This window comes from Platichthys flesus, chromosome 12 (assembly GCF_949316205.1).
Source record: "Platichthys flesus chromosome 12, fPlaFle2.1, whole genome shotgun sequence".
Lineage (NCBI taxonomy): Eukaryota > Metazoa > Chordata > Actinopteri > Pleuronectiformes > Pleuronectidae > Platichthys > Platichthys flesus.
Genome location: NC_084956.1, coordinates 7,224,944 through 7,365,162, shown reverse-complemented (window position 1 = coordinate 7,365,162; position 140,219 = coordinate 7,224,944). Strand labels below are relative to the sequence as shown.

The 140,219-nt window shown below is 43.3% G+C and overlaps 12 protein-coding genes across 13 annotated transcripts in view; 7 read left to right on the top strand and 5 right to left on the bottom strand.

Annotated features, from left to right (window-relative positions):
- Positions 1–5,938: 5,938 nt before the first annotated feature.
- On the top strand, positions 5,939–9,874 carry ikzf5 (IKAROS family zinc finger 5). The gene is made up of 4 exons (XM_062401414.1): positions 5,939–6,340; positions 6,445–6,602; positions 6,897–7,070; positions 7,150–9,874. Exons 2-4 carry the CDS (start codon positions 6,470–6,472, stop codon positions 8,112–8,114), a joined length of 1,272 nt encoding a protein of 423 aa, XP_062257398.1. The 5' UTR covers positions 5,939–6,340; positions 6,445–6,469; the 3' UTR covers positions 8,115–9,874.
- A 76-nt stretch (positions 9,875–9,950) lies between these two features.
- On the bottom strand, positions 9,951–15,019 carry LOC133966524 (deleted in malignant brain tumors 1 protein-like). The gene is made up of 12 exons (XM_062401502.1): positions 14,963–15,019; positions 13,371–13,494; positions 13,141–13,191; positions 12,885–12,980; positions 12,638–12,673; positions 12,406–12,550; positions 12,080–12,285; positions 11,428–11,603; positions 11,107–11,337; positions 10,857–11,017; positions 10,200–10,444; positions 9,951–10,081 (listed from the first exon to the last, which is right to left on the bottom strand). The coding sequence occupies exons 2-12, from the start codon at positions 13,420–13,422 to the stop codon at positions 10,035–10,037; spliced, it is 1,446 nt and encodes a 481-aa protein (XP_062257486.1). The 5' UTR covers positions 13,423–13,494; positions 14,963–15,019; the 3' UTR covers positions 9,951–10,034.
- Positions 15,020–16,477: 1,458 nt separating this feature from the next.
- On the top strand, positions 16,478–21,071 carry agt (angiotensinogen). Its single transcript, XM_062401503.1, has 7 exons — positions 16,478–16,634; positions 17,821–18,266; positions 18,424–18,790; positions 19,009–19,133; positions 19,236–19,384; positions 20,295–20,451; positions 20,538–21,071. The coding sequence occupies exons 2-7, from the start codon at positions 17,859–17,861 to the stop codon at positions 20,712–20,714; spliced, it is 1,383 nt and encodes a 460-aa protein (XP_062257487.1). The 5' UTR covers positions 16,478–16,634; positions 17,821–17,858; the 3' UTR covers positions 20,715–21,071.
- An 871-nt stretch (positions 21,072–21,942) lies between these two features.
- cog2 (component of oligomeric golgi complex 2) lies at positions 21,943–29,732 on the bottom strand. Its single transcript, XM_062401501.1, has 18 exons — positions 29,582–29,732; positions 29,050–29,211; positions 28,751–28,816; positions 28,580–28,660; positions 28,338–28,441; positions 27,955–28,063; positions 27,473–27,652; positions 27,103–27,227; positions 26,756–26,882; positions 26,515–26,654; positions 25,670–25,731; positions 25,443–25,594; positions 25,159–25,344; positions 24,759–24,831; positions 24,088–24,230; positions 23,054–23,193; positions 22,698–22,881; positions 21,943–22,532 (listed from the first exon to the last, which is right to left on the bottom strand). The coding sequence occupies exons 1-18, from the start codon at positions 29,636–29,638 to the stop codon at positions 22,434–22,436; spliced, it is 2,190 nt and encodes a 729-aa protein (XP_062257485.1). The 5' UTR covers positions 29,639–29,732; the 3' UTR covers positions 21,943–22,433.
- A 1,124-nt stretch (positions 29,733–30,856) lies between these two features.
- pgbd5 (piggyBac transposable element derived 5) lies at positions 30,857–47,730 on the top strand. Its single transcript, XM_062401775.1, has 7 exons — positions 30,857–31,649; positions 36,583–37,013; positions 39,027–39,161; positions 41,194–41,374; positions 43,442–43,639; positions 44,808–44,913; positions 45,101–47,730. The coding sequence occupies exons 1-7, from the start codon at positions 31,301–31,303 to the stop codon at positions 45,294–45,296; spliced, it is 1,596 nt and encodes a 531-aa protein (XP_062257759.1). The 5' UTR covers positions 30,857–31,300; the 3' UTR covers positions 45,297–47,730.
- A 16,583-nt stretch (positions 47,731–64,313) lies between these two features.
- On the bottom strand, positions 64,314–73,477 carry klf5a (Kruppel like factor 5a). The gene is made up of 4 exons (XM_062401752.1): positions 73,116–73,477; positions 70,937–72,056; positions 69,726–69,785; positions 64,314–67,052 (listed from the first exon to the last, which is right to left on the bottom strand). The coding sequence occupies exons 1-4, from the start codon at positions 73,281–73,283 to the stop codon at positions 66,874–66,876; spliced, it is 1,527 nt and encodes a 508-aa protein (XP_062257736.1). The 5' UTR covers positions 73,284–73,477; the 3' UTR covers positions 64,314–66,873.
- A 502-nt stretch (positions 73,478–73,979) lies between these two features.
- Positions 73,980–89,826, bottom strand: pibf1 (progesterone immunomodulatory binding factor 1). The gene is made up of 18 exons (XM_062401561.1): positions 89,196–89,826; positions 88,980–89,080; positions 88,265–88,463; positions 88,046–88,165; positions 87,799–87,932; positions 87,529–87,637; positions 87,296–87,415; positions 87,131–87,192; positions 86,828–86,953; positions 86,231–86,329; positions 82,583–82,748; positions 82,265–82,415; positions 81,571–81,661; positions 81,096–81,198; positions 78,408–78,538; positions 77,120–77,204; positions 75,427–75,597; positions 73,980–75,174 (listed from the first exon to the last, which is right to left on the bottom strand). The coding sequence occupies exons 1-18, from the start codon at positions 89,460–89,462 to the stop codon at positions 75,121–75,123; spliced, it is 2,289 nt and encodes a 762-aa protein (XP_062257545.1). The 5' UTR covers positions 89,463–89,826; the 3' UTR covers positions 73,980–75,120.
- A 280-nt stretch (positions 89,827–90,106) lies between these two features.
- dis3 (DIS3 exosome endoribonuclease and 3'-5' exoribonuclease) lies at positions 90,107–97,195 on the top strand. The gene is made up of 21 exons (XM_062401567.1): positions 90,107–90,520; positions 91,089–91,246; positions 91,428–91,624; positions 91,827–91,900; positions 92,045–92,212; positions 92,368–92,532; positions 92,730–92,843; positions 93,151–93,288; positions 93,448–93,594; positions 93,737–93,853; positions 93,947–94,048; positions 94,323–94,387; positions 94,485–94,569; positions 94,720–94,847; positions 94,998–95,084; positions 95,199–95,355; positions 95,731–95,945; positions 96,071–96,239; positions 96,410–96,568; positions 96,700–96,822; positions 96,917–97,195. The coding sequence occupies exons 1-21, from the start codon at positions 90,302–90,304 to the stop codon at positions 96,983–96,985; spliced, it is 2,856 nt and encodes a 951-aa protein (XP_062257551.1). The 5' UTR covers positions 90,107–90,301; the 3' UTR covers positions 96,986–97,195.
- A 2,427-nt stretch (positions 97,196–99,622) lies between these two features.
- bora (bora aurora kinase A activator) lies at positions 99,623–104,003 on the bottom strand. Its single transcript, XM_062400517.1, has 12 exons — positions 103,909–104,003; positions 103,508–103,662; positions 103,275–103,381; positions 102,813–102,858; positions 102,640–102,718; positions 102,475–102,519; positions 102,330–102,386; positions 101,950–102,233; positions 101,448–101,610; positions 100,778–101,328; positions 100,514–100,654; positions 99,623–100,281 (listed from the first exon to the last, which is right to left on the bottom strand). Exons 2-12 carry the CDS (start codon positions 103,655–103,657, stop codon positions 100,261–100,263), a joined length of 1,644 nt encoding a protein of 547 aa, XP_062256501.1. The 5' UTR covers positions 103,658–103,662; positions 103,909–104,003; the 3' UTR covers positions 99,623–100,260.
- Positions 104,004–104,063: 60 nt separating this feature from the next.
- On the top strand, positions 104,064–105,861 carry mzt1 (mitotic spindle organizing protein 1). The gene is made up of 3 exons (XM_062401776.1): positions 104,064–104,386; positions 104,534–104,679; positions 105,172–105,861. Exons 1-3 carry the CDS (start codon positions 104,335–104,337, stop codon positions 105,193–105,195), a joined length of 222 nt encoding a protein of 73 aa, XP_062257760.1. The 5' UTR covers positions 104,064–104,334; the 3' UTR covers positions 105,196–105,861.
- A 7,562-nt stretch (positions 105,862–113,423) lies between these two features.
- Positions 113,424–135,578, top strand: dachc (dachshund c). Of its 2 annotated transcripts, none has more exons than XM_062401251.1 (11): positions 113,424–114,244; positions 121,368–121,477; positions 123,434–123,538; positions 126,819–126,997; positions 128,185–128,305; positions 128,411–128,545; positions 131,144–131,340; positions 131,908–132,055; positions 132,718–132,846; positions 133,005–133,109; positions 134,984–135,578. In XM_062401251.1, the coding sequence occupies exons 1-11, from the start codon at positions 113,661–113,663 to the stop codon at positions 135,019–135,021; spliced, it is 1,851 nt and encodes a 616-aa protein (XP_062257235.1). In that variant the 5' UTR covers positions 113,424–113,660; the 3' UTR covers positions 135,022–135,578. The 2 variants fall into 2 exon arrangements, with proteins under 2 accessions (XP_062257235.1, XP_062257234.1); XM_062401250.1 differs by having other exon boundaries at positions 113,425–114,244; positions 131,905–132,055.
- A 4,311-nt stretch (positions 135,579–139,889) lies between these two features.
- ubac2 (UBA domain containing 2) overlaps positions 139,890–140,219 on the top strand; it is a 5,277-nt gene continuing 4,947 nt past the window's right edge. Inside the window, exon 1 of the mRNA XM_062401322.1 lies at positions 139,890–140,049. Within this exon, the coding sequence (XP_062257306.1) occupies positions 140,019–140,049 (31 nt within the window). The 5' untranslated portion in view covers positions 139,890–140,018. The remainder of the gene's footprint in view (positions 140,050–140,219) is intronic.

The window sequence follows — 140,219 nt, the reverse complement described above, 5'->3', positions numbered from 1 at the left end:
TTTCAGTCCCATCACACTCAACAGTCACTCCACTAGATCCATACAGAGAGAAGCACTCAAACGCTAATCTAAAGTGTGCCTCACCTTTCTTGGAGCTTTGAGTATTTTTTTAATCCTGTATGTGCCCCCCAGAAATGTTGTGCCCAGTTCTGTTCATGATGTTGATACATTATTAATATTAGAGCAGGGCAGCATGGGAAATCGTTCCTGGCCAGATTGGCTTTGATCAATATCCTGAAAGGGCAGAAGCCTCATTAATCTAAAACTTCCCTCACATTAGCAGGACTGTCCGATGTAGACCACTCTTTACTGTGACTCAATAGCCACTCCAGGAGATCCATACAGAGATCAAAACTCAACAGCTAATTTAGAGAGCACTGGACTTTTTCATGCCGCCAGCTCCTCGATGAATTTGTGACTAGCTTTGTTCATATTGATGAATTGTAAGATAGGCATCTTTATTTGTTAAGAGGTGAGGGGAATGTTTATTACCTTTACAGACCTTTTGTCCTATGATTCAAAATAAAAGCCAGACCAATAAATCAGACAAATTCATTCAGCATATGTGAGCCTCTCAGACTATCTTTGCCGATATGAAAAGTTGTATTTTACTGCTAAAATAATTTGCCCTATGACTACATTTTAGGATAAACGTGGCTAAATAAAAAGAGTAGAACTGAAATTATTAGTTGATTAATCGATTTGAAAATTGGCAGATAATTAATTTGGCAATACTTTGGTTATTGATTCATAATTTTTAAAGAAAAAGCTCCAGAAATGTTGATCATGTGATGGTTGACATCATATTGTTTGTATTTAATTTGGTGAAAACAAGCACTTTGAAAACCTGCTATTTTAGACATTGCATGAACCAAACCAATAATTCAATGGAGATAAGAGAGGAGACAATAATTAGCAATTGATGAAAATACGTGTTTAAAAAAAATGAATCTAGTTTCTTTTCAGTCAGCTGCAGAGCAAATGTGTGCAGTGTGGCAGACATGTTGAGAGTCGATGCTCTACATGAGTGTCCCACTGGAGTTTAAGGATGTTCCAGTGGATGCACTATATTATCTTGCTATTGACAGGCTAATCCATTGCCAGGCTTCTTGCCGCATGAGTGAAATGCTCGTATTAGGGCAACTGTGCGTTCAGAGGCATCATTCAGGACAATGAGCTATAGCCAGAGAGTGACAGGCTAGAAAAATGTCCCCACTTTTCAGGCTGTACAAATGACGTTTGGCCACGATAACTCACAACTGGACACTTCATTTCAAGTCGGGAGCTCGCTGGCCAGTCAAAGGCTATTATACCATCTTCTTTATTTGTGACCCTTGGTTTTGGTAGTGGGACCATGAAATAAATACTGCTAAAATGCCACTTCAGTCAAAAATATTGGCCAATTCTTTCTCTGTCGTGACTGGGCGCGGATGGCAAGCTGTTTCTGATGGTATAAACCTTACAGAGTCAGGTGGTCGGGGCAGCTGGCATCCATCAGGCCCAACGGCACCACGGGTGAGTGCCGGACATATATGCATGTGGATGAGAGTGACCAATGCGGCCGATTCCTCGCAGCCATTCTCAAGCATAACAGTCAAATGAATTGATTACCAATTCATCACAAGAGAATTGCTTGGTTTGAGGAATAATCACTCACCGATAAAGAAGAAATGGCTATGAATACATTTCAAGGATGACAATCTTTGAGGAGTAATAGTATAATTTGTCACTTGTGACAGTCGATTTGATTGTTCTCGATATTTCAGCCTGGTGGAATATTAGAGAGAATCACGGCACGTTGCCGGAGCCAGGCTGAGGTGTGTGTGTGTGTGTGAATTTGTTGAGTCGTGCTTTAATACGGTAACAAGGCAGTCAGAAGAACACTTAGACTTCCTGAGGTGACAGCAGTTTTATCGCGTGTCGCCTCATAAACTACCATCATATCTGTTCGCCACTATTATCAAATGGGTGTTTAGCGTGCTTCAGTGTGTCTGTGCGTGGTGTTTGAAAGAGACAGAGAATGGGCGAGCTGTGTGTGTGTGTGTGTGTGTGTGCGGGTGTGTGCAGAGAGTGCAAACCGATCAGCACAAAAAGGGAGCTGATCCAAGCCGAGGGCAGAAAAATGAAGGACCACAACAATTTTGAACGTTTTATAAGAAAAATAATCCCGTCCTCCCACGTGGACGTGAAACATTTCTCTTTTCGCTCCTAATCTCTCTTGCGATCCGGGCAGCTGTGGTCAAACTTGGGTCAATAAAATGTCCGTCTGTCCATTGAGGTGCCACACCTATCAAAAGATGAAAGTTTGTCTTTTAAGAAGAGATAGAATTCAGTGGGGAGAGTGTGGGCCCTTTCTGTGAGGCATGCAGGAAATTAATCAAGGAAATGGGGTTTTTGGTGTGCCTATATCACATCTAATCTATCCTTTGTCCACATGTAGCCGGCTCCCAGCCTCACCAATCAAGAGCGACACGCTGGCTTTATGAAAAGCCACTTGTTCCCTGCATAATTGGGGGGTCTCATTGCTGAGTTAAATGGGAGGTGGAGGTGGAAGGAGGGGCAGTCTTGTTTGCCCATGTAAAGTGTGATCCAGATAATAGCATTCTCATCAAAGGCGGCAATTACATTCATTACAACGGCGCAAGGCGCGCCTGCAAGGAAATTAAGTGGTGAGAGGAAAGAAAAGCTTAATATATACCTCCTTTATCCTATCCCCCCCCCTCTCAGTTCTTTTTCAAATGCTCCACGTGGAGCCGGAGACCTCAAGAAAGAAACAGTCTCAGCAGAAGAAGAATAAATCTCGTCAAAGTCCCCCTTCACCTTTCTGCCTCCGAGAGGCTCCTGTGTGCCGTTACTATGGCTGCACTTGTCTGGGATTAAAAAGCTTTTCCAGGAGGGTAATCTCTAATGCAGCTCTTACACAAGCCCAACAAATGACACCCAGTCTTAAAAAACTGCTTAAGACCTTCTCTAAATTAAATTCCCATTTCCTTCGGTAAAGGAGGAGCAAATTAATTGTCCTGTGTGGCATTAAACCACAAACAGCCTGTAAATCAAGCAGTTAAGAGGAGGAGGGAACCTTTTTGTATTCAGGCCTTTTAAATGTGAATCAGAGCAAGTGGATAACACTGCAACCTTCTCAAAGACAGGTGTTGTCCCAGAGCCCATTCTGCATGTGCCACTGTGTGTATTCAAACTTGCTCATCTGAATCTGATTAGTCCTGAGGTTGAAGATTTTGAGTTCAAGTCTGATCTTTACAAAATGTTAAATATATGATTTATTCAATGTTCCTATTTAAATTGACAACATTTTTGGATGAGTGTGTTATCGTTAGATGTAAACGTAACCACGGCGGAAAAGGAAGGTTTACTATATAAGGTCCTTTCTATACAAGTCCCCATCAGACTCTATTGGATTGATTGATTGACTAATGTGACCACAGCATTATAAGGTGTAAATGCCAGCCTCACTAATCCCTATCTGAGTATTACCTGCTCTCCCACTCATTAATACATGCCCAATGCCCTTTAACAGAACAGCTTAATATATTGCGCCGTGGACATGTCATTAATGCAAAATTAAGTATGACCAATTATTCGCCTTAAGTATTTTTAGGCGTAATAAATCTACCCTTTTAAACCGAATGCAGCATTGATTCTAACTGCGGGACATGCTTTGTTGGAAACACAACATAAGATTATTGTTTCTATGATTTATATGATGGGAGTTAAAAACAATAGCTCTGAAACAAATGAGAGCGCAGAGAAGTGTGCACTTTGTCTTTTTCCTGCCGACAAATCATTGTGGCTGTGTGTGAATTATTCAATGGGACCCGGCCCCGGTGGAAACCTGAGAATAATTAAATTGCAATAAAATAACATTAGTGTGGACAGGCTGTTAGGAGCTGATGTAATTGGCTGCTCCGGCGGTCATGGTTCAACTGGTAAGGTCGACTGTCATGCCCCCCCCACACACACTTCCTGTGTCCTCTGGGACAGGCAGCTGACAAACACAGGGCTCAACTATCTGACTGAACATTGTGTGAATGGGGAGAGTCACATCCTGTGTGATGGTGAGGAGTCAAACCTCGTGAGGAGTCAAACCTCGTGAGGAGTCAAACCTCGTCCTGGGGACCTCGTCCTTGTGAACGCTACTCGTCCACATGTCTTAGCTTTGTTTCTTGTGTCATGTGTGGAGAACATGTGTCTCAAACCAGTGTGTGGTAGAATCATGGGCACTACCTGTTCCACCACTGAGACATGTGCGCCATCCAGTGTCTGGATGTTGAACTGTGCTCGCATTTGGACAAGCAGCAGCAGCAGGTGTACAAGAAGGACATATTTTAATATGTTAAAATCAGGGACACACAATTTATACGTGTTAGAGAATAGAGTATAGACAGGGAGTTAAAGTGTAAACACCAAACGATCGACTTGTGTTACAAAGTGAGGAGCTCCCTGCCAGCTGGTTTACATTACCGCTGTAATACCGCAGCTTTGACAGTGGCAGTTGTAATGTGGTAAAAGGATCCGGCAGCCGCCCTCAACTTGGTCGTTTATCATCTTCTCCTCAGTGCCTTTCCTACAACTTTGACACAAATGGGGCAACGCGATCTTCACCAAGCCCTGACTGGTGAATTATTGATCATGATAAAACATGAATGAGTCAATAGCTTTGGAAAGTAATGCAATTGTTGTGGCTCATTTGCCACTTGCTCCTAATTGGAAGCTGTACATCCAGAAAGTGTGTCATGTCAGCGACGAATGAATGGACAAGCTATCAGTTAACTTCATTAGCTGGTGGCGAGAGAGGGGTGTTATATATTCACACATCTGTAGAAAACAAAAAGTTACTGTCTCTAAGTGTGTTGTTTTTCAAAAGCTGATACAATTTTTAATAATTACATAACGATATAATAGTTTTATTACGTACGTGCAAGATTTCTAAAACAAGTTCCTCCTGAATTAGAGTTAAATGTTTAAATGAAAGATCATCAATGTAGAAATTCGTTATATGGGCTTTGCCAAAATCTCTAATGATACACTGGTTTATTTCTTAATATTAAATATCAAACTAATAAGGAAAAAACTGCTGTTTTATCAGAAAGTCAATGAAAAACTGTTTAATCACTTTTATAAAGTTTGATTGTAGGTATTTGATTTATTGTGAAAAAATGGATCTTAAGTAAGTGACCTCCCAGATCTGATGACTACTATAGACCTTTATTACATTCATGTTAAACAGTATCTTCCCCAAATCCTCTGAATTTTTATTCTTAAACCTTTTTGGCCTGTGCTATATTAAACTGATATGTTCGGTATTCAGGCACAGAAAATGGCAAAAGAAAATTCAATATTTCAAACCAGGATGACTGTGTATTGAGCAATTCACAGCTTAACCGGTGGAAACGGTTCTTCTCGGGTTCACTAACTCATTGGTTGAGAATCATCATGAGGGCTGTGCAAATATAAAACTGATTCTATGTCTGTTGTCTTCATATTCAATTTAACACTAAACAAGAGAAAATAAACATCTCCTGTACCTGGTTGGATAAAGTTTGTTTAGAGAAATTTGATTTATTATAATAAACATTATAATTTTAAAGATGTGTACTAACCCCTCTGATGTCTAATCACAGGTCATCAGGATGGAGCACATTTGAGGATGAGTAAATAACACAACATTGATATTATACAGTATCGTACCCAATGCAGCGCTTTCAGGCCTTGTAGGTCATCAGATTGACAGACAGACAGATGCAGAGTCCGCACACGTTGCTCTCCTCAGTTGCTTCACTGTAGATTTTGTGAAAAGGTGGAAGCTTGTGGGACTTTTCAGTATTTTTAGTAAACAGCCTCAGTGGTAGGAACCTTTCTTCTGCTCTTCGCTGGTATCCGGACGCTTTTCAGGAGTGCACACGTGTTGCACTGTCAACCCTCCCACTGGTTTATTGTTTTGATTTCTCAGGTTGTGTTTCCGTTACACTCGCAGCTAACGTGTCGACGTCAGAGACATTTTTTAAGACCAGCAGCTCTCTCGATGATTTTTTGTTTTTATCTCAGACCCGAACGTGACACATTAACATGACGGCGTGGAGCAGATAACGAGCTTCCTGTCGATAAAGATGATTTCTCTGAGATAAGCTAACTTTAGCCGCTTGGCTAACGCAGCGTACGTAGCTTCGGTTCCAACATGACAGGGACGAGGAGCTGTGTGTAGCGAGGACCGAGCTCACACCGGACCGCACTGGGCTCGTGTTCTTCGGATACTGGTTTCCAGCACTGACCTGTCACCGTGTTGGAAGTGAGCTCAAGTGTTTAACATCCAGCCGGCGAACAGGTAACGTGTGTGCAACTCTGATCACCAACTAGCTCCATGTTGTTTGTTTGACTTCTCTGTGTCTGTGTTTGTTAATGGTGTTTCCTGTTGACGTGTCGTTTCAGTGTCGGGCCCTCTCTCTCTCTCTCGATGGGTGAGGAAAAGCCGGACACGCTGGACTTTGTGAAGGACTTCCAGGAGTATCTGAGCCAGCAGACCCAGCATGTCAACATGATATCCGGCTCGGTCAGCGGCGTCAAGGAGGCGGACGATTTGCCAGCAGGTACCGGGGGTCATGCTTAACCTCTGCTTGTGGCCCTGATGTGTAAATGAAGGGTTCTGGCGTTGCTGCATTTTTATACTGATTGTTTCTGTTCACTTGGGACAAGCTTAAGTGTTTCCTGTTATCATCAACCACTCGTCTAACCCATCTATCATTTGAGGATCACAGCTGACATTTAGTGAGGGGTGGGGGGGGGATCGTATATAGTTATTAAATATAACCTGAGTTTGTATTGTAGGTCTTGTATTGACCTCTTGTATGAATTCTAAGTTACGCTGATGTTGACGTTCACAGACTGCAGTCAGAATGGCCTGGATCACCCCACAGTGGACATGTCCCTGGAGGACAGTTCAGGGATCCTCGTGGATGGCTTCGAGAGGACCTACGACGGCAAGCTCAAGTGCCGCTACTGCAACTACGCCACCAGAGGCACAGCACGACTCATCGAGCACATCCGAATTCACACAGGTGAGTGTTCGTGGATAACTTTCGCAGGACGCTGCTGAAAAATATTTTGTTATTTAGCCTGTTTTCCTCAATTTAACAGGAGAGAAGCCGCACCGCTGCCACCTCTGCCCATTCGCCTCAGCCTACGAGCGCCACCTGGAGGCCCACATGCGGTCGCACACGGGCGAGAAGCCGTACAAGTGTGAGCTGTGCTCCTTCCGCTGCAGTGACCGTAGCAACTTGTCGCACCACCGCCGCAGACGCCACAAACTCCTCCCAATGAAAGGCGCCCGCTCCCTCTCCCACAAGAAGATGCTGAGTGTTTTACAGAAGAAGGCCAGCTCTTTGGGTTATGGTCGCCGGCTGCTCATCAACTTCAGCCCCCCTTCTATGGTGGTGCACAAGGCGGATAATGTGAATGACTTCTCTCACGAGCTGCCCCACTTACGTCCGGAGACCTATGGTAATCAGAGCGGGGCAGTCGAGGACGAGCTCGCCACTAATCAAAATCATATTCCCCATGATATGATTATGGATAACCCCCTGAACCAGCTGTCCACACTTGCAGGCCAGTTGGCCAGCCTCCCGTCAGAGTCCCAGGCCCTGACTCAACCTCCCATGTCTCCAGGAGCAGAATCCATCGTCGATGAGAAGCCATTCCTTATCCAGCCGCCCCACACTTCCACAGCTCCTGGAGATGTCACAGCCAGCGTGGCTCGCGCCTCCTCCTCATCCCCAATCACCCCAGAGCCCCGGGCTCCCCCACACAGCCACTGCAGCCCTGGAGTAGGACTCTGCAGCGAGCACAGTGGTCGCACCAGTACGCCTAGTGTCTCCAACAGCCAACCCAGTACGCCAGCCCCAGGCCTTTCCGCCCCACTCCAAGACCACCACACGCTGCATCACTGCCAGCACTGTGACATCTACTTCCCCGACAACATCCTCTACACAATCCACATGGGCTGCCATGGCTACGAGAACCCATTTCAGTGCAACATCTGCGGCTACAAGTGCAAGAGCAAGTATGACTTCGCCTGCCACTTTGCCCGCGGGCAGCACAAGTGATGGATGGACGAGGAAACATCTGAACGAACTTTCAATGGACAGCTTTGTTTTTATTAATTCCACAGTAACTTTATTTATTGGTCTTTTACTTGGCCTTGATGTAGCCTAGCCTTGACCGTTGTACTTATACAGGAAAATGGCAAAATTCCGATGGTTCCTTTTTGTATAATTAAAGGTGCCCATTCAAGTGTATTATTAAGGGATGATCAGTGTTTTCGTAAAGGTTGAGAATTTATTTGTGGTGGTGGAGAGAGTCATATTCATGGGAAACTGGAAAAACTGAAATAACGCTAAGTTGAGCTTAACTGATTACCTGACTTTTCAAATTTGTCTTTAAAGTGAAACGTATTCACCCTCAATGATGCGATAAGATAGCAGATCAATAACCGATTTACAGATTATTTGACTTTTTGATTGAAAACCAGGGACTGCTAGATCAAATCATCCCTTTCAAGGGACACCACCAATGTAGAGGGCTATTGTTTTTTTTGTAGTTGCAAGGTGGAATTTTTTCACCTCCCAGAGGAAACATGACTGTAGCTCACCTGTGCCTGTTAAGAGAGTGAAGTGGGAGGTTCACTCTCACATTTACAAATCAAGGGGTAATCTGACTGGACCACTCAAATAAATTCTCAACCCTCCCGGACTTATAGATCCATATTTCTCCAATGTTTCTCACACAGGAGCCAAACTGTCTGACTTGAGTTACTAACTTAAGCCTTGTTGGAAGTTATTTCAGTGGCTTGGTGCATTACTACTATTTCTTTGCAGTGCCTGACAAAGTCACCTTTCTTGTGTGTCCAAGATAAAGAGGACTGTTACTTTTTAAGATTATTATTACACATACCTCTTCTTACTGTAACTGATAGGCCCAGAACCTTAGAAAAAATAAGTTTGGCCGTCGCTCTCTATGGCGGCCATGACTATTTTTCTTTCTTTTGCCAAAATTCTGCTCAATTAATGCTGCTAAGAAACTTTAAAATCATCTGTGCCAGCTGTTCAACACAGGTGACACCCAGTTAACACCTGGCCAAACTTTGTACCAGGGATTCTGGTCAGCCAGCAAAGTTGTTCAACTACATTTTACTGACCTGTTGTTTTCGAAGTTCCTCCACACACTTTGAATCACATCATGTTACATTCTGATCTTTTGATATGGTTTGAAGTCACTTTAATACCCAGTATCTCCATGTGTAGGACAGAATCACCAAGTCTCGTGTCTCGTGATCACTTTTTTCAGAATTGCCACGTAGCCCTGGGAATACCACCTTTTAGCCTTTGTGAGATTCCCCCATTTATCATATGGATCCCAGTGCTTTTCTGAATATTTACTGAGTATTGTATTGAGTGGTTGGATTGATGTTCAGTGTCAAAAAAGCAAAACCATGTTGCAGTCCGACTGCTTCTTTAGCAAGATTGTTCTTTGTCACGGGTACTGTTGTCTGTTGCTTAGCAACATGCGTGGAGCTCATAGTTACTGTTTGTAGGACCCCCCCCCCCTCTCTCTGTCACCATGCTAACCAGTAATAAGAGCATCCAGTACTGACTGCCTAAGGCTCTCTGTGTGTCGTAGGTTCTTAGGTGAATGTTGAAGCCTCCTGGCGATCACTCTCCCTCTGGGATGGCAAATCATTTTAATGTGAGATGGATAAACTAATTTATAAGTAAAGTGTTTTCTAACTGAGCTGCTCTTTGTCTTTTGGTTTCTTTTTTCTCCTCCTTCTTTGTGCTCAAGAAGAGAAAATAAAGAAGTGACATTATTGATTTAATTATTTTTGTATTAAGCTGTTATGTATGTGTTTTAGAGTATGATATAAGAAAGTATACAAACACAGGTTGTCTTTTGATGATGCTTTTAATCAGGTACTGTGATAGAGAAAGGAAATATATATGACTGTCACAATGAACAGGCTGGAGAAGTTAAACCTTCTCCTGCTTTTGAGTACCCTCTTGGTTTCTCCCAGTATCTGGTGAACAGAAATCGTGAAACATGAGATCACGATGAGTTTTCTTTAAGCTCAGCTAATATGATTTTTTTAATTGATCCATCATTGATATGAAAACGAAGTACAAATGGCTACAGACCTTGGAGTTTGATGGGACCCAGGACCATAGTTTGGCTGTGATGCTCTGACCCCAGGTCTCTGGCCGTACGCGCCATGCAGCCACGGCGGCAGCGGGAGTTGTAGTCCTGGGCCTGGCATACCAGGACCTTGCACTGGAGGTACACTGAGTCTGAGCCGCGCAGGAACTGGAAGGCCTGAAATGCGAAACGGGCGTAGGGCTGGGTGCCGCTGTAATAAACCCGGTAGGTGTTGTCCATAGGACACCTGAAAGTGAAACAGGGACATGAAGCTGATGATCTTTAATACTGATGAATCGATGCATAAGTAGCATAAGAGGAAGATGAACTACTTCTGATTTTGATAGTTCAGTAAAAGCTGAGTATCTGGTTGGGAGATGACCAGTGGGTGAGAAAACCTCAGGTTCAACCAGTGATTCTCAACCAGGGGTCCTGAGATCGTTTCTGGGGGTCACTGGATGGTTGTGCCAAAATCTATATAATGTATTTACAACAAAAATGATGTAATAGACTGGGAATCAGGGGTTGGGTTCATGGGAGTGGACAGACAGACCAGTGATAAGATCCACTTTAAAATTGATGTTGCTGAGTTTATGTGAGATTCAAAGTCTCTGTCCACATGAGTCGGAGCAGCCTGATTATACTGGTAGAACTCTTACCCGTTACGGACCAGGTAGTAAGCTCTGGTCTGGAAGTCATTGGGCGATGGCGAGGCCACACAGGTGTCAAGAAAGAGGACCAGGCTGCTGTCGTACACTGTCTGGCTCACTTGGACGTACATGTATTGGTTGAGCGTCACCTCATATGGAAATTCATTCACCTGCCAATGAGAAGGTAAAATATCAGCAGCTTGTGGAGGCAACTGGAATCTTCTGTACGAACAGTCACTGCTTCACTACCCAAACGCACCTCGTAGTAGAAGCCAGAGGACGTGTAGAATTTCATGCTGGTGTTGAAACTGCCTGAGCCTATAAGGGTGCTGTTTTGATTCTGCTCCACAAGGTACATAATCTGGGACACGGACTCTTTGTCCATTCTGCAGGCCACCTTCAGCTTCAAGAAGGACTGGCGAGTGATCTCTCCCGTCTCTGAGGTGAAGGAAGTGACGAAGTTGTTGTATGTAGCTGTGCCGTCCTTGAACTGTTCAGGGTAGTAGATAGTAAATATAATTTTTGGGAGAATTATCACAGTTTATTACTCGTGTTTTCCAGAGGGGGATGAATCGTCTACCTCTCGAGTGTTTCCACAAGCGTTGATGGGGTAACGGAAGGACACCTGGTAGCTGGAAACCTGGGGTCTGCATCGTCCGTCTTCCAGGGTCAGATTGTGGCTATAGTAGCCAAGAGAATTCAGGTAAGACCTCTGCAGCACTATGTTCATGCTGCTTGCGGAACATTCCACTCGACCTGAAGAAGGAAACATTTTAACAGCCAGGATGGATTATCTGATCAAGGAAAGTGATCATGATGGTGATGGCAGCCGACAGAAGAAGAAATGGATACATCATTTCACAGATCCAAGGACTCAGGTGCACTGCAGAAACTATTATGCGCCTGCATAAAACTGAAATAATCCAAAGAGACAATTTAAAAGGGGAAAATTGTCAAATTTTAAGAAGTAGAGGCCAAAATAAACCAATTGTCAGCCCTTTGCTAGATACTACATTACCCAGCATGCAACCAACAACAGCTTAGTAAATGCCCCCATTATAAAGCATTGTCTTCCACCCAAACTGACACATCCCTTGTGACAGTTTACAAGCCACAGCAGACTTCACACGACTTCGCACATGACGTCAGACCACACCACTCGTTTACAAGACATAAAATAAGATCCAGACTATAACTTCCTACACCGGCTATTAAACGTGCCACAGTTTTACCTGCACTTGCTGGCAGAGAGCTTATGAAGTCGGCTTTGAACCCTCGACCGACCACGGAGCTATCACTTCTGAAGGCCACGGTCATGTAGTTGGACGTGGAGTAGAACGAGTTCAGAGTGCTGTTGCACACTTTCCCCAGATATCGAGAATTGACAGATGGCCCATCGTAGATTTGAATGTAGTCACATGAGCAGCAGCTGTCCAATCTGTCGAGAGGAACATGATCAACCGAAGTGAAACTCAAAACAATCTTTGCATGTTTAGAAATCTAATTCTATGTTTTGTTTGAGTTTTTTCACAATTCACACAAGTTATTCTTAACTCACTGCAGGAAGGTGAATGACAGGAGTATTCGTTGGTCGTGTGTGGTTTTGATCTGCCAGACGCAGTTGGCCCGATCGGGGTAGTAGTTGGGATGGTTCGGGCTGGAGAACGTCCCAGAGCCAATCAGTTGCCTTCCACAGGATGGCACTAAAAGTGGATAAGATGGTGCGACTGTCATTGCAATGAAATGCATGTAGCAACATTTACCTCATGTGTGCACATGGTGGATCCTACCTGTGGCTGGCATGGCAGTTGTTGATGAGCATTGGTCTGTTTGAGAAGAACAGTACAAATGAATGAAGAAGAAGAACTGCACAAGAACTTTCTTAACTTCTAATTTGTCTTAGTTTTACACCATTAGCTGGAAACAGACAATATCGTGTGCCACTCTCGGCACAGCATCACACTGGGATTTGAGCAATTCAGATAGCGACGGCTGCAAACCAGTTAACCCAGTGGATTAGTTGGACTTGGCACTTACAATAGTAGTCATAGCAGCAGGTGCCATAGTACTGACAGGAGCTTGTGCAGGAGCAGTATCCGAAGTCCCAGCCACAGTTGTACCGGCACGAGCGATCTCGGAGACACAAGAGGACACATTATCTTTTAAGCTTCAACATGCAGAGTAAATAACTCTGCTTTCATCAAAGCTGGCAGTGAAATGCATTGTGGACGTATATAAGACACTCAACAACAATAGCAACATTATTCTATTGATTTAAGAAGTAGTTTTGTACCATATGCAGTTCCATATGAAGGTACTGTTGTACCGTAGTAGCGACCAACACCTGATGGAATACAAGGAAACATACTAAATAAAAGGTCAGCTACAGCACAGGTAACAACAGCCACTGATCCTGTCAGTGTACAAAACACAAATGCAAAAACCTGTTGTGAGAGGACATGAGAAAATCATCGTCCAAAACCAAAGAGACAAGCACAAGGGTAAGAAGCTGGTGCACGGTACCTGGCGCTCCATGTACGGTGACCACGGTGCAGAGAACCAGCAGAGTCCACATGGTGAATTCGTTTAGTTTCCTAACCTGCTTCAGGTGCTGACACAGTTATATACCCTGCAGCCCGCTCACAAACTGGGTGGGGGGGGGGGTCGGACGTCACCAAATGGGAAATAAATGAATTGCTCTGTAATCGTTCATGAGAAACACACACATGCTGAAGCATCATAAAGATAGTTCAGCAAAGATCCTTCACCTCCAGCTGCAGGATGTGTGTTGTAAGATAATTGTTCAGACTTTCTTGTGATGATCTTACATGTCGAACTGAAATCTTCTGCACTCATTGTGTGACTTCTTTATTAAGAGTCATTATACATGTGTCCAGACACAATAACACAGTATTAACATCAAACATGTCTGCAGTTTTAATTTCAAAGTAATATACATGTGTTTATACTATAATAATAATGATGCACGGTCAAATGTCAATTAAGACCTCACACAAAGAGTATCTTATATCTGTCCTGTTATCATGTATGAGTACAAGATGAATCATATCAATTATTTTAATGATGTGGTAGTTTTCTGTCTCTTAGTGGTAGTTTTTTGACTCTTCGTTGTAGTTTTCTGTCTCTTAGTTGTAGTTTTCTGTCTCTTAGTAGTAGTTTTATATCTCTTAGTAGTAGTTTTCTGTCCCTTAGTGGTAGTTTTCTGTTTCTAAGTAGTAGTTTTATATCTCTTAGTAGTAGTTTTCTGTCCCTTAGTGGTAGTTTTATATCTCTTAGTAGTAGTTTACTGTCTCTTAGTGGTAGTTTTCTGTTTCTTAGTTGTAGTTTTCTGTCTCGTAGTAGTAGTTTTATATCTCTTAGTAGTCGTTTTCTGTCCCTTACTGGTAGTTTTCTGTCTCTTAGTGGTTGTTTTCTGTCTATTAGTAGTATTTTCTGTCCCTTAGTGGTAGTTTTTTGTCTTTTACTAGTAGTTTTATATCTCTTAGTTGTAATTTTCTGTCTCTTTGTGGTTGTTTTCTGTCTCAATGTACTCTCTATAGTAATATTCAATCTCTTTGTAGTATTTGTATATCGCTCTACTGTAGTTTTGTTTCTCTCTGTAGTAGTTTTCCATCTCTTTGTTGTAGTTTTCCGTCCCTCTGTAGTAGTTTTCCGTTTATTTATAGAACTAGTTTGCTTAGTGTTAATGTTTTATAAGTTGGACTTTAGTCTATATAAATGTAACTATTCAAATTTCAATTAGATATAAAGTTGAATTCTATATACTGTTTAAAAACATTTTGTCATTTTACACTATTCCTGTCTTCTGGCTTTTTAAATGATACTGTTCAAGTATAAGTTGTCCTTAATGACATTTGTCAAAAAGCTTTGTTGATGTTTAGTACTTCTGTAGATATTTAACATTTTGCCAATATAAAAATATATACATAAATTCAGAATGTTAGTTATTGTACATTTCATATCTGTACATTGGTAACAGACAAGGTTTTACAACAATTACTCTTACTGTTAGCGTCACATAAAGACGTCCCTGTTCTGAGATATCATTAATAAACAACCTGAATAAAAGATCAAATCAAAGCTGTAAAACTCACATGACGTTTCCCTTGTTCATGAGAAAATGTGCCCTGTTGATTCAGGTGTGTGCGTAGGATTTAACCAATAAGTTCACGGATGTCAAGAATCAGCAAATAGAGTTCAATCTGAAAGTTGTTTGAACTTTTCCCAGGACACGTTGGGTTTATTGCGCCTCTAAGTTTAGTCATTTTTAAAGATTGTAGCATGAAAGAAAGATAAAATCAGGATACAAATACATTTCTCTGATACTTTAGTTATTCTCACTCAAAGTTAAAGTATGAGTCAGCCAAATACGAGTCTACAAGATTTAATGAGGATTATTCTAAATAGTAAATCCATTATCTACACAGCTTATTCTGTGAGGCTCACAGGGGCAGCTGAGGCTTAATGTAATGTAATCACAGGAACCAACGCACAAAGTCAAACAACCATTCATACTCATATTCACACCGACACTCAATTTAGAGTGTACAGTTAACTTCACTCCAATCAACATGGTTTTGCACAGTGGTAGGAAGCCGGGGTAACCGCAGTGAACCCACACAGACATGGGAAGAACAGGCAAACACTAGGCAGAAAGAGACCCGGCTGAACCCCGGGATTTCAACTGGCAACCTTCTTGCTGTGAGGCAACACACATAGCAAAAAAAGCCCAGAATTGGCCCACACTGTCCTCCGGCCCACATCCGGCTGGAATGATGGCACTTTGTGAAACATGCCGTCCTCCAGGCAAAGTGCTTCCTGTTTGCCTGATCTGGGCCACATGTGAGCCACGGCAATACAGCGCGTCAAAGGTGGCCCGAGTTTGCTTTGTGCTGTTTGAACCATATGGGCCACTTTAGACCCACATTTGTTTTTGAGGTAATGAGACACATTTTCTATTTCATAGGAGGACAATTTTTTCTGTCCGGGCCACAAGAAGACCAGAGGTGCTGCATCACTGCCAGATGTTATCTGAGAACAGTGCTACTATTGTATGTAGAGATTCTTATATATTTACTATCAAAAAGTAAAATGTTTATAGAATGAAGACAGGCCAACATGTGTAATAAGATAATGGAAGAACAAAAATACTAGTGTATATGAAAGTGTAAGTGCGCGATCATTAGTCCCTCTCTCTTCTTCTTTGTAGATTTACCGATACAGGTTGAAGTGACTCAGATTTGGGACTTTTCCTTTTCCCCTTAGCGGTCGTTTGACCCCATTAAGCAAGTTGACAAAGAACATGCGTCAGTAATCAATAACACAAACAAACATCTGCACAATGTGCCGTCATTTCAGTGAGTCACTGAACAGCCTGGAAACACAAACAAGCCTGGCTGCGTCTCTGCTCCTCCTCCTCCTTTGTGGAGGCCGTGCTCCCCTTTTTTCACCCCCCCCCCCCCCCCCCAGGGTTTGCTTGCATCATCCTCTTAAAGTCAACAGGCAGAGGGGCATTGGGTGGTCTCTCTCTCTCTCTCTCTCTCTCTCTCTCTCTCTCTCTCTCTCTCTCTCTCTCTCTCTCTCCCCCCCCATCAGACCTTTAGCAGCAGCTCTTCAGTACAAAGCGGGCCAGGAGTCAGAGCCCCTGACTCAATGCTTCTTTGGTTAATCAGTAACCAGAGGGGGGGCACCGTGGGAGGCTGGCTGGGTTAAAGTGAGGGAGCAGGGGAGTCAGGACCTCACTCAGCAGCAGCAGACACCCACACGGTAAGAGCCAACGGCAGCTCAGTGATTGACTTTTGATTGTGCAGCACAGTGAAGGTAAACTTGACGGAGATGGGAGGAAACTTTTTGTTTCAAATAATTTCTTCTTCAAAGCCAAAGATTGTGTCTAAAGCTGTCTCTTTAGAACAAGTTTTTTTTTTTTTTTGTTTGAGGTATTTCTACTTTACTTTCTGTAGAGTTGCTACTCGAAGGTTATTGTGAAGCTGATAATGTCAAAAGTTTTGTCCCAAAAATCCGGAGACTGGCGAGAAACATCAGGAATCAGATACTTTGACCTGAGTGGAGTCGGTTGGGACAGTGGTTGCGTATGAGAACATTTGAGTGCACCGGTGTTATTGATCAGAAACCAAGGCCATGTCCTGCGGTGCACGTCCACACAGAGGAGAAGTCGAGTGTTGGCTAACCTCCAGTCCATCAGTCCAACTTTCCACAGGTTCAAGTCAGAGGATAAAGTCCTATTTTTGCATAAGAACAAATACACAAGTTCCTGTTGTTCAGAGACATTTAGTCTGATACTAACAGAGTTTTCCTAAGGAAGAGAAAGTTTTCATTTCAGCTTAGATGATCAGCTCTGTTTACTTTTCATTCACTCAACAATGTTGAGAAAATATGAAATATCTTAATGAACTTGTCATAAACTTGTTTGTATTTTATTTTTTATTCCTTAGATTTGTTTACAACTTATATTTCTCTGTTAACCCGAGATATTTGTTAAAACATAAATATTGTTTGATCAATTTTCTGATCTGCAGTTTTGTCTTTGACCATTTAAGAGTATAAATTTGTACTTGAGCACATTTTGCCCCCTATTTTACGGGCGGCTGAAGGGTCCATCTTTGTTGTCTCAGTAAACACAAACTTGTGCTCACACACACACACACACACACACACACACACACACACAGACGGGTCTTCATTATCTATGCGACCTCTGTTGCCTGCTCTCATTCACCGACCAGCAGGAGAGCCGCCACACAAAAAGCGATCCATCGATCACTGACAGCCCGCTCTATGCCCAGTGTTCCTGCCAGCCAATCCTATCACAGACGGGAAACCACTTTCAGCCAGATTTTTTGACATCATTGTGGTCACAGACCAGTCCATACCCACCCACAAGAGGCAGTTCACGTTTCTATCTTAAACTAAAAACATCCATCTCCCTCCGCAGAAGGAGTCGATTCAAGGTGACGACCAATAGAAGCTAAAATGCAAACATCCCCTCTTCTCCTCCTGCTTTGCTGCTGCCTGACAGCGACTCAGGCCAACCGCGTCTACATTCACCCCTTCACACTCTTTGCTGCCGACAACGTCGTCTGCGAGACCCTGCAGGCCAAGCCGTCCAAGCCTCTGGAGACGGTTCCTGTGTCCCCCCTGGATACTGAGGTCCTGACACCAGACAGCAGGGACCAGTCGGAGCTGGAGGCACAGAGGCAGAACGTCACGGAGAGGACGGGGGTTCTGGCGGAGATGCTAAACACTCTGGGCCTGAGGATGTACCAGGCTCTCAGCAGCAAAGAGCAAAGCACCAACACCCTGCTCTCTCCCCTCAACACCTACGGATCGCTCGTCACTTTCTGCCTGGGAGCTTCCAAGAAGACAGCAAAAACGTTCCAGGTAATTTCTCCCACTACAGACGGTTTTAGGAAAAGCAGACCCTTCTGACGTTTTCCTTTTTAGAGTGAAGTAATGACTGATGGCAGATATGACCATCAGGTCTTCAGCTTTAACTGAAAAGAAGCCAACCTTTCTACCTCCTCTTCTATCTTTGCAGGTTCTTCTGGGCCTGAGCAGCGGCACTGACCGAGAAGACTGCGTGTCCTTGGTGGACGGACACAAGGTTCTCAAGACCCTGCAGAGCATCATCTCTCTGGTGGACGACGGACCCAAGGATGAAATCACCAGGCAGGTCTGGGCCTTCACTCGTCGGGACGTCCAGCTGTCCGGGGACTTTGTTCAGGGAACGCAGGACTTCTCGGACACGTCGTTCATCCGCAGCCTGGACTTCTCCAAACCTCAGGAGGACAAGCTACTGGTGAACGAGTTTGTGGAGAAGACGTCAGACGGGAAGGTGAAGAGCGTCTTTAAAGAGCTGAACTCCAGCAGCGACCTTCTGTTCGTTACCTCCTTCAACTTTCAAGGTCTGTGTCTCTGCTGAGTTGATTTTGAGTAGATGGAGTCAAGATAAGACATTTTACTCCCCGGGGAGATGATATGAAACCATCTTAATTCAGAATATATAGAGTTTTTACTGATTATTTTGTGCATCGCCCCAGATAACAATACAGAAACTCTATCAGTGTGTCCCCCTGCACCCCCCTGCACCAGCTGACTGTGTTATTTGGTTGTGTGGGTTCAGGCAGCTGGAGGACAGCCTTCCAGCCTGAGAGGACCACCTTGCAGGAGTTTCAGGTGGATGAAACCACAACAGTGATGGCTCCGCTGATGACCCACACGGGTCAGTTCCACTACCTGAATGATAAGGTAAAATCTAGATAACATCTGTGGCTGTTGAATGTGGCGTGACGATGAGCTGGAATTTGTATGATTTCACTCATCTCCAATTTTTGTTGTGTGACGATGAAGATGCGGCGGTGCACTGTTGTGAAGTTGTGTCTGAGCAAACGCTCCTACATGCTGCTGGTCCTGCCTCACGAAGGAACCAAGCTCCACGACATCGAGTCCAAGCTGCTCACGAACGTCATGGCCGGCTGGCACGAGAGTCTCCAGGAGGGGTGAGTGATGCTCGTTCTAAAAACACTACATATCAAGACCACGTCGACTTTTGACTAGAAATCTGAAGGATTTTTTGTTTAATTCTGAAACTTCATGTTACATTATTAACCCGTAGTGAGGGAAGTACTCAAACATTGTAAGTACTTCCTTATACATATACTTCAAGTATGAAATAAAAGTAGTTGCCGAGTAAGGCCTATTCCCGAATGCAGTGGTCTACTACATCATAGGCTGAATCAATTTTTTCATCACTAGTTTCATCCCTAGTGTTGCTGCTGCTGCAGGAGGCGGGGTCTAATGTTACCTGGCTGCTCTGATTGGTTCAATGGACCAATTCCTCGTTATTGATTACTTTAATAAAGTTATAAAATGAACACATTGCAAATATGTAGAGGGGGTGAAAATACAGATATTTGTTGATATATGTAGTGGAGCAAGTTTGAATTTAGTTTATTTTGGGTCCAGAAATAAAAAGCGGATTTTTTTCAAATAACAAAGCAATAAGTTTACGAATAATAAACAAAGGAGAAAAAACATATAAGACAAAAAAATAAATAGAAAAAGTGTAGGCTAAAGCTTATCATGCATGCCCAGAAGAAAAACTAGCAACCATATTCCATCCTGAAATTAATTCAGATAAATGAAAAATGTACTTAAGTACTCTCATACTTTTTTCCATTTTCCATATTCAAAAACAGCAGTTTATTCGTTTTTCCCTTACTTTAGAAAAAACGCCCCTGGACCTTAGGCTCTGTCAGTGTCTAATTCAGTCAATACTTGGTTATCATATCCACGTAGAGTTAAAAAGGAGTATTTAGGAGAGAAGAGGTCAGGTACATGTCCAATCTTGATATATTTGTCTGTGCAGTCTAAATAAAATCATTTTTCCTCCCCCTCTCATGCAAACAGTCTGTTGGAGCTGTCGCTGCCAAAGTTCTCCCTGTCGTCTGACAATGACCTGCACGACCTGCTGGCCAACATTGGTCCAGAAGTCGAGGCTCAACTCTTGGGCTCCGAGGCCGAGTTCAGTAAACTCAGCGACATTAAACCCTTCACGGTCGATAAGGTGACCTACACGAGTGTTTAGCCTGTTATGTAATAATAAAAACCACTGGGTGTACGTGTGCATCACTAACACGTCTCTCTCCTCAGGTGGTGAACAAGGTTCTGTTTGAGATGTCGGAGGAAGGAGCAGAACCTCAGGACAAGATAGAAGAAGCAGGCATCCCTTTGAAACTCACCATCAACCGGCCGTTCTTCTTTTCTGTCATAGAGGGAGATTCTAACGCCATCCTCATGCTGGGCAAGATCACAAATCCCACACTTTAAAGTTTACGCGTGGTACTGGAAACCAGACACATTTCCTTAAGATCTACTTCACCACACAGGTCATCCCCGTGTTCCTGCTCATGTTCAGCAGGGTTGTACTTCTCTTTCACCACCTGATCCTCCCACTGTCTCAGTATTTATGAAACGTGTTCCTTTCAGCCGAGTTGTTTTCAAGCTGCCTGCTAATTTGTTTTTTCCTTTAAATCTTACAGCTGAGTTCTGCACAGTGTTTTTAGGTATAGAGTAGGTAGAGGAACCACGATTCTCATGACTCATACATTGTATATTGTAACTAAAGAGTTTATTTTTGTTTTGTTATGGTTTATGATTTGCTGAAATAAAACATTTGTTTCCCAATGGAGTTGTTCTGTCACTGTTTTTTAATCAGGGTTTTAAACTGAACGGTTTTAAATGAGTCTTATGGCAACATCCATCACGTGCAAGCAGGTCAAGAGTAATTCAACAGGTCATTAAACCTGAATCATAACAACATGGTTTAAATTCAGGTCAGATGTGGTTATGGTTTATGAATCTGTAGCAACGGTTTCAGTGAAATCAGCAGAGGATCATATTCCTGGATCTGCTCTCTGATGTAGATTCACCTCAAATATTGAAGGGTTCTTCAAGATCCATCGTTCAACCAAGTTTCAAGTTAATCTGTCAACTAGCTTTTACGTAATCTTGCTAAATAACAGACAAAGAAATGCTAATAAAAACACAAGCTCCTTGGTTGTAGAGCAAAGGCCCAACAGTCCCCTTTAAATTCAGTAAAGCTGCATCAAATTACAAACACGCACCAGTCACCTAAATATGCCAGAACTATGCAAAAAATCAACATCCATTAATTATTACCTGAGAAATTGTAATGTTAAAAAAAAAAGTCATGAAAGTAATTCATGGATCGGCTCCCTGATCCAGATCAGCACTAAAATGTAATATTGGCCTAAGTTACAACCTTATCCCAGGATTCATGGAAATTCAATCAGTAGTTTTTGCTTGAATGCACTAACAAACAAACAAGTTGAACCTCCATGGTGATAACATCTTGTTGACGTTTACAGAAGTATAACCATCAGGGCTTTGGAATGAGTGATACATAACCACTTGCAGTTCACTTACCTTTGTTTTAAAACACAGAGATTCATCACTGAATCCAAAGTTCTCTCGTTCTCCCCCCCCCCCCCCCCCGAGTTCATTATGTTAAATGTATAATATTATACAACCTCCATACAACTAAAACACTTCTTTATTGGAGATTAATCCTTCACCAAGTAGCAGAATTTCAACCGATAGTGTGTGATTATCTCTTTAGAGTTTTCTGACCAAATCAGAAAAAGAAAGCTCTGTCGAGTAGTGCATCTTCAGTCCTCCTTCTTCACCCCTCCTCCTCTTCCTTCCCGACACCAGTCATTTTGGGAATCTCTTTCATGGACTCTACACTGTGACGTCCTTCGTACTCACAAACCTGCAGCAGAAGCCATGATGTTCCAGACAGCAGCACTTTCACACAGTCATTTACAGCTGGACTAATGCTGAAGTAAAATGCTCTGAATTCTGCTTTAAATAAAGATGTTTTTCTCAGATCATCCTACATTCTTCGTGGTTTGGCCATCATTAACCAGCCCGTGACTTTGGTCTGGACAGGGACAAGTGTCTTCACAAAAACGCAGGGATAAGTGCAGCAGGTTCCCGGGTTCCAGTTACTGTGGAATCAACGTGTTACTGGTTCTGTTCAGCAAGCTCTCGCGCCTCCTTCACAAGGTCCATCAGGGGGGTAAACATGGAGATGTCGGTCGGCTGAAGACCCATCTTCTGGATCTGAGATGATCGACAGAACAAAACAACGTAATCAACAGCGTGTCCGATGACAAGGAAGCTTCAAACACAACCAACTCACAGTTTATATCTTCAGAAGTTTCACATTTAAGTACGTGTCTGCACGGATGATGAAATGCGGTTGTGTACTTGTCAAACAGCCCTCACCTGCTCTCCCAGGTATTCCACGTCCAGCGCCAGCTGAAGACGGATCTTGGTGTCGTCTGTCGGTCCACCGTTTGCTCCCGCCGCCACAGCTGCGCTCGCGCCCTTTCTCGCTTGTTTAAGTCTCTTCAAACTCTCCTCCATCTTTCTCACTGAGCTCAGCACCTCTGAGATGGTCTCATAGTACCTGGACCGTGGAAAGTGTCATTAGTGAGAGAGGGTTCCCCATCTGGATAAGTTGTGTTACGATTAAAGAGTGAGCACATACTGTAAATATTTACATCCCCCACTTTGGTCAGTATTTTTTAATTTGTCTATATAGGATCTGCCTCGAGGTTTGTTTGAGTGTTTGAAGTTACCTCTGTGTGCACTCACAAAGTGCAACTCGCAGCCATTCCTGTGCAGTAGAGGGAGTGACCAGCCCGGTCGAGTCCATCAGCAACTGATGTAACGGACGCAAGGCGTTGTCCATGTAAGCTGACGCACGCACCGGCACATCCTGCACAGGGAGGAAGTCGAATGTTTTTACTTTTTCAAAAATATCTTTGTATAGAATTCAACTTATTTCAAGGATGTGTGTTAGTTGAAACATGCATCTTGTATCAAGAATAACAAAACTATGTTGTAGGCTACATCTTCTTAACATACAGCTCTGCAGTTGTCAGTCACTTTAAGATCTACTTCAGAGGAGCTGTGGTTGTGTATGTGACCACACAGAACGTCTCAGAGGAGCCACACAGCTTTGAATGATTCAGCCTAATACGATGTAAGTTTATTAGTTGGTTTATTTTCAACAAAGGAGTTATATTTACTTTTTAATCCAAGTGTGTAACATGAATTTGGAAAATCAAACTTGGCATAAGTAGAGGCTCAGAAATGACTGAGGACCTGGAGAACATTGAGGGAGAATCTAATATGATGTTGTTATCCTTGATAAATAGTTATTTACAGTTAAAATAAAAACTACATTAATGTATCACAGATCTCAGCTACAAAAACATCTGGCCACTGGGGGGCACACCATGAATGAGCATAGGGAGTTTGTGCAATTTCAAAAGCAATTGTATTTATAAAGCACCTTTCATATGCAGTTGGTGATAGACTCAAGGTGCATTTAGTTCTTTAACAGGCTCAAGCTTAGAGCCGACAACAGTAAATTATTCCAGTGGCATTTGTTTGAAGGTCATTCATGTATCAACAAGCATTATCCCTCCAGGTTTCCTGATAATCTTACCAGTCACTGCATTTCAAATGTCACAACACAATTCAAAGTTCATCAGCCCTCCACGTTTAGTTCTGATCAGACAAATACTTGCTCCATTGCTCCGAAGGATGTTTTATGACGTGAGAAAAGAGGAGAAACATGCTTGTGCGTCTTTGCGTCTTTGCTGACCTTGTTGGTCCTGCGGTAGAGTCGTGGAACCTCAGACGCACTCTTTAGGAAGCGGCAGGAGCGCTCAGTCAGATGCTGGGTCATCCTGGCGTTCAGAGTGGGAGAGCTGCTTGACAGGGAATCCTTGGAGTCCGCCAGAGCATCTGTCAAAGAAGAGAGAACCAGTAAATGCAAGGAATACATTGACATACTGAGCTACACATCAGCTGGAGGAAAATTGTAATATGGACGATTACATTTATATTTACATCGGCCGTGTGTCTCCAGAGCATAAATGATATCAGGTTAAATCCACAGCAGCGTTTGTCATGACACATAATTCAGGAAAACTTAGAGAAAAACAATCTGAAAAAATTCTGTCAAAAACTGCAACGCTAAAATGAAAAACTAAAATGATAAGAACCCGAACAATATGAATGTTCGAGGGGTTATGCCGATGCCTATACTATAATAATATAAGAAATGTCAATGATTCCGAACAACAACATTGTTCGGAATCATCTTTTTATTAAACTAACATTTTAACATCAATGCACATCTTTTCTGCACTGTTTATTCTATAAAAAAAAGATTTAATATCATATATCAGCGAATATAAAGGCTCATATCAGCAGATATTATCAGTCAGGCTCTAAAACTGATTTTTATCGGCACCTGAGTCGGCAGCTTACCTTCCACAACCGCAAAGTTTTTGAATCCAACTGCTTCTAAACGCTGTCGGACCATTTCGGACAACTCTGGGATCTAAGAGAAGACAAAGCACCTCAATCATTTTAGAAACAATCAAGTGGAAAGTGGAGAATGAATTTAAAACAATAAATAAAATAATAAAGAATTTTCTGTCACTGATATAAAGGTTTATGTGCAGGGCTCCAGACTAACTAAAAGAGGATGAATCATTGGTTGCACCAGTACCCCAGACGTATGTGTGTGAGTGTAAACTCTGCAGAGGAGATGAGATGACGGAGTGACACGATCACATAAACAGACACGCCAACTAAATGTGAGGCGCACCGGTGCAACCACGGAAAAAGTGTTGTTGCGCTCTGGACCCCTGGTGTGTGTGCGCACCTGCTCCTGAAGCTTTTGGATGTCAGCAGCGATGTAGACCAGCTGTTTGGTGGACAGAGATGCAGGACTCCCACTCTCACTGCCGCCATCTTCCATCGAGGTTCGGCTGGAGGTGGAGGACGCTGAGCTGGGCAGAGGCCTGGTTGGTTCTTTAGTCACCTCAGGGGCTGGAATCTTCGTCAACACCTGTCCAGACACAAACACAGGTGAGGATAAAGTGAAACAAAATGAATTGTTTACATACTGCTTTGTTGACACTCGTCCTGCTGTTCATTTATGATCACCTCATGGAGAAACTTGGCGTATCGAGAGTAGAGCTGCAGCGTGAGCTTCCAGAAGCGATGGGCCAGTAGTGACAGGTAGACCTTGTCAGACCAACATCTCGTCAGACAGGACCCCAACACCTCAGACACCTGCAGGTGGTAAGCACTGCCAGCTGGACATGGACAAGACACACAATTACTGTGAGTTCGGTCCACACTGGTGTTCATGGCAGAAAATAATGTCCTACCTGGTGCTGCAACGAGTCCATCACTGATGGCAATCTCCAGACTCCCTGCTATCTCCTTGTACCTGTAAAAAAAAGAGAGACACAGAGAGAGGAGAAGCACAAAGTAATCAATGTGTTGTCAGTTCAATTCTTGCATAACCTCTGATGTCCACATGCTCATGATGTGAAACAAAACCCTTTCTTTGAAATTATGGACTTTGCAGAGAAGCTGAACTGTCCAGGCTTCTGTTGCGAAATGAGGTCACAGCGGTCGAAATCCTTGTCTTGAGGTGCAATGATCAATCTGTGTATCGAGTACTTTACAGTGTACAGTGTGTTTGTGGAAGAGGGAGGAGGCTGAAAAAACACTCGACAACTGTTTATACTTTGTTCACAAAGATCAATGCCCATTAAGTCAAGGTCCAGTGTCACGTTTGCGGGAAATGTTTACTAAGTTGGAGATACACATCCCTAATGTACCTTTGCTTCTAATGATAATGTTCCAGATTCCCATGAAAATGGTCTTTGTTAATCATTTGCCAATTTTTCTCTTTCAGCTAAAAAAATGCTGACAGGCTGCAATTTAATCAAAGCTTTTCTCGTAAGTCATCAAGCTACTCTAGTCAATTCTTCAAAATGCTCACAGTGCAGAAACTACATCCTCACCCACGTCTGACCATATTCATTTAGGATGAGGGGTCTAACTGTAACAGATTGAACACCTATTCTTCACTGCTTGAAAGTAAAAATGCTGTAATCTAAGGGTTTGTGTGTATCTAAGTACAAGTCTCATTCTAAATCAACCACACAAGTACCTGGCCAACACATAGGTTAATGAGAACAGATTGTATTGAGGAGATGTGTACCGCAGCTGAAAGTAGACAGGAAGGTTCCATTTGCTTTGGAAACTGGTATAGGAGGGATGAACTCTCAGTCTCTTCACACTGGCCTGCGAGCTGCACTGACGCTCAAACCTCCGCACAAACTCCATGCTCGCACTGTAGCGCTGCAAAAGAAGACAGAGTCCATAGTAAACACACAAAACACAGAGGTGAAACGACACAACTTGATTGCATACACACACCCACTATGTCACTGTGGCTGTACCTCATAGAATATGTCAGGGTTTCCAGGGTTGAAGAGGTAGGACAACCTCTCCTCGACCCCTTTGATTATCTCCGGCCAAACCGAGTTCACCATAAAATCATAACCTGGCACGGTGTCGGCTTTGTCACTGAGGAGAAAGAAAACATCTGCACATTAAAAACAAAAACACATCATAATACCAATCTTAGTGTTGTTATTACGCAGATATTAACTCTGCGTGCGCAACTTAATTATCTTGTTCCCACAAGATAATAACTTGTGCTCACAAGATTAAAAAAATATAATCTTTGGGACTTTAGGGGCTCCAAACTATTTCAATGTATTTGCCTCCATGAAAACAAGAGTACCTGGATCTGCCTCCTCCAGTCACCTCTCTCAGCAGTCTACAGTGATGAGGAACAAACTCCACTAGTCTGGTGTACATCAACTGAAGGCCATTCGGACTAGACTTCACCACCTCTTCTACTATCACCTTGAAGAAGAGGAGAGAGATGAGATCTTCAGTTGATGATCGATAAAGTTTGTTAAAGCAGGATATTTCTTGACATTCAATTTAACTAGCTCAGTATTTACATAGCACAATATCTTGCTATATCAATTATGAACTAAAGAGGCCTCATTCATTTAGTTTTTTAAGATACATGACCATTAACATAAAGATATCACATTAGAAGCAAAAAATTATTTGAAATGCCCCAGCATGTGTGGACTGTGTACCTGGTCCATGTATGGTTTGACGAGCACCTGTCCCACCAGTGCCTCAGCATCTCGGGTCTTGTCTATGGTGGCATACGTCCTCAGGCAGTGACGCACTATGTCCACATTGGATGTCTGAAGACCCTGGATCAGCAGGCCCTCGAGGGACTGCTGCAGCATGGAGGTGATCCCTGCGATACGCTGACAGAGAAGGACACTCTGTCACTTACACTGTTAAAAAGTGACCATCACAAGTAGTCTAGTGTATTCTAGTGAACACATAAAGCAAGTGAATCATTGTGCCAGTATCAAATATATTGGAGATTCATTCTGTGTGGTCAGTGCAGTGATGTTGTTTTCAATGATTGCACAGAAGCTGGTCATCTCTGCCAAACATTTACTGGGCTGGTGGATTAAAAGAAGAGCCGCCAGACAGAAAAATGGTTTGATTAACAGGAAATTGATTCATCAACCATCTGATCGATTGACCCACTAACACTTACAGGTCTGACTTTGTCCAGCAGGGGCATGCCTTTGCTCTGTACAGCATGGAATTGTAGCTGGTTGAATTCTGTAGCTATCCTCTCCAGGATCTGACCTGCTAACAAAGGACTGAACACAGACAGACAGACATGAAGTCACACACAAATGGTTATAACAACAAGCTCAAACATCAGATCTCTGCTGGTTTTGACATATTTACTATCAACAGATTTTTGCTCAAAGGTTCAAACATTCCACAAGATTATAAACCAACACCACAGCTCCAACAAAAGATAGATATGCCAATTTAGAACTAGGATGTTTTCTTGCTATTTCAATGTGTCCAGTGGTGGTTCATTTATTGAGCGAAGCCAATGGGTTTGATCACATTCCAGTTCCCCACCTGCTGATTTCCAGAGTGGTGGATTCCTTGGAGTTCTGCGAGTGGAGGATCTTCTCAATCTTCTCCACTGAACGCACCACCTGAATAAGCCTCAACACATAGACCTGTAATAATGAAAGAATGTGAAATTTTACCACAAGGCAGACAATTATTCAATGAAATGTTGAGTAAGCTTGTTGAAACAACATATATCCAAAATTTGACAAAGTAACAAAGTCCGAGAGGGAGGTGATGAGCCAAACCTTTTTCTTCTGCAGATCCTCCTGTTTGGACAGCTGGTTGTCGATAGCTATGATCACTTCACTCACGCAGGAGCGCAGACTCTGCAACAGACCAAATCCAGGAACGTGCATAAAGCCTCAGCGGCAGGAATCAATGAAATTATTTAACTCATAGTTAATCAGAACACATACCATGATCTCTTCTCGTAACTGTCCCAACGGTACAGAGAGCTGATTGAGGGCTTTATCCATCCCCACCTGAGACAAGGGAGCAGACATCTGAGATTAGAAACAGTCTAAACTCACACTATATTTAAAAAATAATGTATATTGCATTATTCATTCAAATAGTTTACAATAAAGGCTGGCTTTTAGACAAAATAAGACCATCCGTCTCACACTGATTTCTGTCTCTTGTTGTTTACTGTTGCATAAAGCTCACAAACTACAGCCACACTGGTCGATACAAGGCGACACTAACGACAACTGACCAGGTTGGTGGAGAGGTTGACAAAGTCGGCGTAGTCCTTGTTGATGAGCTCCACCATGGCTGTTTTCAGCAGCTTGTAGTAAAGCTCCAGGTCCTCCCTCATCTCCTCCAGCTGGACCTGCTTCCGACACTCCGCCACAAACTGGTCCACGTCAAAGTCATCCTGCAAACACAGGAGACACGGAGACAACAGCCCAGGAGGTTAGATACAATAACATCCACTGTGGACATGGAAAGACATGCACTGTACCAGTAAATAAAGACATAGCCTCAAAGTGACAGAACAAACAAACCAAGGACCTTTTACATTAAGGTTTTAACTATAATTCATACACAGTGAGGTTGATGCTCAACTTTAATAGCAACAGCCATGTTTGTCCTTAAGGATTAAACGTGTATTACATGGATAAAGCTTTAAAAGAGGTTTAGGTAGGACCAACCACCACCAGTTCAACTTAGCTTCATGCTAGTCAGTGTAACAGCAGCAGCTCCGGTCAGTGAGTCAACAAAACGAAACGTCGACCGATTCTCACCTTCATAAAAACATCTTTGTCGAAGCACAGAGAGTCGGGGGCCTTCGGTAGATTCATTTTGGATCAGAAACACACAAACACACACACAACCACAGAGAAAGAGAAGAAGACGACAAGCCCCCAGTTAGCTGCTGTCACCCAGCTTCCGCAAACATGGCAAGAGCACCAACGAAGAAGAGTCACTGGCCTGGAACAGGGGAGAGACCGCTGCTGCGCCCCCTAGAGGTTGGTGTTTGTTGCTCGATTCAGTCCTTAATACAGAAGAAAGAAAGGTCAAGTTCTCCCAGAGAATAATATATTTATACATATAATATTTATACTTTTTACACTTTCTTATTACCTCTCTCTGATACAATTGTCTCTGTATTGTTTCGTTGTTTTTTTCTCCAAATAACTTTCTCTGTCCCACCCAGATGTTGCTTTGCAGACTCCAGATGTTGACTTCACTTCTGATGTCTTCAATGTAGATCCTTCCTATTTTTTGTACATCAACACGGAGTGGACACCACCACTGTGTCAGATAAACCTTCCTCATATATTCGTTTAGCCTCTCTGCTCACTTTATATGAAAGTGTTCTTAGTCACCCTGATCATGTTTTCACTCACAGAGCTCCTCTTGACCGCAGTCACTTGTGAAGTAGATCGCAGACATGTAAAGCCAGAGGTGTTCGATATCTTTTCACTTCCTCTCCTGCTTTGTCATCCTACGACTTAATTTTTAAATCCTTGGTAAGATTTGAAGATTTGAAGTGAACATTTCAGGAGATAATGGCAGCATCATCTAAATGACATGTAATGTGATTTAAAATCACTGTCACTTTTCTATCTTAACTTTATACAATATTAGACCAGAGTTAGAATCAAATAACCTTATCGGTCAAAGGCCTCTAACCTATGTTAGAGCCCGTGTTCCCCCTGTCACTGCTACAAATGTCAATGACAATATTTCTTTAAAGACTATGAATTCATAGGTTTATATCATATATAAACCACTACAGCTATATTTATAGTTTATTGCATTTAATCACGTTATGTTGTGTTGAGGTGAGAATGACTTTAAAAGGGTTTAAAAGGGGATTGAGAGAAGATGATTGAAATCTGGAAAAATAACAATGACCACAGCAGTTTTACCTGAGGGAGATTCTGTGATTGTAAATACAAGGGCTGCAAAATGGAGCTTGAGGAATTATGAAACACTGTCCGATATTATGCATTTCTGTGTCAGACATTTTTATTGAAGTACCATCTCATCCTCCCTCATCCTCATGTGCAGCATCCCGGTGGGTGCAGGTTGCTCGGGGCTCTGTGGTTGGACGGCGGCGCGGGGCTGTGGTGTCAGCTGATGCAGCAGCAGCCACTACTCGCTTTTCTCTCTGTGCGCACAAACCTCTTGTATTTTCAACCCGGATGCTGATCTGTGCCGTGACGGTGCTGCCCAGTGCGCAGCGCTGTGGGCAGATTTCAGTACCCTTGAAGCGGACAGCTCTCCCCGGATCCACACGCCCCTGAAACGCCGGGCTCCGCATCCGAGTCCCTGGAGGGCAGCGCCGGGGGGATCCCGATTCACACACCCGAGACAGGGGGAGGGTGCACCCGCTACGTTAGAGGCTTACACCTCCCTGCTCTTGCAAAAAAATCGTGACCACTCCGCACGCCGCCGTAGTGGAAGGGTGAGACCGAGGGAGGAAGGGGGGAGAGCATCACCACAGAGAGGAGGAGATGGCGGAGTGCGGCCGGAAGGCGCTGTCCCTCCTGGAGGCGGCCCGGTCCCGGTACGAGAGCCTGCAGATATCCGACGACATGTTCGGGGAGTCCGGGGATGACAGCAGCGACAACCCCTTCTACAGCACCTCCGGAGACTCCGACTCCGACAACTACATCGCCGAGACGGGCGAGGGGGAGCAGCAGCAGCAGCAGCACCAGCATAAGCGAGGCGACAGGGAGAGCGGCCACGGCGGGAGCAGCGGAGCCGGTCCCCCGGGGTCTCTGTCCCGGAGCCAGGCGGAGGAGGAGGGCTGGACGGAGGGGCTGCAGGATGTCACGGTGCCGCCGTACAAAGACACATACGGTGAGAGACGTGATGCACCACAGCGTGAAAAAGGTCATCGGTGGAGGATGGAGTGATTGGATGGAGACATGCAGGAATATGCCAGTGCAGGTCATGTTTTATTGTAGTGTGTGTGTGTGTGTGTGTGTGTGTGTGTGTGTGTGTGTGTGTGTGTGTGTGTGTGTGTGTGTGTGTGTGTGTGTGTGTGTTGGTGATGAGTGAGAGAAGCATGATTCTGCATGGTTAAGTGCTACAGTGACTTATAGCTGCTGCATCTGCTGATGGTGGTGGTGGTAGTTATGGTGTGTGCGTGTGTGTGTGTGTGTGTGTGTGTGTGTGTGTGTGTGTGTGTGTGTGTGTGTTTCAGGGCAGGTAGACATACAATAACATTTTGTGAAAGCATGATGTCTCGCCTGGTTCAACACACATACAGCAGGGTGTGTGTAGAATGTGTGTGTAGAATGTGTGTGTGTGTTTGTGTGTGTCCCTGCAGCTTCTGTGTGTCAGCAGCAATGTGGACCAGCTTGTTAGCAAAGAGTGATGCAGGACTTCCACTTCACTGCAGCCGTGTGGGCGTGTGTGTGTGATTCGTGACAGTTAAACAGCACCATGCTCCCACACCTCCCCGTCTCTTACAAACTGTTCTCATGCTGCTTAAGTGATAGTCAATGTGATCCACGCTGTGCTCGGATCAGTTTTTGTCCATAAGTCCAGTAAACATCAGCAAGGTTGCATCAGGGTTTTACTGAGGTTTGGGTTTATTGTGCTGCACCCTCAGTATGCCTTTGTTTGGATTCGTTCTCCACTCCCATCTCCTTCTTTTGCCTCAGCTGAAGCAAAGAGGATTGGTGGAGATGCACTGTTGCACCCTTGGAGGAGAACTAGTATTTGGCTCCAGCAGATATGGACCAAGCCTCAGTCCTCACACACACAGTACAGAAACACACAGTCATGCATTACAGAGCTCACACAAAACTGACTGTAGGCCACGTCACAGGAATCTACTGCAGGATAGGATAGCACTCAGTAGAACTTATATATCCGCTACGGTCGAACAGTTCCCTTGAATTCAATTAAGCTGCACCAAATTGCACAGACTCATAGATATCAGTTCCCTTAATATGCTGGATTTTGTAAAAATAAAATACAAAATAGGCCCCATCTCACAATTTTCAAGTAAAATGGGAAAGATAATTCCAGGATCCCTGACCCAGATCCACACCCAAAATTGAACAACCAATACCTCATCCCTCCGCCAGGTTTCATGGTAATCCGTCCAGGTATGAGGGTGAAAACATAACCTCCTTGGCAGAATTAAAACTTCCCTGTTTGCATGCAAAGATAATCTTTTTTGCGAAACTATTTAACACCAAAAGCACAATGAGTGTCTTTCAAAACAATTTTGTTAAATATTGCATCTTCTGCTGAATCTATGGTGTCCAAATTGAGGTTTGTGTGGCGTCGTCCTGCTTGGGAAAGCTCTGAGCATGACAGCCAACAAAACCCACAGCAGCTCTGTGCTTCACTTCTTAAACCACAAGTTTGAGTTTACATGGCAGAACCTCCTCTCGGGCTTTGCTTGGATTTGTTCTAGTTATCCAGCTAACTTCATTAATCCTGCTTTGTGCGACGAGGCCCAGATTTGGAGCGGTGCCTGTTTCACTTATCCAAAATAATCTGGAGCAAGCAGAGCTAAGCCGGGGTGACACCAGAGGTCCTCTGCTGAGAGGCGTGTTACAGGATGTACTGAACTCTCCCATCCTGCTCTGTCCTGCGATGTTGACTTTAGCAAGAGGGAGGCAGCAGGTGTGTCTGTCTGCTTTGTATAGTCTGGCCTGGTTTGTATTGTGTGTTTGCACAAGCCCAGCCAGCGAGGGTGTGGTCCTGCCATCAGATGATTTACAGTCGCCCGGCTGGATGGATGCAGCCTAATCACTCTTGAGTAGCCAGGACCCTTCTCTGATGTGAACGGCCTAAGGAGTGACTGCATCCAGAGGATCAGCACAAATATGCTTCTCCACCTATTCTAATGGAATGGGACAGAAAGCTGCTTAAGCCAGTTTCCACGAAGTCTGATGAACTGGTGTCTGTCTTTTTGTCCCCTTCCTGTCTGTCTCCCGGCCCATATATCTGTCTCTCTGTGTCCTCAGTGTCCGGCTGCTGACACAGACACATAGTTGGTGTGACAGCTCTGCTCCTCTGAGACCGTGCACCCCCGTACATAAATCATCAGCTGCCGTCCGAAAACATCAAGGCTACCTAGAGATTCCAACTTTTTTTCTTTGACAAAGTTACAACAGTGACTGGACTTCGGTTGTGAAACAGGTGCAGGGGTTTTTGAAAAAAAAATTTACAGATGAAAGTCTGTGCCAGAGATGAGGTTGATAATCTTTAACTCAGCGTGAGATTGTTTCTCCCGCAGTGCAAAGACCGGTGGCAAAGGACCAAGCCGAGGATTATGTAGCATACATGCACATCTGATATTATGTAACCACCTTATCGAGATGTCGAGGGGAATTATAGAGCTATTTATTATTTCACTCTGCTGAGATTACAGCTTTCCATATGTCGCTTTATCTGTCCCACCCTTTGTTTCTCATTTCTGAGCACAAGTACTGGGAGGTACTGTATATTTACTGGTTGCATGTGTGACTCTTCATTCTTGTCCAAATAATGTATACACAAACAAAGCACAATACATAAAGTCAACACAACATGTTTGTTTTTGTGTAATTCTGCCAACAAACAGACAAAATATCTGTAGACTTGGCTGAAAATATAACCACATTACTAGAGGTAATCGAATAAAATAAACTTTAACCAGAATATAATACAAACAACATGTTATGCATAGTGCATGACAGGTTAAACTCTAAAAGAAAATCTATTGAATATAGCTGGAGTTGTGTTCTAATGACCACAAGATCCATGATGCTGCAAACTCAAACAGTAGCAAAATAACAAATAAAGCAGTACATGAATAAATAAATACAATTTATGTCTCATCGCTATAAAATGGTGTAATTATATAATACTGAAGGTATAAAAATATTGTCAGTTCAGATATCTTGCACTATTTTCCAGGTTTCTTGCATTTAAACAGTACTTAAAAATAAAGTAGTTTTGCTCAAACTATTTCATAGAACGTAGACGCTCTTATAGTGTAGTAATACAGAATGATTTACATCTTCCAACTGAGGAAAATCTTTATCCTCTGCACAGACACGATAATCTCTCATTCTTCGATCCACGGCTTTTAAAGCTGGAGCAGAGACGTGTTTGTCCTGCGACAATAGAAACGCTTCAACTGCCAATAATCACCAGGGATAATTCATCTCTACGCTCAACATCAGTAGAGTTTTTTTATGAGTAATGTGGGATATTGATGTTTCGAGGTTTCCCTCGTTGACAAAAATCAGCTGATATCAGTCGACTGAAATATGTTAATGTTTTGATCCAGTTTAATCAGAGTGAAACAGGCTGGACTGAACTCCAGCTGGCAGAGATGTATAAAGAGAAAAACCCGGTGTAGGAAGGTTGCATTTGCTCCAGAGCAGATGAATCAAGTCCAACATCCATAAAGAGAATTAGGAAAAACCTTCCTCGGGTTATATCTTTCTTGGCTTCATTCCTGAGATGGAATGAGACGAGGTGAGTCACTTGTCCTTCGGTGGACGCTCCATCTGAATGTCTGATGGTTTTTTAACAAGGAGCGGTTCGCTCATAGGAAGCTAGGCTGGATTTTACATTTAGCTTTTAAGTCTAATCGAATGCAAATGAGTGGATTTCGAGCCGAGCCCGACTCCTGCTGCCGTCTTGGCAGCGAGCATCAGCTGTGTGGGCCGGCTCGTACTCCGTCTCCTCTTGTCCTCCTCCACATGTTGCCTGCCATTTCATTAAACTTGTACGTGTTATCTTTATCTCAGCATTAAATCGCTGAAGCATTATTTTAGGTTATCCACTCAGAGCCAGCGAATGGATAGCGACGGAGAGACTTCGCAGTTATGCAGAGATAATGAGATTGTGCTGTTAAATTGAGCCTGAAGTTGTTCTGCTAAACGTACAAATTTCTCTCTCGTGGATCTGACAACCTCGGAGAAGATGTGTAATTTAATAGAGCAAACGTATCGAGACAGTCGCTGCTCGACTGTGTGACTTTCACCTAAAAGCTGCATGACACAGGACTTTAAAATGGAAGGTAAATGTCACTTTGTCCTCTCTGAACTTGTCACGGACAACTGATAAACTGTTTATTGATAACGTTTATCAATTTAAATTTCCAGCATTGCAGCATATGTAACATAGGGATATATCTTTTACTGAAGCTGTAATTTCATTTGTTTCTAAAAAGTAGTAGTAGCATCTCAACCTCTCCAGGTCCGCTGTGCACCTGCAGGAGCTCCCACCGGGTGCAGGTCCCCTGTTTGGAGTAGACATGGTAACATGGTAGAAGGATGATATTAGGTTTCGTTGATTCTGGATGCTTCACTGACAGTTTGACTTCAGTCACCCTTTATTCTACACTCAGTGCTGACACGACTACATCAGAGCGTGATTTTGATTCATCGCCCGGCGTAACACTAAAGCAACAAGACACGGAAACATCACACTGTGACAAGCACCAGCGTGTGATGGCTGTCATGTTGTGTAAACTTCCTGCCTGCTGCCCTGGGCCCGATGACATTCACACCAAAAGCTGTCGTGGCTGATTCATGAAAGAGCCCAGTGATGATGGTTGAATGTGGGATGTGTCTCTGACCATTTAAACTTGCAGTATCCATAATGTCTAACAGTGTCAAAAGAGAAACCTTTATTTCAGCAAAGTCATTCAAACTGAAGCATCAGTGCCAAAGTTTAAAAGCAGGGATGAGTTCATAATGGATCTGTAGGTCTGTCCATTTTTCTCTGTCACAACATTTCACTCTTCTTTTCTTTTTGTCCTGTCCTCATCCAGGCCCGGCTCAGAAGATGCCGGCCACCGCCACAGCCTTGGACTTTTTCCAGCTCTTCGTCCCGGACAATTGCATCCAGAACATGGTCACCCAGACCAACATGTACGCCAAGAAGTTCCAGGAGCGCTTCGGCTCAGACGAAGGCTGGCGTCCCGTCACGACCCAGGAGATGAAGGCCTTCCTGGGCTTCGTCACCTCCACCAGCGTGCAACGCTGCGAGTCGGTGCTCAGCATCTGGAGCTCAGGCTTTTTCAGCAACCGCAGCATTGCCCTGAAGATGAGCCAGGCGCGCTTCGAGAAGATCCTCAAGTACTTCCACATCGTGGCTTTCCGGCCGTCGCAAGGAAGCAACCAGGGCCTGTACAAGATCCAGCCTTTCCTGGACTCACTGCAGCAGTCGTTCGGCTGCACGTTCAGACCGTCTCAGACTCAGGTTGGTACAATACTTCAGGCTTTTTTTTTTTCTTGAAATAGAAATGTGACGGAATTTGCTTGTGAGGTCGACCACAGTCCTGCTTTGGAAACCGTCTTTAGGCGAGCACAAGTATTTAACAGACTTCCCTCCAGAAGACTGAACTTCTACTTGTTCTCAGTTGCCCTGTGTGAATAACATCTCCATTTATGCAACTAGGGCAGTGCGCTCCAAATCTGCTGCTCTATTTTTGGGTGAGCTGGAGTTTATTCACTTTCTTCTCCAGATGATCAGCAGCTCGGCAGGTTTAAAAAGGAATCAAGCATAAACAACGTGATTCAGATCAAATCAGCTCTTGTAAACAACCTATTTCATATTGTTGAAGAAAGTGAATAACAATTCCTGGATCCAGCCCCTGATCCAGATCGGCACCAGCATCAAATGGCTCCTTCCCTGGTCATTACTGCATCCGTCCACTAAGTTGCGTGGTTATCTGTCTAGTAGTTCTTCTGTAATCCTGCTAAAAAACACTCAGCCAGACAAGCGTGGATGAAAACATAACCTACTTGGTGGAGGAAATTACAGCAGCTGGTGTTGAATGTAATTTATAAAAAGAAATCATAGGCTGTGATTTCCTGCAGATTGTTCACGTCCAGCTCAATTCATTTTTATTCCTGACTTGAAAAGTAGTGACTCGCCAAAACGGTTGAGTTTAGTTTGTTATTGGCCGACACGGCGTTGCTTCAACTTCGTTTCGGGGATTTTCTCATTCTACAAAACGTTCTGCCATCACAGCAACGATCACATCGCTGTGGTGTTCAGAGCCGGGTCGGACGAGAGCACCAGCGGTGGATAACCATATTGCTGTGGGCCCCTGGAGCCACTGTCGAGCTCTTACAATTTAATGTATTTCTGGGAAGGAGACTAAATTGCTTTTGGTCTTTGTCTGCGTCGCGGTGCATTCAGGAAAACAGATCCTCATCACATCCACGTCTCACTCAGATATGTAAAAGAGTAAAAATGTCAAAGCTGGTGTAATTGGCGGTTTGGAAAAACACGGTGTCACTAATCACGTGGAGGAATAAGTGAATGAAACAATGAGGGCAGGCATGTATTTATGTGTGCGTGCGTGCCTTTGTGTGTGTGTGTGTGTGTGTGTGTCATTACATCTAGGCCAGTTAGTTTTATCTGTTGGTTTTCAGTGCCAGGAGCAGAGAGAGGGCTCCGATAGCGAGAGTGGCACAGACGGAGACTGTTGCTCTGCAGACGGTGGAAAAAAGAATCTGCCCATTTTTATGTGCGACTCTGCAAGAAAGAGTTCGATGTCCTGTTTCCAGTCTGCACCGAAACTCAGGATATTTAATTATCGATTCATCGTTATAATCTGGTGCATGAAATCAAAAGAAAATTGTTAAATGCCGGAGGGAAATATCTGAGCGAGCTGCAGCAGATGGCGCTGCGCTAATGTGCGGCAGCTAGAGGATGATGTATTTCTTAAAAGGCCATTATGGTTTGAGTGATATCATCCATCCATTGGCTGGAGAGCCTCATTCATTTTTCACTCTTGTATCCATATCTGCGTATTTGACTGTGAAATGACTTGTTGCTCTCGGCCTCGGAGCGGTAGAGGGCTGTTGGTCGGCTGCCAGGCTCTTAACTAGAGCGAGCCGTCAGTCCCACAACATCCCTCCATTTGCATCTCTCTATCGCCTCCCTGTCAAAGATAATCAACAATACTACAAGGTGCTTTCTGATACATAAAGAAGTTGTCCCTACATTTCTAAAAGAGATTTTTCTGAAGCGTTTTACAGACATTCCATTTTTTTCCTCTATAGTATCTCCCTTAAACACGTGCAGGAATTGTGAGGATGTCCGATTTGATTCACGCTCACCCTCTGCTGTAACGTAACATCACACACGGGCTCGCTTCTATCCCTCATACAAAAAAATCTATTTCTTGTCTTCACCTCCCGTTATGTAAAAATCCACGAATACAAACTCACGTGGGCGTCGACGCTGTCTGTGTGTCTCCAGGTTCTTCACGAGCCCTTGATAGACGAGGATCCCGTGTTCATCACCACCTGCACGGAGAGAGAGCTGAGGAAGAGGAAGAAGAGGAAGTTCAGCCTCTGGGTTCGACAGTGCACCTCCACCGGATTCATCTGTCAGGTAGCAGCATGACCTACATTGGTATATTGAATGTTGGAGAGCAAACAATGCATTCAATATCAGATGTACCGGATCTTTGTGGCACACTGTAGAATCCACGTAGAATCCTTGAAGTTGTAATGATCCTGATTTACATGAATCCTGTCACGGAGATTTCTGCTCCGTCAGTGGAGGTGAATGGATTCCTGCTCACGGCGATGAATAGTCACATTAAAAATTCAACATCCACATTTCTTTCCAGAAACAGTGTGCCTGTTGTTTAGAGACCTCACTATTGTCAGAGGGAGAATAATTGTGGTGTAAAAGGTAGTTACAGTGCAATATATCAGAGGTATTGTTGTTGCTGTTTATTTCAGTTTGGGTAGAGGTACACACACAAGCACACACACGCACACACACACACACACCCTGCGGCGTCCCTCAGGAACAGTGACAACATGACACCTGCCGTTGCTCATAAATGTACAATCAAGCAGTGCACAGGCTCCTGAGGGAACAGGTGGGGAATGAAACGATAAAGAGCAGGTCAGTGCACTTCCATGTTGGAGGGTCAGATGAGTCCGACCACGTCTGTAACTCTGAGCTCACTGTTACACTCACACTGCAGGACAGACGTCTCCTCCTGGGCCTGGATGGAGTCCAGGATTAGATCAGCAGAGATGAGAATTTCAATCTCTTCTTCTTTCTTTTTCTAATCATTGGTTTGGTGCTTGACATTGAACTCAATTGAATACCTTATATTTTAGTTCACTCTTTTTTTTTGCCATGGATTTTGTGAAGCACGTTGCAACCTTGTTTAGATATTTGCTATACAAATAAAGTTATTATTATTATATCAAAGAAAATAACTGATAAATCTCACCATTCATCATTTAAAATATGTTATCCTTAATATCCAAGCTTTAGTTTTTTAAAGCCATTCTCCATTATCCCATTTATCCACTAAATAAGAATAAACATTCACACTGACTGGGGCTGATTGGCCGTCACTCAGTCTTTACCAGTCCTCTGACGTGGGTCCGCACTGAGGTCTCCTCTGTCTAAATGAATTGTGTTGAGGTTGGAAACAAAATCTAAGAAATTTAACAAATCAATGGAGTGAATCAATGCGAATCCATTAGCCAGTGCACACAAACACACACACAGACACACACACACACACGTCTGACGTAGATGTCAGCTAATCAGACTAATGCTGTTCAGCTCATGAACAGCAGCAGGAAGTGGAAGAGTGACACTGGATAATTTGTGGGTTTAAATGGATGCTTGTATAATTCATTCTGGTTTTCTTTGGAGTTTAAATTCTTACTCATGTTTCTTTTGAATTTTGTCCTTTCTTTTTGCACTTTTTATTTATTTCACTTATAATAAAACTAAACCCATACTGAGATGTTATCATACCTGTTTCAAACGATAGTGCATTAAAACCAATCTCAATCCAATAATATAACCTGACCATAACATATTCCTCACCTTTCACATTCATCTCAATCCATCACATTACCAATTCTCTACCAATCCTCCTAGCGAGCCTGACTCCTAACTGATCTCAGAGTAGTCCAGTCAAACAAAAATCTGTTCTACTGACCATTTTGAAACAGGGAATGATAAATAATAAGAAATAGAAACCCAGTCTGGTTTGAGCTGTAGACTCGCCTTCTCCATAATAAAGAATATGTTTACTCTGTCAGAAATTCCCTTGAGCAATTTACTAAACCCAGAATTGCACCATGAGAGGCTAATTGATGTGTAATCGTGGCAAAACTGTGCTGTAAAGTGATTGGAGTGGTCATCAAGACCAAAACTGCGGCATATAAATAGACGTTTTACAATAAATACTGATTTTCTGTTAAACATACATGTGAGCGAAATGGGTTTTCATTTCGCTCTCTCGCTCTCTCTCTCTCTCTCTCTCCCTCTCTCTCTCTCTCTCTCTCTCTCGCTCTCTCTCTCTCTCTCTCTCTCTCTCTCTCTCTCTCTCTCTCTCTCTCTCTCTCTCTCTCTCTCTCTCTCTCTCTCTCTCTCTCTGCAGATCTCTGTCCATCTGAAGGACGGCCAGGGCACAGACGGTCTGGCCACCTTGAAGAACAAGCCTCAGCTCCACAGCCTCGTGGCCAAGCAGCTCTGCCAGAACATCTCCGGCAAGAACACCATCATCTTCACCGGGCCGTCCATCACGAGCCTCAGCCTTTTCACCGAATTCAGCAAACAAGGTACAAAAACTGAAAAGTATGGACGCTGCATTGGTAAACATGACAAGCTGTCATCTCCTCCCTCTATTCTCCCTCGTTTTCAGCCTCGGTGGACAGATTGTTTTCCCTCCCGTCATCTCCTCTCCCTCTCTTCTTGCAATTATTATTTGCTCAACCATTTTGTTAACATGTCGTGATAATGGTGTCACCAAACTAAAAACAGACAGGAAGAAGGATGAAATCTGTATTTACACTCCAAGTGGAACTTATGTAACCACATCTCAGAGACATGTGAAATGACTAGTTTCCCCTCACCGGGGGAAGTTTCTAGAGAAATCAACATTCAAATGAATATATATCTCGAGGGTCCCCGCATTCTCTGTGCTATGCCTTTTATATATGAACAACACAGCATGTGATGCTCAGGCTCAGAAGTGTACACGACAGCAGGTACATGTCCCGAACATCCAGGCGAGGGGTGGTGCTCGGGTAGAGCAGCAGGACACAGGACATGACTCCACTGCAGAAAACACATGACACCAGCATCAACCCTTATCAACGAAAACTCTTGAATTTCATTTGCAGCGTCTTGTACGTGTATGATTCCTCTATTTTGCATTTGTTGCACTGTCGACATTTTCCAGATGTTTTTCACATGGGCTCACTCAGACATTAACCAGACATTTTACTAGGGCACTGGCAGGAAAAACCTCTGGAGAATGTCCTGAGTTCAGTGCACATCTAAAAAGAAGCAATTTATTCACGTTTTGACATAACCGGAGCCAGAGCCAATGAGAAACCAGCCCCAGCATATTAAATCAAGGGAGATTCACTGGGGTGTTCAGTTTGGTCACAGCTTGATAAAGTGGACAGTGAAGTGAAACACCACTCAGTTTAACCTCTGACAAATAAAAGTTCTGAATTAGTTGAACTGTTAACGGCTCACAAAAACCCATTATTCAGATTTTCTGTTACTTTAACCGAAGGCGATATTAAAAGATCTGAAGGAAATGGTTTTGCTGGAAATTGTGATATTTTACGCAGATAATGCATCTTTGATTTCATCCCTAATCTTCATGCTCATTATACCAAGGGCATCTTTTACTATTAAAGCTAAATCCCATTAAGTTGGCAGGATGAGTCCCATTAGAATTCTCTTCAGTCACCTGCCTCCGTCTTTCATCATCGGAGCGGATGTGCGACAATGTTGTCACAACAGAGTGAATCAGTGAAGGCAGACAGAAAATATTAGAGATTTATATGAGACAAGATAAGACTCCTCTGATGATGTACTCTCATCGAGTTTTACATTCCCCTTATCGCAAATGCTCTTTGACTAAAATCTAACAAAAGAGCAATTTTAGCCTCAACGGTGCAGCAATGAAAGAAACACAAGTCCACAGATGTAATCAATATTCAGTCGTACTAATTGGGTGAAGCTACCGGGAGACGTTCAGCTGAACAAACTCAGCTCTGAGCTTGTGAAGACATTGTCTGACAATTTTCTTTTAAAGTTATCATGCTGGGTTAATTAACAGACTTAATTACCCGGTGCTAGACTCTGCAGCACAAACTGTGGACATGCACACACACACAGACACACTGACACACACACACACACACACACACACACACACACACACACACACACATCACTGATAGAAATCGTTCTCCAAATTGAGGGCATTAAGAAATCAGCAGCAGTCGGCCACAGGATTGGTTTTGTCTCTGCTCGACCGTGGAAGAAAAAGACTGGAGGGACAGAAACAACATATCACAAAGATAAAGAAAAACACCACAATTCTCACAGTTGAGAACATTTTGCCCTAAAAATAAGACAGTTAAACAATATCTAAAACTAAAAATGTAGTTTTTTTTTGTTGTCCAACTCAACACCCATCTCTAGATAAAAGCTGTATATTATTATATTAGGTTTTATTATCTGTAATTCTCTTAATTTTCTAGTTTGATTTATAAAGCATTGTTTTGTCTGAGGGTGCAAAGAAATATTGTATTACTTATACTGTATTAAGTGCCGGGGGTGCCATTTTACTTACTGTTTTTGATTTCACATGAATCTGTCTCCAGACATCTTCTGCTGTGGTCTGCTGAGCACCAGGAAGAGCGACTGCACCGGCTTGCCTCAGAGCATGCTGGTCTGCGGCTCCACGCCGGCGCAGCGCGGCCAATCACGGGTCATGATGAAGGGCGGCATGTCGCTGATCAGCTGGTACAACAAGGGACACTTCAGGTTCCTCAGCAACGCCTACTCCCCAACTAAACAAGGTAAACAAAGAAGAAGCGAGTAAACAAGAAGCTGTTTGACCAAAGTATCTTTACAGTATCACAGTTTCCTTTGAAAATCTAAAGGTTTATTTTGTCTAAATTATTAAAGTTTTAAGAATTTGTGTGCTCACAGGCTATGGTGCACTTAATATGGAGTTATTGCATAAATACATATATATTTGAAATAAATCACAGGTGAGTCATATTACTTTTAGAGATTATTAAACTATCATGAATGGATGCAAATATCCAGCAGGTGAAATTAGCTGATCATTTGGATTTCAGGGAAACACTATTGAGAGCTTCTAATCCATGATAATCCCATTCAGGGGAGGCAACAGCATCACGACACTCCCCCCCCCCCCCCCCCCCCGCTCACAGCCTAATCCACTCTGGATGAAACAGTTTTGTTAGGTGTTAAACCGAGTTGAAGGACCGCAGCCTGAGCTCCTCTGAATGAGGAGAGTGGAAGTCAAGCCTCAGATCCGTTAAACTGGTTTTACCCACTATTGATTTTCTTTCCCCTCGGTGTGCGTGTGTGTGTGTGTGTATGTGTGCAGAGAAAGACTGGTACCACTGAAGTTAAAGGAGAGTATTAAGAGAATAAGAAGTCTAAGATTCCAAGCTTATAAAGAAGCCAGATCAAAATGTGATACTGATTTGCAGCTAATGTTTCAGTCGGAGGCCTGGCAGAAAAAGTTCTGACACCGAAGCAATTGACTCGGACATTTGTGTTCTCACATCCCGCTCCTCTGAAAAGATTTCTGAAAGTCCATTGTATGTCTTGTACGTGTGTGTTGTAAACAAAGATCTTTAAACAACGCAACCTTGGAGGAGCCGAAGGAACAAGAGAAAAATAAAGAAAACGATAAGATAAAACTTTACTCATTCACACAACGTGGAATTTCAGTTGTTACAGCAGCAGGCAGAATAAAAATATAGAAAGACAACAGAATAAAAAAATACAAATGTGGTTCGTATAGAATGGTCATTGAGTAAAGTGCAGTGGTACAGGATGACTGCCCGGGCATGTAACAAAGCGTAAGTATAAGGAGATATTGGGAAACCCCCAGAGTCTGGAGGACATTAATCCCCTCAGCGGGAGCTCCTCTCTCTTCTGCACTCTCTCTCGCTCTCTTTCACTCTTAGTTTCTGTGTTTCCCGGCAGGTTTGATCATCAAGAGGAAAAGTGGGGAGATCCCATGTCCTCTGGCTGTCGAGGCCTTCGCCGCGCACCTCAGCTACATCTGCAAATATGACGACAAGTACAGCAAGTATGTGAAACTTATGATGACTGATGTTCTGACACAATAGAGAAATGGCCTGTATTTAGATGAATAATTTAGATTTAATTCCCTCTATTTCTATAGTTTCTAGGTGATAGAAACTAGAGCCCACTCGATGAATAAGATCTAGTGGTGTAGACATGTAAGCGTTTAAGTGGCTGTTGTTGTCCCACAGGTACTTTATCTTCCACAAGCCCAACAAGACCTGGCAGCAGGTCTTCTGGTTGAGCATCAGCATCGCCATCAATAACGCCTACATCCTCTACAAGATGTCGGATGCCTACACGGTCGAGCGCTACAGCCGAGCACAGTTTGGAGAGAGACTGGTCAGAGAGCTGCTGGATCTTGATGACTGCTCCCCCACACAGTGAAGAGGAGGAAGAAGAAGAGTTGGAGGAGGACAACAAGGAGCGCAAAGCAAAACACACACACACACACACACACACACACACACACACACACACACACTCAGACACACACTCACACAATCCCCACACATGTATTTACACCCTTCATTACGGTTGTACAGACGCCGCCGTCTGTGTCTATGTGATAATACTGAAGCAGTGCCAAGCCTGTGTCTCTCTCCCTCTATAGTTGTTTTTTGTTGTACTGCGAATAATCATTAACACAACGGCGACACACTCACACATTAGAGAATTATGAGCCATGGGACACCCGCCTCAGCTGCAACTTTCCAACACACACACATTTACTGAGGATCCATCAGCAGGAGCAGTTTCACAAGCAGACAGAGGCAGGAACAGTGACACCGGGAAGAATTCACTGTTTAAATGATGTCAGCATCAAGTTTAAACTCTTATTAAAGAGGGAAGTTATCGGCGTGAGCCTGAATCTCCTGTGTGACTCTTTAAACACATCAGAAGGCTACTTGATATATAACACACGCGACCCTGTAAAGCTTAGTAAACCAGGACTATGGTGTGTTCACACGCTGCATGCATAAAGAATCTGGATTGTGATGTTCTCTTGTTCGATGTGAAAAATGATTTCTGCTCCAGGTGGGTTTTTTGGTCCCTGTGTATTTCTTCAGCAAGTTGGAACTGCCATTTGTGTGTGCGACTTTGAGCCTGGGGATGTATTTGTACGGCTATTGTGACCCAAATGTGTCGTGTTGCTGCATAACGTGCTCGTCAGGTGATGTAAAGCCACATCCAGCAGTGTGCCGCCAAGTCACAGATTCTCCTTCGAAAGAGATAGAAAGACGATTTTGTTTCAGATGTTATCAAACCCCTGAAAAGCTCATTTAGGGGGAATTTCTCTAAAACGAGGGGGAACGGTTTTGTTTATTAATAAAATGATCAAAATCCTAATCCCCATCGCTCATGTTGAGAGAATTTGAAAAATAGGTTAAAAAAAAATCTAATCTGAAACCTACTTTTGTACCAACGACACCTTTATTGCCAGATGAACTTGTGGTGTTTGCCCGTTTCAGGAGTTATTGCTATGCAAACTAACTGTGCTTCGGCTTTGTTCACAAGCTCCTTGATTGGACGTTCAGTGAGCCTGCGTTGCTAGGCAACAAGTGCATATCTTGGCCAGTGGGCCGGGGGTTTGGACAAATAACGTCGCTTGGCAAGATTCACATTCCAAAAAAAGAGTAAAAACTGAATCCCGGGGGTTTTTGAGCTGTCCCATTAAAGCAACAAATCATAACTTAGGGAAAAAAGCTTTGGGGGAATATTGTCGTACAGTGATTTGCTTCCTCACCTCTGGTCTCATCAAAAAAGAGAATTATTCAATGATTAAAAAAAACGCAGTTATTTTATCAGCACATTTGCAAGATGTAATATCAGAGGACTTATGGACTTTGAAGAATAATCAGTTTCAATCAGTGTGTTTCCCTGTGAAATTGAAGCACAAATGCCTTTCGGACAATTATTAGCGTGAACGTTGTCTTGTTCCCGTGACACATGTCTTGTCACATAACAATTTCTATCTTCCCCCTCTTGTCGGGCCGATAATACAAGTGTGAGAGAGAAACTCAACTCACTCCCTGTCCTCAGCCCACACTGCTGTCTGTAGCTTTAAAGAGGATTTGAGTCCGATTTGCTTTGTCCTGCGGTCGACACGTTCTCGTCACGCTGGAATCAAGGTATCGATGTGCGCTTGCTCCGTCGGCATGGTCAGACGTGTGAATACATGTTGCAGTAAGAAGACGGCCTCTACGCTGGCAGAGCCGTGTCATTTAGTGATGTGTCGGCAGGACTCACGCACTGTCCCACGTCACAGTCTTGCACTTTTGAGGAGATTTGTAAAGATGCCGACATATCTCTCTTGAATCCGATGATAGTACAGACTGCTCTCAGAAGAATCGAGAAAATATAACTGTACCTAGACACATGAGATGGATTATATCAAATGACACCGATGAAATAAAACTGAATATTAATGACTGTAACCAAAACAGAAAAGATCTCCACTGTAGATTTAGAGTATATGGTCGAGTATGTCTGTGTATATTTTGTTAAAACTGAGTGTATGTCCATTATCACTCTGTCACTGAGACTCAAGATTGTGATTTTTCTTTTTTACTTTTTCACTAATCCAAAGCATTGTTGTTGTCATTGTTGCTCTTGTGCGTATGTTAGTGTGTGTGTGTTTGTGTGTGTGTGTGTATGTGTCTAATCACTGTTCACCTTGAAGTAACACTGTTAGTCTTAAAAGACTTTCCCTGTTATGTCATGTATTTGTAAACCGATGATTTTAATACACTTATTTGATGCCGACTAACTACACGCACTCGTAATAAATTGACTGGGTCATATTGTGAAACTGAAAATACACCTGTGGCCATTGTGGAAACATTCTGCCCCCTGCACTTTGCATAGAAGTAGAATTATATTGGTAATTAAAGTAGACACAATGACCAATATATTTAGTAATTTTTTTTATTTTGTGCATAGAAAGAAAAAATGCTGAAATTCAAAAAAAGCCAAAGACAATAACTTCCCTTAGGTCAAGCAGGAAAAAAAACATAAAATCCATATTTCCATCACATTTTCTACATCGTCTTCATTCATTGAAGTTTATCTGGGGCACTTTTCATCAAGTCATCTTTCGTTACCTGCAGTAGAACCTGACTGGATCAATAGCGCCACCAGCTGTTTAACTAGATGCTCCCATCTCCTAATAATCATGTGTGGATGGGAAGGAACATACATTTTATATTTTTTAGAATTTAACGTAAATTCTTTACATTTTGCTTCCTGTAAACTTGACAGATCTTATCACTGATATGAACTAAATACCTTGTTGAACAGCAGCGTTTGTACTGCCATCTGGTTGTGGGTGTGGTCAGAAGAACCTGTAGCTGCACCCACTAGTGATGTCACTGCGTAGTGACACACCCTGGAGTACACTTATTGGTCACACCCTAAGATATGACACGTTAGAGCGTTGGCTGTCATGGTTTCAATAATAAATACGCAGAGAGTACTAGCAGTAGTGTACCAACCCTGCATCACCCTGGTTATGATAACTACTATGATCAAACTTGGGTAGCTTCCTTAAACGTGAGGTCATTTGGTGACATGTTTACAGAAAGAAAAAATGGTCGTGGAATGGTCATGGACGCAAAAAGCAACAAAGACTAATCTAAACAATCTCCTGTATGAAAGTTCTGTGTTTTTTTCACACATCCATCGAAACCATCTTAACCTCACTCGATCATGGATTCTTTCGCCTGACATCCGCCCTTTGCTCCTGTCATAATTACTACAGCCGCTAGAGGTCGCCAGATAAGACTTAGAAGCTTGTGTACGTACATGAATTTGAATAGCACTCAGTAGAGTTCATATCTCCACCATCAGTCCCCGAGAAATCAGGAAATGTATTCAAATAAATCTCACAATGTTAAAGAAAATGAAAAATGTAATATCCAGGATTTGCCCCCTGATTCGGATCCACAGCAACATTTTATGGGTTCTTCCTTGACCCACATCCATCCACTAAGTTTCATGGTAATCCATCCTGTACTTTTTATGTAATCTTTTTTTTTACAAACAAACAGGGGTGAAAACAAATTCCTTGGCTTAAGTGAATCCAGAAAATATGACGTTGCATCAAAAGGCTCAGTGATATTTAATAGATCACTAAAATATCATCGAATGCTCGTGACAGTCCATGAGTCCATTCTCCATTTGGTTTCGCCAGTTTCCACAACTGACATTAACATTTCACACGAGGAGAAATCCATTACACGAAGGCAGACAAACCAATTTCTATACTAAAGACCTTGATACATGCATGTGTAGCTGCGTGTTGCAGTCAGGGACATAGATGCTCTAATCAGAGTTAAGCAAAATTAATTTTCAAAGTTAAATAACGTCTGGAACGCACATACAGTTATCACACAGATTTAGGTGTGAATCTGTCCTGTCATGCATGAACAACACACACACACCTTCAGATGGAAACCTAGCATGTGTGTGTTTGTGTGTGTGTGTGTGTGTGTGTGTGTGTGTGTGTCATCCACAGAGTTTCTGTATGAGAAAAAAAATTATGCAGCTGGTTATCTGCAAGGCCACAGTTACTTAGCAACGAATTATATACGAGTGTTCGGCGTGTGAGAGGAAAAAAGGGTTTGAAGTTTTTCTGGTGATAAGGTAAAATTGTTCTCACCCCAGTTGGAGAGGAAGCCGAGGGGCTTCTCGTAGCCTCCTTGTGATCGTCTATCATCTAACAGAAGGACAGAGGTTCCTCCCTCTGCTGCTTTAGTTCTTTAGAGGAGAGTTATATTTCAGGACAAGTTGAGGTGATTTAGAAGAATTATTAGATTTACTCTGTGCGGTTTTCTCTGATGAACGAGATGTTTGTTTTGTCCCTTTTCGGTTCAATTCAGTGTTTTTAGAGTTTATGCAAATACAGAGGAGATTAAGAAACAGGTCATAACTAAATTGATACGGTAAACTCCTGTCGTGCATGCTGTGAATTATAGAGGCTAGAGAAATAAATCCCTGCCTCTGTAGAGATTAAGATGCTGAGGATGTGTTATGAGGCCTTTGCCCTTGTTCCTCTGCTGCAGTGACTCATTTCTAGTGCACATCTCAAAAACACAGATCCAGATAAAACTGTGCATACTGGGTAACTCTATTCTATCTAACAAATGATAATGGTAAAAAAAAATCCCTTTGACTGGTGTTGGTTTTGTTTACATTGACTGTATCTGAACTCTGTGGATGTGCGAGGGCCCTGAAAATGCAAATTTAGCCTTAAAACAAAATGACAATATTTCCGCAAAAAGTTATGTTACTTTGATGCATCTTACTTTTTTAATACCTTGTCTTTCCTACAAACAGCAGTGGTGACAGATGCATTCCATTCATGCCCATTCATTTGTGTCAGACGTACAAATGGGAGTAAACAAACACAGATGGGAAGGAAAGACGGACTCGTCATCTTTCAGCGAGTTTTGTCAGGCGATTGATGATCTTAAATCTTTAGCTGCTCATCAAAATAATATTACATAAACACATCACTGTCAGTGGCTCTGTGGTGACAAAGTTGTGTTTATGATGATGTCCATGTGGTGTAATGTATGTGCCATCTCTGTACAGTGCTTCATGTCGTTATGAGTGACACAGTTGTCATAGTCATAGATAACTAAGATCAGCTTTAGATGTGATAAAGAACTAAAACGGCTGACCTCAGGGCTTCATTACTAACTCCTGTACAATATATTCACATACTTCAATCATTAACCTTACACTAAATGAACTTAAATAACCGTAACAGGTGCTATCACACTAATGTAAGATAATAGTAGAATTAGATGTTGGCCTCGGAAAATAAATAGTTAACACCAGGGTCATATGTTAGAAAAGTCGTGCCAATAAAAACAAAAGAAGTTAAAGTTTTCTAGAAAAAGTGTCAGAAATATCAGTAATAGCAGAAACCCAGATCACACTGTAATGTCCAAGCAGTAGAACTTTTTTTCTCTTCAAATGATTCTGGTTTGTAATGGCTGTTACGGAACGTTGAAGTGTTGTGTAGTGTCCCAGGAGGCTCAGAATGATATGTGTGTGTGTGTGTGTGTGTGTGTGTGTGTGTGTGTGTGTGTGTGTGTGTGTGTGTGTGTGTGTGCGTGCGTTTGTGTGTGTGTGTGTGAGTGTGTGTGTCTGTATGTGCATGTGATGTTAAAATTGTGTTGAGTCAAATGTGTAAAAGTTACTGGTGTGTGCTGGACCAAATAATTTTATTAAAATGTGTGTGGCCATGAGTTGTACATGGTTGTCGTGTAAATGTGTCGCCATTAAAACCCTTGGAGAACTTCATTACCCTGTTGCTAATGATGGGGAATCGTGTGGAAGACGGCAGAGACGTCACTTAGAAACTGTGCAGACAATTATTTCCCCAGAATTTATGTTTTCTCTTTGGACAACTCCCCCTTACTCAAAAAATAAAAGCTCCCCTGCTCTTTAAAAAACACACACACATCCACTCATCTTGTACATAAACAACATTCAAATCCATTGTGAATTGGATAATACAACTTTTCAGAAACGACAAACAAACAAATCAGATCAAATTATTTATTGTTTCACATAGAGTGAGACCTCTGTTCAAAACAAAACCATGAAATGATCTCTGCTTCTGATCAGCTATTATCTCCACTGGGGAACCATCTTCTCAAACAAATCCATAGAGGATCTGAGATGAGGAAGTAGAGTGAGGATCTGAGATACAGAAGTAAAGTGAGGATCTGAGATCAGGAAGTAAAGTGAGGATCTGAGATCAGGAAGTAAAGTGAGGATCTGAGATCAGGAAGTAAAGTGAGGACCTGAGACCAGGAAGTAAAGTGATGATCTGAGATGAGGAAGTCAAGTGAGGATCTGAGATCAGGAAGTAAGGTGAGGATCTGAGATCAGGAAGTAAAGTGAGGACCTGAGACCAGGAAGTAAAGTGATGATCTGAGATGAGGAAGTCAAGTGAGGATCTGAGATCAGGAAGTAAGGTGAGGATCTGAGATCAGGAAGTAAAGTGTTGATCTGAGACCAGGAAGTAAAGTGATGATCTGAGATGATGAAGTCAAGTGAGGATCTGAGATCAGGAAGTAAAGTGAGGACCTGAGACCAGGAAGTAAAGTGATGATCTGAGATCAGGAAGTAAAGTGAGGACCTGAGACCAGGAAGTAAAGTGATGATCTGAGATGAGGAAGTCAAGTGAGGATCTGAGATCAGGAAGTAAGGTGATGATCTGAGATCAGGAAGTAAAGTGTTGATCTGAGACCAGGAAGTAAAGTGATGATCTGAGATGATGAAGTCAAGTGAGGATCTGAGATCAGGAAGTAAAGTGAGGACCTGAGACCAGGAAGTAAAGTGATGATCTGAGATCAGGAAGTAAGGTGAGGATCTGAGATCAGGAAGTAAAGTGTGGATCTGAGATACAGAAGTAAAGTGAGGATCTGAGATACAGAAGTAAAGTGAGGATCTGAGATCAGGAAGTAAAGTGAGGATCTGAGATCAGGAAGTAAAGTGAGGACCTGAGACCAGGAAGTAAAGTGATGATCTGAGATGAGGAAGTCAAGTGAGGATCTGAGATCAGGAAGTAAGGTGAGGATCTGAGATCAGGAAGTAAAGTGTTGATCTGAGACCAGGAAGTAAAGTGATGATCTGAGATGATGAAGTCAAGTGAGGATCTGAGATCAGGAAGTAAAGTGAGGACCTGAGACCAGGAAGTAAAGTGATGATCTGAGATCAGGAAGTAAGGTGAGGATCTGAGATCAGGAAGTAAAGTGTGGATCTGAGATACAGAAGTAAAGTGAGGATCTGAGATGAGGAAGTAAAGTGAGAGTCTGATATATGGAAGTAAAGTGAGGATCTGAGATGAGGAAGTAAAGTGAGGATGTGAGATGAGGAAGTAAAGTGAGGATGTGAGACAAGGAAGTAAAGTGTGGATTTGAGATCAGGAAGTAAAGTGAGAATCTGAGATCAGGAAGTAAAGTGAGGATCTGAGATGGACTCACCTGCAGCACCAGGCGTCATGTCTTCATGTTCACAGCCTTAGTGACAGACCGGATGTACCAGATGCTGTGTGACACACTCCTCTCCACAAGTAGGCGCCATCTTCTTCTTCTGGTGTTAAATGGCGGTTGGCAAACTGGCGCCATCATCACTTCACTCTGTTTAAAGTTATAGAGAAGGACACAATCGGATTGGCTGAACACAACCAGGTGGGCAGGTGTGAATGAAACTTATTTTCTTTGCAATATATAAGATATACTATATAACATATATTATAATATTAAACTATAACAATGATAATGGGCTTGAAATAAGTATCAGAGGATATCAGGCTGCGCTCAGATGCATGCTGGGTAAACAGCTCAGAGGTATAAACCCTTGTAAATGACTTGTTATCAAGAAGATCCTGAAACACACTCTCTTGTGTTTTAAAGGACTTGTATCGGATGTCTATCAGCAACCTGATGAACTGGTTTGTAACTTATATGATGTCATAAGGGGAAACAAGGTGTAAGGCTTCTTCAGCCCTGACAGACAGATGGGTTTGACACTACATGATGTTAAAGGGCAGTCTGGTGATATGATCAGTTTGATAAATCATCACAGCCATTAGTGAATCAATACAACTGATGTACCTACACAATGTTCTGTTTAGCAGCCTATTACAATGTGGATGTAATGGGAGACAAAACCAGTAGAGGGCAGCACACCACAACTCTCCCAGTCACTCTGACCTCATCAGCTCATCTATCATCCTCTGAGGGTAAATTCATTCCAATTGGTCCAAGCACCAAAGTGAGACTGTGTAATTGAATTATTTTTGCACTTGTTGACAACATGCTCTGTAACATACTGACTGGCCAGCGTCCAAAAACTGGAGGTAACTCAAACAGCAAACTCCGGGAAGAGGCCATTTGGCAAACAGAGGAAAAAAAGTGTTGTGTTTTCCCATCTGCAGAGTTCAAGAAGCTCACAGTGAAAATATTATCTCTGCCTCTGACTGTGTGTGGTGGAGCATGAGTGTGTGTTTGGTCGTGAGAGAGAGAGAGAAGCAGGAGTCAGGGGGACGGGGGACGGGATGAACCAGTGATGGTGAGTGCAGCAGGCCTGACGCTCTCCTGCGCCTGGGGGTAACGTCTGTAATGATTTCCACACAGCAGGGCAGCCTGCGGAGAACCTGGAGTTCAGGAAAGATCAGTGGAGCTGAGCGGCGAGCTGCGACTCGTCTTCAGGGCTCAAACAAGGACCTGCCGAACACGTCAGAGGCCTCATCAGGGCAGAGACAAACTGACAGTCACAAACAAGGGAAGAAATCATTAGCAATAATCCCGAATAACAATGTAAATCATTATTTGGGAATATTATGATTGTATATTTAAAGACTAGAGTGAGTATTATTTATTCAGTATTGAAGAGCCACTTGTTTTTATTTTTTTTACAATAAAACAATCTAAATAAAAAAAGAAACAGCCAGTAGGGTAAAGTTATATCCCTGTTTCCCATTATAAAGGCCCTGGTGGGAGAAGTACTCAGATCTTTTAATGCGCATGCAGTAGAAATACTCTGTTCACAACGAAGGGAGATAAGATTTAAAAAAAAATTTTTTGGGGGGGGGGGTACTATATAATTTTGAAATCAAAATCATATCTCCCTTAATATGGGACAAAGATGAATAAGTCAACACTATTTCTCGTTTTAAAGCTATTTTCCTGCTCCATGTTAATCTAAACAGTAGGCTAAAATTTACTTTATAAAGTCACCAAGCCCTTCAGAAAGAGTGAGAATGAGTAATTGCTGACTCATCATGATTCATCTGAAGTCGTATTACTAAATCTGACTCATTATAAGGTAATAACTTTATGTGTTGCTGGTAAAGACGGAGCCACAGGACTTTACATACTGTTAGTAGATTGGTCGTTAATATTCCACCATGGTTTATAGGTTTATTATATTGAGAATAATTCGAATTTGCAAAAGTAACTAAAGTTGTTAGATAAATTATATTTTAGCTTTTTTTTAAAAGACCATGCTCTGTATTAAAGATAGTTTTGAAAAGTATAATAAATGCAGCGCAGTGAAGAGTAAAATGTTTACACTAAAATATTGTGTAGTAGTAGTCTAATGTAATGTAGTTCAAATTGAAGTATAAGGATGATACAAGTACCTCAAAATTGTACTTGAGTAGATGTACTTACTTTAATGTATCTATGAGAAACAAGCATAATTTTATACTGAAATGTGATAAAAGTCTTGTTCTTGTTTGCGGACACAAATTTGTTGAAAATTCCTGAAGCTGAAACCACCACAAGGAATTATGGAAACCAACTACCAGCTTGTTTTCTTGTTTTGCTGGGAAGAATTTTTACTGTAGAGGGACAAAGTGCAGCTTGAGTTTAATAGAACCAAGAGATGTCCTCGTCAGAGCATCTGGTCGTGTCCCACTTATTCTGGGGCGGATTGTCTGTTGTTGTTGTATTATGAAGCAACCGTGTGTTGTGTTCCTGCAGAGTGAAACTGATTAGTCAAGACTCCAGAAATAATTGTTGTATGAAGAACAAACTATTGTATCGCAAGAGCGACGTGTTTCAGCTTGCAGCTTTAATCGAGGTCGCACATTACCTCAGAATGAACACAGGAAAAACATGCGTCTGCTGTGTAAGTGACTAAGAGGCAGTTTAAATCAGCCACTCAGCCAAAAACATTTAAAAAAGAAGAATAATTCTAAAAGTGACACCTCAAACTATTAAAAAACATTTAAATCAGGCTGGCATATCCGACGTGTGCAATGTAAACGCTGTGAATGAATATTTTTACCCATAAGCACAGTATTCGATTCAGGCTGCAATGTAAACAACGCTCAGATGTATGTTTTTGCACAATGATACTGTAAAACATTACCAGAGTCTTTCCCAAGTTTATAACCTCTGTCTCCACAATGTCTGCAGTCTCCACCCATCCTATGTGTGCAAGGTTATGACATTCTCAGCCCACACTCTTTCAATCAAGCTCTTAACGCTGCACACACACACACGTACACACGCACACAAACACACACACCAGAACTGTATAAATTATGTTGTAATCAGTGGAATAAGTGAGTAGTAATCATATTTATGGTTTCTTGCAGTCTGAGGTCAGGGTCGTGTCACGATGTGTCACCTGCACGGTCCTACGCTTTGCTTTTCTTTTTTTAGCAAATAGTGAAATCTATTTTGATCAATGGGCCTTTATTTTTTTTCTTTGGGTGGTTATATATGTATTTACCAAATAAAGGAGTTGAAGCTAGTTGATCTACAATGATTAACCTCGGCCTGTGGGTTTCTTTTCACACTGCGCCTGCTGCCCTGTTGCGACACAGTTGCACGTGCCACAGGAAAATAAATGTTTGGTGAACGTCAGCCACTTATTTTGACATGAAATATGGCTCAAGCACACAGACAGCCTTCATTCTCCAAGAAGGAACTTCTGCAGATAAGAGCTGCCGGCTGCCCGACCTCTGACACTGCAGGCAGAGAAAGCGCTAATTAGTCCTCGGCAGAGCTGAGTTCTTCTTGACACTGAAGTGTGGAGATTCTCTCTGCAGATCTCGTGTAGTCGTTTTCCAGTCAGGTGGCATCATGCGTGTGAGGGGATCTAACGCTCGACTGTCATGTTTCCTGAAGCTTGCTGCTCCACCGTGACTCACTGTTCTCTCTCTACCTGAGTCACTACTACACTGTAGATAGATAGATAGATAGATAGATAGATAGATAGATAGATAGATAGATAGATATACAAACATACATACATGTGGGAATGGGGGGATGAGTGGACAGGTTGATAAATGGGTGTGTGGACACATGGATGGATGATAGATAGATAGATAGATGGAAATGTACATAATTGGGTGGATAGATAGACGGACGGATGGAAGGATAGATAGATAGATAGATAGATAGAAAGATAGATAGATAGATAGATAGATAGATAGATAGATAGATAGATAGATAGATAGATAGATAGATAGATAGATAGAAATAATGTTAGATAGAAATAATGATAGATAGAAATAATGATAGATAGACAGATAGATGGATGGATGGATGGATGGATGGATGGATAGATAGATAGATAGATAGATAAATAGATGGATAGATGGATAGGTGGGTGTTGCTTTCTCATGGAGACAATGGCTGCCAGCTGTACTGTGTGTGTCTGTGTGTGTCTGTCTGTGTGTGTGTGTGTGTGTTCGTGTTCGAGTGTGTGTGCGTGCGCTGAGGGAGCCTCTCTCCTCTCTTCTCCCACTCAGGTCACGTCTAAACAACAGGACGGGGTCAGGACCATACAGATTAAACTATTACCATTATGATGTTAGTGGGACTCGAGGGTGGAATCATGAGCGGCCGTTATGAATACCAGGTTTCATAGGACGCAGTTAAAATGACGCGCAGCTGCCAAAGAAGAAAGGAGCGAGAGAAGAGGTGGGAGGAGGGGGCAGAGAGTTAGGGGATGTGTGATTCTTAGCCTCTTTACGTGTGTGTGTGTGTGTCTGAGCCATGTGTTCAGTGACTGTGTGTAGGTGTTAGGGGATATTTTGGCTGCAGCGGGGGGATTCAGGCATGAGAGAGGCCCTCGTCATATAATAGGATAATGTTTTATCTCATCGGAAGAAAGGAGGAGGGACGGGGGTAATGAGAAGGGGAAGAGAGAGAGGCTGATTCTTTTCATAAAGCGGATCTGCCACGGCTGTCCACCCACTAAACTATACATCCTGCTGCACACACACGCACAGGCACACACAGGCACACACAAGCACACACAGACACACATTATTATGTGCACAGGTTACTATCTGGTCAGACAGGTTAAAACAAGCTTAAGGAAACTTCTTTTCATTATGTAACATCTATTTATGTAGAGAATTATGTGCTTATCCTGGTGCTGCAAGAGACTACATGTCTGTCAGAGGGTGCATGTGTGTGCAGTGCACATGCTGGCAGGGAGACAGTTCCCACTGTTGTTCGATGTCATTTTTCATTTAGCTGCTTTGGACATTCTGAATGACACGTTGAACACACGTTTGTTCCGATACATCGAGTAGATAGAAAGCAGCAAGGGCCCCTGGTTGGACGCTGGACAGGTCCTGGACAACAGGGTTTGAACGTCGCATTTCTCGCTTCTCACTGCAAACACTCCTCCAGGCCAGAAATGAAAAAAAAAACGGGTTCTCAGTCAACCGGCCTGTTTGAGCAGCTCATTTAAAATGTATGAAATTCACGTGCTGTAGGAATGTGAGGCGCTCTCAGGTCTCAATCTTCCTTCTGAATCTCGAAACTACATTCTCGTCGCCTCCTGTTGATGCCAGCGGGTCCTGATCTGTTTGGTTCGTGAGTCCTCAGCCGCACTCGGTGGAGACACGATGATTATATGTTCAGCATCTTCAACTTCTTTTTGCTCCGGCTCCAGAGCTGCAGGCGAATGTGCGTCCAGGAGAACAGGCCGAGATTGGCCGTCTGTCACAGGGCCGACGGGGGAAAGTACCCTCAGGCAGCTCTTCAGATATGAGAATTTATTAGGTTGAAAGTTTCAAGCACAGGATCACCGCCAGCACAAAATATCAAATGTTTTACATATTTTGGACATATTTTGGGTGAACACTTTGGTCAAGTACAGCTGAAACTAACTCAGTCGAGAAAAAAACATTCACCTTGTTTATCATCTCAGGGCTGATACTTACAGATGTTGACATCAGCTTCCTTCTAATAAACCGTAGGTAACCTGTGTACGTTTGAACTGTGGGCGGACACCTCACCTTACACTTCAGGCCTCATATAAAGGGGTTGAACACACCGAGACCCGAATTGACTCCGGGGTTTCTGGCTCGGCGCCAGGCTGTCATCTGTTTGTTTCTTTGAGACTTCGAGCTTTGATTTAGACAACATGTTTTTTGAAAGAAGAACTCGTGCAGGTACGATTTCACGTTAGAAAAGTTGAACTTTAACATGGCGAGACGTTGTCAGCTCATCTTACAAAACAAAGATGTATCGCTTGAATTGATAAAATGCCTCAATAACTTTTATTTCTTTGTGTTTTTTGGATATCAAAACCTCGATATTTTTTACTCCCTGGAAAACAATGGCTCATTATTGAGGAGGATTTATAACTCCCCCAAAAAACATCACGTTCTTTTTCGACCCTTCAACTCTCCCATGATGAAAACTGACCTGTTTCCTCGCTCGTGTCTCTTCGGTGTGTTTTTATGAACAATGCCTGATTTATGCAAAATCCATCTAATTATGATTCAGATATCCTCTCCCAACAGATCTCTCTCATCAGAACCTTTGTCTCGCAGAGAAAAAGCAATACAACTTAACAATAACCACTGTATTCCATCAGTGTCTTTTCTGTGGAGTTTCTGTGTTATGACAAGAACTAAGAGTTTCCCCATGGAGCTTTGAGTTCGAACGGAACCAAAACCGATTCTTCAGAATGAAACTCGAGACACTCGACGCAGGATCAAGTCAACTGTGTTCATACAGAGTGACAAATCATTGACCTTCTACTGCGTCTAATAACATAACTTCTTTCTTCTACACACACACACACACACCCACACTCTCTTTCATAAACATCTGATGACTTACACATTGGGATGTCTGATGACATGTTTTTGGTTAATCGAATGAGGAACCGATGTGGGTCTAACATTGCTTTCTGGAGGAGGAAACACACTTTCAGGACTAAGCAGAGCCACATGTGACGCTGTGTCGGCAAAGGTCCGGGTTCAATTTGATTATTTAACACTTTTAAATCAAGATAAGTCGTGAGAAGAAATAAAAACCATGTTTTCGAGGAATAATAGACTGTTTGAGGAAAAACTCTTGTTTTCATAGTCTGTGATTTTCCATATGCTCAAAGACGGAGATCGATTATTATCATGTAAAACTATGACCTTGGTCAAAGCACTGATGTAAGGTTTGGTGTACACAGAAGTATATATTTAATCTATTCATAAAGATGGACGACATGATGCAGGATGCATAAATCCTGTTTTCCCAATGTTATTGGATGGGGCAATAAAAAAGTAAAAGCACCCTTAAAATAAATATTTTAGGTATCACACTGAAGTTTGTTCAAGTGTTTATTTTTTCTAGTAAATTAGGTTTTGATAATAATATTTGATGCTATAAAAACAGAATGAAAGGTTGTGAGTGACAGCTAAGACTGACTCCTGATTGGTTGAATCTTGTTTCTCGGTTCTGGCTGAGGCCAAAACTCGTCCGTTTGTTGGACACAGTTTAACGAGTTTCTTCAGACACACTCAATACATCTGACCATCACGCTGGACCGAACCTGTGAGATGACAGTGATAATAAAACTGTGACTAAACAAGCAACAATGTGCTTCACCGCCTCTATTCCATGAAACCATAATGCTGAGAAAACAAGAGGAAACTATTAGTTGTTTGGTCAGGGAGGCGTTCGGTAACAGCTGAGGAGTTAACGGTGAGCAAACAACTTGTGTGTTTGTGTGTGTGTGTGTGTGTGTGTGTGTGTGTGTGTGTGTGTGTGTGTGTGTGGACAATACACTGCCTGCAGACCCTTCTCTCTTTCTCTCTTTCTCTTGCTCTCTCTCTCCTTTTCTCTCTCTCTCTCCACAAACCACGATAAGAAGTCACACAAAGGCCTCCGCCTCCACACGTGCAAAGGGTTTAGCTGGATCCTCTGAAGGCCCACTCAGGGTGTCACCATGAGGGGTTCGCAGGTGCAAAGATATTTGCCTGATAGGGAGAGAAGTCTAATGGGTTTGACCTTTGAACTCATTGGTGGAGGAACCCACCCAGGGGATATTATACTCAGGGTGGCTCGAGGTTATCTGAATGCATGTCTGCCACAGTTGGACTTCATGGTTCCTCTGAGTTCCTTATCAGGGACTGTGTTGATCTAAGAATATAACGTTGCTTTATAGTTTACGGGACTCGTCATCTTCTTCTAATTAGTCACTGTGGTGTAATGTTGAAACTCCTTGAGAGCTGAGACCGCGTTGTTATGCTTCTCATGGCGAGGCAGTGACCAAAAAGATTAATAAAACAACTTGTGACTGTGAATAAAACAAGACTCGACCCCCGAAGCGCAGCAGCTGAAACTGCTTAAGAGCATTTGGCTGCTCGGGTCTATTATTTAATTCAAGTCTGAAAATGAAACAAACAGAGAGCTAAATGTTGGCTGGAGTCTTAAAACAAGTTCTTCCTTTTTAATACAGATATCGTCCCTCATTATCTTACTGAGGGAAAAAGACATTTGCCTTCCATTGAAAAGCTGCCTCTCACTTTTTATGTGTTGTACTTAGTGAGAGAGTGTTTCAGCAGAGAGGTAATGTCAGTGAAGCGAGGGGGGGTGTTTCTGTATTGAATATGAGTTGTCAACCACAAGGGATAAAGGACAGCTGTGGCGCAGGTAGAAGAGCGGGTTTTCTAATGAGAAGAAAGTTGGTAGTTTGATCCCCAGCTACAGAAGTGTCCTTGAGCAAGACACCGAAGCCCAGAGTGCCCCTGGCGGCTGTAAAAACCCAGATACATTTACTTTCTCCCAAAATAGAAAATTGTCTTTAGTACAGGAAATCACACACAGCTTCCTAACAGCCGACCGCTTCAGGGGCCTGCTCTAAGAACAGATTACGATTAGCCAAAAATTCACGGGTCACCTTAAGACTCAAATCAGTTGACTTGGTTTGTCGGTGCACACTGCCAAACAAATCTGCAATTAATCAAACCACAGTGAGTGATCCTGGGGCCTCGGGGGCTCTGACTTCCAGTTAATAATTGATCTTAAGTCGAGGCTAATGTCGAGCTGAGTGAAACGGTCAAATGGGCTGCGCTTGTGTTGCGCTTTTATCAAAAGTGCTTCAGCACTCGATTCAAACTGACCCATTCACACACCATGCAGCAAATGGCCGAACAAGGTGTTGGCCGAACCATAGGGAGCAATTTGTTGATCTGAGTTTTACACTTCAACATTTGAACAAACCGCCCTTAACCTGCTGATCCTCTGTTGGCAAGAACGGCACCGGCTTGCTTGGTGTGAAGGTTATGATGATGAGTAGGTAAAGAAGAAACCATTTGTGTGAACTTCAAATGTAGCTCTCTCATTTGTATATATCTGCAGCGGAGACAGCCAGTGGCAGGAGGCATTACGTTTTCAGATTCTCTACGTCCCATTCATGTGATCATGAAATCTCAAGAAGCTAATTTATTCACATTTGGATCACACCTTCAGTTTGATTCAAGGATGGACTGATTATAGTCAAGGCCACCGTTACCTCTTAAAATCTAAAAGGTTTTGCCTTATGAGCGCAATACCTCAGGAACACCACCAGGGAATCCCTTCAAATTAGGTACCAACGGTCAGTGTCGACTCAAGGATGAACTGAGTAGAAGTTGGGGTTCAAAGGTCAAATTCACAGTGAGTGTGATCACGCTCACCCATAGGGAACTCCATTAGATCGGGGGCAAACATTCACTTGAACTCAATTTTGTTCAGTTGTCACTTGAACCCAAAGATTGACTGATTAGATCTCAAAGGTCAAAGGTCACAGTCACCTCATGAATCTGGAAAACAAATTCATCTAGACTGAAGCTGCACTTGTTGGCAGAGGCCTGCACCTACAGGGCGGTCACTTCACCCTTTGTTGCTCGTCACTCCTGGATAGTGGCTCTCTATAGGGAAACAGTATAATTGAGGATGAACTCTGGCCCTGATAGTTGAGTTCAGTCCTCTCACACTTTCAAACTACTGGGCAGTTCACCTGAAGCAACATCTTGTCTCGGAATGAAACCCTCCTCGATTTCTGATATTATCTTTAACTTTGTAATAGCGAGTCAGTTGCTCTGATATCTCTTCAATCTCTGATAACAACATGTTCTATTCTGAGAATATTGGGAAGGGTTGACTTTGGAGGGAGCTGCATGTGTGTGTGTGTGTACGTGTGTGTCTGTCCGGGCTCCCCGTGGTCACTCTATTGGTCTTCTGAGTGGGTGGTCTGTTCCAAGAGAGGAGCACTGGAAACATTACACCTACACACACACACACACACACACACACACACAAAGGGAAACTGGGAATCACACCAACGCAGCACAGCAGAGGGTGGAGCAGGAGCCTTCTTCCAGATGTGTGACATTAATTTAGTTTATCCAAAACATGAACCGGTAGCTCCCACTCACTCATCACCACTGTGTGCGTGTGTGTGTGTGTTTGTGTGTTTTTACTTTTTTTTTAAATATTCAAACAGTACAAGTCAACAAGATTCACACATTCTTTACTATTTTGAAGACTCGGTGAGAAAGAGAGAGAATCGAGTGAAGAAGAAAGAAAGAGGAGAGCAACCGAAAGGCTGTTTCTCCGCCTGAGTTTTAGGAGGAGGAGGAGGAGAAGATGGAGCAGACTTAAGGGAGACGAGGTGCATGATTAAAAAACGGGGAAAAGATGAGGAGCGGCGCAGGTTATGAGAACAGTCTCCACTCTGACCCACGGAGCAGCGCCCCTGGACTTTCATACAATACTTTCCACCACGGAGGAGGAGGAGGACGGGGGGGGGGGGATACGGTGCGTGGTAGGACAAAGAGAGAAAAAAAGATGAAATTAAATAAGAAGACTGGAGGAGGAGGAGAAAGAGAGGATATGTAGGAGGACGGAAGTGGTTGATTGGGTCCCCCCAGAGATCCTTTTGTTTAGATTGTTCTGCATTTCACCTCTTTCACTCTCTCTCCTCCACCTCCCTCTTTTCTGACATCTGAGGTAGATTACAACAGAGACCCCGGGTCACATTTATGACTTAAACCAAGAACATATGGTCTGTGTGAGTGTGTGTGTGTGTGTCTGCGTGTGTTCGCGCATGTGTGTACGTCCATTTCAATGCAGTGGGATTCCCCCTCTGGTCCCCGAGTGGTGGTCAGATTTATTTTCTTGTCCATTGTGTCTTGCTGGGATATCAAAGAACTATTGTTTGTTGACCTGCGAGGGTGCTGCAGGTTACTTGCAGGTTCTGGACATGAGCGCCTCCCCCCTCTCTCTCCACATCCTCTCCTCTTGTACAGTTTTCCCCATTCTGAACCTTCATTTCTCAGCATTCAGGATCAACCGGAGAAAATCCCAGACACAGAGGATCAGCACTTCCACATAAACCCCTGTCTAGATTTTAAAAAGATTATGTGCGGTTGTGTCTCATTTGTTTTATCTAGGCCTCGACGAGGCTCGTTTTAATGCTGCACAGATGCCACACTGTCTGCACAGCGTGGCTCACTCTTCCAAAAACAAAATGCTTCAATATAAAACCCAGTATGTAACACATCCTTCCTCAGGCCATGAAATTCAGCCGTCGTCAGAATGTAAAAGAAAAAGAAATCTCCACATCAATGTCAGCATGTCTCTGTAAAAGTGTCAGTTTGACTTTATTAGGATCGGCTTCACTCAGTTGAAGAAATAACAACTTTTGTCTTTGGAACGTTTACTACAGAACAAAAAAAGAAAAAAAAGACAAGAATTTATAAAATAAGTTGCTGGAAGGACAATATATAAAACAATGGCATCAAAATATCTTTGACAGGAAAAAGAACCAAAGAGAAAAAAGGCTCAATTATTTTTGGAGGCGGGGCACTTTCCTCGTTTTGCCCTTTTGTTTACAAAACAATAAAAAAAGAGGAAAAAAATAAAACAAACTTAAATCAAGTTATTTACAGTGCATATATTTACATTAAGGCATTTTTTGCTGGGGAGAAAGATGGTGGATCTGACACAACCCCCACTTCTACACAATCAAATAAATAGATTTACCATGATACATTACAGTGCTATATTATCTCAACGCTACCTGCAGTGAATGAACAAGTACAGTTATGAGTTCAGGCTACACCACACCACCAAAAATGAACAAAGAGGGTTATATCAAAGGATAGGGTTACATTCATCTACACATGTTCATGCCCATATGTACTTTCAAATGGGATTTTTCAGTACAAAATTCCCTCTTTGTGACTTTTAATGAAGCTCAAAGATGAAATTTCACACTCATAAGATTAACAGTGAAAAATATCAGTTTGATTCACAACGATGAAGCCCGGTATTAGTATTTTTAGGGCACGGCCACACATTTGCAAATATTTCCCCTTCGCCTTTCATTCAATACCAATCAGTGCAGGTAAGGAGGCGAATAAAACATTAGCTTCCTGTGGCGAAGCAAATCGTGACTTTGCGTAGAGTTGCTGAACTTTGACCCCCCGATATTGGCTTTCATTTGCCTATGTGCGAATGTGCATTTTACACTGAAAGAAGAACTTTGATTCTGACTAGTTTCAAAAATGTTTTAGGTCCGGACAACATTTTGGCTCATCTCTATTAACAGCTATCTGCACATGAATGCAGATAAATTAGAAGCTAGCTAATGGATTCCATTAATGCAATCCTGCTCAAACTCGAAACGGAAACCGGTAGGCCCCAAAGTCTTGTCCCTCGCCTGCAGATTCACATGCAGAATCTGTTTCTAGAGAGAAGGGCCAGTGTACATATGAGCATGTGGGTATTAAAATGTGAAACTATCCTTTGGCAAACCACGCGTCCACGTTCGACTGACTGATCGAGCTGCGTTTGCAAGTTAGTTGTGTACAGAGACCGAGAGCTCGAAACCCTCAGAGAAAGTTCCCACTGTCATTTTTTAGAGACACGTAAATTCAGGATGTCTGTGAAGTGGCCTGAGCTGAGCTGTTAAAATTACAATAATCGATGGGTTAACCTTGTAATTTAATACAAGTTTCCGTTTTCTTTTACAAATAAAAACAGCACCATGTGTGTTTTAAGGACTGCCCAAGTTGATCACAGCTCTGCAACCACTAAACAGAAACACATAAAACCAGAGGAGGAGGCACTTAATAAGGTGTTGATGTAGATGATGCTTTGGTTAAACGTCTGAAAGGAGTAAATGAGGATTAGATGTAAGGTAATCGAGTTTCAAAATCGCTTAATTCAAGCTTGTGCATCAAATACAGTCAATTCTGTTTAACTGAATGAATTCTAGGACGTGTCCACCGGCCCTGCTTAGATTTCTCTGGCTGGAAATCCATCCAAACACAATCTGAATAATTCATCGCCTAATTGCTGCTCTTTAGCAACCACCCACCTCCCTCTGTTTCTCAGTCGTCCTCAGATCTCCTCTCTCTCTCTCTCTCTCTCTAAAAATCAAAAAAAATCTTTCAATTTCTACATCTGCACCCCTCCCTCGTTTTTTCCCTGCACTATCTTCCCTCTCTCCAGAGTAATAAATGCCTTCAATTTTTAATATCTGAACAGCTCTGATTGGCGGGAATCAGTCCAGTAGTGATAAGGATCGTTCCAGTGGTGATGAAGAGACGCGTCCGGCCAAAACGGCTCAGACGCCCAACACCGTTTCTAGTGCAAATCAAATGATTTGGTAAAAAAAAACAAATCTGGCTATTCCAGTTACATAAACCATCTAACAAACCACGGAGTAAACAAAGATTTGGTTTGACTAGTTTTTGCAAACAAAAGCTTCTCCTTTATAAAAAAAAAAAAAAAAAGTAGCCAGTTCTATGTTAGAACAGAGAAGAACATGTAAAGGATTCGAGTGGTAAGTGCTTTCGTTCCAGTCACATCAAATAGTCCAAATGGACTGGAGACACGTTTGGGAGCTACCATTTTTCTATAAGTGTATCTGGAGGTCGAAAGAACCAGGAACTGCTTCTTTCCCTCATCTTTCTACGTTAAAACCTCCAGAATCATCTCACGCTGGGTGGAGAGCCACACGTTTGCTATCGTACTCTTTAAGCACGTGATAGCAGCACCAGGGGGAGCTGAGGTGTCGGTGGACGCCGCGTCACGCAGCTCGCGACGTTGGCGTTGTGGGAGATGGAAGTGAGTGTTTTATGTGTGTCAGGATTAGTGCTTGTGTGTTTGTGGCGTTCGTGGAAATGCTGCTAGTTCTGGTGTCTCTTCATGTGCAGGGCGAGGTGGTCGGATCGGGAGAAGGCGCGCGAGCAGACCACGCACTGGAAGGGTTTGGCGCCCGTGTGCTTCCGGTAGTGACGCGTCAGCTCGTCTGAGCGGGCGAAGCGCCAGTCGCAGCCGTCCCACGTGCACCTGTACGGCTTCTCACCTGCACAGAGAGAGAGAGAGAGAGAGAGAGAGACGGGATGAGCACTGCTGTCCTCAGAGCTGAACTTCTTTACCCGATCACAAGATCTGTGTCCGAGCCGGTGCTGTCAGTCTGTGATTACAGGTTCAGATGCGTGTAATTACACTGATCATCATTAAAACTCACACTAATTCCCTGAGAAACATGATTCATGCAGCTGGGTGGAGTGACTGGGCAAACAGGCTTTACAGAGAAGTCCGGTTTTCTATTAACATTTGCAGTCATAAGATTGTCAGACATTCATCAAGCGCTCGAAACATCAACGCTGCACCAGTTTCCCACGGACAACTGATCTGCATTGTTTGCCTTTGCTTCGGTCTACGTGTGTGTCTCTGACATGTGGTGCGTTTCTTTGTCACATTCCAGTAGCGTTCAGCCGCAGGCTCTGCAGCTCTCTGTCACCGGTCTTAAACTTAAGTCCTATCTCTCTCTGTGCATTTTTTTTATTTAATTTGTCCACGATTGAAAGACATTTGAATTTAATCTGTGAGATTTAAATTTAGAAATAGTCTTTTAACATGAATTTCCTCCCAAAAATTTGAAGATATAAAGCTTTTCTGCCACTTCTGTGTATTTAGCTTGGTCTGGTAAGAATGGAAGCTTACGGCTGTTTGGAAGTTTCTTCTTATTTCTGTTTTTCTTTGCGGCATTTTTAGGGTTAGATGTTATAATCTTCTCTTTAAGTTTTTGCTTCTGTGCCTTAAATATGAGCCATGACAGAGCAATTTATAGAGGATTCTCTGGTTTCTGGTTTCTTGGATGTTTTTGTTCTTCAACATCTATTTAATCAAATCTCAAAACACTTGTCATTTTAAATGTCATATTTAGAACTTAAGTTGAAGCAGAAAACAACAAGTATCTGCATGCTGCATGTAAGGAGTGAGGAAATAAGATTTGTTATCATGCCAATTGAGTGAAACAACCCTTTAAACAAACACCGTGAGCCTCTCAGGATTTTAATCACACTGTCGCCAAACTTAGAAACACGCACCTGCAACTGAAAACAATAGCAGACAATGAAAACACGCAGAGGGAAAAAGAAAGAGAGTCAACTGAGAGGAGTGTTCAGTTGTCACAAAACAAACACACACACAGAACGCACACACACTAACACACTCACACACACATAAAGCACACACACACACAAAGACAGACACACAAACAATCAGGGTAATGGATGTTGATGGAGATTAGAGTGGGAACTCCCACTGGGGCCCAAACGCATTAGGAATCATCTCATACAGATTACTGACAGGTGTGTGTGGACGTGTGTATGTGTGTGTGTGTATGAGTGCGTGTATGACCGGCATTTAAGCAGCTGAATAAGAGAAGTCGAATGAGTAACTGACAAAGATGAAAATGGGGGTGGGTGCAGGAAGAGTGGCACAAAAAGAAGAGGATTTGATGAATGAAAAGAAAAATAAGGAAGAAAATAACTAAGCGTGCCGGACGAAGAGCCGACGAGATACAGAAGCTGCTGCGACATCCCTGTTTTTATGTGTTGTGTTCTCGTTTTGTGGTCTGTACTAACTGCAATAACCACAATCGGGCGTGCAGCATGAATGACACAGTTGTCGTGTCATGTTCCCAGTGCTGAAATGCACGGCAATCCCACCCACAACATTGCTGTGAGCAAGTTGTTCAGATTCATTAGGTGGAACAGACCCTGGATCGAGGGGAGTGTGAGTTCTGTGCGTTCTGTGATGAGCGAGGGAGGGATGGATAGATAGATAGATAGATAGATAGATAGATAGATAGATAGATAGATAGATAGATATCAACAGAAGCGTTGTTTTGTTAGCTGGAGTGAGGAGGAGCTCCGACACCCAAACGCTTGTTTGTTGATTTTGCCGTTCCAAAACTAATGTGAAAGACGTAGAGATTGAAAAAAAAAAAGAATTGCACCGAGTAGATCACATACCTCCACCGACAGTCGCCTTAAATTCAATCAAGCTGCACCACATTTCACACACTCACAGAGCAGCTCCCTTAATGCGCCTGATTGTTTTCACCTAGATCTACGAATTATTTCCTGAGAAAACAGGGGAAATGTTAAAAAGCTCCCTGGCTTTCAGTGTTAAAGACAGAAGACCTGCACCAAATCCATGAATTAGTTATATACTTGCTCCCGAACCAGCAAACAAACGGACAGAGGTAAGAAGACAGTGAAGAGCACAAGGTGGTGACTGAAGTGATGATCCGACAGATAAAATCATCTATGATATTTTTGTCCCGGCGCAGAAGGACCTTGTACATATTTAAGGTGTCGAACAAACCCGACTGTGCATCACGAGCATCTAAATATCGATGTCTAACCAGGCAACGGGATCCTGAGAGAGAGATAGCACCACATGTCTCGCACCGACCACATAGCCCGAGAGTCATCCCCTGGCAGAAGTGTGTCACTTCCACCTGTTTTGATGGAATAGTATATTGGGCAGAGGATGGGAACGGGGGGGCAGGATACATTTACACGCACATGCCAAGAACACAACACCCTGCCTAGCAACACGGTGCCAGCACAGACACCGAAATAAGAGTCGCGTGGGCAGCGACATTTTCTGCTTTTTTGACATGGGGGGGGGGGGGGGGGGGTCCTGTTTGTAAAAGCTGCTTTAATGAAGAGGAACTTACCCGTGTGGGTTCGGAGGTGGGCTTTCAGATGGGACGACTTGGTGTAGACTTTCTTGCAGCCTGACGACAGACAGGGAGATAAACAAAAAACAGAGGGCTCAATCAATCAATGTGCCAGATATGAATTTGCCCAATAAAACTGAGCTGCGGTATGCTAGAAATGTGACCTAATGGAGAACAGAGGCTGTTTGGAAAGGCGTAGAGTAAATGTTTGTTTTGTACAAAAAACGGGTCTCGCACACATTCTTATTTGGAGAAGGATTCTTGTGACTCTGTTGGAAAGTGGTCAACACTGTTTTATTTCATATTAAGAGTTTATTTAATAAAAAAATAAACATATTTTTGGGAAACTGCTCACTGCACCTGTTAGTCTGACATGGAAGTCAAGGAGTTTTAAACGATTTAAAAATTTATTTTGATTGTGACTTGAAAGAATCGTTGGGAGGAGATACTCTGATACACTTTGGGCGAAGCGTGAATGTGACACATCGGCTTCATCTGACTAAAGAAATTAGACGTGTGCTAACACGCTGTAGGAGGCTCCGCTTAAGCCCATTTTACACGCTGCCACAGGCGAGTTGACATTACATATCCTACAAGTAGCTGCACATCGCACAGCTACAGTACGTGTGTGTGTGTGTGTGTGAGCAGGATGAAACCAACGTCTGCGCAAACAATTTCAAATAGGACAGTATGCAAATATGCATGTGTGTGTGTGGAAAAACAAATCCAATTACTTATCCAGAACATTGATGTAATTAAAGCACCCCCCCCCCCCCACACACACACACACACACTTCAGTCCATAAGCATACCAGCAGTGACTTTAAATCCACAACAACGTGGAATTGCTCGCGGCCGCAGAAGTTTGATGTGCGACACTCAATGTGCACGGACACAGTTAATTTTCAGGACAGTGACAGATCGACTCAGTTGCCAAAATACGCGGATTCCAGAGCAGCACATTCTCTGCCGTGGCTCCGGCGTGTTTTCGTGACTCGTAGGCCAGGAAAGGTCCTTCAGAACATATAACATATAATTTAAAAAATATGCGGGGGTGTCTTAAAATAACGCTGCTTTTCATAAAGCCGACGCTCGCGAGTGACCAGAGATTCACCTGACCGCAGCAGAGTGTAAAAATAAGCCGCTCGCACAGTAGTGACGAGAGGCAGCGCGCTCGTACAGGGGCAGACGTGTGTTATTGTTCTCACCTTGGTAATCACAATGGTGGATCCGTCGTTTCTCCAGGTCAGGGTTGTTCCTCCGGCTGTAGCGGATAGGCACACTGGTCTGAGACGGGGTCGGGGCTGGGGTTATTGCAGGGGCTTGGGGAAGGACTGCAGCCTGGCCTGGGACCGGTGTGGGACCTGTGTTCAGGGGCAGGGCCAAGCTGCCGGGTCCCGGGCTGGGGCCGAACTCAGGGGAGCTACCTGCCATCTTGGAGGCGATGGTGGCTGCATACGAGGGAGGAGGGGACATGGTGTGGAGCAGCTCCTTGTGCCTGTCAGGGCTGCCGGGCTCCGAGCTGGGCGGGGAGGGCGGCAGGTAGGGCACCTGCTGCTGGAGATAATGGGGATGTGCCTGAGGGTGAGGATGTGTGTATGCCTCCCCACCCAGGCCACAGTAGACGGGCTTGGCAGTCTGCTCCTGCTGAGACGCGGAAGAAGCCACCGGCAAATCGTGGAAGGGCGTGTGGATTGTGGAAGTGGAAGTGTGTTGCATCTGCTGCTGCTGCTGCCGATGATGCTGCTGATGCTGAGCCTCCATACCACCGCCATGGGGATGATCCAAGCCCGAGTTAAGGAGCTGAAACAGCGAGCCGTCGTTGTTGTGATGGTGCAGAGCGTGCGGCTCGAACTGCGATGACATTTCCTGTTTGACAAACACTTCCGGCCCTGAATCGCCACCATGGCTGCCTCCCGCCTGACTGAAAAGACTGGTGAAGTCTGGTAACCCTGATATCGTCATGTTTATGGCTGAGGCTTCCATTGCAATGCCGCCGGGGCCGTGACCAGATGTGCCGCAGCTCCCAGAGGGCGAAGTGTTGGGGCAGTGTGGCTGTAGGTTGGGGGAGAAACACGGGGAGGCAGATTCTGTCTTGATGTGGGTGAGACCGGTGTGGTTCTGGTGCTGAGGGGCGCGCACCTGCTGACACAAGCCCATCCTCAGGTAGGCCACCTCGGGCAGGTACAGATTCATGTTCAGCGTGTAGGGGCCGTGGTCGTCGGTGAAGAAGTGATCCACGTCTCTGTGGGACTTCTGCTGGCTGTCTGCATGAGGCTGGAGGGACAGAGGCTGAGGGGAGAGGTATCTGTCCATCTCACATTTGACCTGTTGAGAAAACACGAGAAAAGAGAAACAGGTTCATTTTACTGCTTTGCATTTCCACTTTCGGTTGAATAAAGTGCATCCAGCTTCAGCGAGCGCGTCTCATGAGCCACCACCAAACTATTCCGGGGCCGCTATTTTGAGAAGACAAAAGGTTTGATAGCACAGTCACCACTGAAACATTTATCAAGTAGTCATCAATAGGCGCTCGCCACATTCCCTCCTTGCCTGCAAGGCTGAACTCAGAAAACCCATCAGGCTGCAAGGGGCCAGCGGCTGAGGGTCAGGCTATGTGCTGCTGGAAATTCAGAATCAGGTGTAAAACCTTGCAACCTACTTGGGGGGGGGGGGGGGGGGGGTTGCACATTTGTGCGTGTGATAACAGCACATCCCTGCTGCTCACTCAGGTAAACAACTTCATGCAAAACAACCTCCTCAGTCTCTGGGGCTTCTAATTCCTGTAAACCTGTCGGATCTGAGTGCAGTGAAAGTTGGAGGGGCCCTGCAGCAGAGGATGAAACAGCAACATGAAAGGGAATGGGGGGGGAAACACCCATGGCTCCCTGTGCTCTGCAGCAGCAGCAGCAGCAGCAGTGGTAGTCTGGGGATGGGCTGTCTATTTCTGGGCTCCTGATCCCACCAGCTGTTACAGAGACCTCTCTCATCTGCAAGCGCTCCAGCTCGGGAGGGAGGACAGGAGTTGCCGGGACCTTTTCGGACCGGGGGCTGGAGTCAGTTGTTGTCGGGGTTGTGTGATGGTGAGGAGGGGACGGGAAGGGAGGGGGGTGGGGAGAGGGACAACTGGTGACCAACTGGCCGGCACACGGCGCAGCAAAACATGCGGCGAATGCGGTCTGCAGACTCGGGTCCGCGTCCAGCTGCTGCGCGCTCCACAGAGATGAAGAGCAAATATCGCTCGATTGAAACGTGGAGGCCCAGAAAAAAAACCCACAAAAACATCACAAACACACACACACATGCACAGCAGCGGGGTCCACACGCACCAGTCTGCCACGCCCATTCAATGAAACACCAGTGTAATCGTGTGTGAGGTCGCTTTACCTGCGTGTAGTCCATGTGTCCCGGTTTGTCCTCCGGGATCTTGCAGTCCAAGCCGAACAGCGCCGAGTCCTCCAGGGGGAACCCAGCGGGGAGGCTCGCCTTCTGCAGCGGGTAGAAGGGATCCTCCTGCCCGCCGCCGCCGCCGCTCATCGCGAGTGTCGCGGCCATGAAGCTCCCGGTGCACCGCCGCAGATCGATTCTACCCCGGAGCGGCTGAGCTGGAGAAATGAATTCAACACAAAGGGAGGATGCTACCGCGGAGAGTGAGAGGAACGAAGCCGACAAGGTGGAGCGCGTGTGCGGGTGATGGTGGTGGTGTGTGTGCGCCTGTCTGCTACATCTCCCTCCACTTGTTTCATCCTTCCACCGGCCCTCAGACACTTTTCTATCCGTGTCGTAGGGCGGGGCGCCCCGGGTAAATACAGCACACGCACCGCCCACCAACCATTTAAAAGGCTTTGATCATTCATTCAGCGGCCACCGCCCTACGCTCCGTAAACACACATGAACTGTGCACTACACACTGTGCACTACACACACTACCACAACCAATGTGCACTACACACACTATCACAACACACTGTGCAATACACACACACACATCCATCGGGCAGGTGAAGGTTCAACATGTTCTTGTTTTGACTTTTCCTGTACAAAAACAAAGATTCACAATTTTTAATGAAATTACAAAACCACGATGTAGAAATGTTTCAGAAATACTCATAAATGAAATTAGTCAAGTAGAGCCTGGAAAATATTGGGGGGGGGCAATTTTTTTTTCTAACACAGATATATTGGAGGATGTATTTATTTCAGAGAAATTGGCATTGATTGCTAACATGTTGTTATGCCTGACATTTTACAGTTTAATCATATACTATAAGTGAAAAGAAAACACAAATAAATCTAAATAAATATAACCTGAAATAAGAAAATAGGTCAAATTTAAACTTAAATGCAAGTGTTCTCTGCATTGTTTATTCTGCAAAATGTGTTTGCCTACTTGCAAACATAAATGCAAATAAGTGGACCACGTCAGATTAATATATATTATTTGGACCATAACTCCAGTTTGTAAATGCAGGTTTTCTACTCAGCCAGTGCAGAGATATTTATTTTCCTTGTCAAGTTCCTCCAGAACCACAGAGGAAAATTATTAAACAGTTTGAACAGGCTGAAGTAAAATGAACCTAATCAAATATGGTCTTGTGCCTCTTTCATATTTGATAGTGAGGAGTCATATATGAACACAGGGGACGCCAGGTGTCAACGTTATTCACAAAGCACAGAAATCACATGTTTTTCACATCTTGTGCAGTTTTTTATGAGCAACTCAGAGATAAAAGGGGACTGCAAATAAATGACATACATTTCAGTGTGTACAGGAATGGATAAAGGTGACAAGCACTGTTTGAGCAAATTCTGATGTATTGTTTGTATAACAAGATAATAAACTGGCGTATTGTTAAGTGTTATAATCTCACTCAGAAAGAAACTGATGGAAAGTGCGAAACCAGCTCCCCGGCAGTCAGACCTCTGGCCATGTTTAATATGACACCGATAAGAACATGGTCCGAAATGATAAAGCTATGCCTGCTATGTCTATATTTAAAGCCAAAGGAGCCTCGGCTTGTGCAAATCAAAGGCTAATGTTCCCGCAATGCTGTTTGTCTGTGGCCACCAGTATCTTCAAAACCTGGGAAAGATGAGGAAATAATGATAGACAGACCTAATAAAACTCACCACTGCCAACACAAAGGAATTTTTGGGCCGTCAGTTATCGAGGAATGTGTACCCCGTGGAAGGTACTACCTCTGGTTCTGGACCAGTACGCGGAGAATTTATTATATGTTACCAAGGACCGAGAACAACAAAACACTCAAACACCAGAAAAAAAAGGGGTTTCTGCTTTTATATTTCAATGTGTAATTTACAAGTTTAAAATACAAAACACCCTGATAAAACCTAAAATTGTTAAAAAGCCCTATGTGAAAATTAATGAATTTCATTTGGGTTTCTGCTTCTGCTTTTGGTACCAGCCAGGAGCTTCTTTTTTCGTCTGCAAATGAAAGAGAGAAAGAGGGAAAATGGTGAGGAGCTGCTGGGTGGATTCAACTATTTGACATTTTCATGATCCAATGATATATACTACAGCAGATCAGCTGATTGCAATGAAAACATCAAATCAACCCCATTGTCAGTAAAGCAATTAATCACTTCCTGTTAACCTTTATTAACCCCTTTCGTCTGTCCAGGCAGGTTCAGGTGGTGCTGTGACTCACACATGGGTGTTGCCGAGTGAGACACTTACGAACACAGTGGGTTTGGGTTTGTTCGGTGACTCTTCCTCCGTCGTCCTGTTGATTCGTTTAACCTGCTGTTTTCCCCCAGCAGACGCCATGACCCCAGTTTCCAACGGGTCAGGAGCATCTCCCGGTCTGGACCGCATGCTGATCATGACCTGCTTCATCACCGCTAACTCCTGGAGAATCACATGATTCATAGAAATAGGGATGTGAAAACGAGGGAAAGACAATATTCATGAATCTCTAAGAGAAACAAAAGAGGGTAGAGTCACAAGAGGCCAGACATTTTATATTCTTAAATTGATGTCACAAGAATTTCAACAGAGACAAATAAAAAATTGAACAAATAAATCCAGATTAAATGCAGTATCGCCCTATCTTGGTGAGCTAAACCAAATATCGGCAAGAAAAACACACACACACATAAGATACATCATAAAATCTGAACCCTTAAAAAAGAATAATAAATCCCAAAGCTGATCATAAAATGTAGAGATAAGAAACTAACACCCATTGCACGATAATCAGCAGCCATTATCAGCAGCAGCAGTGACCCACCACATAAAATGAATAAAACATTAAAAACATCTGCTTTACTGCTATTTATCAAAAACCTCCTGAGTGTCCTGCAGTCTTCAGAACTATTCTGGAATCTGGTTCTTGTCTTTTCAGTCTCTTATGAGAGAGAATAAATAAAACAGCTGTTATCTGGGTGGGAGTGATCCTATAAAATCTTTAGGCTTTACTTAAAACACCTAAATGCTATGTAATCATGCCGAAATACCTCATATATAGATGATACTAAGATATTCTCAAGATTGGTCAAATACTCGCTTTAAAACCCCTGATTCCAAATATTTTCTATTGTTGCTCTCTGGCGACATATTTGTCTGAAGCCACCGGCCAGTGCAGCTGATCTCCTGAAGACCAGCTCCTGGGACAACTCGCACTCAGCCCATAAGCCCAAGGGTCCGCGGGGGTGGCAGCAGGGCAGAGGGGAGGACTCACGGCCATTTCACGGTTCTATTTATCACCCCTGAGGACATGAGCCCTGGCATGTCACACATGCACGAGCACACACACGCACCCTGGTGGCATCCCAAACAGCCAAGCAGAGGAACAGCTGTCTGTGACAGGGCACATACTTCATACAGCAAACGGCTGGCTGCGGGGGGGGGGCTCACTCCCTCATGCATTACATACGAACCCACGCAATCTTGAAGGAAGCATTGCAACACTGTGCAATAACTCTAAAAGCCCTTTAATGGGAAGCATATGAAGAACCGCAACGTCTGGACCATCAACGGGAAATCAAGCACTAAGGGAGAACTGATTGTCATTTTCAAACTAATATCGAAACATTTATCGGCTCCGGCGTCCGCGAATGTGAGAATTTGTTGCTTTTGTCTGAAATTATATTGAAATATAATTAGGTTTTCGTCAGAATAAAAATGGCAGTTTTCTGATCTTTCAGACACCAGTATGCTGGATCTTATATTGGTTATTTGAAAAATGTGCTTTGACATGAAGGTTTCAGAACTAAATCTGGATTTATTTTACAAGAAGGTTTTGCTGAAATTTCCCCATTGTCAAAGGACTCATAAACAGAGATAGAATAGGAGACACTGATTATAGGTGCTTGAGTTCAGGGGAATTCTTCAAACAGCTACACATAATAAACATCATCATCATGTGCACCTCTCGATGGTTGAGGAGTCTCTCCAGGTCCGATGCCATGTTGTTTTTCACCTGCTGCAGGGCGGTCCGTTCTTTTCTTAGAGAGCTGAGGTTACACCCAAAAACAGGCAGAGAGATCAGATCTTGAGTTAACAGAAATCCACATCACTGTACTTCCTGCAAGTCCTGAATATTACACTGGAATATCCTGGTTACTTCTGGTCGGGTCAAGTTGGTCCTGTCAAACACTGTGATTCAATAAAGCAGGATATGTCAAAATGAATAAAGAAATAAAAAGTGTAATATGTTGCTCACAGTAGGTGAACGCTATAGATTGGGATCTGTTTTACTTTGAGTTTGTGTCAGATCAACTAGATCAGATGTTAAGGTGTGCTGTCGTGTCATTTGTGCAACTGTAAACTGTAAACCAGTCAGTCCAAATGCCAGTAGACTGGTTTACTTACATTGAAAGCATTAATTACTGGTTTAAAACAATGGATAAGCTAAACAATAAATTTAACATGAGTCATGTTTTCTTAAATAAGGAACTGATTAAGCAATTGCTTTTTTCAGGTAAGTGAGTCTTATAGCTTTTGAAAGAAACTCAACATGACTGTCCAAGATGATCTTTCCTGGGGCTGTGAAACATACAAGCAGGAGCTTGTAACTGCGGCGCTTTAAAGCAAACCACCTTGCAAATCTTGAAATAACAGCTCGGCTGCCTCACCACCTTTTTTTCTGAGAACTCTACCTGAGCTCGGCCTCTGCTGAGTCACTGACTTTAGCCAGTTTCACTCAATGAAATGTTGATTAATACTTAAAGTGAGACTCCCCAGGGAGCCGGGTTTTCTGCTGTTGAACAGATAGCACAGCGCAGCCACATCTCGGTGGGATGAGGAGGTTGGAGAAGCTCGAGAGAATCGTAAAAGGATTTTTCTTTCAGCTCTCACGCTCGCCCCAGGTGAGCGGTCAGCGGTTGTGAGCAGCAAGAGAAAACCTGCAGACTGTCATTTGCATATTTCTCAGGTTAACATACAGAAGGGGACTAGGGGGAGGTTCTCTGATGCAAAACTCTCCCTTATTGTACGTAAAAAAAAAACAATGGAGGTTTTCACAATGATAAACAAAGTGGGATAAGGATAGCAGACGACAGAAGGAAATGAGGTGGAAAAATCTCAAGGTCGGGGAGGGATTGCCTGCTGCCATGATGAGTAGATAACAAGATAAACCATAAAAATGCAAGTATGACTATAAATGATATGGAAGGAGACATGTTTCCCTCTGTAAGAGTGTGTTTCCGTGCACGTACCTGACGTCGTCCTCTAGTGAGGCGACACATTCCTTCAGTGAGCTGATCTGTGCGTCCCTCTGCCTCACCGTCTCTATCAGGTAGCTGTAGGGCTGCTGCGTCTGCTGTAACAGATGGTTGGCTGCCAACAGCTGAAGAACAACACACAGACGTGCATACATGAGCCAATACAGGAGCAAGTACTTCACCTCCACAGAGGCAGCTTGAATCGCATTGTGTGTTTTTTTGTAAACGTAATAATCAATCTGAAACTCGACGCCGTACGACCTCATGAACCGTGGAGTCACAATGACAGCTCAACGCCATGCGTGTCACCATGCGGTTCACTGTACTGAACAGGATTTTAACACTCACCTGTAAAAGCTGATGTTACTGTTAAAGATGGATTCATCTGTGATTTGAACAGACTTTACATTTGAATATTATCATAGAATTGTGCAATTCTGTCAATATTTGTGAAGAACTTTTAACGACATTTAAAACATTTCTTTCGGTGCGACTTCAGAGGCCATAAACGTTTTAATGAAGTAGTATCCAAGCTGTATACGTTTTTATTAAAAGCAATAGTGCACTTATATTACAGATAGATATAATGTGAAAATGCAATGAAACATACAATCTTATCATCTCTCTTGTAAACGTTGACATAAAAGCACCTTTACAGAGTTTTGATGATCCCTCATAAGGACACACATTCTGTGCCTAATGCAAAAGTGTTCAGTCAGTATCAGGCTTAAAACCGGTGGAACAATAGATAAAGTTAGGGTGTTACACTTTAAACCACTTTTACAGCTTGTCCACCGCGAGTAGAACTGGGTGGGAGGGTGAGGACAATAGTTAGTTAGTCAGGGCGTCTGTGTGGGTGGTTAAGTGGTTAACACCCTTGCTGTTTTCAGTGAATGGGAAGTGTAATTTTTCACCCTTTGCTTTCATACTCGATGAATCATGAGGTATTCTACACGAGTGCCAGTCAGTCACAGGCTGACAGTTGAATGGCCCGCTTATTTAGTCTCAGATCGGCCCAGCCCCTTTATGCTGTCTCACAAAGTCTCTCCTCTCGTTGAGATTCTAATAAAAACATAAAAAGCATGGCGGACACGTGAGTGCACTGGCTGCTGGAGCTGTCCGTCCCACGATGTCAGCCCTCACTGGGTGGTGTTCACAGCACGAGTAGTAGAAACGTGACTTCGAACACAAAGTCCCGCAGACAAAATACACACACACCCAAAATTAAAGTCTTAGCGTTGAACAAACACACACACACACACACATCTGTGCGAAAACGCAACAAAAGCCTCAGTGATTGCCGCAGTGAGCTGTGGGGAGAGTGAAGAGCGTGGCCGTCACGCTTTTTCAGCATTTTGTCAACAAGTGTGACAGGTACTGAGACTTCTCAGTATTCTCTTGTAGGGATCTTTGGTTTCCTGCTACCAGCTCAAGGCTGTTAAACTTGGACATTTTTTCATGTGCTCTAAGATTTTACGAGGGAAAGTAAAATAAAATAAAAAAACTCATTACTGTTGTCAGAAAAGAAACTTGACACTTGCACTTGTCTCAGGCCTCACTCAAGTTTCTGGTCTAATAAACTCACACACTCAGGGTTTAAAGACACCCTTGACCCTTGTTCCAAAAGCCTAATGGAATAACATCCATCATAATTTAGAGGAGATATTCAGAACTACTTTCCCTTTTAGATTTGATGTTCTATAGTTATTCAATATCTCACAAAAGCTGTACTCAAAAGACAGAACCCCTTACACAACCCTGATGGCATGTAGACATTCCATAACTCGAAAGTGGCTGAAGCCTTAAGCTCCCTCAGTTGAGAGACGGAAAGACACAGCTCATCATACGTATATAATGGAGAAGTTAACATATTCCCTCTGAATGCACCAAGATAAACTGTGTTTGTGGTCGAGTTGGATTGACTTTATCCAGCCCCATAAAACGAGATTTTAGATTTTAGAAAAGGCACAGAACTGGAATTCTTCTATTCCTCCCACAATTTTGTTGTGACGTTCGATTGTAAAAACAGGCACAAAGTAAATGTAAAAGTAAAAGTATTTGTCTTTTGTAAAAACCTCTGAAAGATAAAAAAAGGTTCTCTGCGAAAATGATTCACCTTTATACTTTGGAGCTTACAATGATATTTCTTGTTTTATTATGATCATACTTTGAAGTATCTGCAGTGATCGTTCTTCCTCTTCTTTATATTCCTCCCTTATATTTGCATATGCATTTATTATGACAGTTATTGACTCATGCTGAGCTGTGGACGTGATATTTAAAAATTATAATGGATGCACAGGTCGTGACTTCTCCAACACCCTCCTACAATTTATAAATATCAATACAAATCTTTCTTTTGAGATTTTTCTCTTATACAAGAGAGAGTTGAGCCCGTCTTTACGAGAGACATTAGATGTACTCTATCATTTTAACAGAAGAGCCGTGTGATAGTGTGAGAAGGTAAACGGTGGATGATGGGAGAGGAGCTAACCAGCTTGGCTCTGATGCAATGACGCAGATATGTCATGAGAGAGGTTAAAGCCAGGTGAAATAAATAATTATTTAATAGAAGTAATAATTGCATTTTTGGTGTCATAAGAATATTTCTGATTCAATTGATGAAGACCGACAGGTTGGCCCACACCTTGATGTTGTGTGTTTGTGTTTGTGTGTGTTTACCTCCTCAGATACCTGTCCCGTCTGTGACTTGTGTTTATCCAGCTCCCTCCTCAGCGACGTGTTCTGCCTCTCCAGCTGCAGCACCCTGCGGGCCAGGTGCACACTGCACAACAGCAACACACAGACGTAGTTATGGAAATACCCAAAACATGACGACACTATCAAGGTGACATTAGCGTATAGGTCAGTGTAGTCTTTCATTTAGTTTATGAAAACATTTAAAAAAAAAAGATCAATGTTTTTTTTGGCAAACAAAAGCCTACATGCTTCAATTAAGACAGGGTGGAAAGGATTTGAAAAAATTCTTCACTGCAACAAAGGCGCAAAAATATTTGGAACAACATAGGACAAACTGCAGAGGACTGTCATGCAAAGCTGCAGCTACCCATAATAAGAAGGATTCGAGGGAAGAAGCAGAGGAATGATGCAAGAATGGATTTTGTTGACAAGGTCAAAGAGGAATCATGTCCTGTACCTCTGTTTAAGTCTCCTCTTGGCCGTCGTGGGAACGTTGGCTCCGTAGCCGTACGAGTATAAAACTCTCTCGGCCTCCTCTTCATTCTCAACTGGTAACAGACAGAAGCACAGCGTCTATACATCTCCAGGAGCAGTACGATCATGTTGTTATTATTAGTAGTAGTATTTTGGGAGCGCAGCGCCTGCAGTTGTACAATAATTCCCAATAATATCATTAGTCATTAAAGAAGACTTTGATAAGCAGTTGTTTAGATGTTTGGATTCATGAAGGGAAGGATTAAATAATTTAACAAGTAGTATACACTGTCTTTTAATCCAAAGTGCAGAGATTCATTTGAGATTAATGCCTGCACAGCCTTTTTGAGGGAATCACCTTCAGGGACTTGAAGACCTGTAGATGTCCTTTTTTTTTTTGTCCTTCTTCTGCATTAGGCGTTGGTAAATAATAGTAACTAATATATGTTCTCATATATGTTGTCTTGTACAATATAATTTATTCTCCAAAACTTCTGTTCTGTCCAGTTTCACAAACTGATTATACCTCCACTCTAATAACAGATTTTCCCTTCATTAAATCCAATGCGGTGCCAGCGTCTTGTTCAGTGTTTTAATAGGGATCTGCATTTTTTCTGAATCTATAGTCACTTTTGTAATGCAATTGGCTACTGACAGAGCTGATGCTACGTTCATACTTTCAGCCGCCTGCATGGTCACTTGGTCCAACTCTTGCTCAAGTCTTTCGTACGTCTCCAGGCGAGAGGCCTGCTCGGCACTCTGGGCTTGCAGCTCCGCCGCCCGCTTCTCTGATGACGTCTGCAGCCTGTAAAACTCCTGCGTGAGGAGCTGAGGAGCAGGAGGAGAGGAGATAGATCACAGAGAGGAGCAGCATTGGTTTCTGTGGTCAGCGTAACAACAAAATTACCAAAAAAAACAAGACCTGGTCTAGGATAGTCTAGTAACTTTTAAGGTAAACTTTGTCTCCATTTTTGTCTTCCTTTCATTTAGAGTACCTCCAGTTTCTTCTGCTGCTTTTCACACTCCACCTGGCACTGGGCCAGGGCCTTGGCCGTTTCCTCCTTGACCATCTGAGCGCGCTCGGCTTCGAAGGAGTGCAGCTTGGCCTGGTTAGACAGCTCCGCCACCCGGCTGTCAGTGCCCAGCTGGAGCTGCCGAAACCTGCGTGGATGGAGACGCACAGATGGACACACACACACACACACACCTCAGTACAGATGAACATGAGTAGGTGCGTAAGTGAGATCATGTGTTTTGGTGCAGACGGAGATGTAGACATGTCGAGTTAATAAAGAGGCTGTATCTCACACGGACTGCAAACTCAGCTCTGGGTTATCTGGCTGAGCTCACACATTCCACCGGTGGTTTTGAAAAAACATAATTCTGCAATGTCGTCCTTCAAACAGATACAATTACATTTTGTGATCATTTGCATAGCAACGTGTTTGTTGTGAACGCGGCACGGAAGTGATTACTTGACGTTCCTTGGGCCATGAACAACTCTTGATTTGATGTGTTCACTTGCACCTAATAGATTGATAGCTGCAGCATTAGAGTAAGTCGCCCAGGAGGAAAGCCAAGTCTTAAATCATCTGGCAACAGAAAAAAGTGTCTCAATGGTGCTTGCGTCACAGGTTGGTCTTATTTGATGTTCCGGGATTCTAGCTGGTAGGCATGGTGTGCCCACTTAAATGTGCGGTAATTACAGAAGAAGAAAGACAGGGACAGAACCGTTTTGGCAGTTTCTTTTTCAAGATGAGGTGACTCTATCAAAGCCTTTTCACATAAATGCGTGAGTGAACAAGCAAGCACACAAACAACATAGCAATAGTTAGAAGCACTTGACGTGAAAAAAAAACATAAATACTTATCAAATATAATGTTTTAAAACAACAAGCAATTGAGCACAGATGGGCAGTCAGGGGATAATATAGATAAACATTTTTTATTAAATGAACCTAAATTAAATATCGTGATGCTTATTTAAAAAAGCTCTTCTTCAGACAGCTTTCAAACATGCACAGACTAGCCCTAGAGGTTAGCTGGATAATATTAATAACTCTCGATTACAGGGGACCTGATAGGATTTCATCATCCATAGAGCCCGGGCCTGAGCTGTGTGCTCACAGTGACACACATGAACACATGGTGGACATGTTATGCCTCCTTGTATTAATGGCGGCTGCATTCTAGATTCAAAGAGGCAATGTGTTCTAGAGAACTTAACTATCTCTCCCATTCAAATGCCAATTTTTATGGGAATATTTAAAGCTTTCTCCTGGTTTCCCCCTGGCAATTTTGTTTATGTCCCTTAGAGAGGTGAAAATGAAAAACTCAATACTTTGTTTAGGACGAGTTGATCACCGTAAGTGGCATTCTGAAAGAGACCGCCGAGATTCAAGCCGGCTCTCTACGCTACGATCATCTGACGCCATTTCAAGCTCGTCTGCCTCATTCTTTGCCCCAGAAATAGGGGCATGCGTGGTGTTAGGTGTTAAGGGCTTGTGGCTAGCATCTGTCGTTGCTGGCTTGTGATGCGATGCAAAGAGGCAATGTGATCGCAGCAGCGAGATGGAGAGGGACAGAGCGAGAGAGAGAAAGAGAGAGAGACTGAAGTGTGTGTGTGTGTGTGTGTGTGTGTACATGGAAAGATCAACAGCTGGTGGTTTGGATCTGGAGAAATGACTGGCATGTAGTAGTAACCCAGGAAAGGAACACTACTGCTGCTGCGTGTGTGCATGCATGTTTGCATGTGTGTGTAAACCTCTTTTTTTGTTGCCTCTTTAGGACCTTTCCTGTATAAACACTGACCTTTTCAGGACCAGTAAGACCCCAAAGGGACCAAAGCTCAGTCCTAATGAGGTCTCTGTATGGGGTTAGTGCTAAGATGTAAACTGTGGTTAAGGTTAAGGTAAGGGTTTAAGCATGAATTGCTCATGGTTAAGGTTGGGGATAGATGTAAAAAATGAACGGATATCAATGCAGTTTCCTAAATTATTAGGCAACATTATTGAATTTTTGAATAAAAAAAAAGGTCCTAGGTTCATCGAGATGTGCTATGGACTATGCTATGTGTTGTAAGTGCAAATGATTTATTGATTTCAAACAGACATGTCGAAATGTATGTAGGCACCAGCAATAAAGTACAAAATCAGGAGAACTGAAATATCTCCTCCATTGAGAAAAAAATGCAGGCTTGAAGTCTGTGTGTGTGTGTGTGTATGTGTATGTGTATGTGTATGTGTATGTGTATGTGTATGTGTATGTGTATGTGTATGTGTATGTGTATGTGTGTGTGTGTGTGTTTGAATTCGTAGCAGCACTCAGATTTATATGTTGCAATTGCAGTGCAAGATTTGAAACTTCCTACAAGGCCACGACCCAGAGGCACCTTTCCAGGCCACACTGAGATGAGCAGTGTTGTCAGGAGCAGAAAGACAGTGACCAGCAACTTGAATACAAATTGATACAAGTGAGCGGGAAGTGGGAAAAGACTGAAAAGCTCTTTTAACGTTTAATTAAAAAAGAAGTAGAGCCGAGTTCACTGTCAATGCAAACGCTTTGTTGGGAACAAGAAAGACTGAAAACAGGATGTCGGTCTTCAGTCCTACACAGTGAGGTCCTGTCTCCTATTTAGCATTCAACTTGTGCTTGACAGAATTATACACATGAGATGAAGGCAGCCAGACAAGCAACACCAGTTGGTACGAGTGAACTTCCACATGACCTCCTGACCCCCTCCCCAAACCACCTTGAAGTCAGATATGCATGTGTTCTTTGCTACGGGACGATAAACGTCAGCCACCAGAGTCCTGCCGCACCCACAACCTGCACTATTAAAAGCTTAGCACTGCCTCAATTTACACTGATTGTACATTTTAATAGATTAATGTGCGACAGACACAAAAAATTAAAAAGCGGTGACACACACATAGAAGACACGCCAAGGTTGTGAAGACAGTTTGTGGTGATAAGAGTGGACGATGGTGTCGGGGTCTGTAAACAAAATCACATGATCCAGCAGCAGAGTTAGTAGGTCACGTCCTGCCTCTGTCTGCTGCTCATGTCTGCAAACGGCTTTAGTCACACAGTTTTTCTGATGACAGCCTCACACACAATATGTTGACACACGATACTTGGCAAACGAAGACGAGGAATGAATTCAAAATATGATGTGGTTTAGTGTTTAAAAAAAAAACACTGCTCCAATTGGCCCGAGTTTCCGAGACAGTTGTTGCCCTCAGGTGAACTGCCTTGACTGTCCTTGATTAGCTTTAGTGCATTTACAGAGAGCGTCATCCATATTTAAAAGGAACAGTCTTGGTAGGAGTGTTTAAATACGACAAGACATTCAGGGCTGCTTAACAAGGTGTTTGCTTACACAATATATTTCCCTCAGTTATGCACTGATGACACAATCCTTCTTGATTATATATCTACACTTCTATCTATCTATCTATCTATCTATCTATCCATCCACATCAACAGGACACTAAGAGCCTTCATCAACAACAACAATAGGGGTATCGAGCCTTGTACACTGGGAGCAGATGAGATTGGTTTTATTTGTCCAAGTTTCAGGTGTATGTCTCTTGCTTTACTGCCTCTGTCTTAATGTGTGTGTGATGGAAGACCAAACTCACTGTTCCAGCAGCTGATCATATCTGGACTGAGCGTCTCTCTCAGCTGCCACCGCTCTGTCTTTCTCCAGCACAGCGTTGTCTCGGGCCTCTCGCAGGTTCCTGTTAAAAATAAACACCAGACGGTCAAAAGACGCTTGTTCCGTTATGTGGTATATAATACAAAGTTATGTTCCAGTTGTTTTGATAATACTGTAATGCATCTGTGGTGGTCGCTCTTCCTCCTCTTAAATATTTGCATGTACATGAAATAATTCAGTTGACTCTCTGTTGTACTGTGGATGGTATCGTGACTAATTATGATGTCACTTCCCCATCACACTGCTACAGTTTGTAAATAAAAAAAGGAAAATCACTTCATCTCTTCAACTTCCTGTAAAGTATGGACAACATCACAAGCTACACAACGAACATCATGAAATTAGGTCTGAAAATTCTTGAGCACTTTATTTGTAATATTACTTCTTAACCAAATGGGTAAGCTCCTCTGGTTTAAATGGCTCCCCTGATCTTTTCCTCATTTTATTTTTTTTACCAACATCCGGTTTGTTAAGAGTTAGATTTGATAGGATAATAATAATAATAATAATAAGAAGATACCTGTTTTCCCTCTCGTACATCTCCCTGGAGGTTCTCTGCAGGTTGTCAATCTCCTGACTTGTTTTCAGTCTGATGTTCTCCAACTCCTCTCTTAGCTTGTTTTCGTACTCAGACTTATAGTGGTCTCTGGTGGACAAAGGAGGAAAGAATAAAGATGAACAGAGGTGTGGACAGTGCTGCTGGCAGATGAAACTATCACTTTTAACATTAGTTTTTCATGAGACATGATATTTCTGGAGCAGCTTGTATTAAAAAGACAAGAATACTGGAGATAGTGACCGGTGTAAAACTGGAGAATCTAACCTGGATGCTACGTATTTCTCGTAGGTGTTCTCCCTGGCATTCTTTGTGTCTTCTAATTGTACCTGGACAACAGAAACAAGAAGTGAAAGCATGTTAGAGGACTCTTTCCTACTATTGAATGCCTTTGATGTTAGATAAGCCTCCTGATGAATCTACTGTATGGACCTGCAGCCTCTCCAGCCGGTCCTCTTCATGTGCACATCGAACACTCAGCTCCAGGTTCTGCCTGTGGAGGTACTCCTTGTCTTTCTGTAGGAGATTCACCGACTGCTGCAATGTTGCCACCTGGAGGCCACAATGAGAACAATGAAAAACAATGAAAGTAAACCTGAAGAGGCTACAATGAGTAAAGTGAGGACACAATACATTTGGAGTGGGTGTAGGTAGGTTTGAAGCACCTCTTTGCTGAATGTGTCCCTTTCCCTGGTCAGTGCAGTGTGACTCAGGTCCAGAGTCTCAAATCTTCTCTTTAACTCCTTCAGTTCGGTTTCGAAGTGGTCACGGTCTCTGTAGAAATAAAGAAATATCCAGGATTTGAATACAGTGAACTGAATTCATTATATTCCACTCATGTGTTCCTTAACAATTGATTGTGTGTATGTTTGACCTCCTTCAACAACTCAATTTATTCACTTATTTCATTCCAATCTACAGAAACACACACACACCGTTTGATGTTTGGATAGTTCTCTCGGCGGTAGTCCCCTTCATGGATCTGCTGTTTGGTATCGGCCAGTTCCAGGGTCACTCTCTGGCTCCTCAACTCCAGCTCAGCACGAAGCCGCCGTTCCTCCTCGTAGCTCTACAGATACATAGAGGGTTCATCTTATGAGGTATAAGCGATAACTTCAAAACATGTTAACTCATGAAGAAGAACGACAGACTGCAACACACAGGCGCTTGTATCTGTGGTACCTCCATCAAAGCCCTCATCTGGGTCCTTTGTCTGTCTGCCTCTTCAGTCAAACTGCTGTTCTTCACACTGAGGTCAGCCAGCTGAGTCCTCAGAGGAGTCACCACCTCATAGAAACGAACCTAAATATGAACAAAACGTAATTGAAGCTTCCACAAGGACTGTATCATTTCTTGTGTCTCTGGGGGCAGAGAGATCAGGGAGAGCACCCTCATACTTACAGCTACGTATTCCTGAATGGACATTCTGTCCTCCGGGAGGTCACGGAGCTCCTGGAACCTGTCCTGAGAGATGTCCAGATCCCTGAGTGACCTCCGCAGCTCTCCAGCCTTTTCACACAGCTGCCGGTTGGTCTCCTCGAGCTGCTGCTGCCTGAGCAGGATGGCGTCCATCTCCTGCTTACGCAGAGTCTGCTGCTTCCTGGTGAAGACAGTTCATATTTGTGATTCATAACAAACTAATGTCATATAAAGGAGATGGGCTGATGTATATGTTGTTATATTATACCATTATAATTCACTGGATTTCATCTTAGAGAAAATTCGAATTAATTTCCATATTTTTTTCATTATTCCTTCACATTTAAGTGCAATTCCAAACTTTTCAAAACCTGCAAATGATGTTTTATATTTCCCAAATTTAACAGAGCTGCCATTAACCCTGACATGATAATAGGACGACAAAAGAAAAAACGCATCAAGCATCTGCAAGACGCACGACAGGCTCGTTTATTATAACAAAGTAAATTATAATTAACATGTTACAAACAAAACAAGTAGTTACAGGTGTATGCTTCAGACAAATGACCTTTGTCCAACCAACATTTTGGATATTTCATAGATTATACTAAATCTAAAAAAAAAAATCATTTATAAATAAAATATTTCAATGGCATCCCAGTTCTCCAAGAGTGCATGGAAGTGGAACCTTTCTAACCTGTTCTCCTCCTGGGCCAGTTTCAGCTGACTGTCCAGCCTCAGGGTCAACACCTGTTTCTGATGGAGAGCATCATTCAGCCTCTCCTCCAGCTCATCCACCTGAAACACACATGCAGGGATCACATCCAAGTAAAGCAGCAAAGATCAGGTCCTATCCTCTACATGAGAGGCACATGAGCCCGGGTCCTCGGACTGGTGCAGCATCCCTCTCTACCTTGCACATGTGGTCCGCCTTCATGTTGTCCACGATGAGGCTCTTCTGAGAAAGCTCGATCTTCAGCAGCTGGACGTTGTGCAGCAGCTCCCTCCTCTCGATCTGCTGGCGGGTCACCTTCTGGGAGCCGCCCCGCTGCTCGTCGGATGAGGACACGTCCTCGGTGGTGGGCACCGTGGTCTCCAGGCTGATGTCCTCCGACTCCAGGTCCAGGGAGCTGGAGACGTTGGCGGCTGTCGGCTTCAGATGGTGCTTCTTGGGAGGCATCTTGGCAGTTTGGGGGGGGGGGTTATGTATCGTTCCCTGTCGATAACGTTACCAGACAGTGGCGTGTTTGTCGGTTTACTGTAGCGACAGATGAGAACGTCAATACACAAGCGTCTCGATATGAGAAACTTTAACGTTGGTTCACATCGAGGAGAAACGACAACAAACGACCGAGCAACAATATGGCTGCCTCCTTCGTTCGGAATAGACAACACACCGACTCTAGCGCGAGGAAAACAAAACACACAAAGCCTCAGACATTGTTACCGCTGCACCTCGACGCTGACAAACGTCCACGGCGACTGTTTGGATTTTCAAGAGTCCCGCTCCGAGCCGCCTAATAACCGCCATGGGTTCGAGTGCGGTGGCTTTGACTAAAGCGCCCCCTGTGGTGATTTGACTGAACATCAGCTCATCCAGTGCACAGTACAAGGGACAGTCGTGCAGTACTCCCTCCCAAGCACAGGGGCGCTGTTTGATAAAGTGCCTCTCATGACACCGGCCAACCAGCCACTGGTCTGTCTGTTTTCATTGAGCAAGAATTAGACGGTCAACCAAAACTTAAACACATATTTAAAAATGGTTTATTATCATCCCAAAATACTATCTTTGAGTAACTTGGGTATCACTTGCAAACTTTAATTCTTAAAATGATTCAAAATGATTTCAAGAGAGCACCTTTAATGGATTTGCATATACATCAGAGGTTGCCCTAAACTCCGGGTAAGGTTTTGTTCGGCCCACTCACTCGGTTTTACACATGGACAACTAGCTAACTGCTCGCTTGTGCTGGAGCTAAAAACATCGGGATTCGACCTGTTGAGCCTCCGATCGTCATCATGCTGAAGTCTAAAACCTTCGTGAGGAAGACGCGGTCCGGCGGCGTGGTGAAGATCGTGCGGGAGCACTATTTGAGGGAAGATATTTGGTGCGGGAGCGAAGCTTGTACCGAATGCAAACAGGAGTCCACGGTGCTGCAGACAGACGCGTGTTTAGAGAGCAGCCTGTGCGCCTATCCACATTATCTGATCCCTGACACCAATGTGGTGCTGCACCAGGTAAATAAAGAGGAGTTTGACATTTTCTCTCAATATTTCATTCTATATTTGGCCTTAAAGTGGAGCTAACTGGAGATTTGCAGACATCCTGCCATGTTCCTCTCATTTGTGTTGACAATACAACATAGTATCATCTAAGTATTATCATTCGTGATGATACCAAAGTGCCATAATAAAATCGGGGGTTAACAAACCTAATAATATCTGTGCTAAATAATATTACTTCTTATAAAATAAGATGATTCCTTTATTTGACAGTGGGGGAATTTTCAACAGTCAAAATCTTTAAAGTAGTAAAGTGTAAGTATAAATGTATGAAGATATTTAAAAAATGTGGAATAAAAGTAATATATACAGTGTAAACAGAATATGTACAGTGTGAACATATTTACTGGTGATTGTAATGTTTCCCTTTATGCTTATCTGACTGTAATACTAGATATCATACTAAATGCACTGGAGATCTAACCTAAATTTAGGTTAAAACAATAAAACGTGTATGTTTACATGTGAAAAGGTCAGATTATTCTTTCACATTTTTTTTACATGTATTTTCCGTGTCCTGCAGATTGACGTGTTGGAGGATCCTGTGATTCGCAATGTGATCATCCTTCAGACCGTGCTGCAGGAGGTTCGACACCGCAGCGCACCGGTCTATAAACGCCTGAAGGACATCATACACGAGAAAGAGAAAAACGTCTACACATTTACCAACGAACACCACAGGTACAAAGACCACCACTGATGGATTTCTACTGAAAATCATCTTCATTGCATGATAGTAATGACAGTTGCACCTGAAGTTACCACTCCAATGTTCCCTCACAGAAAGATCTCCTTATTAGACGTCACCTCTGATATACTTGTTACCCAAATAGATGTATTCTTTTGTTTTTCTTCCCTTCAGAGATACATTTATTGAACGGGAACCGGGGGAGAGCGCCAACGACCGTAACGACCGGGCAATCCGCGTGGCAGCCAAGTGGTACAGCCAGCACTTGAAGAAGTTGGAGTCTGAAACAGAGGGGCTCAAGGTGGTCCTCCTCACCAATGACCAAGAGAACAAGAGGAAGGCAGAGGAGATCGGCCTGCTGGCATACAAATGTAATTTGTGACAGAACAGTTGAGAGCATCAATATACAAACCTTGAAACTTGCAATCATTGTAACCTGAATTGCAGACCCAGGGTTACTATTCACACTCTGATTCAACCACTGCTCATTCTGGTGTATACAAGCACAAGTTTTGGAACAGCATCAGTTGTATTTAAACCTTTGTAACAAGTAGTTATTCATTTATGTTTCAGGTGAAGAGTACATCAAGAGTCTGATAGCAAACCCTGAGCTTGTGGATCGTCTGGCGTTGTCCAATGATGACAAGGTAAACGCAAACAATTTTAAGCCATTGAAATAAAGAGATAAATCTTTATCAGGTTTAAGGCACAAGAGATATTGGTATTGTATCTGTATCTCCTGTTATAAACTCCTATGTGACATCTGTCTCTCTTTTCCTGTCCCCCGGCAGAATGAAATCACCAATAGTAGGGTATTATTCCCAGAGCACCTCCCTTTGTCAAGGATCCAAGCAGGAATTAAAAGTGGCGCCTTCCTCCAAGGCACCTTCAGAGCCAGCCGAGACAACTACCTGGAAGCCACAGTCTTTGTCCAGGGAGAGGGGGAAGACAGCACAGAGGTGTGTGTACATTTGAGGATCTCCTACACCCCATCAGGGTTTGGAGGATAACTTGTCATTTTGTGTTGAGACATTCGTTTGAAGGAAGAGGATTCACTATAATCACAGTACAATGCATGCACATTATTAAAGTTCTGTACTGTCTGTGCTGCCAGGTTCTTCTTCAGGGTCTTCAGCACCTCAACAGAGCAGTGTACCAAGATGTGGTAGCTGTGCAGCTCCTGCCCCGAGATCAGTGGGTGGCGCCCTCGTCAGTCGTGCTCCAGGATGAAGGTGCAGCAAAGGATGATGATGCTGAAGAAGGGGAGGAGGAGAAAGCTGTGAGTTTTGTGTGATTTAATGGAAGGGTACTTACACTGGTTTTGTTTATTTTCAAGGGATATATTTCGGAAGTCTACAGCATGTGTGACGACACATCAAAAAGAGAACCAGTATTTATTAAATGTTGTACTCTGCATCCCAGATGAGCTCTTTGCAGCTATTTCAATGTGGTTCATGTTCCCATGTTTCTGAGCAGTTGAGGATATCTGTCGCTGATGCAGCCAGGAAACCCACAGGGAAAGTAGTGGGCATCATCAAAAGGAACTGGAGGCCATTCTGTGGCATGCTCAACGTCTCCCTTATCAAAGAGGTTTGTTTTAGCTTGTTTAAAGATTTGAACCTGTCCTCATAATTGATTTGTATGTTTCACTTATCTCTGTCCCCTCTTTCCTCAAGAGACTGCCATCACTGTTATTTTGATGTCAATCTGTGAGATGAGGCACATAGTAGATAAAGACATGAATTAATGTTATGTACTTTGCATATCTGCTCAACAAATTTCCCTTTTAGTCTGTAAAGATTGTACAAATTATCTCTGCTTACCATATGTACAAGTTGTCCAAGACGTCCATGTCTCATAATCTCAGCACTGACCTTTTATTTTCTTTTCCATACAGTCAACCCGTCACCTTTTCACCCCGGCAGACCGCCGCATCCCACGTATTCGCATTGAAACACGTCAGGCGTCCACACTGGCGGGCCACAGGATCATGGTGTCCATCGATGGCTGGCCCAAAGACTCCAGATATCCAAATGTGAGGGAATATCCGAATTTGAGTAGTTTCCTTAGTTTGATAGGAATTTGAAATGCTCATGTTATATTCTCACATGAAGGCACTACATTGTGATAAAATACACAAAAACAAGACAAAAAGGTTTTTCCATGTAGAGAAATATTTGTTCCTCTTTGTCAGGGTCACTTTGTGCGCAGCCTGGGCAATGCAGGGGACAAGGACACGGAGCAGGAGGTGCTGCTACTGGAGCATGACGTCCCGCACCAGGACTTCTCTCAGGCTGTGCTCAGTTTCCTTCCCAAGATGCCGTGGGCCATCACACCAGAGGTAACGTGATACCCAGACAAGAACTCTGTTTCCAGTTTTGACAAGCATTTATCAGTGAGGCTATCAGCCTATAATTTGAAAGCACATACAAAATGTATGGGTCAGTGTGTTAACAGTGAATGAATGGGGATGTGTGGTGCAGGACATGGCGAAGAGGGAGGACCTGAGGAACCTGACGGTGTGCAGTGTGGATCCTCCAGGATGTACAGACATAGACGATGCCCTGCATTGCAGAGTGCTGGAAAGTGGAAACCTTGAGGTACAACACCTCTAAACATGCACGACTTTTAAAGATCAAACATATTTTTGTGTTTACATTTAATCTGACTATGGGATTTTTTGTTTGCTGTAGGTGGGGGTCCACATCGCTGATGTCAGTCACTTCATCAGACCTGGTAACGCTATGGACAAGGAGGCCGCCAACCGTGGAACCACCGTCTACCTGTGTGGGAAGGTGCGGAGACACATACACCCCCAACTGATTCCTGATGTTAACTGGGCATCAGAATTTAACCCTCACGACTAATGTTAAACTTATTGTCTGAAGGTTTTACAACAGATCATAAGGCCATAAGCTGTTAGCTCAATAAATATTATGATTTATATATGTTTGAAAAATATGTTTTGGTTGTGTTGACATTTTGGATGTTGTTGCTCTCAGAACATTGTCAATTTTAAATCTCTTTGTAACATCTTAAAGTAAATGTGTATGATGTTGTGTCCAACAGAGGATAGACATGGTCCCTGAGATGCTCAGCTCCAATCTCTGCTCACTGCGCTCCAACGTGGAGAGGTGAGGACTGACGATTTGTAGTTTTAAAGTCAAACTGCTGCTTTTGCCTTTTGTGAATGTTTTGTGTTTCTCATTCTGCTCACCTGTCTTTCACAAGGCTCGCGTTCTCGTGCATCTGGGAGATGAACCACAAGGCAGAAATTCTGAAGACACGGTTCACAAAAAGTGTCATTAACTCCAAGGTACAGTGCAAAGACCCAGCTACACAACCAGAGACAATATCAGACTATGATAAAATGTGCATTTTTAAGCATACGTTGCTGTCCAGGTAATATTGTTATGACATCCTAATTTTGTCTTTATCTCCCCTTCTCTCTTACGACCTGGTCCAGGCATCTCTGACCTACGCTGAGGCCCAGATGAGAATCGATGACGCCAGCAGGAATGACGATACAACCGAGAGCCTTCGGGGTCTCAACAAACTCGCCAAAATCCTCAAGAGGCAGAGGATAGAGAAAGGGTAGGGACAAGGGGCTAGGACACAAAATCAGCTGAGTTACAGTATGAGGAAAGAAGCAGCAAACCCAGTTAATGTCATCATGATTCCAATAACTGCAAAATATTTAAACTGGCTGTATTTAAGATGGTTTGCTTTTTTGATGTCCTTCAGGGCATTGACGCTGTCGTCCTTAGAGGTCCGCTTCCACATCGACAGTGAAACCCACGACCCCATTGACCTCCAGACCAAAGAACTCATGTATGTACCTTTTTAAGAGGTAGAATCCTTTTGTCTTTTTTTTTTCAGTGTGGCTCTTTGTGTCATGCTGTGTTTTGGACTTGTATGTGAGGAAACTTGTTTCTTGGTTTTTAGGGAGACCAACTCCATGGTGGAGGAGTTCATGTTGCTGGCCAATATTTCAGTCGCCCAGAAGATTTATGATGAATTTTCAGAGTGCGCTTTGCTGAGGAAACATCCAGCGCCGCCTCCGTCCAACTACGACGTCCTGCTCAAGGCAGCAAAGTCCAAGGTGAGTGAAGACAGATGGTCCTGCAGGAAAAGTGTCGGTTTTCACCTTATATGCAAATGTTTTAAGATTATATAACTCACTTGCCCAGTTATGAACGGAGAATGTCTAAAGTTGAAAATATTGATTTTAAGGGGAATTCACTTTTATTAAATAGTTTCACTGATAAAAATGTTGAATGATGCTCTGCAGCTGAACAATACAGAACAATTTACAGACACAAAAGCAAAGAATCCTATAAATTAGTGGTGTCTTACTTGCGGGCTGACAATGCTTCTACCTTCTTACCTAAATATAATTCAAGGTGTCTATAGATTCTCAGCCATCCAGGTCGTTTCATTAGAATTTGACAAACATTTTGTTTCCTTCTCTTCTCAGAATGTGGAGATCCACACGGATTCAGCCAAGGCGCTGGCTGACTCTCTAGACAGGGCCAAAGTCGACGGCTTCCCATACTTCAACACGCTCCTGCGCATCCTGGCCACTCGCTGCATGATGCAGGCCGTCTATTTCTGTTCTGGCATGGACAGCGACTTCCACCACTACGGCCTTGCTTCCCCCATCTACACACACTTCACATCACCTATCAGGAGGTATGATAACAGATAGGTTACTCTAATCTACAAATCACAGAAATGAGCACAATTGCCATGTTACCATAGTTCGGTCAAACCTACGTATGTCAATCATATTCTTCCATCTTCCCTCCCCCACACAGATACGCAGATATAATAGTTCACCGCTTGCTGGCAGTGGCCATAGGAGCAGACAGCACCTACCCAGATTTAATGGACAAACACAAGCAGTCAGCCCTCTGCAACAACCTCAACTACAGACACAAGATGTCTCAGTATGCTCAGAGGTCGTCTGTGGCCTTCCACACACAGGTAAACACTGGTTTGAGGAAAGATAGAAGATGCAACTCAACACAACACTGTGTGTGGAAGGTCTGTGGCCTTCCACACACAGGTAAACACTGGTTTGAGGAAAGATAGAAGATGCAACTCAACACAACACTGCACAAGTCATGCTTTTAACACAAATGATCTCTTTGCAGTTGTTCTTCAAGAGTCGAGGCATTCTTAACGAAGAGGGATATGTTCTGTTCGTGAGGAAAAACGCCATCATTGTACTCATCCCTAAGTTTGGCTTGGAAGGAACAGTCTTCTTTGACGGCAAAGACAAAACCGCCCCGAACCTTGTTTTTGATGAAGAGGTATAAACATTAAATAAAATTAATTTTATGGCATTTGGACCTAATCAAAATATATTCAATTGAGTTTAAATAACATCATTGTTTCTTACTTTACACAGTGTTTAAAGTGTCTTTTCTTTTAATGTGTTCAGATCCCCTCTCTGACCGTAGAGCAGCACACCTTCCACATATTTGACAAGGTGAAGGTCACAATCAGCCTGGACGACTCAAATGTTCAGCACCAGAAGATCCGCATGTCTCTGATCGAACCTGTGGTAAGAAGTGGACAGGACTATCTTTTATATCTTTAATTTAAGCTAGAGGAAAGTTCTCTTTTTTTTTTTTACAAGTTCTCTGTCTGTATTTCAGATCCCTGGTGTGAGTGTTCCAGCTCCTGTCGTTGAAGCACAGGCCAAGAAACCAAAACTGGAACAGTGAAATTCTCAGGAACACCAGATCAAGAAATCCTACATGGCCTTGGGCTCTTTGATGCAGTGGCGTAAATAACTGTTTTACTTAAAGCAAATAATATTTTTTTTTTTTGGTATTGTCTTTTTTATGATTTAGACAAAGACAAGTCATCAATGCACTATAACTTGTCATGCAACAGCAAAGTAGACAATTTAATCATTAAAGTGCATTTTTTAACCTGTTTGTGTTTTTTGTCTTGAACCTGATAACTTTAAGTTCTTATACTATGTGTGTTGTAACACTGACAGAAAAGTCATGTTTGACCATAGCCTCACTTATCACCGAGTTACTTGTCTTAAATTCTCTCCCACTTTAACCCCTTGAATTGTGACCCATCAATGGTTTTAATACTCAATTTAATATTGAGGGCCAGAGTACTGACGGGCACTGACATGCACTGACTGACAGTGAGGCCCTAAATGTATATGCTCAAAATCTTCCCAAAATTTGGCAAAAATTTGAAAGTGGTGAGAATTTACGTATGCTGGAGGAATTTTCAAGGGGCTTGGCAAAAAGGCTCAAAGGTGCCCCCCATACCTCTAGAATGCGTTCACATTGACTGATCTTCACAAAAATCGATACACATGTGTATCATGACCAGACAAACAAAGAGTCAGGAAGTACAATTTGAAAAACGTAACAGGACGCCTGCTATTTTGCATTTAGTGGCCATTTTGGCAATATTCCACATTTTTACTTTGAGGTACTTGTCCCAGGGTTTACATCAGATCAACTTCAAATTGAGATGAGTGTCATCACAACAAATGGAGATACAAACTAACTCAGATCAATTTTTTCAATGAAATGAAATGAATCCTGCGCAGTCCTTTTCTTAAGTGGACTTCACATCCTGGTTTGAAAAAACAATCACTTCAGGCTAAAAATAGCACACAGATATAATCCACATTGTCCATCATTTTTAACAAGATGTTAAAGATTAATGCAGAAAATACTGATTAATCAAAGTGAAAATCCTCTTTAGTTCACATTAGCTTAGAGGAGGCAAAAATTCCATTATTCTTAATGTTGGAGTTATTTAGAATTTCCTCCTCTCCACGTTTGTTTTATTGCTTTCCCTTCTCTCTCTCCATCTATCTGCCCACCTCTCCCATTCACAGTATTTCTCACCCTCGTGTCATTCTCTCTCTCTTTCCCCCCATCATCACCCCCTGCTCTCTTTCCAGTGGTGTGCATGAACGAACGCAAAAGAACGCGTTCATTGAACACGTTCACTTTTATGAGAACGATGAACTGATTGCAACTCAATGACAAATAATGAATTTGAACGGTGAACACCTTCATATTGTAGCGTCCTCGCGTATAGACGACAGGAAACTTCTCTCTTTATGTGTAACTATATTATAGTCCAGCGAACACGACACACTTCTTGTTCGTAACGCCGACACTCCTACCCAATCACTTTTGGACTGTAAAATGATGCACACACAGGCAGACAAATTTGTAAGCTATAAAAAACAATAAAAATATATAATAAAAAATATCAAAAGAGTCCTGTACTGATAGCTTATCATGTCATATCGACACAAATAAACAGTAATAATGTCCACAATCGGGGTGATTCTTACCTCTATATTGTTATTTCTTCTCCTCCTCTACTTTGCGTGGCTTTCTGAATTGTGCACCTGATAATTTCATATTTTTTTGATTCATCTTTGACTCTAACCGCAGTCTATCACCGCAGCGTGTATGTCAGGGACGCACCTGAGGCCAAAGCGCGCTCATTCATTAGACTGGCACTCAGTAGAGCTCAACAGAGCCATATAGGTTCATCTCTGATCCATGAAGTTTCCTTCTACCAAGTTGTATGGTTATTGGTCCAGTAGTTTATTACATAAACCCGTTGACAAATCAGAGATGAAAACATAACCTCCTTAGCAGAGGTAATAAAAAGGAAATTAAAAGTGGAAGTTAAAAGTGAAATGTTTCGAGAATATCTAAATAGTTGAATAGTAATTTTCTGTTTGTCGACTTATCAATTCATTTATTAAAAGCTAATTTCCCCCTGCGACTTAGTCTATAGGGTTTTTATATCGTGTTTATTAACATTGTATATTGGTTTATTTTTGTCGTGCACTGGTTGCTGGTTGTACATCAAATTGCCCTTGAAGGATATTCAAGATTTTCTTTTATGGTTAATCACAAGCTGCACAAACCAGGTTGTGATTAACCCAGCAGCCAGCAGGGGGCAGCCTTAGGACATCACAGCAGACTGTGATTCGTGTCAGAAGACAAGGTTTGAAAGTACTGGGTTATTCTCTAACAATAGGTTTTTAAAGTATGTTAAATCATCCAGTATCTAAAAGCCAAAAATAGAGGTGCGAACTTGCACAACACTATATTCTCTCCCTCCACTCCTCTCACAGAGAAACCAGGGCTGTCAGGACACGCTGAGCTATTACTAGGAACTCACACTGGAATATTAGGAATTATTTCAGGACCATTAAGTATAATATAATCACAACAGAATCAACCAGTGCAAAAACAAAAATAGACTCTTCATGTCAGACAAAGAATTCAAGTTATTTTATTGTGACAAGGATCCAGCCCATTCTCAAGTATATAGTATATATATATATATATATAAGAAAACGGCAAACAATCGGCTCAGTCAGCTTTTAATTCATAAGTGGCATCATTCAGTGCATCTAACTTTGGAATAAATACTCTAGCAATCCACAAGTAAGATCCACAAGTATCCTGAATTATAACAATTCTTAAACATTCCATAAAAGAAAAAAAGGCTTGTCATATAAAACATCATGATTAATAGTTTTATAAAAACATACAGTACAAATCTGATGTCATCTCAAATTCAGGTTCTAACACATTGATCACGTTAGCACCAAAGAAAATTGAAATGATGGCTTAAGCATCAGTACAGCATTCAAGTTGGATAATGAGCAAGTTCGATACAGAATTGACTTGTTTCTCACCCAGTTACTGGGTTTTATTTGTAATATAGATTTTAAGTCATCTCCCTTCTAACTTGTGATAAAAACAAACTTCCATAGAGGCACCTTAAAAAAAGCTTATCAGAACCTTAGAAGAACCAACAACCCCTTTAAATATGGTCATAAATCAATTAACTACAATTTGACCCACATGTACCCAAATTTAACCGATTAAATATAAATGCCTGGAATATAGTGTAAACTTATATTTGATTGCAAAATCATCTTTGAAGAAGTGTCTCCCTTTGAAATGCACATCGATCAGAGGTCTCAGTGGTGTGGATAAAATGCCTTGGGAAAGAAGAAAACTTGTTTAAGTAAAATGAAAATAATGTATTTTTCAGCATGTACAATAAGGGCCAGGTAATAAAAGGATAACAATCCCAGTGGAAATATTAGCAGGAGCAATATAACAAAAGTCCAATATATATATATATGGATATAATGGTTGTGCATTATATTAGCACAACACATAATCAATCTTCCCCAGATCCGCAAGATGTTTATGAAAGGTTAAATGTACCTTTATTTTAGTGTGTCTGCTAAGTTGGAAGGCTTCCTCTGCCAGGTTTGAACTGAAGGACTCTTTGCTGTGACAGTCACTGCTGAGGCCATCAATCAGACTGGCAGTGCCTGCTGAGGTAGTGTTGTACCCACTGTCCACCTAAATAAACCACCAAAAAAAAAATCAATTAGACAATGTAAAGTGACCAAGACAGACATTCATATGAGTGTACGATACACATACAGCGTGGCATAGGTCGCACTTGATGACACACAGACTAACCTGCATGCTGGAATCGTAGCGTATACTGCTTCCCTCTGCCAGAGACACAAACATGTGAGAGCTTTCTGTTACTGATACATTGCCCATGTGAGAGCTGGTCAGCTGTCCCAAAAGCTCCTCCTCGTCCTCCAGTCTCCCTTCTATCCCAGCCTCCTTGCCCTCCTCCATTTTCACAGGTTCCATAGGATCCAGGTTAACTCCCTCGCTGGCAGCGGGGTGAGATTCCTGAGCCAGGGGCGAAGAAAGATCAAACTCCATAGATGGAAGAGCAAAGGAGGAGGAGGGGAGTAGGTCCTCAGTCTCATGATAGTCTAAGAGCTTAGGATTTAGGATGGGGGAGATGAGAGGAGGGGAAGCCCAGCAGCGGACTCTGGGCCTGGGCTTAGTTCTGACATTGTGCTGGGGATCAGAGTGACAGCGGGGGTGGTGGTGTGGAGAGCAGCTATGAATGGGAGAGCAACCCTCGACAAATGGACTCTCATTGCAGGGGGTGACGTGTACATCCAGGGGAGTGTTGAGTGGAGTCAGGTTGGTCGGCTGCTTCCTCTCAGCTTAAAAAGATCACAGATTTAGGTTGAAGAGAAAATTAGTTTACCGAAAGAGTCTTTGATGGGAAATGACTTTGCATCAACAAAAATTGGGATAAGTTACAAAACAAATGGTCAAATACCTGAGCCTATGGGTGAGCGTGCAATATGTGATACAATAGGAGAAAATGCGGGGGAGACAAGGCCGGCAGGAGACGACCTATCAGGGAACATGGGACTGGTGATGCTGCCAAGGCTGCAGTCCCGGAAGCAGCCATGTTGGATGGGGCTGGATGAGAAATGGCCCTAAAATCAAAACAATGACATGTATGAATGCAAGGAATGGTTTTATCCCGGTATTAAAAAATAACAATAAAGGAAATCACTTGGAGCTAAAATATTCCTTATGAAGTTAAGTTGTTATTTGCTTTTTCAATTTCCATGATTGATATATCCTGATAGTGGTTGTTTAGCTCTGTGATGAATAATTGCATTTATGACCTAAATAATGGATCCATAAAAAAAAGAGATTTTTAACCATAAATGAAAATGGAGATTATTATGAAAACATTACTACACATTTAAAACAAAATGTTACTTATATGGTTAAAAAAATCATTGCCTGAATCCAATTCATAAACTCACCGTAGAGGGAGTCGGAGCAGACAAACCGCAGGATAACGGGGAGGAAAATACAGATGACATGGCTTCTACTCCCTCTGCCCCTTCAACCCCTCTTGCAGCCCTCTCTCGTCGGGTCAGGGCAGGCGTCTCCTGCCTGGGGTGGCTTCTCTCTGGGCTTGGCGGGCTTGAGCTGTCCGAGCCGCTGTAACTCCCCCGACCATCGAGGAAGAGTTTTCTTCTTAGGGAGGAGGAACTGAGGCTCTCCTGCACAGCTTCACATGCTTCCTCGCAGCGGTAATATTCCCCTGAGGAGAGGGAAGAACCAGACAGACATGACTTGATGTTCTATAATATTCTGTCAAACTCAGATTTGATCATGCTGATGTTTATTTGAGGCTTACCTAGTACTTTCTCCATATCAAACGCCAAAGGTAACGACAAAGTTGTCTGACACGCAACTGTACAACAAACAACGAGAGATCGAAAACGAATAAGAAAAGAAGAGAAGGTGAAAGTAATGCAGACAGAAATGTGACACACACATACCTGAGACTTTTTCTTGCTCTTCGGCAATCATTGCAGACGCAGAACCTACAAAGCACAAACATAAAAAACAGAAATATGAATATGAACGGCCCAAATAAAGGAAACGGAATACAACATAAAACTCAATAACAGAAGAAGAATGTGAGTAAGATAATAAAGATATACCTTTTTTAAAGAATGAAGGGGCTTTGCGAGCGTCTGGTGCGGCCCAGGGGGAAGGCACGATGGCTCCTTTGGTGAAAAACTGTATTGGGAGACATAAATTGCATAATTAATAAAAGACTATAAACTATAAATGAGAATATCATTCTATCTTGGATATAATTATCATCCCTTACCTGCTCAATAGCATTCTGACGCTTTTCCTCAATGTCAGAATCCATCCTAGATGGGAGGGAAAGTGTTATTTCCTATGCAAATGTATTATATCAAGATTTACCTGGTTAAGTAAAGCACCTCAAAGAATTTAAATTTTGTCACAATGTCTTGCTTATTACCTACATACAGTTCTCTATTGCCTTTTGTCTGCATACAACTCCTGTCCTCTCTTCTCCCCCCCTTTCCATCCTCCTCTACCATTTTGTCTCCTCTCAACCCCACTGGTTGAAGCAGATGGCAGCCCATAGAGACGAGTTCTGCGAGAGGTTTCTCCCCATTTAAACATTTTTTTTCTCTCTACACTGTTTTGAAGTGTTTGCTCATTGTGGGGTTTCTCTATACGGCAATATACAAGTTAGATGTTACTTAACTGTAAGCATATGATCCCAAACTACCAAAACCAGTGTATTTCCAGTACGTACCTTGTCTGACTGAGGTATAAAGACTGTCGCTGGATTTCCTCTGGGTCTATGTGGACTGGGAGAAGACTGGCCATTTCATCAATAGACCAGTTAAACTTGGGTGGAGTCTGGAAGTGCAGAAAGGTGAGGAAGTGAATAAGGACTACAAACAACCTTTAGCAGAGCTGCTGGACATAACACGATGTTAAGAAATGTCCTATCGTCTCATAGGTGTAATCCTGGTTGTGACTTACAGCTTTACAAGACTTGGACATGAAGACGGATGGACTAGGCACCAGGGTCTCACGGAGGTGGTGGTAGTCATTAGGACTCTCGAATGGGTTTCTAATGGAGGGTCTGCCTGGAGTCTCTGGGGTGATCTGAAGCTCAACATGGTCCCCCATCTTAGCTGGGAACAGGGAGGAGAACATTTAAAGTTCACTGTCAATGAAACATAAAAACAACTGACACAACAACCTGGATTTCGTCAGTGTGGATGTTTGACAACATGACTTCGCATTTTACTAGCTTCCTGTTTGTTGTATAAGGAGAGTCAAGCTACACACCAGTCTACCTACAGTACACACCACATTACCTAGAAATAAGAAAGATATATTTATGTATAAGCCACATAAGTATCGTTGTTGGTACTTACAATTGTTAAAGGACCTGGAAAAGCAGAGACACGGTTACAAAACGAGCTTCATCGAGGAGCCAGCGGACAAACTGCAGCGAGAGATTCAAACCCTGATTTCAATTTCGCCCAAAAGGACCCTTCAGCCTATGGGAACGCCACAGGAAGTCCCCGTCAGCCAATCAGCGCAGAGTCCGTGGCGTCACTTCCTACTCCAGTTCCGCTATCGAGTTTAGCCGGCTAGGTAGCTAACTAGCTGCGAATTCTACCTTCTTTTAATTGATTTCTAATATCAGGAGATGGTATCTGAACCCATTACGAGACGCTTGAAGTCGCACTGAGTTGTTGTGAAAATCGTTTCAGTCTTGTATCGAGTCAGAGGGATATTTAAGCCTTATTTGTTAGCCACCTGCTAGCAAGCGTCGGCTAGCTAAACCCCTTCAAACCATGGCAAGTGCAGCCAATGCAAACCTTAACGCCGTCCGGGAGACAATGGATGGTAACTACATATTTTTTTATTAAAATTCACTTGCAAATAGCTTCCTTTGCTAACCCACAACGTACCATTGTGCCTAACTTATCAAGACATGTAGCAGATCATGTTTTCTAACTGTTCTTATTTGTCCCATGTCTCACCCCCCCACAGTGCTGCTGGAGATCTCGAGGTTGCTGAATACTGGTCTGGACCTGGAGTCTCTGTCCATATGTGTGAGGCTGTGTGAGCAGGGCATCAACCCAGAGGCCCTGTCGGCTGTCATCAAGGAGCTGCGGAAAGCTTCAGAGTCCCTGAAGGTACAGGACACTGGCTTAAGAATCGCACCACTGCAGATTTTACAGTAAATATCCGTATGCGCACTTTCGAACTATAAAATCAGTTAAAAAAACTAAATTGTGGGTAAAAATGATTATTATTTGGGTCTTGCATCTTCTGAGTGAAAGCATCATGAAGGTAAAATATCAACGATAACCGCTAAACGGGAAATATCTTGTTGTCCAGGGTGTTATCATCACAGAAAGCCCCCAAAAGCAATCATGTTCGATGTTAGCCCCTGATATATGTGTTGGTGAAGCTTGTGTGTTTCTCACAATTATCAAACTTGCGATAGAGCTCTCCCAACCATGTATTTCCCCTCAATATTGGAAATATATGTCCAAAGTCTTCAGCACAGATAACCTGTCCACAAAGAGGGCGTAGTTTTATTTTTAGAAAATGCATCATCATGATCTAAATGTAATTAATGTTTATCAGTAGTTTCACTGCTCTATCTGTATTTTTTCTTTCAGGCTTCTGAAAACTGCACAAACTGAAGGTGAAAACCACAGTGTGGGACTTTTAATAGGATCATAACCTGTTCCTGGATCCGTTCTCACCATGGCCTCTGCAGCCGTATCTGATTTGTGTTGGCCGTCTGTCTTCTGCGCCACCACGGCAACAAACATGCATCCTGTTCTGTGCACAAGTCGTGCCTGAGTTTTTGTGTAGAGGCGTCAGCCGCAGTCTTTCCGGAACTTAAGCCATCTCCCAGCACGAGGGCACACATTCGGACCCACATTTAGGCTTGCTCAGTGTTTTCTTCTTCCACCATTTGTAAATTGCAAGTTCAAACTGTTATCAGTGTTGTCATCCTGCCTTAATTTAGGTTAATTATTATAATTTCTGAACTTGTGTGGCACTTTTCATGACGAAATGTATTTTATTATGTTTTTTTTATGTCCACGAGTTAAGATCTTTTATTTTATTTTGTGTAAGCACAAAGCATTTTCAAATCTGCTATTTTCATGTTGTTGTCTATGTTGAAAAATATCTGAACTGAAATGTTGCAGTCAACGGCCACCAGGTGGTGTTATCATCCTTATTCCAATCTGAGGTATAGGTCTTCAATGGGTGTTGGACTGTGTTCAAGATCCTATTGAGTTTTCATAAAACTGTTGTTCAAGAGCAATTAAAATATTTTATGAGAAACTTAAAAACAATTGTTTTTGTCTGTATTTGATCTTTTTACAATGCATGAAAGCGACGATATTATTTTGTCATTAGAATATGAATTTTATGAAGCATTTTTACAAAAGCAAATTATCTTTCCAGTCTAACTAAGTGAAAGGGCTAAATATACTCGTGGAATATTAGACATCAAAATTAAAACTGACGGGAGTGATCCCACTAAAGTCAACATGCTGTTAAAAAAAATAAGACATAAACAAGAGTCACTTATTACAGCAGGATGACCAGAAACCTTGCCCTTCTTATTTCTGCACCCTATCTAAAAATCTAAGAGGTATATTGCAAAGTTGACAAAATAAACCCATCTTTGATCAACCAGAAATGAAGACACTACATCACGTATCTTACAGCAGCATTGTTTTGTTTCTTCACTGTCTGTAAAATAACTCGATTCATCTTCTGGACGAGGGAAAATGCTGAGAGCACAGAACATTCCTCCAAAGGCCAATATAAAGGCTGGAAGTGACCTCTCCTCCGCGAGGCTTCTACGAGTGTGTGCGTGTGTTTGTGTGCGTCTGTGTGTGAGCGTTTGGGTGTTCATGCAGTGCCGTAGATGTCTACAAATGAGTAGCCCCTAAGCCATCTGACAGTAGCGCTTCACCCCTCACAGGCACACCACGGAGAGAGTCGGTGAGTGAGCAGGAGAGTGTGTGCGCGTAAGCACTTCTGTCTTCTCCTGCTTTGTCTCGCCATCTTGACTGACAGCCTGCGAGTCTAAATCTCTGTACTGCCGCTTTGATCTCTTAACACAGTATCTCTCTGTTCCTCAATACCAGCATCGTGTTAGCCTAGTATGAAAGGCATACAGATACAGTGCAGTGGCTCTCCTTGATAGCCCATAAGCCTAAACAACCCCTGGCCTCCGTGGGGGGTGAGCTGCATGAGATGTTGATGTGGGAGACCCACATTGAGATCCCTTTATTTTACAAAGGGTAAGAGTTATGCATGGCTTGATTGGCTACTGTGGGCGTGAGATTCAGGATGCATTGCTCTCTGTTTGATGTGAAGGGTTTCTCCTGATCCAAACTGGCTACTTTGATCTCTGTAAAACAAAATATTCCCAAATCCCATAGTCCTGACTGAGAGATTAGCGTCCGCATATGCATAAACATCTAAGAGGCGTTCAACTAGGGCACTGGTCAGGTCACATGACTGTATAAACTTAAGAGGCAAGCAGGTCCTGGCATCACAACTTCTGAGGGTGTTTATGTTTGTACGTCTGATAATTATCCAGGCCGCGGATTATTTTTCTGATAAATGAGGGCAGTCTCATTTAAAAGTGAAAGATCTATGTCTTGCAATTACGGCCCAGGTGTGAGCAGTGGATATTATCAAAAATAATTAGGCCGGACTGATTAGAAGTTCTTTATGTATAAGGAAGGGTGGTCTGTTGATGTTTGTACAATCCTAAATTAAACATTGTCCCTTGAAAGCAGCATCAGTCTTCAACCAAAAGAGGGAACATAATAACATAGATGTTTGCAAATTTATTTAAAAAGGAAAAACAGTGCAGAGAAACTGAAACTCTTCTTTGAGCTGGTTTCCTGGAGATCCTGTGTTGAGGTGGCCTTTCAAAAATTCAGCATATCAAAGATGATCAAGGGCCGGTGGCGTATCCAGGGCATTTTCATTGAGATGGCCAAGATGGGACACAACTAGTGTGGGGTGGGTGGCCATGGCAGCGTGAACTTCAATGAACCTGCTGACATCTGGCTTTTGTCTGCAATGGAAATGGGTTCAATCCCGGGTCGAACGACTCTGAAGTAGACACCGGTTTTAATCAGCAGTGAGGGAAACATGAAGCCAATGTGCTAATTTGACCAGAAAGTGAAGTGAGAGAGATCCTCAGTTTTCAGCACATTTAAAAAAAACTCATAGACCTGCTAATTTAGGTGTAAAAGATGTACAAAGTTGTCATGCAGCTGATGTTTATATTACAACCTATACAGCATAAACATGCAGGTACCAGTCACTTATCACAGTCTCTGGGAACCTCTGGTTATTTTATCCCAAAATCTCTTATGAATTAAGTCATTTTATTAAGGATATGCAACTGTTGATGGAAGTGGATTAAAGTCTTCAAGAGAAGGGGTAATTTGGGGAGTCAGCTTCTTGCCTAAGGGCACCTTGGGATGCAGAGTGGAGGAACAGGGGATCGAACCTCTGACTGTCTGGTGAGTGGACGACCTGTAGTGGAGTCTGCATGGATTTCCTCTGGCCACTCTGACTTAGTCCAACAGTCCAAAGACATGGAGCTTTGGTTAAGAGGAGACTCAAATTGCAGGAATGACCGTGAATGGTGATTTGTCTCTGTATGTTGGCCCTGCAATAGGCTGGTGACCTGTCCAGACTTTACCCCGCCTCTCGCCTCATGTCACCTGGGACTGGCTCCAGCCCCCCACCCGCAAACCCTGTAAAATAAGAAGCATGGATAATGGATTATGGGGTATTGAGTGTATAGACCGATTTTACCATAAGGCCACAATATAAGAAAATGTGAAGAAATTGAATGGATCTGAACACGTTCTCTAAAACAAAGAGATCACATGCAGTGGGTGTTCTGGTGCTTAAGTGACAGCTTGGTGAATATTCCTGGAACCTGTCTGACGCTCACCCTTCAGTAATGTGAAGCTCCACTGACTGTGTTTGCCCTGAGAGGAGTTCTGTGACCTTGCTGGGGCGTACTCCGATACACCACCCTCTTATACTGTAAGATTATACTATTTAGGTCCCAATTAAATTCATAGCAAGGAAATTGGATCATAAACTCTTTACAGGATCGTTAACAATCATTACACGGGATAATGACATGGCAATCAAAATATGTTAAGAAAAAAAAACTTCCAAAGTCTTTTGGTGACTTTGTTGTTTTTGGACGTTTTCCAAGCAGATTAATGTAGAATTGATTGATTTACAGTTGTAATTAGCTGTCTTCTGCATAGATGCATAATAATCGTATATCTCGCTGCTTGTTTTAAGGCCATTAATTGGTTTCATTAACAAAGCCAGTTAATTGAATAACAATTAACAAAGTTGGTGATGGCATCGATGCCGCGCATGCAAACTCCCTTGTGTTTTCCCTTTGATGATAATGAAACCACTTTTTTTTATCAGATTGGAATTTTGTGTGTTGGACTATGTAATGACTAATATGATATTGGGCTTATTAGTTTATGCGAGTGGCTCACTGAGGCGTTAAGCTGCTATTGAACACGTTGTGTTTAACAGGTAGGCACCATATGCTGCCTTAATCAGACATTGGAATCACATTTGGTTGTTAAATTGTCTTCTAATAAAAGCAGGTAGTAAAACAACTTGAGCTAATTCAATTCCAGGCGAGTTTGGGTGCAGGGAACAGCTGTTCATATTTGTGGAATTGTTTTAGCATTCCCTCTCTCGTGTTGTGTGCGTCTGTGTTTGTTTGTGTGTGTGTGTGTTTAACTCCAACAGTCTGTTCCTCAACTTTTCTTGTAGCAGATAGAGATGGAGGGTGGACTAGCTGTCCACTCTGCTTAAAAGAAGACAATACCAGGCATATTGTAGTGACAGCTTGCATTGTGCGTGTGTGTTTGTGTGTGTGTGCGAGAGAGAGTGAGAGAGAGAAAGAAGACAGAAGAGAGAGCGTGAGTGTGTCTTACAAAAACAGAGAAAGAGAGAGAGAGGGAAAGAAAGGAGACAGAAGAGAGAGAGTGTGTGTTACAAAAACAAAAAAAATATAGTGTGTGTGTGCGTGTGTGTGTATGTGTGTGTGTGTGTGTGTGCGTTACAGTGACAGCTTGTATTCTCCGTGATTAATGATGTGCTGTGTGACTTGATAAGTGCTTCGGAGGACCAACGCTTGTTTCAATTAGACCTTGTGAAGGTCGCGACGCCGCGCCGGCCTCTCATTATCATATCCATAATCAATCCACATTATCATAGGGGAATGTGGAATGGATGTGTGATAACTTGGTCATACACACACAAAGACACCTAATCACATACCAAAACACAATGACATCCTCTCTCACTCACACGAGCACGCACACACACACACACAGACACACACACACACACACCCTTCACTCCAAGTTGATTTGAATCATAACAGTGGCTGTCGGAACGGATTGTCTGTTCAGATTAAGAGTGTGTTTGTGAGAATTAAGCAGCGTTGATGGTGGTGGCATTTCAGATCCCCTCTGCAGACACAAATGCCAAAACATCATTCTTTGACCCCCCTCTTGGCCTCCCACACACACACGCGCGCACACACACGCACACACACACACTCAACCAGGGGCCCCGGGGCACTTTTAATAGAGGCGAAGTGATTCGTATGTTTTTACTCCTCTAATGAGAACAGATTGAGTGGTATTTACACTTCATCGGCTGATCTAGCCACCTACACATTTCCCTCATGCTTCTGCTGCTCGCTGGCCAAAACAGACATGTGGAAAGGACCGGAGCTTGGCTTTCAAACAGCAACACAACAGGAACATTATCTTTGCCGCTTTGGCTCACAGTGGCATGATATGGCAAGATGAATATTAACTGTTAAGGAGAAAAATAATGCAGCCAGATTTCTTTAAAGGACATTGTGTCTATTTGTCTCAGGCAGAGGAGAAAGAACATAAAAGGTGTCTGCGACTGGATTTAACTCTGTGGAGAAAGGGAAGAATCCATTTGACCGAGATCTGACTTGTTGTTTCTCACTGAATCCTTAATTTAATTAGTCTACCTGAGATCGAAACCCACAGGAAAAGGAGAAATTGATGAAGACATCATCTGTTTTCTCCAGAAATATTCTAGCAACAAACCAGTGCAATGGACGGAGGCAAGCGAAAAAGGATCAAAAGCAAGAATCACACTGCAGGGAAGAAATTAGAGGAATTATAGGAGACATGAAATATTAATTAACTCAGTAATATTTAGAGAAGGAGAAATTGTTCCAGGTGGAATGATGGATGGCGTGCAAATTTCAGGATTAAGACTTAGCAGTAAAACACACCTCCCAAAATTGATGCAATTGAACAAGATATTTTGTTTAATTCAATCCAACAAACTCTGTGTACTTCCCCTGTAATATGAATAGGACTTAGTTTCTCTCTTCCCCTGTGTATCGCATATTATGTTTTTATGGTTCAGTCACGGGAGAGTTTTTTATGTCAAGTATCAGCTCATTGTTTCATTTCAGGGGATTTTAAGCACAATAGCTGCTGCATGAATTAAACCTGTGACCTTCCTGTTGTGAGAAAAAGTCACTTCCCACCAGGGCCTCCTGCAACCTCCACTACCTCCAGGGTTATCTTTAACACCGTGGATGGATGAACTAAAACGGAGGAAAGGTTGTAATCACAAATCATTTCTTCCGGTCGGTGTATTACTCACCAGCTCCTTGTTTATGCCACTTTTTTTGTAGATTACCTGGGTTCATATAATCTATCATCAGATCTATTATGAGACGATTTCTATGACCTTAATAAAAAAGTCACAGAGCTGTGGCCTGCGAGGTTAAAAATGGAACATTTCCCTGCTTGGTAACAGTTTAAGGTGAGAATTTACAACATGAATCAGCTCGGCTCAACGCTGATGGCTTTATCGGTGTATTTTCCACAGACGGAGAAAGAGAGTCGTGACATTTCTTTTTTGGCAACGAAAAGGCCAGACTCAGCAGGAGTTATCAAAGACAAAAAAGTAAAAAGTTCGAGTTAGCTATCTCTCTCTCTTCCTCTCTCTCTCTCTCTCTCTCTCTCTCTCTCTTCCCCTGGAGATACTCATGTTAAGCATAATTAAGCAGATTTGATTAGCATCAAGCCTGGCTTCCTCTCTTGACTTTTAATGAATGTAAATCTACCATCTACATCCTAAAGATTAATTTCTGCCAATTAAAAAACACAAGAGGGCTTATTGGAGAGAGAGGGGTGGGGGGGCGGTCGGTTGGGAGGAAAGAGCGTGTTGGAGTCCTTTGAGTTGGAGTACAGTCGGAGTTTTATCCTCTTTCCCCCCTTGTCTTATGGTGAGATGGTCCCTGGAGATCTGTGTCTCTCCCTCTCCCTCACGACCGAGATCATTATCAGCACAATGTTCCGTGAAAGCCACTTTGAAAGGACTGCGAGCGCCATATGTAAATGATGGGAGTGTGTGTCCGTGTGTGTGTGCATGAGGAAGCGGTACAAGGAACAGGTAAAGGGGTCAATTTGTCAAGACAAGGTTATTGCCCCCCCCCCCTTCCCTCCCCAACCCCCTTATGAGCTTTTGCCCAGCGTCTCATCTCTCTGAGTCTTTCTGAATCCTTCAGGTTCAGACTTTTGCTGATTCCAGACCATAAAACGATGAACCCCCCCAAAAATCCTGACATTAATGACAAAACAATGGTCATGCAGCCGGAATGATGTGCATCGTAAATGACTTGAATCAAGGTACAAGACCGTACAAGACGTGACATGTTGTTTTCTTGGCTCATCCAGGTTTAACATATTTGTACTAATAATTTGGAAGGCAACCTTTCACAGTGTTTCACGATTTCCTCATTTTTTCCCTTTCTACCCCCCTTAAGAAAGATGATGATTTAAAAATATATAAATTATATAGAGGTGGGGTTTTCATTACTTTTCTACGTTTCTACCACACTCCATATATATTTTTAATATTTAATAATATGTAATATTTAACCTAATTAAACTAAACTTTACAAAAATTTTTCTTTTTTTTAAATGTATCCTTTATTTAAGTCCCATTGAGATACAATATATTCAGTCAAGATGGGCAGTGATGAATTAAAAGATTCTAAATACAAGCAGACACACACACAGACACACAGACACACAGAAAACAGATTCATAACAAAGACGATACATTGAAACATGTAGAAATCCGTGGCTATAATAAATTATGGAAAATTAAAGAAATTGACATCAACAGTTCTTTACAAACCGATCTGATATTTAGGAGACAAACAAGCATTTAAATGTTAAGTCTACATGATGAATAAAAAAAAAAAAAAGTATTTTATCCAAAACGTTATTCTAAAGCAGCCTGTTGGGTATATTCTCACATTTAATAAAACCTCTGTGATGTCATATTATATCCATATAAACTAGTATTTAGAGATAGATATAAATTGAATAAACCCATCTGCAGTCACCATGTCATATTTTCTTCATGTAAGGATTACAGGCCACAACTATTAGTCCTAAACGATGTTAAGTAAAGATTACAGTGGCACCATGAAGGTTTTTAATAAATGCAACAAACATGATTAAGTCCACATGTGCTCTAAGTCTCATCACAAGTGTTAATGAGAAAGTGTGATTTCGTTAAAGGCGTTTATCATAAACAGGCTTATCCAAAGTTTATGTGGGCTAATCTCTCTCTCTAGCTCTCTCTCTCTCTCTCTCTCTCTCTCTCTCTCTCTCTCTCTCTCTCCCTCCCTCCCTCCCTCCCTCCCTCCCTTACTCTCTCTCTCCCTGTCTGTGGATATGTCTCTCTCTCTCTCTAAGAACACCAGCAGGCTCCTCCTCTCCATGTTAATGTGACAGTAGCATCTCCAGCCTCAGAGACAATCCTCCTCTCATTCAACTATGTGATCTGTTTTTCCCACACTGCTCCTCTCTTCTTCTTCTTCTTCTTCTTCCTCCTCCTCTCATCCCCCTCTCCTCCTCCTCTGCTCCGGGTCAATCAGTGCTCGCTCCCCGTTAAGCTGCTGCCGTTCTCCGGGGGAAGTTACTTTAAAACAGTTGACTCTGAAGTTTACTTTTTTTTTAAAATATATATATATTTGTTATTATCGGACATGACCACTATGGCAACCGCGGCTGCTCAGGCTCTGCTCCCGGCGGCTGCGCTCGGGCACCACCCGGCGCCGAGTTCCGTCTCCCCGGCCACCAGCTCACCGCCGCCCGCCGCCACCTCCGCCGCGTCCTCCCCGGCTCCTCCGGTGGCGCACCCGGCGCTGCTGCACCAGTTCCGCGCGGACCTCCTGCTGGCGAACGGCGCCGCGCTCAAGACCTGCGGAGCTCCGGGGTCCGGCGGCGCCAAACCCGTGTACGCCACCCCGTCGCCCGTGGAGAGCACGCCGCAGAACAACGAGTGCAAACTGGTGGAGGTGAAAGGTGCCAAGCTGGCCTCGTTCACGGTGAAGGACACGGAGCTCATCTGCCTGCCCCAGGCGTTCGACGTGTTCCTCAAGCACCTGGTCGGCGGGCTCCACACCGTCTACACCAAGCTCAAGCGCCTGGACATTTCCCCGGTGGTGTGCAACGTGGAGCAGGTCCGCGTGCTGCGGGGGCTCGGGGCCATCCAGCCCGGGGTGAACCGGTGCAAGCTCATCTCCAGGCAGGACTTCGAGACGCTCTACAGCGACTGCACCAACGCCAGGTGAGTGGGGGGTGATCGGGGGCTGCAGGGTCACACAACTTATTGTTAGAATAATGTATGTGTGTGTGGTGACAGCAGGTGCAGCAGGTGTAAAACATGTGATTCCCTGATAGGATTTTTAAGGTACTTTAACTTTGGACTTTACTTTCTGTGCATCTGAACTCAATCTGCAGGTCAGGTCAAGTCCCAGGTTTCATGGATTTGTGTACAAAATAATATCTTTCTGATATCTTTCTCCAAATTAAATGTCCTCCAAGAGTGATATGTAAAGTATATGAGGGTAAATGAACATTCCACTTGTTTCTGTCTGAAGTATACATCTGTTTTTCTTTGTACTGGAGTTTGTAAACCGTTCCACTGGGACTGACTGGAGGTCCAGTTAACCCCCTTTTTTATTTACCACACAACTTCCTGCCGGGCCTGTTACTAATCACTGCTTCAACGGATGATGAACGCTTTGATGATGATGATGATGAGGAGGATGTTGATGGTGTTGATGATAATGAATTTTAGTAATCCTAATTAAAACACACACACACTTCTGAAGTTTGTCATGTTATCGTGGGCTGAGATCTCTCGCTCTTCCTGACATTAACACACATGCACACAGTCTCTCGCTCTCTCTCACTCACACACTCACACAGGAACACACACACACACATGCACACATTGAATCTGACACTGTCATTCTGAGAAATTGATTCTTCACAGAAATTAATTAATTTTCATTTGGCCCCAAGCGGCAGCTTAAATCAGGACAAGCTCACTCACTCACTCACTGATCCCTTTGCTCTCCCTCTCTCCTTCTCTCCGCCGGCCTCTCTCTCCCTCCGTCTCTCTCTCTCCTTCCTTAATAACTCGCTGTCTTATCATATCAACACTCTTTAGCCCTGAGCATCAGAACAGAGGAGATGATTAAATGAATTCTCTGTGTTTATGATGCGATTATGTAAATTGGCTGTTTTGCAGAACTCCGATGGTGACCAACTACATGGGTCATCAATCCAATACGCCACAGAGATGTTTGGATAAAGGGGATAAATTGGATGGGATTTGTGGTTTCCTGGTGCCTCAGTCTGCTGTTGTGGGGACCACATGCTCCTGACAGCATGGGTTTGAATCCCGAGGACTGTGGATTAGCCTCAGTTTGGGGAATTTATATTGTTTGATAGTTAATCCCCGCTCCTTGGAGCATGAATGATCCAATTTACACCTGCCATTATATGCAGATTGAGGAGGCATCAAGATGTGAGCAGATAGAAACCCATGTAAGCGTGTCTAAACTATTTTTAACCTGTTCTTTTAATGTTTCTTGGGTGTAGGTCAAATCATTCGGGTCCTTTTTAATGTGGCTCTATTTTTATCTCTGAGCTACTTTTTCATTTGAGTACCAGGTGTTAGTTCTTGAGATAGGCTTCGACTTGTTGAGCTCAAAACCGCAAACACTCACATTCTGAAACAAACTCTTGCAAGAATCATCTTTCAGCTCCATGTGAGTGGATTAACACCTGCGTTTAGCATTCAAGGCCCCTCCAACCAAGACGAAATCCAGACACATCTTCCGGCTGCTCTGGGATTTCTTCCATGTCAGGTGTTAATGGGAAACGTTGTTATACAACTTGAAAACCCACAGCCTCCCCCATCTCTAATTATCCACACAACACTCAAACATGCCTTTAGTTAATGAGATCTAAAAACATCACTCTTCTGAAGTCTTCAAACGACTTCTGTGATTCTTTGTCTGAAGGCTTCAAAATATGCTGCGGTGGCCATTAGTATCATCCTCCTGCATTATGAGTAATTTAAGTAATCCCTCGTGTGGATGGAGCAACATGGGTAAAAAAAAAGAAGAAATAAGTGGGACTAAAGATGGTTATCGTTAAAAGGGTGAAGGATGGCCGAGTAGACCTAAAAGTTCCACCAACGTCTCCAAGAATATGATGTTACGTCTGTGTGACAGTGTTCGGGGCTCAGTCAGGTTTTGGTTACTGATTAAGACAGCCATCACTTATTATTTTCCAGTCCAGTACAGTCAGACAGGCCGAAGGAAGAATAACAGCCCTGTCGGATTGTTTAACACGACTAACAGAAACGCTTTACATGGATTCCTGCTGTTTATTCTCTTTGGCTGTTTGTTCATTCATCGGTTCTCTTTTAAGATTAAAATTAAACCTTGTGAGGCAGAGGTTATGAAAAAGTCCTCTGCTATCATTGTCTTTCCTTCTCCTCTTTGTCTCACTCTTTCGCTCCTGCTGTGCCGAAACACAAGCGCACACACACACATACACACTGTGTGACTTCTGAGGACGTTGCATTGACTTTCATTAATTTCCTGGAGAATTACACTAACCTGAACTATAACAACTACACGCATTACCTTAACCCCTAACCTGAACTCACTAGCCTGACTAGACCTTCTCCTAAAGTTTAATGATTTACGTAACGTCCCCATAGTGCGACTGAGATTTAGGTCCCAACAACATGACTAATACCTGGGCCACACACACACACACATGCACTCACACACTAACACCCACTCTGACCACTGACTCATCAATCCATGAAGAAGGGCCGACTTCACCCTTAGTCAAAGCCTAGTTATAATTCATGCATAGGTGGCACAAAAACACACACTCTATCTGCTCTCTCTGTCATCTCCCAACACACACACACACTCACTCACACACAGGCAGACACACAAACACTCATGGTCACGCCTGTGTGTTTGCTGGCTTTGCTGCTAAATGACATTAGTTCCACAGAGAGAACATGGTGTGTAGGAGGCAACCTGATCCTCCGTCCTTTTCTTTCTCCCTCACAAAGGAACAGTTTCATTCTCAGTTAGGAACACACATCAAACAGCTCGCTCAGGTCAAACTGTGTGTGTGTGTGTGTGTGTGTGTGTGTGCATATATTGCACATATATATTATGCATACTTTGTGTGGCATACAGAAATGCCACCCCTCTCATGTTACCGAAAAGCAGCGAAATGTGGCGAGACCAGAGTTCTCGTTACTTATTAACAAAGAATTTGTTAATAACAAAGCACAGGTTCTCCATTTATGTGTGTCAACATCTTTCATACACAAGGACATGAAAAGTAGTGTGTTCAGTGCTGTTTTTCTTAATTCACCAACAAAATCTTAATCTTACTAGAAATTTGCCATGATGATAGTTTTTCACCTCCTGTTCCAATAAACAGGAGGTGAATGGAATTTTGTTCAAATTATGTTTTTAAAATCAAACAAGGGGCAAAATATAGATTCTACAGGACCTAGTTCTAGATTAGACCTACTCTTGATGAAAACGTTTCAGAGTCTTTTTCAGGAAAGATAAATTAGATGTTGCTGAAAATGTCAATTCCTAAAAAGTGTGAACACAAACAAAATTCCATCACTTGCATTTCATTGAAGTGGATCCAGAAACCGGTCTCGCAACAAGATCTGGGGGAAAAAATGACTCTGTTATATCAAACTATGATTGATAAATGAAATGAAGTGGCCTGCGGAGTGCAACAATGGCTCGGCCTCGCAAGCTGGCAGCGGCGAGCCACCGTTGTGTATGTGTGTGCGCATGGGAAGGTGGACTCCTCAAAGCTGAGCCCCACTGCCATGCCATAACTCACTGTCAGAGCGAGCAGCGGAACGATGAAGGGGAGGAGGACTGTGTGTGTGTGTGTGTGTGTGTCTGTGTGTGTGTGTGTGTGTGTGTGTGTTAGGGTGGGGTGGTTAGCTCAACTTTAACCTACACACTCTTTTGATGTTTTATGGAGAGGAGCATGATGAGATAGAGAGGGCCTCCATGACTTCAACTATGACAGGTCCTAATGGAGTACACATAGACACACACACACACACACACACACACACACACACACAGTCTTGACATCGTCTTGACCCTGGAATGTGGGAGAGGAATGTAAGGCGGTATCAGTTTTGGAGATCAGATTCTTGCAATGATCAAACGTGCTGTGTGTGTGTGTGTGTGTGTGTGTGTGTGTACACGCCTGTGATTGTGTCGTCCTGCCTGCCTCTTTCATGACATCACCACACAGGCCTTTTTCCTAATAACAGCGGCACATAAAGCTTTTTTCAGCCGTCGATTTGAGAGGAAGATCACAACATCAATCTTTCCCTGCCTCCTCTAACCAGCGGCATAAGATTTCCAGTGTACGGCGGAGACGATATGATTTATCAAACCGGACCGTGACGGTGAATACAAACCCCGCGTGATAAACACAGATTGAAAGGATGGGAGCTGTAAACCGCTGCTAATATATTCCAAACAAAATCTTGTTTGAGCTAGTTCTCTTTTTCTTTTTTCTCTCTCCCCCTCTCTTCCTCTCCTACACAGACTCGCATAAACACACACACACACACACACACACAGCTGCTACCTATCAGCACCTCAGTTCCTCCAAGCCAGTAGCTGTTCCACTGTTTTGACTGTAACACTTCCTCCTCTTTCATTACTTTTCTCTTTCCCCCTCCGTGTGTGCGTGTGTGTTAGCGTGGAAGAGAGAGATCTGTCATCTTTGTTATGTTTTGTTTCTGTTCCACCTGTGCTAAGCTCCAGCTGCCATGTTTGCCGTTTCATGTTTCAGGTAACACACACGCACGCGCACGCACACAGACACACACGCTGAGTTTGGAGGGCAGAGAACCTTTTTTTTTTAAACAGTGTGTGTGGTGTGTGTGTGGTCAGAGCGTTGGCATGAGGGAGGACGTCTGGGTGAGATTTTAATTAAAGTTTGAGACAAAGAGGTCATAAGCCATACACCCCCTCCTCTACACAGACACACACACACACAATTTATACACACACACAATGCACTGTTTTCTCTCTTCCCCCTCCCCTCTCTCATTCCAGCCCCTCAGCTTGATGACTTTTCCATGAAAGGCTTTTTCATTAATCCTACCTCAGGGAACCGGTGCTCTCCAACCTCACACACACACACACACACAAACACGCATAACACACATGTGCGTGCACGCAGACACACAGAGACACATAGACCTCCCTCTACGGGTCACTTTGATGTATCAACGCACTTGCAGACTAAACACAAAATTAGGTTCCAGTTTTTAACGCCCCCTAAAATGCAACATATACAAAGGGGCACACACAAAACACACACCCATCAACGCACACATACACAGGCCATTAATTAGTGTGTTCAAATAAACAGTAGTAAGGGAAAGGGAAGCGGCTGCAGTGAAAACCAACCGCAGACTTTGGTCTCTGTGTATTTTATTTCCCCCCACTGGTGTTTGCCTCTGTGTGTGTCTGTGTGCCTGATTGTGTGTGTGTGTGTGTGTGTGTGTGTGTGTGTTTTCATTTTAGGTGTTCCAACATCAGTTGCACTGGTGCTGTGTTGCTTTACCTTCAAACTTGAGAACTAAAAATAAATTTCCTGCTTTTGTCAAGCGCAGTATGCTGCTCTATATGCGATGCAAAAAAAAATAGATTGTGTGTGATGTGAATCCACCCCGGCCTCCGAAAGAACAACACACACTCCCACACATACCCACACACTCACAGAGTGCCACACACACATTTACAGCTTCATCCCTCTTGCACATTCCTGCATGTCTTTATGTCATGTTGTGTGTGTTTGAATACGTGTACGTCTACCTGAGTGTGTCTCTGTCGCGGCTGCTGTGCTCGTGAGAGAGAGTGTGTGTGTGTGTGTGTGTGTGTGTGTGCGAGTGTGAGATATCTGATGTCAGCTGTCACATCCCAGTCGGTCTGGGCCCATAATAAGAGACAATAATAACAACTCATTAAAACCGAGGGCAGGAACTGTGGAGCTCATCGGCTCATCAAATTAACCTTTGAACACTTCATACGCACACATACCACACACAACCTCACACTCGCACACACGCATACAGGTGTGCGCTCTCTCTCAATCTCTCTCACACGCTCTCTCTCCTCCACACACACACACACACACACACACATGAGCTACCTGTTTTTTCTTCCACAGTTAGTGACTACACAATCTTTCTCCCTGTCTTTTTGTCTCTCTCCATCTTCCCCCCCCTCTCAGCCAGTGGGTGTGTCAACAGGGGATTGGTCCTTTCTGCTGGGTAATTGATGAATTATATGCAATATGCAAATGTGGCGCCATTAATCTCCTGACTGACAGCTTCGTTTATGGGGCCTTAATGACGGCTGGATTAGATTCTAATTAAAATCTGCTCAAAGACACCCCACGCTAGGAAGCTGCTGCCGCCGCTAGTCTCTCACTCAGTCCTTTCCCACCTTTTCTCACCCTCTCGGACTCTCCCTCCGTGTGTCTGCTCTCATCTCTTCCTGGGGCTTTACACCTCCTCCTCTTCCCCTGCGTCTCCCATTCCGTGTGTATATTGTTCTTTCTGTTTCTCCTGCTCTCTGTCACACCTTCGTGTCCTCTTCCCCCTCCGTCTTTAATATCACACAGACACTCCCTTCACAGACACACACACACACACACACACACACACACACTCACTTGCCCACAGACTCATGTTATCCAATGTAAGGCTGGCATGAAAGGAGATGAGCTGCGCTGCTTGTCATTAAGCCTGATGCGGCCCGTGTCATTTCCCCTGTCAGGACATTCACACCATTTAGTCAGAGCCAAAGTGATGACTGACAGTTTTTCGCGTAACTCCACCAGGATTGATGGCGCACGCCGGGCTCAATCAAAACCATGGGAATCTGCTTGTAGTCACAGGCTTTATTCAGAAAATCTGTGACATGACGGGGAAAGGGGGGGGGAGGGATGACCAGACGAGGGAAGGATGGAGGGAGAAGGAGGCCCGCAAACACATTTAATAAGCAAACAAATGAGTCAGTAATGAGGTGTTTTATTGATGCCATAGGGAAACACCTTTTTTGCTTGCTCGCATCCACAGGGAGGTGTGGATTTGCTGTACAGCAGCCTTCCTGGCACCGGGCAGGTTTCAGTGTTTTGCTTGTTGACATTTCAGCAGGATCAGAGGTTTACAGACTGATGGACAGTTTCCCTAACCGGGCCACCCATCTCAGGCTCAGCATGAGGAGCCGACTGAGCTAGTGAGTAAAGTATTAAACTGCCTAATGACTGACGTTGGCCCGTGTGTTCTCCGCCTGCAGCTCGAGGCCGGGACGACCGCCCAAGAGGCTGCAGAGTGTGACAGAGGGCGGAACCCACCACATGCTGTCCCACAGCGGTCTGATCCACGCTGGGATCATGCCTCCTGCAGGTGACCACCCAGGCCTCACCACACAGTACATATAGTGCATAAGTGTACATTGGAAACAGTATCACACGACTAACACTGTTGACTGTAATCATTTTCCCTGTTTCTGTGTTTTTCTCATCTTGCTTTGTCATTTGTTCTGTTCATTTTTATAAAGTATTCTGTCAGTTACTGTCAATTATTTGTCCTGGACAGGATATTATACATATGCGGGGGGGGGGGGGGGGCGTTGCTTTTCCTGCATACCAACATAATGACAAATTTTTTACCTCATATCATCAGGCAACCTGTGTGTTGATTAATCAAAAATTTGCATAGATAGTGCTGACACACGAGAAACCGGGCATAACTTGCAAGCTTGGTATTTTTTTCTTGACTTCTAAGTACACAAAGTCCTCTGTAAAGTTGAGCAAGATTAACTTGAAATTTCCAGTTCTCCAGATATTTAATAATGTACAAAAATGTCCAGGAAGGACAATTTGTGGTGTCCAAATATCTCTGGATCTTTGTGTTATATACTTAAATTTGATATTTTTATATGCCAAAGGCCCTCTTATAACTACAGTGCTGCTTGTTCTTGTCACAAACAGTTGAGTCCCTATTGTGTTGTGTGTGTGTGCTGTGTGTGTGTGTGCCTGTGTTTGTGAGTGTAGCAAAGAGAAAGGGAGAAAAGTAATTGTTGGCACCTCACCACTCTCAAAGTTGCCCTTGGCTTTGTGCTCTTCACTGCAACCTGATCTTTTCATTCTCCACCTCAAAAGAAGCCATTTTCTATTAGCCTCCACTTCCTCTCACTGTTCAAAGGTGTTTGAGGGTGTGTGTGTGCGTGTCCGCGTGTGTATTGTGCGTGTGTGTGAGCGTTCAAGAGCATCTTTCTCAGTGGGAAAAGAGTCTTTTTCCACCAAAGGAGAGGGCACGGCGGCAATGTCAGCGCCACTGATTAGAACTGGCCACATGAGAGGGAGGAAAGAGACAGAGAGAGGGAGGACATTTGAGCGTAAAAGGCAGGGAGAATCTTTGATGTGATCCTCCTTAGTCTCTCTTTCTCGCCCTCACGCACTCGCGCACACACACACACGCTACGCGGTGGCTTATGTCCCGCTGTGATGCTGACATTTGAAAAGGTAAAGTAAGGAGAGGCGATGGGTGGAGAACAGAGAAGAGGGCAGGAGGGAGAGGAAGAGGAGATGAGAGGGAAAAAAAGGGACAATTTGTTGTGGTTGTCTTGGTCGTAGATGGACGGACAGACAATTCCCCTCGTTGTGAAAAGAAGCAGAAGAGGAAAAAACACTCGGCTGTTCAGTTTGTTTCAAACGTTACGATGTATCCAAGTTCAGGAACTGAAGACTTATGGTTTGATTGCGTTTCTTCAGTGGTGTTTGCACAGTAGCAGGGTTTGTCCATCTTTAATAATATTCACCGTGTGTGTCTGTATTAGCGCGAGAGATATTTAATTATCTGTCGAGTTGCTCCTCGGGTCAAACCTCCGTCTGAGGTTCAGGGCGCAAATTAAAATGTGACTCTGCCCTGCTGCTACATTTTGTCGCTCTCCGTTTCACATAATCCAGAAGTGCACAACCCCTATTAAAAAGATTCTCCACGTTTTCTTTCCCCTAATGCTTCTAATTCGGACCGATAAAGAAGGACTTTCGGGCTGAAAGGTGGAGCCGCTGCCGCTGAGTGTCGTCCTGTGTGCTGTGGGATGAGATGTCCCTGTGTGGGAGAGATGAATGTCTCGGCTTGTTCCTATCACCGCTGACTCCCTGGCAGACTAAACGGCCGGTGCAGCGGTGCAGTCAGAATGAATGGCCGGCCTCTGTCTTCCCATGACAACCTCCTGCCTACCCATTGCTCTAATCCTCCACCGGGGCCATTGATCTGGCTCTTATTGATTCTTTCTCTTTCTTCCTTTCCTGCTTTTCTCTTTTTCTCTCCCCTCTATATCTGTCTCTCTCTCAGATCTGTCGGCCCTGGCCAAGAAGATCAAGCTGGAGGCGATGGCCAGTTACCACAGTAACCACCAACATGGCGGGCACAACGGCGAGAACGGTGACCACAACCTCGGTGAGTCCCGTCTGTTTGTGCGTCTACACAAACACGCCGCGCACGCACAAACACAATGTCACATAATTACGGCCGTATAACATGTTGCTCGGGTTGTTGTCTGTACACATCCGTGATGCCAAGTCAATACAACTTGGAGCAGCTGTGTTTGTGTGCGGCTGCTGGACCGGGCTGATTAAAACCAGGATGTGACATCACCTCTGCTGCACGTGCGTTTCCTCTGAGAGACGAGGAATGAAAAACAAACGGCCGCAGCCGTGAATCAGTTCTTCAGACGAAATTAGAAAGAGACATCTGGGGAAAGGAATCCAAACTATCAAAACACACGGCGCAGATCTCGTTGTATATATTTGATACATCTCAAATCTTTGTGGCGTTTTCCAAATTTTTTTCCCCCTCGATTTTGATAAATTCCTGTAAAAGCAAATATTTCCCTCAGCCTGAATTTGTTTGCACACTTTGTGACTTCAATGAGATTCAGGAAACAGATACCGGTTGGTCATCCGCTCTGCAGCCTCAAAACGTTGCCAGTAAATCATTAGCACCGATTAGTCATCACATCAGGTTCAAACCTCAACCAGCTCTGTTACTCATGCACAACATGGCATTAGTCTGCTTATATCAAGTTATATGGGATCAGTATTTACAGGAAAAAGAAGAGTTGAGTAAGCCAAGTGTTCCTGTCAACACGTAACAGTTGATTTTCACCTTTTAGAAAACGATCCTTCCAGCTACTCAGGTTCATGTTCAAATGTGATTTTTTTAGTCCTGTGTTTTGAAAGAGGCTCTGCAGTGAAGTGGAGCGGCAGCGGAGGAGAGCGAGCTCACCGGGATGATAGAGAGATGAATAAGATGAGAGGCTGAAGCCAAATCAATAGTCTTCTCTCTAATTCACTATCCTGAATGCAAACGACAAACGCTGGACAATCGATGGCGGAACGGACACACGCACTCTCGCGCACACGCCACGCTCCAAACACCAGTCACACACACACACGCACACACGCACAAACAAATCGGACGCACCTCCCCCTCTGTTATCGACAGGTTAAAGCGACATCAGTGTGTTTAGACAGATGACAGGGCTTATGGAGGTCTGTGTGGAATACACTATCAACCTGGGATACACTTAACATGTGGAGCGGACTGCGAGGCTTTAGGGCAGAAATGAAAAACGAAGAAACCGTCCTTGTGTTTCTCAGAAATTACAAAGGAGACGAAAGTCGAGTCACCACGTGTGTGTGTGTGTGTGTCTGTGCGTGTCTGTGTGTGTCTGTGTGTGTGTGTGTGTCTGTGTGTGTGTGTGTGTGTGTGTGTGTGTGGTGCATTTTTCTCCGTGCCCGCTCCCAGTCTTAAAGCATTGTTTACCATTGTATGCACTCGGTTACGACTGCCAGCATCTGTGCACAGTTTGGTGGCATGGTTACCACCAGCCATTATAAACCTGTAAAGCTTAATCACTGTTAATGATAGAGTCAAGTGGAAACACACACACACACACACACACACACACACACACACACATGAGCACCGTGTGTTTTTTCCACACTGCCACCCACGGCCTTATGGGAAGGATAGACCCCTACCAGATCTTTTAACCACTACAAAGGCCGAGTCTCTGATTACACACAGGCACACACTCACAAATGCTGAGTGTGACACCTTATGGGCCGAGGGAAGAGCAGGGGAGCAGCCATTTCTGCATTTAACAAGATCTTCTGGGAAATTTACAGTAACTGTTTGTTTACAGTAATGGTTTGTTTGGATAAACATAAGAGAGGCACTTTGACTTTTGATGTTTTTTAATGAAACATAAGAGAGAGTGATGGGAGGGCACAGGGAGCGGAGGGGAGGGGGAGAGAGTGAGAGAAAAACAGAATTAAGAAGGAGAGGGAGGGTGATGGAAATGAAATTATGAGGCAGGGGGATGGGGGGGGGGCGACAAAAGTGGAGTGTTGGTTTCTAACCAAGGTTTAATATTTGGCTGCTGGTTGATTGTCGGAGCATCTGGTTGTTTAGCTCCATTCAGACAGATCTTTTGTTTGGATTGGTTTCTGCTCTGGGCAAGTGAGAGACTAATCTGCCAAATGCACAAAGCACTGCACATATGTCCGGCGAGCCCGACTCCTAAAGTCAACGCCTCACTCTTTATTTCTGACTTCGCCTCTTTCTCTCCCTCCTCTTTCTCTCTTTTCTCTCCTCTCCCTCCTTTATTTGTTCCATTTCATCTCTCCTCTTTGGATCGGCCTCTTTTCTTTTTTGTTTCCATGCACTCCTTCCATTATTTGTGACAATTGTGCGGAATAGAGTCCAAGATTTTTCCCTTTGTGTTTATAATTACCCAGCGTGCATTGCTGGCCCGGCACCAGGACTGCCATCAGCTTCTTTTGTTCCACTTCCTCCCTGTGTTTCTTTTGTTTTTGTTTTTCCTTTTATTAAATGATAAATATTTATGTCATTTTCTCCCCCCCCCCCCCCCCCCACCCAACAGGATTGTTTGCTTCATGAATAGAGGGACTGCAACTACCCACTGGGGTGTACTTGAAAGGAGGGATTTGCTTTAAAGATAGTGGATATTTGTCTTAAAGACAGGAGACCCTACAACAGATTGGCCCGAAATAATAAAGAGTTGGATTTGATTCGCTGAAAACAAGTCGGATTATCAATAAGAACAGAGTTGAAAGAAACTCTTTTCTTAACTTGGCTGAGTTTGATTTTCAGTATTTTAGCAGAATTCACGAAAAGCCTTCACAACAGCAACTCTGTGTTATGTTAAAGAGCAGGACAAGTGTTTCTTTCAATCATGTCTTCTTCCACTTTGCTGCCTTTTCATCATCTCTCCTCCTGCATGCGTCGTTTTCAGCTCTCTCCATCTCTTTACCCTCAACATGCACACACACACACACACACACACATATCATCAAGTCGCGCTGTGGAGGCAGGGCAGTCATCCAGGTAATACTGACATCACAGATGAATGATACCAGCGTCCAGTTTCAGTCGTGTCATCAGAGAAGCTGAGGCGCTGGGGGCTTTTAGTTCAGTACACACCACAGGGCTGAGCAGGGAGAGGCCTGATGGGTAAATACAACTGAAGCAAGGAAACAAAAAGAAAGAAGACAGAGACTTATCTCACGTTGGGTGCGTGGACACCGCAGCTTTCATGGCGTTTAAACAGAGCTTCTGTTTCTGATGACAAACGATAGCCTCTACTGTACTTTACTGTCCTTCACCTCTTTATCTGTAGTTTACTGTAGTTTTATTCTTTTCTTTCCCCCAGTTCTGGATCAGTTGCCCTTCATGATGATGTCACATCCCATGATCCCGGCCAGCCTGGCGCCGGCCTCCGTTTCGATGGCGATGGGCCAGATGAACCGGTTGAGCGCACTGGCCAGCATGGCCAACGTGGCACACCTTCATGCCAACCCCCACGCCAGGGCTCCCACCTCCGTCATTAAGGTGAACCCTGCGGACCCTCAGCCCGGGTGGATCTCACCAGCAGCTTGTTAGCGTCTGAGTCCATGTGACACACGGGAATTGTAAATTACAGAGAAGTGTTATTTCAAAACAAATGTATTTGGAAAAAAAATGAATACGTGACTAAATGAAATACACTCCAATTTGCTTTTAATATCTAAAGTATTGTTAAAAGTCTCTTTAATTTCGAATAATCTAATTGTTTATCTCAATATTTAGAATCAAATTAATTTTTCTCTTACAACCATAGTTGGTCTGAAAACCACAAATTATCCACTGGTGGTCGTCTAAGTTCTGGATCACTACCAGAATATCCTCATTTGTTCCTTGGCTTGAGGCCAGTCCCATATCTATTTTTAAACTTTTTAAAATATTCCCCCTGCAGACAGAAACTGTGACCTTTACAGCCGAGTCGGTCTCTTTACACAAAAACTGCATCACTGTTTTCACTCTTAGGTAAAAGAGGTTTGGACGGATTATATTTCCTGCTGCAGACGTCACTCCTCACAATGTACTCCTCATCAGCGGCAGGAAGTCATTTTAACGATGCAGACCATTGTTTTTCAAACACTGGGCTGGGTCCAGAGATAGTTAAAGAGTGTTATCGAAACAGAACACCACATTTTTATGTGAGAACCAAACAATACCATATTACCTTTCCAGGCCCTTACGTGTCCCAAAGAACATGATCGTACCGAAGATATGTGGAGTCGACTGTATTCAGCCAAAAAGCAGCTATTGCATTTAGTCAAGACTGAGATAAGGCCAGAAACTTGTTCAGCATGTGTTTTACCATAATTTAACAGGAAGAGAAACAGAATCAAGGGATAACATAACTAAAGAATCCATCCATTAGCAAAACCTTTTGACCCTCAGAGGCCTAGAGAGTCAATGAGAGCTGGGTAAAGGTTAAGATACTCCCTGGACACATTGCCAGTCCATCACACGTCTGATACTTCCGGAAAGGTTCCTATCTGAGTAAAAAAAAGTTTTGTTTTTTTAAGTCGGCTAACGACATACATATGAAACAAGTGATAAGTAGGTTTTCTTCCCCAAAAAGTTATTATTAATATCTATATGAGGTCAGCTACATAACATACTGTTGACATAGGCTCAGTGTGATTAAGGTTTATTTCTACTGGAATATAACATCTTTTTTTGTTTTGCAGGAACGAGTGCGTGACAGCCCATCGCCCTCTCCCTCACTGGAGGAAGCCCAGATGTCGTCCAATCACAGCAGCAGTGTGTCCAGTTCCCCGTCTCACATAGAACGAGTCGCAGACACCACACGTACGTACTCACCTGGGTCACCTACGCTCTGCGAGGGACTGTTTAACCGTAATGACACCTGTGAGCACTTTATGGCCTTTTTGACTTTTAATACCTCCTCCACAGACTCGCACCATGACGGCCTGCCATCGAGTCACAGTGTGTTAGGACACTCTCCTGGTGTGGTGCAGGGATCCAGAGAGACAGATGGGACTCCGGTGGAGTACAGCAAGGAGAGCAAGAGGAGCCACACCGACAGAGGTGAGATACATTATTATATCTGTGTAACTCTTGTCGGCTTTGATATTCGCATTTACTGTTTAAAACAACTACATTTAAATGAACTTTTTCTTGTTTTTACATGTGTTGAGTCTCCTTTTAAATATGCATTACATTACATTAGAGATTTATTGATTGACGGCATCGATTTGACTCCAAAGGTCAAGTTCTTGTTTCTTTATTGGAAATCTGCGGCCATTAATCATGTAAAGATTAGTAACGATTATTTCTCTGGTAAATCAATCGCCTTTGAGCAGTTTGTCAATACAATACAACGAGCATTCAGTTTCCCTCCGGGCCAATCGATCCGTGTCATCATTCCCACTGTGGATTTGAACACTTGTGGCGACCGTGTGACCAGTTTATTTAGCCCCTTTATTTAGAAGCGGGAGGGATTTCTAACAGTTTCAACAAGAGAGCGAATTGTCTCGCTAACAGGTCGATCGAGATTCACCGTGGCGCCCCCTTCTCTCCTCCTCCTCTCCTCTTCGCCGCTGGTGCCCCCCCCCCCCCGGCGCCCCGCGGAGAGCAAAGACAAATAATTCTGCAAAACAGGGCTCCATTAGACCAGGGAGCGGTGTTACATTAGCGAGCCATTTGCCGGGGCCGCGGCCTAACGAGCCGGGCGGCCTCCCGCGCTCTCAGCTGGACCTCATCTGCATAACGACTGCCTCCCTGTCGTTAGGGCCCCGCGTTGCCACGGCACTGCCACGTCAGTTGTTTGGTCCTCTCTGTCAGGGAGGTTTGCATTAGCTTAATGAGGACCGCTCAAGGACAAACAGTCAGCAGAAATCTCCAGCGAGAGGGAGAGAGAGAGGGAGAGCGGGGCGAGGAACCGAGAGTTTGTATGTGTGTGCACGCGCCTGTGTAAATGTATTCTAATACTGAATCACATTATTCAGTAATCGAATCTAAAAAAATCACAAAGGCCTCCCAGGTAAGGTTTGGGACGCTGTCAGGTATCTGTGAACGTATTGATAAAACAGTGATGGCACCGGCGACCTGAATGCCATGCATCACACGTCGCATTTATGCAATTGATTTTCAATTGATTTTCCCGGCATGCAAATGAAACGCATGTACATTTGCCGGATTGCAGGCTTTTGTGTTTGACCTAGAACATCACAGGACAGGTTTATCATGGATTGAACGGAGTTTCAAAGAGCACTCCGGCGCTGTCATTCTGTCAATCCATTGTATGATAATCTCTGAGTGTGTGTGTGTGTGTGTATGCAAGGCGGTTTTGGCTGTGTGTGCTGTTTCGGTGGTCTTTGAACAACGTATCCATGCAGCAGAGATCAGAGGCCATCCCTGACACCTCACTCCCATTAACCAAACATCAGCAGAATTTTATTCTCTCTCTGTCTCTCTCGCCTCCCCCCCCCCCCCCCCCCATTCTCTTCCGCTGACTGGCAGTCTTCACGTGGTGAAGTTCATTAGCCCTGGGGACGGGGGGGGGGGGGGGGAGATGAAGTTGGGAGAAAAGAGAAAAACAGACAGTGACCTTGGTTACGGAGATGGGTAAATGATCAAACGAGCTGGCAGTTGTCTGTGTGTGTGTGTGTATTTATTCCAAACCTGTGTGTGTGTGAGTGTGAGGTAAAGTAGGCGTAAAACAGTAACTCAATAAAGGATCAGTCACATCCAAGGAGCCTGGGGAGCCCACGCTGCTGACTGCGCACTTCAGCGCCTATGAATGTGTGTGTGTGTGTGTGTGTCTGTATGTGTGTGTGTGTCTGTATGTGAGCCACAGGAGTGTAGTTGGATGCCCTCCGCTGAGCTCGCCAGCACCTGCTAATTACCTTTCTCTACAGAGCAATGCTTTGAGCAAGAAAGAGGGAGAAAGGAGGAGAGGCGAGGGGGTGGGGGTGTGGTGTGGGGGGGTATTGCTTCTCATCTGTGAAACACCTTGAATGTGACAGTTGCCAAGACGTGTGGCCGAGGCGGGGAAGGGGAGGTGGGTGGATTTGGAGCAGAAGATGCTGTGGTCAGCTAAGTGGAGAAAACACTGTCATTTGTCACAGACAGAGAAAAGTGCCAGATCTCACATCGCACGTTCACACTCGTCTCCGCTCCAGTAAGCCCCGGACTCCCAGGACGTCTCCGTCCTCAGTGGCTCGGATGACAGTACACGTACAGAGCGAGCAACACACTGATGTAGGGGTGGGGGGGTGGGGGGAATGTGGAAAGAACCGGCCAATCGTCAAGTCCCTCGCCGTCAGGAAACGGGAACAGGCAGTTCTCAGGTTTACAAACAGATGGTCATCCATAATGCAGCTTCTTAGCTGTTTTATGTGAGATGTCAAGCTGTGATGAATTATCAGTAGGCAGCGTGCCATCTAATAAAGGGTAACCACATTTTCAAAACCCCAAAGCAGGACTTCTCTGTATATGTACATGCACTTGCACACACAGTAATTAGTGTAAACACCTATTTGATTTTGAGCTTGATATGTTAACAAGAAATTAAGTAAATGCTGTGAATTATAGAAATTTGCATTTAACCTTGATTAACATATTGTTGCATATTATTGTGTTAGCCTTTCTGAGTAGACATCAAACTGTCTCCGTGCCCTCCAGATAACAGCTCCATGGCCACTCCGACAACGAGGGAGAGCTGTGATAGACAAGTCTACCAGAAACCCCCATCAGGCAGGGAGGGCTGCGAGAGGGTATCTTACCCTGCAGGACAGAAGCTCCCAGCAGGTCTCCACCACGCTCCCTTCATCTTCCCCGAAGGCCTGTCCTCCATAGAGACCCTGCTCACCAACATCCAGGTGAGGCTCTGCCGGGGCTTTATCATCGTTATTCTACTCCGAGATGAATAGGGAGGGAGATGAGCCACTCTTTGGGAATTCCTGAAATGGTAAATAGCAGCAGACAAGGCAGACATTTAAGAAACGCAGTAATTGGAATGGGCGTGCGCTGACCTGCTTCTCAGATTTTACACGTCTTTGTTACGGCAGAGTCACAATGAATGCGCTCGCCGGCTCGGTTTACACAGGGGGAAAGAAACCCACATGTTGTTAACCTCATTTGATCCTGATGTGATATCAGCTCCGTCTTTAACCTGGAGTTAAGAGATCAGTGTTGACTTCATTCAGAAAAGTCCTTCTTGCCTGCTCATTACACAGGTTCACTGTGATCTTTGTATTTTTAAACACTGAGCTGGTTTACATCCTCTTTGCTTGAAATGACTGCAGCTCGTTTTTAATCTACTTTAATCCTGAAAGTTTAAAAAAAAAACATCATAAGAGAAATATCTACTCGAGATCCGGTGATTACTCTCTGGTGCATTTTGCGGTGTGTAACCTGTTGATGTGTGTCTGTGTGTCTCCAAGCAGGGTCTGCTGAGGGTTGCCATAGAGAACGCCCGGGCGCAGGAGAAGCAGGACCAGCTGGAGAGGACGGAGCTGAAGCTGGAGCTGGTCCGGGAGCGGGAGCTCAGAGAGACCTTGGAGCGGCAGCTGAGCATCGAACAGAAAAACAGAGGTTAGCATCCGTTGATTTTCCCATGGAGATTATTCTAATTTGCCGATTTTTACATCTTAACACTGGAAATTCTGCTGAACAGCAAAAAACAGTTTGGTCTAATCCACTTCTAAGCTGACAGGACGTCCAGTAACTTGAGAATCAGATCAGGAGGAGCGGACACCTACTGTAGATTAGCGCTTTAGAGCATCTGCAGAGGTGAATTAGACTGAGGTTGGCAGTATAGTACAAAGTAAATCAGGTTTGGCGTGTTGCTTTCAAATCGAGCACAGTGAGAGCAAATGCCAGTCAAAGGTTGTTTCCTTGATAAGGTCACACGGGACGGAGACGTCGGCAGAAGATGATGCTGGTGACCTGTTGCATGTGTGGGAAAAGCTTTCAATCGTTTTTTTGACCAAACCTGTCAACCAGCCTCTGTGAATGCAATTTGAATTCATGTCAAATATATGTGATGACACTTGCTGACTATTGATATCTCATTAAAACCCCAGCAACACATTGTATGTCCAAAAAGTCCCTCAGAGCTCTTAATGTAATGATGCAGAAAAGACAGGGCAACAAAAACACAACAACAGACAGAAACAACATAATGTATTGAAATATTATAATGGAACAATGTCCTTTGTCGTCTGTCCTTCATCTTCTTCCTCTTCTCTATTTAGTTCTTATCCAGAAGCGCCTGAAGAAGGAAAAGAGAAGTAAGAGGAGACTACAGGAAGCTCTGGAGGAGGAGGTCAAGCTCCGAGATCAGGCCGAGCACAGCCTGGTGCACACTGCCAACACACACACAGGTACAAGTTCTCATGTATTATATTTCTGTTGTGACTCTGTTTTTATTGCCACTTCCTCATTTTCATATTAAATGTCACTAAGCCGTCAGTGCAACACAGCCCCGACTGTTCATTAGCCTCTAATTAAGTGTCCTTATTAATTAATGACCAAACTACAGGCCATCAATCATCGGCGGCGCCTCCTCACACAGAGCCCGTGACCCAGGACGTGGACGGGAGCAGCCACGACGACAACAGGCTGGACACCAAGGCAACAGTACAAGGTACAGGTGTGCAAATAACAGGGTCGCCTCCTCAGTCTGAGTAAAAGCTGCTGAATCACGGAAACTTAAATAAAGATTAGGAGAAACAACCCGATTAGAGAGATGGGACAAATTCATGATTTATTTTATTTTGTGCCACGTTAGAACAGAAAAAAGGACTATATTGAAGATTTAAAAAAAAAAAAATGAGATTTAGAAAGTAAAGTTGTAAATCCTAATTTGATACGATATTATGAAATTACTAAATAAATAAAATAAAAAGTAGGAAATGTATATCAAGGAGATCATCACCAGATTATCATGCAGATGTCAAAGTCGACCACTACTTAACTTTCCTCCTCCACAAATGAGGCATTTTCCTCCAGGTCTGTGTGATTCTTTCTTCAGAATTCTTTCTTTGTAGAATTACAACTTTGTTCTTGAAATGTCAAGACATTTTTCCCTTTTTGTCCTATTACATAAAATATAAATGTTCATATTAAGGTAAAAACATGCAAGTCTTTTAAGCTGCTCATGTGATCTTTTGAGTTTGAGTCTGGCTCTTAAAAATAAGGTATGACTCATTTTTTAAAACACAAAGGTATGTGTGTATCAGTCTTTCTAAAGGCCCTGCACCAAGTTTGAAGTGAATTAACAGTCGTACCTTCACATGACTTGTCCTTCTTGGTAAATTATTCAGTTTCATTGAAAGAATTATGAAATAAACGCTGATATACCTTCTGATGGGGATTTATTCTGCTCCTGTCAACCGAGCCCGGACAACAGATTTCATTATTTCACCTCCTCTCTGCGTTTGATGCTTAACTGACCGGTCTACTGGAAGGGTTTTCAGAGATTTCACACAGAGAGCGCTCCCGACAAATTGAACAAAATTAAATGAAGCGTGAGGCAGTTCATCTGGGCGACCATTTTAATGGAGTCGGACGTTTTAATATATTTATATGTGCCGACGTTATTGTCCTCGCAGGGATAGATTAATAAGAATTTCTCACGTGTAACATCTTAAACAGACAGAAAAAAAAGGGGGGGGCTGTGATCTCTGGAGCCCGACCTCATCAGGAGAGTGCGCCGCTCGAGCCCACCTCCGGTCCACGCCGTGCCAGGACCGCCGCACGAGCCGGCGTGCTTGTTCAAAGGCAGTTTTTAATTGAATGTCAGTGAAGCAAGAAGAAAACTGGCCACTAATTAACGGCTGTCTTAATTGTCCTCGTGACGAGTTTGTTTGGACATCATTTGCATAATTAACACCCAGTAATAAATCATTTAAAGGGGAATTGTCTGTCAGACAGCGGGGCAGGATGTGCTCTCTTTGTGCCAGGAAGTTTTTACCACAGAAAACAGGGATCAGGGCCCCAAACATTTTCAACTCAGACTTTACTAAATTGTGATCTTTTATGAAGGATGAGGCTTTATAGGGTCTTATTCAATATTTATATGCTTGATTAATTGTACAGGGCATTTTACATCCTGTTGTTTCAGTGACTGTAAAATCAAACTGCCTGAGTTGTACCTTCGTCAATGAGGTTGTGTTTGCGTCTGCCATTTGTTGTTACCAGGATTACGCAAAAACTACGGGTCAATGGACGGGGTATGGATCAGGAAAGATCCCATATCATTTTGATGTGGGTCAGGATCAGGGGGCGGGTCCAGGATTTTTAATATGTTATTACCATTTTTCCCGGGAACAATTCATGGAGCTTGAAGAAAATATTCTCACAATTTTCTGGGACCTATATTTATGAGAATGTGAAATTTGGTGCAGATCCAAATAAAATACAAATCCAGATCTAGAGAATTTAATTACAGTTTAATATGTTTAAATGTTAAGAATTTAAATTGTGCTTAACTTATCTGTATTTTTTTGTGGATTTCAGATGGCAGAGTGTTCCTGCAGACCACTGGGCTGTACTGAAGCTGGAATGGATGGATGGACGAATGGATGGATGAATGGACGGATGGATGGATGAATGGATGGATGAATGGATTTGAGTGCGACGAAGATTCCTCCTTCATGAGACCTACGATGGACAGGCATGCTCAGTGGCGTCTGAGATCCACGTCTCCACGTTGACTCCCCGACATTTCAACGGTCACATTTGAACTTTCCCATTGTTCTCTCGTTTTAATTTATTGCAGTTATCACCAAATCTTGGCCGTAGTGGGAACAGTACTTTATTCCGATGATGTGTTTCACTGTGTTTCTTTCGATCAAGGTTTTCTGATCCTAGATGAAGACGACCATAGTTGTTTTTTTGTCAGTGCTGTTTATCTGGACACAAGTGCTGGACGAGTTATACTTGTAACAGAGTCGTGTACATATATAGTCATCCTCTTTGTTATTATTATCATCAAAAAAAGACATAATGGCATGGTGTACAGTCAGTTAATGACTTTGTGTATGTTATGCAGTAGTGCAGTTTGACAATACAAACAATACAAATCCTTTTTATTAAATTGTGTTACTGCTTCTTTCTTTTTTTCCCCCTTCAATGTTTCATTCATTTAATTGTTTTCATGTGAATACATATCTTTATTGATTCATCCGAACTACACCACACCACTGGACCTTGTGGAATGTTGCTTTATAGTTTGATTTATTTATCCTTTCTTGAAAGAACAAAAAAAAAATAGTTCTGCATCCTGTGATACAGTGAACCCTTGAGATTTGTGTCGTGCGTACGGAGGAGGGGGAGCTCTGTGTGCTTGCATGTCTATACATATATGAGGGAGTATTGGAGGGGTTGACATTGATTCTTGCTCCATCCCAAAAAACATGCACGTAGGTATTGACGGACGGACAGGAAGGTGCTGAGCAGGGTCACGTGTAAACTGTCCTTTAGAGAAACATGTTGACGATGCAACACAGCTCCCTGGCTACTCTCGTTTTCTTATCGTGTTTCCCCCACAGGATAGAGAGGAGGGAAAAACTTTGAAAAGCAAAAACTTGTGTCTGTAATGATTCACCTTACGGTTAATTTGCAGGAAGATAAGAAAGACACAAAGCAGATATTGTTATTTTCTATTAAATATGAGTATTGCAGGAGATTAAACTTGATCTAATTCAATGAATGAATGATATCTACTGGCACCTTTTAGGATTAAATCACTGCAAGTGTCTGGAAACAAATCAATTGTGGCTCAATTTAAATCTGTTAAAGCTCCTTTCACATATGAGATATGTGAAAACTGAATTGGGGAGTAAAAAGAGTGTGTAGCTGCAGACTTGCGACACTAAACCAAGTGCTCCTCAACAAATGCAGAGGGCAAAAGGATGAATATGTAATAAATCATGTGCGGGGGTCAATGATTAAAATGCTGGTGAACATTTCTAAAGCAGATAATTTCCCCTAAGACAGAAGGTGGATGCTCAGTGGAAAGCAAAATTAAGTTTTCTTAAGTCGTAAATAATCTTTTTCACATTGTTCTGAATCCCTTTGTTGTGCCAAAAGAAAAAAGAAAAATAACTCGTCCAGATTTTTGCTCATTCTCCCCTGTCTCAATGTGCAGAGTGCCATTTCCTGGACATGGGTAGATAAGCTGTGTTGCAGGACTAAAACAATACCTCCGTTACAAGCAATTCTTCCTGAACACAGAGCGGCTGACAAGTGAATAGCAATGATTCACATAAATGAACGTGCAAATGAGTCATCAGCTTTTTGACCACCTCAGAGGCCGTCTTGACTAAAAAGGTTTGTGACTTCATTCAGCAGCGCTCGACTCTTTCACGCTCCCTTGTCTCTGTCTCTCTCCCATACACGCAGACACACACATGCCCGAACACACACACACACACACATATGGACACATCCCTCACAATTCACCGAGTGGCATTGTCCTGCTGAGAGATGTGTAATGGAAAAGATAAATGGAGGATAAAGCTAAGGTGACAGGGCCGAGCATGCATGTATGTGTATTTGCATGTGTGTGTGTGCGTGTGTGTCCGCATGTGTGCACTGCACAACAGACCAGCAAACCATCTGCTCATCTCCTCTTAATGAACAAAGCAAACAGCAGGAGTCAAGGCTGTCTCCAAATCTGGAGTCTCTTTATTGGTAAGCACACACAAACACACACACACACACACACACATACAAACACACGCAAACACACATCGCCGCGCTGTTTAATCTTATTATCTTTGATTGAGAACAGGGGCAAAGCAACCTTTTTAGACCTCACTCCTACATCAGTGACAGAGAAGGTCTGAAACACAATTAGCAAGCTGTTCCTGAGCTCTGCTTTGCACTCACATCTGACCACCGGCAGCCAAATAGACCTAATGGGTGGGAACTAACCAATGGGAACTAACACGCCACTGCATCTGCGGATGATTGGGAAATGCAACACTATTAGACAGCTGTTCGCCATATCTTTTCAAATGTACTTGGACGTAGCATAAGCATCGGATCTAATGGCTCCGGAGCAATCACCGCCGGGCTCAAAGGTACACACAGGCGTTTGATGTGAATAAAACTGGCAGCCTGTAGTGTAAGACAAAGCAGGGCCTCTGCAGAGGAAGTCTGGACCTTGACAAGATATGACACTGTGTGCATGAGGCCAGAGCACCAGAAGAAAAAGACATTAATCTGGACTTTGTTTAGTCACATCCTGCTCAAGGCCCCACAGATAATTAACAGTTAGCACTCTGTCAGAAAGATGATCACGTGGCTTCAAGGGGTGAAGCATTCCATGTGCTGCTTGTATGCGTACATCCAACCAACCAACCCGTAAACACATATCACACACCGAGCAAATGGCCGTAGACGACAGGCGTGAAGGTCAAACGTGCTGGTGCTTCAGGGCCTGGGAATGCCCCGTCGGAGGCGTGTGAGGTACGAGCAGTGGGGAGTCGTGGATGAGCAGACTGGCCCCCATCATCAGGAGGATCCTCCAGCTCCAACATCCAACTCTGCTGAAACATCTGTGGGCAGGACGCCAACACCCAGCTGCAGGGGTCGGATCAGGGGTTCTCAGCCTGGACGTCTCGGTGGTCACCAGGGAGACAACGTCCCCAGATGGGAGACGATCCTGCTCTCATCACTGTGTGGATGCTTTTCTGTGGAATCTGTCAGGACACATTTAGCAGATTTGCTTTAAATAGTAGCTCTCTTACTTGGGTATTTCCATTGTTGATCTGCCCTTCTACGCCACCAGAAATATAATAGAACATCTAAACGAGTTATTCTATAAATTTGCTATTACTTTTGAGAATTCCTTTATATATTTTTATTTTAACTTTATTTTAACAGGAAAATCCCATTGAGATCAAAAAATCTCTTTTTACTTCTCCTTTTAATTTTTCTGTCATTTTATTATATTTCAGAGCATCCTGGTCGAGACAGCACACCAAACAGGGCTGCACACATTCATACAGTTTCAAATGAAGCTCAAAACTATTTAAAATCCAAATAAAGAGCGAATTACAGAATCATAATTTATTTTAAAATATCCATCAAATATTCCTTGCGAGTCTTCAACATAAGGGATCAAACAGGGACAAAATGAATTAGTCAAAACACCTACAGCCAGATGTGCCCGTCTCCAGGTCGTTTAAAATGAGGCTACTTTAAATGCATCCAGTGAGACCAGCTCCCCCCCGATTCAGGTGATTCTGGACGCTCCCTCTCCCCCTGCGTGTCTCTTTATGTGCTCAGCAGTATGTAAAGTGATTGAAATTAGCCCAACCTTTGCAAGCTGCAACATTAAAGTGATGTACACACTAATTCATCTCTTATTATATAATAATATAATTATATAAAAAACTGTCTGCAAAATTACAGCTTTTTAGTTCTGTCAGTTTTAAGTATACTATAAAAAACTATTTTGCTAAAACTTAAGTAAAATTTTCAATGCATGACTTTCACTTTTGAATTTCTACACTTGGTGTTGCCACTTTAACTTTGGCCTAATAAAGGATCTGAGGCAATGCAGGTTATTGTTTTCACCTCCATCTGTTTGTTGCAAGATTATACACAAAACTAACTGATAACAGATTTCCACAAAACGTAATGTAAAGATGATTTTTTCTCACTTTCTTAAAATATGTGACATCCACTTTTAATCATAATGACATAAACCAGACATATTTAGGGAACTGATATGAGTGTGGACAATTTGATGCAGCTTGACTAGATCTAAGGGGTATGCACTATATAGATTATATTTTCTTTATCTTTTTTAATTTAATTTTGATCATTATCTTTTGTCGGTCTGAAGGAGAGGTGTTACAGGTCATTCCTTCCTGCAGTGGTAACACTGGACAACCAGCTCTGCTCCCAGTAGAACTAAACGTTTTCACATGATCATTATTCCATTTATATATATATATATATATATTTATATTTATTTATTTTTTACATTCATTACACTTGAGTATTGCATGTGACTTATTATTACTCACTGATGCCTATGTTTGACTCTCGCTGCTTTACTATTTCTAATTTCCCCTTTGTGGGACTAATAAAGGATTATCTTATCTCTTCTTATCTTATAATCAGGAAATGCAGAATGGGGGGGGGGGGGTGGTTTAATCTAGTTGCACATCTTTAGCAATTTAATAAAATGAATAAATTATTGATGTTCTAGATGAATTGTTGTTCCTTCATTGTCAGTGACCATGTGTACGGTTGTGAATATGTTTTTCATGGAAGTTTAACAAAAATATGTTTTGCATCCACAATGCAGAGCAACAGCGCCCTCCTCAGGTCAACCACCGTGTCGGATTAGCGGATTGCGATTCAGCCTGTTTTGGTCTATTCGGTCTCCCGTAGGACACCTCCTCCTCCTTCTCCTCCTCCCCTCGCAACATGGACCCTCACCCCAGCTCCTCTCTTCTGTTCCGCTGTTAGCGTCCCTCAGTCCCGGGTGGTTCACGGTGTCCATCTGAGTCCCGTGGCTCCTCCATACGACATGTTCACCACCACCGGCTCCCGGGGCCTGTGTGAGTATATCCCCGCTGTAGAGTTAAGCCCGAGCCGGGGCTGTCGCTGCCCTCCGCCCGCGGCTCCTGTCACTTCCACCCGGCTAGCCCGGCTAGCTGCTGTTAGCTTCGCGCCGTCATTCATTTCCTCCAGGCTGTGTCTGTCTGTTCCAGATTCCGTCAGCTGGTTA

Bases quoted from the DNA above. Each gene is read 5' to 3' on its own strand.
- ikzf5 (XM_062401414.1), top strand. From the start codon at position 6,470: ATGGGTGAGGAAAAGCCGGACACGCTGGACTTTGTGAAGGACTTCCAG. The intron at 6,603-6,896 runs GTACCGGGGGTC...TGACGTTCACAG, and splicing joins GGCGGACGATTTGCCAGCAG to ACTGCAGTCAGAATGGCCTG. The intron at 7,071-7,149 runs GTGAGTGTTCGT...TCAATTTAACAG, and splicing joins GCACATCCGAATTCACACAG to GAGAGAAGCCGCACCGCTGC.
- LOC133966524 (XM_062401502.1), bottom strand. From the start codon at position 13,422: ATGTGGACTCTGCTGGTTCTCTGCACCGTGGTCACCGTACATGGAGCG. The intron at 12,981-13,140 runs GTACAAAACTAC...TGTGTCTCCGAG, and splicing joins TTCATATGGAACTGCATATG to ATCGCTCGTGCCGGTACAAC. The intron at 11,604-12,079 runs GTAAAACTGTGG...TTCCTTCTTCAG, and splicing joins CTCTCTGCCAGCAAGTGCAG to GTCGAGTGGAATGTTCCGCA.
- agt (XM_062401503.1), top strand. From the start codon at position 17,859: ATGCAAACATCCCCTCTTCTCCTCCTGCTTTGCTGCTGCCTGACAGCG. The intron at 18,267-18,423 runs GTAATTTCTCCC...CTATCTTTGCAG, and splicing joins AGACAGCAAAAACGTTCCAG to GTTCTTCTGGGCCTGAGCAG. The intron at 18,791-19,008 runs GTCTGTGTCTCT...GTGTGGGTTCAG, and splicing joins TACCTCCTTCAACTTTCAAG to GCAGCTGGAGGACAGCCTTC.
- cog2 (XM_062401501.1), bottom strand. From the start codon at position 29,638: ATGAATCTACCGAAGGCCCCCGACTCTCTGTGCTTCGACAAAGATGTT. The intron at 25,732-26,514 runs GTACACATCTCC...TTTTTTTTACAG, and splicing joins CCTGTCTACTTTCAGCTGCG to GTACAAGGAGATAGCAGGGA. The intron at 25,345-25,442 runs GTGATCATAAAT...GTGTCTGGACAG, and splicing joins ACGCCAAGTTTCTCCATGAG to GTGTTGACGAAGATTCCAGC.
- pgbd5 (XM_062401775.1), top strand. From the start codon at position 31,301: ATGGCGGAGTGCGGCCGGAAGGCGCTGTCCCTCCTGGAGGCGGCCCGG. The intron at 37,014-39,026 runs GTTGGTACAATA...GTGTGTCTCCAG, and splicing joins TCAGACCGTCTCAGACTCAG to GTTCTTCACGAGCCCTTGAT. The intron at 43,640-44,807 runs GTAAACAAAGAA...GTTTCCCGGCAG, and splicing joins CTACTCCCCAACTAAACAAG to GTTTGATCATCAAGAGGAAA.
- klf5a (XM_062401752.1), bottom strand. From the start codon at position 73,283: ATGGCCGCGACACTCGCGATGAGCGGCGGCGGCGGCGGGCAGGAGGAT. The intron at 69,786-70,936 runs GTGAGAACAATA...GTCTGTCGTCAG, and splicing joins CCACCATTGTGATTACCAAG to GCTGCAAGAAAGTCTACACC. The intron at 67,053-69,725 runs GTAAGTTCCTCT...CTCTCTGTGCAG, and splicing joins CCACCTCCGAACCCACACGG to GTGAGAAGCCGTACAGGTGC.
- pibf1 (XM_062401561.1), bottom strand. From the start codon at position 89,462: ATGCCTCCCAAGAAGCACCATCTGAAGCCGACAGCCGCCAACGTCTCC. The intron at 82,416-82,582 runs GTACTCTAAATG...CCTGCTCCTCAG, and splicing joins AGCAGCAGAAGAAACTGGAG to CTCCTCACGCAGGAGTTTTA. The intron at 81,199-81,570 runs GTACAGGACATG...GCTGTTGTGCAG, and splicing joins AAGAGGAGACTTAAACAGAG to TGTGCACCTGGCCCGCAGGG.
- dis3 (XM_062401567.1), top strand. From the start codon at position 90,302: ATGCTGAAGTCTAAAACCTTCGTGAGGAAGACGCGGTCCGGCGGCGTG. The intron at 91,247-91,427 runs GTACAAAGACCA...TCTTCCCTTCAG, and splicing joins TTTACCAACGAACACCACAG to AGATACATTTATTGAACGGG. The intron at 91,901-92,044 runs GTAAACGCAAAC...GTCCCCCGGCAG, and splicing joins CGTTGTCCAATGATGACAAG to AATGAAATCACCAATAGTAG.
- bora (XM_062400517.1), bottom strand. From the start codon at position 103,657: ATGGGGGACCATGTTGAGCTTCAGATCACCCCAGAGACTCCAGGCAGA. The intron at 103,382-103,507 runs GTAAGTCACAAC...CTGCACTTCCAG, and splicing joins TGTCCAAGTCTTGTAAAGCT to ACTCCACCCAAGTTTAACTG. The intron at 102,719-102,812 runs GTAAGGGATGAT...CTCCCAATACAG, and splicing joins GTCAGAATGCTATTGAGCAG to TTTTTCACCAAAGGAGCCAT.
- mzt1 (XM_062401776.1), top strand. From the start codon at position 104,335: ATGGCAAGTGCAGCCAATGCAAACCTTAACGCCGTCCGGGAGACAATG. The intron at 104,387-104,533 runs GTAACTACATAT...ACCCCCCCACAG, and splicing joins CGTCCGGGAGACAATGGATG to TGCTGCTGGAGATCTCGAGG. The intron at 104,680-105,171 runs GTACAGGACACT...TTTTTCTTTCAG, and splicing joins AAGCTTCAGAGTCCCTGAAG to GCTTCTGAAAACTGCACAAA.
- dachc (XM_062401250.1), top strand. From the start codon at position 113,661: ATGACCACTATGGCAACCGCGGCTGCTCAGGCTCTGCTCCCGGCGGCT. The intron at 128,306-128,410 runs GTACGTACTCAC...CCTCCTCCACAG, and splicing joins ACGAGTCGCAGACACCACAC to ACTCGCACCATGACGGCCTG. The intron at 131,341-131,904 runs GTGAGGCTCTGC...TGTGTCTCCAAG, and splicing joins CCCTGCTCACCAACATCCAG to CAGGGTCTGCTGAGGGTTGC.